The following is a 118,343-nucleotide window of genomic DNA, read 5'->3' as shown; positions in this document are numbered from 1 at the left end:
CTCCGCTAAGATTACCTTAATACCTAAACCAAATAGAGACAATAGAGGTGCCCTCTAATCACAGACCGATATCCCTCCTCAATTTAGGCTCGCCGACTTAACCAGTTGTTGCCAGAACTTGTACATAAAGATCAGGTTGGTTTTATACCGGGTAGGGAAGCGGCAGATAACATCCGAAAAATCTTGAACTTAATTAAAGAGGCCAATAGGACTCATACCCCACGAGCAGTCCCAGTCCTTCGACACCGCGGCTTGGGATTATCTTTCACAAGTTCTATGGGCATCAGGGGATCTTTTTTAAGGGCAATCCAATCTTTATACTCCACTCCTGAAGCTTATACTTGAAACTCCCTGCGACTCATTTTTCACCTATTCAGATCCAGAGGGGCACACGTCAGGGGGTACACGTCAGGGCTGCCCCTTGTCCCCGGCTTTATTTGCTCTTGCAATGGAACCCCTTGCTATTCACGTCAGATCTCACCCTGATATTACTGGTCTTTCTGTGGGTAACATTGAGTACAAAATGAAAGTCAAGATACAAATATTTTTAATAGACCACAAGTCTTACTCAAAATATACTGAAAAAAGTGATCTGTAGTTACTTAATAAAAATAAAACTACAGGGAATTGCAGTCATCCGCGGGCTCGATGACCTGTTTGGAGGAAGAGGGCATTCATCTATTGTCCCCTCCTCCCCCTCCTCTAAGATTTGCCAACACGAGCCATATCAGGACCCGGGGCTCATCATTCTGATTTCCAAGGTGCACAGCTAGTATCTTATTGTTTGCACCTCGGCTAACCAATTTTCTTTGTACTCATCTTAAAGCGAAACATGCATGTAGGGATCCAGTAGGAGAGGGCTAACCAGGGTCTATCAATTCCAGGGTTAGGTTCCGGAGGAGGTCGCTGTTGTCAGGGCGGGTGCTCCGTGGTTAGGCCATCAGGGCCAGTATAGCCCCCCCCCGTAGGGCATTATTAGGGAGATCTAGTCCGGATCCCTATCCTTTTGCAGCAATTCCACTTTCCAGAGGATTATATACATCAAGCCTCCGAGAAGAAACTGCTGCACACAGGAATCAATCTACGGAGCGGTAGGACACATGGTTTTCCAGCCAAAGTGCCGCCGTGCACTTCTATTCCTACTTCCCAAAGTGATTTTGTCTTCCAGGATTTGGTTTTATAGTGGGGACTTACTTCGACAGTAGCTCCATATATTGTACTAACATTGAGCATAAGTTAAATCTTTTCGGCGCTCCTCCCCAGACTTCTTTATCTATTTAGAACCCTCCCTGTCCCGATACCCAGCACTGATCTGAAGGTTTTGCAAGCAGAGGTCCTGAAGTTCGTGATAAGTGTCCTCGTATATCTCGGCAAACAATGTGTCGCCACAAGTCCCAGGGAGGCCTTTCCGTTCCTGACTTCCTTAAATATTAAAAAGCGGCCAGATTTTCGCAACTGTTCCTGACACACCTTGAACCAAAGGCCCATCCTCTGTGGATATCTTTGGAGCAATCATTGTTTGTCCCGTATACTTGGAGGGCACTGACTTGGTCCCGACTCCCCTTACCGCCTATTGTCCGCACAAGGTCCCTCTTATCCCGTTATTCGCTGCTCCTCTGGCGATCAGTCAGGTTTAAATCCTCTTTACAGTCTGACAACTCCCCGCTAGAATATGTTCGGGACTCCAAACACACACGTTTGCCTGGTGGAGCTCCCATAAGCTTTGTTCTTTACACAATTTCCTATCCAGAGGTAAACTTTCATCTATAGATGACTTTAAGGAAAAACACGACCCCCCAATGAGGGAACTGTTCAACGCTAATCAGAATGTTCTTTTTTACGCTCTCTACAACCATCGAACACCCCTTTTGATTTTACACCCTTTGAACGTTCTATTATATACTCTTTATATAAACGGGGTTTGCTGTCTAGGATTTATGGGACACTTAATGCTGTTCCAGAGGGAGCTAAGCTACCATATATGAAGGCTTGGGAAGAGGATCTGGATCTAGCCTGCCCAGCCTCCAGGTGGCACCAGCGCTCTCAGACTTTGGCAAACCACCTGAGCAGAAACATTGATCAAAATACTTCATAGGACCTATATGGTCCCAGCCAAATTACATCGAAGTCTCTCCCTGGTGTTTCTGTGGATGTGACGAGGAAGGCACAATGCTTCATACATGGTGGACCTGCACAGTTGTGCGTAGGTTCTGGAGCCGAATTGGTGCCCTACTGTCCTCTGTGCTAGGATGTTCCTATCCCACATCTTCACCTTTATGTCTCCTGGGAGATAAACCCTCTTGGTTAACATTTGCTAAATTCAAGCTATCACAGTACATCCTCCCAGCTGCTCGGATTCATATAGCTTTCAAATTGCGTTCTACTACGCTCGGTTTCCAAGTGGTACTAGATAGAACCAATGGGATACTCCTATCTGAAGGGCTTAATGCCATCCGCACATTTGCCGCCTTTGAGAAGTTCTGGGAGCCCTGGTTGTCCTCTTCCTACTCTACCGATTTTCGCTATAAGTGCTATGTTATTATTTATATCTAGTGCATCTGACCAGTGATTTACGTGACTATGTAACCCCCATATTTTCCTATGTACCCATATCTGCACACTTATCGGAATGTTATCCACTCCTTTTTCTTTTCATTTATCTTTTTATTTTTCTGTATTTTATGATATACTGTTTCAAAACTTCAATAAATAACCTTTGAAACATAAAATTATTCCTATGTTATAAAAATAAAGTACCCCACGCACTTCAGCTCCCTTTTATCGAAATGGGCAGGAAATGCGCTGGTGCCTTGCATGCAGTGACCCAGGTGAGAATTCAAGGTTTTCTATAAATAAAAATCTCGGAGAAAAATTTGATATATAACAATAGTATAAGTGTCCGTGAATGTGAATATTAGCCTAGAGATTGGACCCTTTTAAAATGTAGCTTTTATTGATTCAATTTAAAAAGCAAAAAGTATCACCCTATGATAACTGGGTGGCCGAAAAACAAATATATCGGGACAGGATATCGCCCAGCTACCACCGTGAATTGGTGCAAAAAAATAAATACCATGTAAGTGGTGCAAATTCCAAGGGCACTTATGACATTAATGAGAGGTGTGGGATATAGGAAAAAGGTGAGGGCATTTATTATGGGTGCTGGGGATGGTTCTCTCCCTGTACCCGCCCTAGGTTAACCCTTTGCCCAGGGATGATCCCTGATGGTGGGATCACCCTGTCCCCGTACCTGCCCTGTCTGGCCCTGTACAACCCTGTACCTTGGGAATTTAGCACAAATACTGATGTTAATTTTAACCCCGACGCGTTTCCCCACTCCGGTTCATCAGGGGGTCGGTTAAAGAATGATGATTATTATGAATAACATCATGGATCAAAGCAGGATAAATAGGTAGATAAAAAGTGTAAATACTATGTCCTGGATGATACCGTGAGGCAGGCCATACTTGGGTCAGGGGAACTCACACAGACTCGATGAAGTCGATGAAGAGGGATGTCACTGGTGATGTTCCCCAATGGTGTACGGACTGCCACCTGCCGTGGTTTTCTATAAATAAAGTCTAATCTCTGTATAAATCAGAAGTTTTGCAACTTCCTAATAAGACTACAATATCTTTCAAATCCCCATCATGATCTCTTCTTGCTGTCAGTGAATGAGAGCACACCAGATTCCATTCAGAGGCAGTAATCCTGTGCACAGCTCTTTCTCTCAGCTGTGAGCTGAACACACCTCGCTAGATTGTTACAATGTGTCAGTCTGGAGTCCAGGATGTTTTGCTCACAGAGCATTGTCTATAGAGTCTAGACTGTAGACTGATACAATTGTATCCACTTCCCTGTGTATTGGTTTATTGCATCTGAATGGAAACAAGAGTGTTCTCTTTCACTGTCAGAAAGCAATGACCTTGAAAATGGTGAGGATTTGAAACACAAAGGGGGTTATTTACTATCCACAAATATGCTATATTAAGTGTATTTGTGTCGGAGATTCTGGCGCAAAGGTTATTTGCGCAGCAATCTGCGACTTTTCATCGCTCACACCAGGTCTACAAAAGAGGGCGTGGCCTGGGCGAGAAAGGGGGCGGGTCGGCAGGCCCATTACTATTCGTTCCGCCTGTTTTAGGCAAAGAAAATGGTTTAAAGGTAAGAAAGCTTGGAAGCCGGCTTACATTTAGGCTCCATTCACACGTCCGTAATAATGGGTCCGCATCAGTTCCGCAAATTTCTCCGCATCCGCAAATTTCTCTGCATCCGCATTTCTGGAGCGCGCCGCCGATCTTCTGGTCCGCGGCTCCGGAAAAAAATAGAATAGGCATTTCTATGGGGGTGCCGGCTGGGTGTATTGCGGATCCACAATGCACTACGGACGTGTGAATGGACCCTTAGACTGGCGCTGGATGCCTCTTCATAACTTCGGCAGATCCATCACCAGTGCAGGGGCTTATTAGGACAAGCCGGTCTTTATAAATGACCCCCTAAGTCTATGAGAAAACTGCAGAACCTTTTAAGCCTTGATGAGATTTTAAACTGCAATCTCCAAGGTTGTGAGATGTTAAAGACTCAGCCAAGGTAATTTTGCGATGTGAAAGTGGAGGACTCTTTTAGTCCTAAATAACCAGAAGTGTGGAAGATGGGAAAACATAAAAAAAATGCAAAACAAAGTGAAAATCTTCCGTGATTGCGCTTCCTGCTGTGTCACCACATAACAGCTTCCAAAAATAAGTGATAATTGTCGGAGCTGCTAGGGCTGGACGAGCAGTCAGTGAGCGCAACGCCATCATCACAGCGATCGGATTATTATCACCAGTCAAGAGTTCGCTCACCGAGGAGTAAAACTCACATCATTATTTAGTACATCACAATGACTCTGAACTGTCATCATTACTAATCATTGCTTATCTCTTCTTGTGATCTGGGGTGTACGGAGTATCCAGAGTAATGTCACTATAATTCATAATCAGTACAGGATAAGTAATGTATGTACACACGGACTCCACCAGCAGAATAGTGAGTGCAGCTCTGGAGTATAATACAGGATGTAACTCAGGATCAGTACAGGATAAGTAATGTATGTACACAGTGACTGCACCAGCAGAATAGTGAGTGCAGCTCTGGAGTATAATACAGGATGTAACTCAGGATCAGTACAGGATAAGTAATGTATGTACACAGGGACTCCACCAGCAGAATAGTGAGTGCAGCTCTGGAGTATAATACAGGATGTTACTCAGGATCAGTACAGGATAAGTAATGTATGTACACAGTGACTGCACCAGCAGAATAGTGAGTGCAGCTCTGGAGTATAATACAGGATGTAACTCAGGATCAGTACAGGATAAGTAATGTAATGTATGTACACAGGGACTCCACCAGCAGAATAGTGAGTGCAGCTCTGGAGTATAATACAGGATGTAACTCAGGATCAGTACAGGATAAGTAATGTATGTACACAGTGACTGCACCAGCAGAATAGTGAGTGCAGCTCTGGAGTATAATACAGGATGTAACTCAGGATCAGTGCAGGATAAGTAATGTAATGTATGTACACAGGGACTCCACCAGCAGAATAGTGAGTGCAGCTCTGGAGGATAATACAGGATTTAACTCAGGATCAGTACAGGATAAGTAATGTATGTACACAGTGACTGCACCAGCAGAATAGTGAGTGCAGCTCTGGAGTATAATACAGGATGTAACTCAGGATCAGTGCAGGATAAGTAATGTAATGTATGTACACAGGGACTCCACCAGCAGAATAGTGAGTGCAGCTCTGGAGGATAATACAGGATTTAACTCAGGATTAGTACAGGATAAGTAATGTATGTACACAGTGACTCCACCAGCAGAATAGGGAGTGCAGCTCTGAAGTATAATACAGGATGTAACTCAGGATCATTACAGGATAAGTAATGTAATGTATGTACACCGTGACTGCACCAGCAGAATAGTGAGTGCAGCTCTGCAGTAATAATACAGGATGTAACTCAGGATCAGTACAGGGTAAGTAATGTAATGTATGTACACAGTGACTGCACCAGCAGAATAGTGAGTGCTGCTCTTGAGTATAATACAGGATGTAACTCAGGATCAGCACAGGATAAGTAATGTAATGTATGTACACAGTGACTGCACCAGCAGAATAGTGAGTGCTGCTCTTGAGTATAATACAGGATGTAACTCAGGATCAGTACAGGATAAGTAATGTATGTACACAGTGACTGCACCAGCAGAATAGTGAGTGCAGCTCTGGAGTATAATACAGGATGTAACTCAGGATCAGTACAGGATAAGTAATGTAATGTATGTATACAGTGACTGCACCAGCAGAATTGTGAGTGCTGCTCTTGAGTATAATACAGGATGTAACTCAGGATCAGTACAGGATAAGTAATGTAATGTATGTACACAGTGACTGCACCAGCAGAATAGTGAGTGCTGCTCTTGAGTATAATACAGGATGTAACTCAGGATCAGCACAGGATAAGTAATGTAATGTATGTACACAGTGACTGCACCAGCAGAATAGTGAGTGCTGCTCTTGAGTATAATACAGGATGTAACTCAGGATCAGTACAGGATAAGTAATGTATGTACACAGTGACTGCACCAGCAGAATAGTGAGTGCAGCTCTGGAGTATAATACAGGATGTAACTCAGGATCAGTACAGGATAAGTAATGTAATGTATGTATACAGTGACTGCACCAGCAGAATTGTGAGTGCTGCTCTTGAGTATAATACAGGATGTAACTCAGGATCAGTACAGGATAAGTAATGTAATGTATGTACACAGTGACTGCACCAGCAGAATAGTGAGTGCTGCTCTTGAGTATAATACAGGATGTAACTCAGGATCAGTACAGGATAAGTAATGTATGTACACAGTGACTGCACCAGCAGAATAGTGAGTGCAGCTCTGGAGTATAATACAGGATGTAACTCAGGATCAGTACAGGATAAGTAATGTAATGTATGTATACAGTGACTGCACCAGCAGAATTGTGAGTGCTGCTCTTGAGTATAATACAGGATGTAACTCAGGATCAGTACAGGATAAGTAATGTAATGTATGTACACAGTGACTGCACCAGCAGAATAGTGAGTGCAGCTCTGGAGTATAATACAGGATGTAACTCAGGATCAGTACAGGATCAGTAATGTATGTACACAGTGACTGCACCAGCAGAATAGTGAGTGCAGCTCTGGAGTATAATACAGGATGTAACTCAGGATCAGTACAGGATAAGTAATGTAATGTATGTGTGCAGTGATTCCACCAGCAGAATTTTGGGAGTAGAGAATTGCTGGTGACTCTGTGTTTTTACGGAACCCTATGGCAGATTTGCAATTGGAAAGCTCAGTGACAATGACAGATGTTCTGCTGATGTCCACCCGGCTTTCCCAGAGACAGATCTTTTAACTATCTGACAGAAGATGACTCGGAGTCTTACATTTGTGGGATTTCCTGACTGTAGGGGAAATGCGCTTTTATATTCTCCTGTGTCTTTTATGTAAATTTGGGAGTTTTCTCTTTCATGTTCAGCGTCTTCTATAAATAAGTCATTGACTAGAAACATTCGGCTCCGATTCTTCGTCTCAGCCGGGGTCATGCAGAGTTCTTGTATCCGGCTGGTGCTTAGAAGACGCTTCCAATCAGGTTGCTCAGATGTCTCTTTATTACTATCGTTATGTTTTTCTTTATTATCATCCATACATCACGTTTCAGTCATTTACATGGTAAATACCGTCACATCTGTCACCTCAAAGGAGGCGGCTAATGTGTCACCGCCTAAGAAGGCAAGTGGATTCCAGATGAGGCCCTAACATCAGTCTTGGTGACTTAGTGAACAGAACATAGATTTGGGGCTTTTGGGTTAGGTAGAAGCTCAGTATGATGACAGGAGTGCAACGTGTTTTAGGTTCGGTAACTTCTGACAACTTTGCACTACCACCATAAAGATTGACGCATCAGCCCTGTAGGGTGGGGTAGAAAGGACCATGATACCCCCTAGGATAGGTATATCCGGGCAAACAACGCAATGAAGAGCAGATTTGGAGGCTCGTCAAACCTCTCAATTGACTTTGCCAGTTGACATCAACATGGCTCCAAGCAAGTTCTCCCTGGGACTTCCAGGGCAGGCCTGATTCTAGAAGCATTCAGAAGGAGAAACGCTGATATGAAGCTTACCGGTTATTTTCTGAAGAACATCTAAAGCCATTGACCTAATCCCTGAGATTAAAAGGCAATCACACAAGCCCTTCAGTCATGGCCGTATAGAAACCATTCATTGGTGGCTGTAGAAGATATTCACTTCTCAGTGCATTCACTCATGGCCCTCGAATATATTCACTAATCAGTCTAGAAGATATTCACTCATTGCTCTAGAAGATATTTTGACATTTTCTCATGTCACCGGTAGCTCTAAAATACCTTCACTCATCACCCAAAGACATTCAGTCCTCAGTGTATTCACTCAAATCTTTAAAATAAGTTCACTCACTCTCCAGACGACATTCACTCAGGTCACCGATTGCTCTGGGATACATTCAGACCTCTGGGTATATGCTTATCTCTCTAGAATATATTCACAGATCACTCAAAACATCCACCGATTACTCCAAGACACATACACTCAAGACAGCCCTCAGGCATCACATGAATGTCTCACCAGTGCAACCATTCCCTGAGAGATTGAATCTCTTTATCTTGGAGTCAATCATATTTTTGTAATAGATTTTCTCCAGAAAACTGACCAGTCTAGGAAATGCTCCCTGAACCAGACACTGGAGTCATAATCTCTCCAAATTGTATTGAGGACATTGTAGAAGACACTGATCTATCTAGAAGCAAGAATCTGATTTCTGAATCATCCCAGACTTTTCCTGACACAAATATTTATGTCCCTAACAGATTCTCCCGAAGACATATGAGTGTCCCTCTAGAAGGAAGTCCCTCTAAAACATACTAAAATCCATCTAAAAGGCAACTCAAGATCCCTCTTTAAAATACTCCTGAAAGCACAGACTCATCATGTTGCAACACTGTATCAGGACCTATGCACTAAGATACCCAGTATAGAAATCTACAGGACATTAGCTATTCGCTCACGTACATGCGCTTACTCCAGAAAACATTCACAAAGATGTTCACTAAAAGAGATAATTGTTTCAGGTTAAAGTCTCTTGAATGTACTTACTGAGAAGACAATCATTGGTGAACACTCAGCATTTTATATGTAGTCACCTCAGATCTTCATCCACCCCCAAAATAGTTCCGCAGAAACCAAATATATACTCTAATAATTACTCCCAATAGAAATGTCCTCCTCAGAAGATGTGAAGAGGAAGAATAGAAAACATAAAGGATGAAGACTCCTCACTCATCAACCATCAACACTATGAGCACCATCCAGAAGAACTCACTTTAGTAAATAGGAAAAGCAAGGTAGTTGCTCATAAAATGACCTCTTAAATTGTCACTCCAGAAAACATCCAGAAGGTAAATCAAGTTACCTACTCTACAACCAAGACATTGACTAACCTATCTCCAGAAAGTACATACTTCAGAAGACATTCATTCCTTTAGAAGGTCGTCACTCAAGAAAGCATTCAGTATATAAAAGTTATTAACATATCCAGAATGTAATTACATCAAAAGGAGTCCTCTAGAGCAGGGATCAGCAACCTTCGGCACTCCAGCTGCTGTGAAACTATTACTCCCAACATGCAAACTTACAGAAGTAAAAGGAGGATTCTGGGAGTTGTAGTTTCAGAACAGCTGGAGTGCCGGAGGTTGCTGATCCCTGCTCTAGAACGTCTTTAGTAAAAAAAAACGAAAAACAAAAACACCACACACTTCACTACCCGTTCCTCTAGAAAGTGCTCCCTATTTCTGAAGATGCATGTGTGGAGACATTCAGACCCTGTGTCTTAGAAGGTTCTCTAGACAATACATACTTAAACCTTTAGAAGAAACCCATAAAATAGTCCAGAAGATGCGTCATTTTAGAAGATACTGAATTTGGAAGGCCTTTCCTCATCCTTCTAGAATAGTTGTCTCTAACCAGTAGCTCTCCAACTTTTGTGAAACTACGACTCCCAGCATGCCTTGATAGAATGAGGAGTTGTAGTTTTACAACAGCTGGAGAGCCACAGGGTTGGAGACCACTACTCTAGAACGTTAACTATTCAATCTAGGAGACACTCTGGAGCTGCAGTCTCCAAACAAAAAGAATCACAGGCTGCAAAATCATGCTGAGATTTGTAGTTTTCTAAGAGATGGAGAACCCCAGGTTGCAGACCCCGGCTCTAGAACATACTCTCTTCAGAGGATACTGACTCATCAGTCCAATAGACTCTATCTAGAAGAATCTCCACTCATCACCCAAGAAGACACAAACACTTCACTCTTAAAAGGAGACTGGTCGCTGTTTTACTCTCCAGTTTATATTTCTTTATGGCAAAATTAATTTTTTCCAGAATTATAGCTTCCATGAGCGCGAACGTCCCAGACATGTGACAGATTCCTTGCATCGTCGTCACAGATTTTAATGTGACGGTAAAAGCACAAAATGTTCAACCTGCTGCCAACAGAAAACAATACATAAAGGACGCAGATCAGTATTTCCATCCGATGAAACATTTTTACATTTTGCACTTTTGGCCCAAGCTACACCAAGTGATTTGTAGCCAGGCTGAACTACATGGAACTGAAAAGCGCAGACGCACTTGCACCAAACTCATGACGCTCCTGGTATCTGTTTTTGGAGGATGTGGTCTAATTTGTATGCCAAATATATAAAGCGTCTGCAAGTTTTTCTATGGCAGCTATACCGGTCAGACTAGATGCATATAACGGGGATTTCATCATCCCGCAGTGCAACATTTCTGTGAATTTGGCGCAATAACCTTTAAATTAAGCCAATTAAAAAAGTAAGGGAACTATGAGCAGTGTCACATTTGGTAACATTGGATCCATTTTTCATTTTTTATTGCCATAGCAACTGATCAATATTTTTTTTTTTATGCAGATTGACGAAATTCCATTTTTTTGTATCACTGTACCAAAAATCTCCTGTGTAGCTTAGGCCTTCCACGTATAACGAGGCACATAATGGAGGCATATACGGCAGATGCAGCAGAGCCGAGTTTGCCACTCAATAGAATGGGCTGTAATATTAAAAAAAAGTGATATCTGTAGGACAAACTCAGCTCTGCTTCTTCCGTATATTTTTCAGCACTGAAACAGTATGAAATTTGTGGTGCAACCCTCCAATTTCCAGCGTTCCTGTATCAGTGAACTAATCCGCTCGGTGACTACTCCCATCTGCTAATTCACCCACTCACATGGTCCAACAGACGGTTGGGTCCAGTAATGGTTGGTTTTGATTTCATGGATGTTGCAATAATTTAACCCCCACCCCCACTTGTGCTATAGGATATTGAAATGGGTTGAGCTCTGCGATTTGCAGAGGACTTGGTCCTTTTAAGGTTTGTCCTCAGACTTAGGTTTTAATATCGTATTTATCATTGATTGGAGTGAACGTCTCCATTAACACTTAGCATTAATAATTTTGTTGCTTTTGTGCTCTAGCAATTGTGGTGGTCACCCCCGATTATGGACTCCTCACACCACACCAGGAGAAGAATAACAGCCCCTGTTCTGAGATACCATCTGAGTAATCACCAGATTATGGGAAAATCATTGGTGTCGTGTAGAGGAAGTTATTTGTTACAATAACAATGGAGTAAAAGGAAAATATGTTTCACTTGTAACCATCGAGATAAAGAATTCAAGGCCAGGAGGAACTCGATCACAACTGTCCGATGAATTCTGGTTCTTATACAAGATTGTTCAGGCTTTACCTGCTGCATCTTGACACTGAGTAACGGCTAGTATAAATTCTGGGAAAAGTGGATAAAATCACCAATTCTGGTCAATGTAAGGACAAAGCTGTATCTTCTGCACTTACATGGCAATGTGAAGGATCACACTGCACTCAGCCATATTAATGGACCATAGGGGGATGATGGTCGCTTCTGATAAGGATCCTACGGTAGAAACAAAAGTAATTCATGAGGTTTTGGTGATTAGGAGCAGAGGATAAAACCCCAAATTCTTGCCATTGTAAAAAGGAATTGGATTATTCCACCTTTACATGTGACTAGAAAAATCAATTGTGCTAGATAGAGAGTAACTTGTAACAGTAATAGAAATGGATTAAAGAATTATTTCCTCTATTGATCAAGAATCCTACAGATAGGAAGAACGAGGAAACCTTTAAGTGTTTTCGTGAAGAATACTTTGTGTGAATGACTGAACTGTAGGGGCTTTACTTGCTGCCGCCTGATTCTGAGACACAATGGAGGGAATCAGGATAAGTGACTAAATCACCAGTTCTTGTAGTTGTAAATTCCACTCAACTGTGGATAAATCAGTTGTGCTAGATAGGGCAGGAGCTTGGGTATAAATCATTTGCCTTTACATCAGTTTGTGGGCAAATCAGTTCTACTAGAAATAATAATCATATTCTTGATTCTTTAACTCTAGGAACAATTGTGGTAAAAAGGGTTTTCGGCTCTGTCCGCCAAGTTGAAGAAAGAAAGTGAGAGCAAGAATCCAGACAGATTCCTTATATGCATTCCTGAAAAAAGATACTAACACAGAAATGTACAGGCTTTACCTGCTGCACATTGATTCTGAGCTGCAATCATTAGAAACCTCAAGGAGGGTACTCACATGAAAATAGACAGAATCTCCTTAATAAAAGCTGGAGCTTAGAGTCTATTTTATAAAAACACATAACAGAATACACCTTTGTGCTTACGCGGCATTTCTGCTGAGACTTGTAAAAGTGGAAACTCTCAGCCCGCATACAGAAACTGATAAATGGTGGACATTGCATGAGGGCATTTCTTACTCTCCCCATGTGCATTTGGTGACTGCAAGATCATCCAGGTGGGTGCAATAGTCATGCTACTAGGTCTTTAATCAGGTTACAGGCCATATTGCACGTTAGGCTAAACCCTGGACCAGGCTGGACCAGCACATTAGCTTCCATGACCTCTTCGACACCTCCTGCCCTTGAGAAGGTTTAGCTGAGGCATTGATTTTAAAGACAAGGCACACATCTCCCAGATAAGGCCTTCAGGTAACCTCAGACAGTGGTCACTCTCATGACAAACTCTCTGTTAGTACTAGTTTGGCTCCTATGTTCGTGTGGTCTGAGATGGCTGAGGATGTGAAAAAAAGTGTAAGCACAGTGATGGTCAGACATGGTAGCTCCGCGTCCACCACTGTCCCCGGGTGTGGAATTATTTGCTGTGCCAGCAGTGGTAGTGGTGGAGTTATTAGTCTGGGTTAAAGTGCGCTGGATAGTACGTTGGTTTGTTCCTAATTTCTGATCCTCCAAATCTTTAGACTTGTCATAGTTGAGAACTTTCCATTGTTGGTTCACTGCTTGCCACCGTTTAAATATCCGATAAACTGAAGGTCCTTCATGGATAATCAGTCCTGAAAGAAATCAGAAAAATAGTCATGAATAAAGAGATAAGAATGTATGTCTGTATTTATCTACCACCTCCTATGTACAAGTATATAACTACTATAATACTGCTCCTATGTACAAGAATATAACTACTATAATACTGCTCCTATGTACAAGAATATAACTACTATAATACTGCCTCCTATGTACAAGAATATAACTACTATAATACTGCTCCTATGTACAATAATATAACTACTATAATACTGCTCCTATGTACAAGAATATAACTACTATAATACTGCTCCTATGTACAAGAATATAACTACTATAATACTGCTCCTATGTACAAGAATATAACTACTATAATACTGCTCCTATGTACAAGAATATAACTACTATAATACTGCCTCCTATATACAAGAATATTACTACTATAATACTGCTCCTATGTACAAGAATATAACTACTATAATACTGCTCCTATGTACAAGAATATAACTACTATAATACTGCTCCTATATACAAGAATATAACTACTATAATACTGCCTCCTATGTACAAGAATATAACTACTATAATACTGCTCCTATGTACAAGAATATAACTACTATAATACTGCTCCTATGTACAATAATATAACTGCTATAATACTGCCTCCTATGTACAAGAATATAACTACTATAATACTGCCTCCTATCTACAAGAATATAACTACTATAATACTGCTCCTATCTACAAGAATATAACTAGTATAATACTGCCTCCTATGTACAAGAATATAACTACTATAATACTGCCTCCTATGTACAAGAATATAACTACTATAATACTGCTCCTATGTACAAGAATATAACTACTATAATACTGCCTCCTATATACAAGAATATAACTACTATAATACTGCCTCCTATGTACAAGAATATAACTACTATAATACTGCTCCTATGTACAAGAATATAACTACTATAATACTGCTCCTATGTACAAGAATATAACTACTATAATACTGCCTCCTATGTACAAGAATATAACTACTATAATACTGCTCCTATGTACAAGAATATAACTGCTATAATACTGCTCCTATGTACAAGACTATAACTACTATAATACTGCCTCCTATATACAAGAATATTACTACTATAATACTGCTCCTATGTACAAGAATATAACTACTATAATACTGCTCCTATGTACAAGAATATAACTACTATAATACTGCTCCTATGTACAAGAATATAACTACTATAATACTGCTCCTATATACAAGAATATAACTACTATAATACTGCCTCCTATGTACAAGAATATAACTACTATAATACTGCTCCTATGTACAAGAATATAACTACTATAATACTGCTCCTATGTACAATAATATAACTGCTATAATACTGCCTCCTATGTACAAGAATATAACTACTATAATACTGCCTCCTATCTACAAGAATATAACTACTATAATACTGCTCCTATCTACAAGAATATAACTAGTATAATACTGCCTCCTATGTACAAGAATATAACTACTATAATACTGCCTCCTATGTACAAGAATATAACTACTATAATACTGCTCCCATGTACAAGAATATAACTACTATAATAATGCTCCTATGTACAAGAATATAACTACTATAATACTGCTCCTATGTACAAGAATATAACTACTATAATAATGCTCCTATGTACAAGAATATAACTACTATAATACTGTTTCCTATGTACAAGAATATAACTACTATAATACTGCTCCTATGTACAAGAATATAACTAATATAATACTGCTCCTATGTACAAGAATATAACTACTATAATACTGCTCCTATGTACAAGAATATAACTACTATAATACTGCTCCTATGTACAAGAATATAACTACTATAATACTGCTCCTATGTACAAGAATATAACTACTATAATACTGCCTCCTATGTACAAGAATATAACTACTATAATACTGCTCCTATGTACAAGAATATAACTACTATAATACTGACTCCTATGTACAAGAATATAACTACTATAATACTGCTCCTATGTACAAGAATATAACTACTATAATACTGCTCCTATGTACAAGAATATAACTACTATAATACTGCTCCTATGTACAAGAATATAACTACTATAATACTGCTTCTATGTACAAGAATATAACTACTATAATACTGCTCCTATGTACAAGAATATAACTACTATAATACTGCTCCTATGTACAAGAATATAACTACTATAATACTACCTCCTATGTACAAGAATATAACTACTATAATACTACTCCTATGTACAAGAATATAACTACTATAATACTGCTTCTATGTACAAGAATATATCTACTATAGGGGGGCGGAGCCTAGCCACGCAGCTGAATGGCCGCACGAGCTTGAGCTCCTCCAGCATTCCGGCTCACTAACCCTATATAAGCCTATAATTTACTTTATTATGGGGAAACCTGGCAAGGAGAAGACCAGAGGAAGTTCAGAGTCGACCCCACGGCACTCCAAGCAGCCAGAGATGGAGAAGTTTCTCCGGAAAACGCCGAGAGCTGTCACACAGAAAGGCGCCAATATGGCGGCGTCTAATGCTCATGACTCCGACGCAGGAGAACTCTCCGATGCGGGCAGCGGCTCTGATATTTCAGATAGAAGGCCCAGGGATCCGCCTCTATCGGAGCGGACCCTTCGCCGAGTTCTTGAATCGGCCCTTACGCCTCTCAAACAAGATCTGGCGGACATCAAAGACGACATAAAACATCTAGGCCAGAGAGTGGTCACATTAGAAGGCACGCAAGAAGCCATTTTGACCTATGAAGGCAAAGCATCAGAGGTGCTAGCATCTCACAAGGCCCTATTGAACGATGCCTTCTTGAAACTGGAAGACCAGGAGAACCGGAGTCGCCGGCGCAACATACGCATCCGCGGCCTACCTGAATCTATTGCGACGGAGGCCTTACCGACAGTGGCGCGTGAGTTATTTTCCATGATGCTTGAACCGGAAAGAGCAGAGGGAATAGTGGTGGAGCGCATACACAGGGCGCTGCGCCCTAGGCCCAAACCTCAAGAACCGCCACGTGACGTGATTTGCGGCCTACTAAGTTTTGTAGATACCGCGGCACTGTTGAAAAGGCAAAGAGAAATGGAGGTGCTAGAATATGAGAATACGCCGATTCAGATGTTCCAGGATCTAGCGCCATCTACCCTGGCTAAGCGGCGCTTATTTAAGCCCTTACTGGAAATCCTCAGGAAGACGTCGACCCCGTTCAGATGGCTATATCCCTTTGGGCTGGCGATCTCCAGGAATGGAAAGCTGCTTACAGTTCGCTCTCCCGCAGACCTAGAGTCAGTTTGGAGGTCCCTGGATGTCCCTCCGGTGGAGATCCCCTCGTGGCTACCAGCCGATCAAGATGGCCCCCTGCCTATCCCGCCACGTGTGTCCTCCTGGCAGACGGCATCTGCAAACAAGTCAGATCGTTTGGGTCGCAGCAGGATGGACGGAGCCCTTACCTGAGCTCAAACCAAGGTGACATTGGTACTATTTGTCTGCTAACATGGACTGCCAATATTAGGTCCTACCTCATTTTTCTACTATAAGAGATGACTGTCTCCCGGCCCCTTGGCATAGTGTTTTATGCGGAAGGTAGTGGCCTGTTCACGGTTGTTCTGTTTTTGAGCCAATTTTTTACTTTTTTACTTTTGGCTTAGAGTTATGTATGAGACGTCAGACCTTAACCGGGACACTCTTCTGCTGTTTTGGAACTCTGCCTCCATGAAGGCAACTTTTTCTTTCCCTATTTGCAGGGTAATGTCCGGATAGATTCCGGTGCTGGAAGTATTTTTTGTTGTTGGTCTCCCCTTTTTGCTGTAGACCAGAAGGTGCTTTACCTGCCCCCTCGCCAATCCAACCCTGTCTTGGATGGTGATAGGTAGGCACCTACTTTTCTTTTCTTTAGATGAATATTTCATCTGAGCTGGTTTTATACCAGCCTGACATGTTGCTGGTTATCTCTCTCATTTTATATTATTTTATTTTATTCTATTTTACTTGTTCCCCTTTCCCCTCCTTTCCTCATCCTGCTCATATATGCTATGCTCTCTCAGATATTTCCATGGATAATATGTGCTTTTTCTCCTTAGTACATATATTGTCATGTCCTCGATTGTAGTCGCCTCTCTAAACGCACACGGGCTGAACGAGCCATGCAAAAGGTCTCAAACCATCTCTCTCCTGCTGAGGGATAAAGTCTCGGTAGCCTTCCTCCAAGAGACACATTTCAGGACAAATAAAATCCCTAATCTTCCTCCCAGGAAGTTTGCTCAGTGGTTTCATAGTACTCATGATTCCGCCAGTAGAGGTGTCAGTGTAGCTATACACAAAAACCTTCCCTTTAAGCATACCGCTACTTCAGCGGATCCTGAGGGCAGGTATATTTTTGTAAAGGGGGTAGTTGGTGACTCTCCAGTTACATTCGCTAATTTATATGCGCCTAATAGAGGCCAAGTACCATGGCTCGTTCAGACCCTTGCTTTATTGTCATCTTTTTCTGATGGACTGCTAGTTTTGGGAGGCGACTTCAATGTTGCTCTGGAACCGGCAGTAGACACGTCAGTAGGTAGACCGTCTGTGTCCTATAAGCTTTTGAAAAGGCTTAAAACTTCCCTGAGAAAACTAAAGGTCCTTGATGTTTGGCGTACTATAAACCCCAATGGCCGAGACTACACATTTTATTCACATGCCAAGATGTCATTTCACAGATTAGATTATTTGTTCTTGTCTGACTCACATATTCGCAATGTCTCTGGAGCCCGGATTGGTAGTATTACGTTATCCGATCATGCCCCTGTTATCATTAATTTCTCCCTGTCCGGACCACAGAGAAAAGAACGCCTATGGCGTTTAAACGACACCTTGATTTTGGACCCCACCCACGCGTGCAAAATCAAGGCCTCGCTTTCCGAATTTTTTGCGCTAAATGATACACCAGATTCCCCGCCTTCTCCTTCCATACTATGGGAATCCCATAAGGTAGTTATAAGGGGGGAACTAATTGCACTAGGGGCCTATGTAAAAAAGCAAAGAACGCAGGCATTAGACGCTTTGCTAGCGAAGATTGCTTGCCTTGAATCCTCTCACAAGGAATCACAGGCTAAGCGCACCCTGACCGAACTAACTGAAGCCAGAGTACACTTAAAAAACCTATTAAATATAACCTCTGCAAAGCTGATCCTACGCTCACGATTTAAAGCCTATGCACATGGGGATAGAGGAAACAGACTGATGTCGGCGATTGCCAAGAAGCAGTTCTCTGACTCCTTTGTTTCCTCTATTAAGGACCCCAAAGGTAAAATACATAAATCTACCCCAGATATAGCTAAGGCATTCTGTGCTTTTTATGAGACCCTATACAATCTACCCCCCCCAGATGGTGCATCTGTTAGTGATCTCTCAGAAGCTACTGATAAATTCCTACAGAATCTAGATCTCCCTTCTATAGCCCCGGCCAAGGCATCTCAATTGACTAGACCTGTCACTGATCTAGAGATTCACAAAGTACTCATGTCCATCCCCTCGGGCAAAAGCCCAGGACCAGATGGGTTCCCCATCACTTATTATAAATCCTTCAAAGATATTCTAATTCCCCGTTTCAGGAACCTGTGCAATTATCTTCTCACTGGTGGCTCCCTTGCCCCTCATTCCTTATTGGCACACATTACTGTCCTACATAAGGAGAATAAGGATCAGACATGCTGCAGCAACTATAGGCCGATCTCTCTGCTAAACTGTGATGTGAAGTGGTGGGCGAAGATCTTGGCCTCTAGGCTTCAGGATGTGCTGCCTGACATCGTCCATGAGGAACAGGTGGGTTTTGTCCATGGCAGACAGGGGTCAGAAAATACAATAAGGCTTCTTCATCTTGTAAATTGGGCTAAAAGATCATCTAAGCCCTTGGTGCTAGTAAGTACGGACGCGGAAAAGGCCTTCGACAGGGTCAGCTGGCATTATATGTCGCGGGCCCTGTCGAGGTTTGGCCTACCTGACCAATTCATTACTGCCATTTATACGTTATACTCGACCCCCTCTGCCATGGTCAAAGTTAATGGAACACTGTCACCACCATTTCACATCACTAACGGGACAAGGCAGGGATGCCCTTTGTCTCCTGCACTATTCATCTTAGTGATGGAGACCCTTTTATGTAGAATAAGATTGGACCCAGAGATAAAGGGCCTACAAATAGGTTCCTGTACACACGTTGCTGCGGCATTCGCGGACGACCTTTTAATCATGACCTCAAACCCCAGGGAAGCCTTGCCCAGATTGCTGTTCATATTTGAAGATTTTGGGTTTATATCGAATTTTAAAATTAACTATGGGAAATCCATGGCTCTCAATATCTCTTGTCCACAAGCAGTGATTAATGATCTTAAGCGTGCGACTCCATTCACTTGGGCCTCCAGAGACATTGTGTATTTAGGTACTCATGTTTCGGCTAATGTCCAAGACCTGGCCTCCCTTAACTACCTGCCGCTCCTTCAAACGGTCCGGACACATCTTCAAAACCTGAAACTCCCATTTGTCTCCTGGGTAGGACGAAAAAATTACATCAAGACCTTTATCCTTCCCAAATTTCTGTATTTGCTACAATCCCTCCCTATTTGGCTTCCAAATTCATATTTTACTGAAATACGTAGGGTATTCACACGCTTTCTTTGGAATGGCAAGTCACCACGTATTGCTTACTCTGTCCTCACAAGGGATAGGAGGTTCGGAGGCTTTGGGATGCCAGATGTGAAGCTTTATTATACTGCTGTACAACTAGGCAGATGTGTAACTATTATGTCTCGCCAATCTAACTCTCTTTGCTCCCGTCTTGAAAATGCACTATTGTCTAACCAAGAATTACTTACTTTATGGGGTATTAGGCCTATCTCTGCTAATCACTGTTATACGTCCCCGGTTTGGAAGGGCATGTTGGTGGAATGGTCCAAAATGGTTCAGTCCCGTATCTTTAATTTCCCTAACACTGGTATGCCGCTTAGACTACTACAAAGCCACATCCATCCAGCTGTGTTAAACCCCTCCGGGATTTGGTCTAAGCTCGCTGATATTCCTCTGCGGGATGTCCTTCTCCCGGATGGCTGTTTAAAATGGGATTCAGTAATGGACCTCCCTGAGGTCAAAACAGCACCCTTTTTCCACCTTGCAAATTTCCAAAGAGATACCAAATTGTGTACCGGGCCATTTTCTGATAGTAGTTCGCCCTCCTGGCTTGAAAAGAAGGTCTTGGCAACAAAACCCCCCCTTAGGCCATTATCTCAGATGTATAAAGAAATGCTTTCCTCCCTGCCCCCGGAGCTTCGTTTTGTGGCCTCATGGGAACGGGAGCTCTCCATATCCCTTTCAGAGCCAGAGAAAGCGTTCATACTAGCTCACTCACACGGCTTCAATCGCTGTGTGAGGATTCAGGAGAATTCCTTTAAACTCCTGTGTAGATGGTACAAAACACCTGAATTCTTGCATAAATTGAATCCAGAAATTTCTGAAAAATGTTGGAGATGTGGCCTGGACACTGGCTCCTTGTCACATATTTGGTGGCTCTGCCAAAAGATTCAACCGTTCTGGACCTTAATTGAGGATTTAGTTAATCAAATATGCAACACTAAGATATCACTGGATGCTAAGCTTATCTTGCTATGGTGTCCGAACAATTCCCTCACACCCACCAAACATGACCTTCCAACGATGCTGCTCACAGCAGCTAAATTACTTATCCCCTTCTTGTGGAAGAATGACTCCCCACCAACTCTCCCGATGTGGACTGATAAAGTAGACCAGATCTACCGTTTTGAGGAGCTAGCGCACTGGGAAAATAACTCACGCTCTCGCTTCCTAAAATTGTGGTCTCCATGGAAAGTCTATAGAAACTTTACATAATAGAGCAGAAGTTTATCACTTCCTTGTTTCCCTCCCCTCCTTCCCTTCCTGATCTCCCCCTCCCCCTTCCTTTTCTTGGATATCACTCTAGGGTCAATGATAATAACTGTTTTGTATTGCTTACACTTGACATGTATGCTGGATACTATTTGGTACCATATTGTCATCAATGTAATGTCTTGTGTGGGTCACGGCCCTGATTTTTCTTTCAATAAAAAGAAATATGGTTAAGAATATATCTACTATAATACTGCTCCTATGTACAAGAATATAACTACTATAATACTGCTCCTATGTACAAGAATATAACTACTATAATACTGCCTCCTATGTACAAGAATATAACTACTATAATACTGCTCCTATGTACAAGAATAAAACTACTATAATACTGCTCCTATGTACAAGAATATAACTACTATAATACTGCTCCTATATAGAGAATATAACTACTATAATACTGCTCTATGTACAAGAATATAACTACTATAATACTGCTCCTATGTACAAGAATATAACTGCTATAATACTGCTCCTATGTACAAGAATATAACTACTATAATACTGCCCCTATGTACAAGAATATAACTACTATAATACTGCTCCTATGTACAAGAATAAAACTACTATAATACTGCTCCTATGTACAAGAATATAACTACTATAATACTGCTCCTATATAGAGAATATAACTACTATAATACTGCTTCTATGTACAAGAATATAACTGCTATAATACTGCTCCTATGTACAAGAATATAACTGCTATAATACTGCTCCTATGTACAAGAATATAACTACTATAATACTGCCTCCTATGTACAAGAATATAACTACTATAATACTGCTCCTATGTACAAGAATATAACTACTATAATACTGCCTCCTATGTGCAAGAATATAACTACTATAATACTGCTCCTATGTACAAGAATATAACTACTATAATACTGCTCCTATGTACAAGAATATAACTACTATAATACTGCTCCTATGTACCAGAATATAACTACTATAATACTGCTTCTATGTACAAGAATATAACTGCTATAATACCGCTCCTATGTACAAGAATAAAACTACTATAATACTGCTCCTATGTACAAGAATATAACTGCTATAATACTGCTCCTATGTACAAGAATATAACTACTATAATACTGCCTCCTATGTACAAGAATATAACTACTATAATACTGCTCCTATGTACAAGAATATAACTACTATAATACTGCTCCTATGTACAAGAATATAACTACTATAATACTGCTCCTATGTACAAGAATATAACTGCTATAATACTGCTCCTATGTACAAGAATATAACTACTATAATACTGCCTCCTATGTACAAGAATATAACTACTATAATACTGCCTCCTATGTACAAGAATATAACTACTATAATACTGCTCCTATGTACAAGAATATAACTACTATAATACTGCCTCCTGTGCACAAGAATATAACTACTATAATACTGCTCCTATGTACAAGAATATAACTACTATAATACTGCTCCTATGTACAAGAATATAACTATTATAATACTGCTCCTATGTACAAGAATATAACTACTATAATACTGCCTCCTATGTACAAGAATATAACTACTATAATACTGCCTCCTATGTACAAGAATATACCTGCTTTAATAGTATCCCCATATGTGAAAATACAACTGACTAAGGCGACTTTCACACTAGCATTTTTACTGGATCCGGCAGGGTTCAGCAAAAACGCTTCCGTTACTGATAATACAACCATCTGCATCCGTTATGATTGGATCCGATTGTATTATCTTTAACATTGCCAAGACAGATCCAGCATGATCCCCAATGCAAGTCAATGGGGGACGGATCAGTTTTCTATTGTGGCGGATTGTGGCAGAGAAAACGGATCCGTCTCCATTGACTTGCATTGGGGGTCATGCCGGATCAGTCTTGCTCCGAATCCCAGGACAAAAAGCAAACTACAAGTTGCGGTTTGCTCTCCGGTCTGGGAACGCAACTTAACGCAACGGAATGCATTTTCGTGACTCCGTTCTGTTCAGTTACGTTTTGTCCCCATTGACAATGAATAAGGACAAAACTGAAGTGTTTTTTTCCGGTATTTTGCCCCTATGACGGATCTCAATACCGGAAAACTAAAACGCTAGTGTGAAAGTAGCCTAAAAGATGTCTTGAAATATTGCACTTTTTTTTACCCTGGATCCTGGAGCACACCTTAGGCTGCTGCTTTCTGTTACTTGCAAGCCACTTGTAAGCTTTGCAGTGTAGACTGGGACAGCAGAGTTATCTCATTATAAGTGAGTCAGTGACAGCTACTGTATGTTATTACAGAGTTGTGTATGCAGCTCCCCTGTCGCTCACTGTCCATCACCAATTATTTATTAAATGTTTCTGTCAATTGCTGCTGCACTGTGTATACTGGAAATACAATATGGCCGCCCCTCTATATACATAGCACATAGATTCCAACAGCCTTTCTCAGTCTCCTGCAGCCTCTGTCTGTATAACCCTCATCCTCCTCGATCAGCAGTGGATCAGGTCCAGATCCCGTACAGGATATAATCACAGACGCTGTAGTGAGGGAATGAAGAGGAGTCACAGTCAGGTCCCTGAATTCATCCATCTGGAGACACGAGCGGCGTCTTGTTTTTATTTCCTCTCCTTTCACTACTTAAGATTGGTTATTGATTTTCTGTGTTGAGATCAGGAAGCTGCGGAATGAGAGATGGAGGAGGAGAGCCGCTGCTGATGGAAGAAGTGAGAGTCACCGCCTGAGGTCTGAGGCTTACAATGCAAGGGGAGCACCCCCAGAAGTGTGGAGCACAGAAGGGACCGTCTGGAGGCATCTCACCATAGATCACCGATTGTAGGACGCACCAAGAAACTAGAGGAATACTTCCCCATCAGATTGCAGGGGCCCTCGCCCATGTGCCGGAGGACTTCCATCAGAGAATAGGAGGCTCCCTTAAAGATACTGAGGTAGACAACCGGGGAATGGAGGTAGAGCCCCATGATACTAGAAGTAGATCCCCATGGTACTGGAGGTAGATCTCCATGGTACTGGAGGTAGAGCCCCATGATACTAGAAGTAGATCCCCATGGTACTGGAGGTAGATCTCCATGATACTGGAGGTAGAGCCCCATGATACTAGAAGTAGATCCCCATGGTACTGGAGGTAGATCTCCATGGTACTGGAGGTAGAGCCCCATGGTACTGGAGGTAGAGCCCCATGGAACTGGAGGTAGAGCCCCATGGTACTGGAGGTAGAGCCCCATGGTACTGGAGGTAGAGCCCCATGGTACTGGAGGTAGAGCCCCATGGTACTGGAGGTAGAGCCCCATGGTACTGGAGGTAGAGCCCCATGGTACTGGAGGTAGAGCCCCATGGTACTGGAGGTAGATCTCCATGGTACTGGAGGTAGATCTCCATGATACTGGAGGTAGATCACCATGATACTCGAGGTAGATCCCCATTATACTCGAGGTAGATCCCCATGATACTCAATGTATATCCCCATGATACTCAATGTATATCCCCATGATACTCAAGGTATATCCCCATGATACTACATGTAGATCCCCATGGTACTAGAGGTAGATCCCCATGATACTAGAGGTAGATCCCCATGCTACTGGAGGTAGATCTCCATGATACTCAAGGTAGATCCCCATGCTACTGGAGGTAGATATCCATGATACTCAAGGTAGATCCCCATGATACTGGAGGTAGATCCCCATGATACTGAGCCAAGTCGTCTTCTGCTTGGAGAGGACGTGATTCGTTTTTTTTACATCACATGCAATTTTCAGTAAATTCTACGGCAAACACCGAGCGTCTGGAGCGGCGTCCCCGGGTTATACACCGCAAATATTACACGCAAATCTAATATCCGGAGATCACATGGAAGGTCAGCGCAATATCATATACACGGGATAATGCCGTAACAGCCTAGAGAAACCCACACTGTGCTTCTATCTATCTATCGGATGGTTTCTCCTCGTCCTCCATTCATTATTGCTGACAGTTTCCATTCTTCCTGGTCATTTATCCGTACATGTGAGTTCTAAGGCTATGAGGCTTAGAGCCATCAGGAGGTACGAGCCACAATTCTAAATCTCAGCGTCTCTCGGTCTCTGGGAAATACAATGTGCCGGATATGAGAAAGACGAGTGAAGCAGGAGCGAGGGAAGGGAACAGTGTGCGAAGGAGTAGGCTCATATCCAGCTGTCCTTGAAATACTATATAGCATCTATACACACTAGCAATACCCTCCCCCTTATGACATCACAACTACTGATGACATACTATATAGCATCTATATGAGTGGTACCCTCCGCCTAGTGACATCAAGGTACTGATGACATACTATATAGCATCAATACGAGTGGTACCCTCCCCCTAGTGACATCACAGTACTGATGACATACTATATAGCATCTATAAGCATCTATATGAGTGGTACCCTCCCCCTAGTGACATCACAGTACTGATGACATACTATATAGCATCTATATGAGTGGTACCTTCCCCCTAGTGACATCACAGTACTGATGACATACTATATAGTATCTATAAGCATCTATATGAGTGGTACCCTCCGCCTAGTGACATCACAGTCCTGATGACATACTATATAGTATCTATAAGCATCTATATGAGTGGTACCCTCCCCCTATTGACATCACAGTACTGATGACATACTATATAGCATCTATAAGCATCTATATGAGTGGTACCCTCCGCCTATTGACATCACAGTACTGATGACATACTATATAGTATCTATAAGCATCTATATGAGTGGTACCCTCCGCCTATTGACATCACAGTACTGATGACATACTATATAGTATCTATAAGCATCTATATGAGTGGTACCCTCCGCCTAGTGACATCACAGTCCTGATGACATACTATATAGTATCTATAAGCATCTATATGAGTGGTACCCTCCCCCTAGTGACATCACAGTACTGATGACATACTATATAGTATCTATAAGCATCTATATGAGTGGTACCCTCCGCCTAGTGACATCACAGTCCTGATGACATACTATATAGTATCTATAAGCATCTATATGAGTGGTACCCTCCCCCTATTGACATCACAGTACTGATGACATACTATATAGCATCTATATGAGTGGTACCCTCCGCCTAGTGACATCACAGTCCTGATGACATACTATATAGTATCTATAAGCATCTATATGAGAGGTACCCTCCCCCTAGTGACATCACAGTACTGATGACATACTATATAGCATCTATAAGCATCTATATGAGTGGTACCCTCCCCCTAGTGACATCACAGTACTGATGACATACTATATAGCATCTATAAGCATCTATATGAGTGGTACCCTCCGCCTAGTGACATCACAGTACTGATGACATACTATATAGCATCTATATGAGTGGTACCTTCCCCCTAGTGACATCACAGTACTGATGACATACTATATAGCATATAGCATCTATAAGCATCTATATGAGTGGTACCCTCCGCCTAGTGACATCACAGTACTGATGACATACTATATAGTATCTATAAGCATCTATATGAGTGGTACCTTCCCCTAGTGACATCACAGTACTGATGACATACTATATAGCATCTATAAGCATCTATATGAGTGGTACCCTCCCCCTAGTGACATCACAGTACTGATGACATACTATATAGCATCTATAAGCATCTATATGAGTGGTACCCTCCGCCTAGTGACATCACAGTACTGATGACAAACTATATAGCATCTATAAGCATCTATATGAGTGGTACCCTCCCCCTAGTGACATCACAGTACTGATGACAAACTATATAGCATCTATATGAGTGGTACCCTACCCCTAGTGACATCATAGTACTGATGACATACTATATAGCATCTATAAGCATCTATATGAGTGGTACCCTCCCCCTAGTGACATCACAGTACTGATGACAAACTATATAGCATCTATATGAGTGGTACCCTCCCCCTTATGACATCACAACTACTGATGACATACTATATAGCATCTATATGAGTGGTACCCTCCCCCTAGTGACATCACAGTACTGATGACATACTATATAGCATCTATATGAGTGGTACCCTCCCCCTAGTGACATCACAGTACTGATGACATACTATATAGTATCTATAAGCATCTATATGAGTGGTACCCTCCCCCTAGTGACATCACAGTACGGATGACATACTATATAGCATCTATATGAGTGGTACCCTCCCCCCTAGTGACCTCACAGTACTGATTACATACTATATAGCATCTATATGAGTGGTACCCTCCCCCTAGTGACATCACAGTACTGATGACATACTATATAGCATGCAACTATATAACTATACCTCATTGGCTCAGACTCCATCAAACAATAAGGTAAAGCTGCAGTCACTTATCATAGCTAAGCCCTAATCAAGCAGGGCTGCTGTGTAAAGCATGGTGGAGAAGACTGAGCTTCTAATGAGACAGGATGTGGATTTCCAATAGTCCCAGAGCTGGAGCCACTGGATGAGAGATCCAGAATGAAGAATAGGTCAGAGGTCACCACTGGTCAGGTCTGAAGCAAGGTCAAAGGTGACAAAGCTAAGTCAGGAACAAGAGAAGGTCGAGGGGGTCACAAGCATCAAAGTCATTGTCAAGAATACACCAGCCCAAACCATGGGGTCACATGCATTGTGCACTGGGATTTTAAAACACAAGTGCGTGTGTATCACTAATGTGGCATTGCTCCACATTAACCATAAGTCGGCCATTCACGCGAGACTCGACATCAACACTGGCCAATGTAATTAAAGGGGTCGTCTAGAATTAGAAAAATATGGCTGCCCTCTTCCAGAAACAGAACAACACCCTTCTACAGGTTGTGTCCGGTACTGCACCTCAGCTCTATTGAAGGGAATGGGGCTCAGCTGCTATACCGCACGCAGCCTACATGTATGGCCGGAAGAAGGCAGCCATGTTTTTCTGCTCCTGCACAACCCCTTTAACTTAAATTGACTTCATAAATGTGGATCTCACTAATGAGAAGCCATGACTGAGCACATGAAGTGACAGTAATTGTGAATTTTCTGCAGCGCCCTGTCACCGGAGAACCTCGTGGTGCTGACACCTGACAACTAAATACCAGCCTTTTTGTGTCTGAAGCATTTCAGAATGACAACTGCAGTGAGATAAGTCAACTTCTTGTATCAATTAACAATAGTACTGAGCTGTCTTATATTTCAGTCACCTTCAGAGCTGCATTCAGAATTCTGTTGTTTGCAGAATGGAATGGTTGTGCAGCTGATCTGAACTACAAGGACAGTCACAGGACCCAGCAGCTTTGCTCCGGCTTACTAAGTGTCCGCAATACTCTGCACCTGGGTAACAGAATACTAGAAGCATTATGAATACAGCTCTTGATGGGACAAGAGAAGAAGACATGAAATAATTCAAGACCAGCATAAGATTGTCAAATACCTGCTCTGCATTGTATTAAGATTTAAACTGTATGTAAATGGATGCAGAGATGTAATAAAGAGGATGCAGAGATCTGAGAACATAACTGCCCACCGCATTATAGGAGCTCAGGTAAGCTGTTAGCGGTATGACTTTCAACCAACTTGCTGACTTTTTCCAAAAGCAAACACAAGCATAGAGAGTACAGCTCTGGATTATACTTCATGATGTACATCAGAATTAGTACATGATAGGTAATGTAAATATGAAGCAGAAAAGTGAGTGCAGCTCTAGAGTATGTACAGATGATATTCAGGATCAGTACAGGATTAGTAATGTAATGTATGTACACAGTGACTGCACCAGCAGAATAGTGAGTGCAGCTCTTGAGAATAATACAGGATGTAACTCAGGATCAGTACAGGATAAGTAATGTAATGTATGTACACAGTGACTGCACCAGCAGAATAGTGAGTGCAGCTCTGGAGTATAATACAGGATGTAACTCAGGATCAGTACAGGATAAGTAATGTATGTACACAGTGACTCCACTAGCAGAATAGTGAGTACAGCTCTGGAGTATAATACAGGATGTAACTCAGGATCAATACAGGATAAGTAATGTATGTACACAGTGACTGCACCAGCAGAATAGTGAGTGCAGCTCTGGGGTATAATACAGGATGTAACTCAGGATCAGTACAGGATAAGTAATGTATGTACACAGTGACTGCACCAGCAGAATAGTGAGTGCAGCTCTGGGGTATAATACAGGATGTAACATAGGATCAGTACAGGATAAGTAATGTATGTACACAGTGACTGCACCAGCAGAATAGTGAGTGCAGCTCTGGGGTATAATACAGGATGTAACATAGGATCAGTACAGGATAAGTAATGTATGTACACAGTGACTGCACCAGCAGAATAGTGAGTGCAGCTCTGGAGTATAATACAGGATGTAACTCAGGATCAGTACAGGATAAGTAATGTATGTACACAGTGACTGCATCAGCAGAATAGTGAGTGCAGCTCTGGTAAACCTCCCAGTGGCATTCTAATATTATGCCATTTTTAGGTTAAACAAATAAATATCTTTATAGCTCAATTTTTCTGATAAAGATATCTGGTTTCTAACATAAATAAATAACAGCAGCAAATGCTCTGAAATAATAAATAAATCTCACCTCTTCTGTCCTTCAGATGCCGCTCTCTGATGATCTTGGTCTTTTTTTATAAGTGTTTACCATGTGACTGAAGCAGCAAATCAGTGGCCTCCGTGGTCATGTCTTATACAACTGCTGAGCAGTAACGCCAGTAGGGTGGTATGTGGCTGCGGTATGTGGCTGTGGAAGCTATTGATTGACTGCGGTGGTCACATGCTGCCTGCTTGGAAACCAAGACTGCGGAGACCACTAGAGTACCGATGCTGGATCAGTGGGGGATTAATGGTGAAAAGCCAGATACTCCCTTTAAATGATAACATTATGACTGCACTGAAGGGATCATACTGCTTTTGTAAAGAACTTCATGTATCCACAGTAAACTCCTGAGCTCCCCCTAGTGGTGACCGCAGGCAGATAGAGTTTCTCTATGTACAGGCTTTGGAGCCCGGACCACTATGAAAATGTGTTAAGAAATGAATCAATGCAGAATTCTGGAGATCTTTAGATTAATATTATGGGATAATATGGTGTCTATGTTGCTGAGAGTCAGCGTCCTCACAGCCACTTGTATAAACCAATCCAGATGCCCCGACTCCCCTCCCCGCTATATATGATCCACCGCTATTGAGCTATCAACATCTGTCGCTTCGCCAGCTCGAGCCGCATCATTTGAGCCCAGCGCAGGACAACGCCGCCGAGCAGCTGGAGAATGAGCTTCAGCTTTGAAGCCCAGGCAGGAGGGGGCCCCATTATAAGACCTCCGCGGCTTGTGTGCTGCTCTTTGGCATCCTGCCCGCACTCTGTGCCATGGACCAGCAGGTCGGGATCTGATCCTGCAGAATGTCGTGGAGCTCGCTGGGTTATTCTGTGCACGGAGCGCGCCTGCCCTGCATGTGAATGGCAGTGATTTGGATACAAGTGAGCGAAGCGTACAGATGTTTTGGACAGAGATGTGACGGCTTCACAGCCGGCAGGAGGCAAATATAATTAGAGAAAAGGATGGGAAGATCATATCACATACTGACTCTCCTCATTATAGCCCCAGACAAGGGGACGGGGGACTCATAAAGATTCATTACACAGTAAATTATATAAGTACAGCTGCTATAACCTGGGTATCTCCTGTATATAATAATATAGCTGGTATAAGTTATACATCTTCTTGTATATAGTGATATGGACCATGCTGGTATAACCTGGGTATCTCCTGTATATAATTATATATGTACAGCTGGTATAAGTTATACATCTTCTTGTATATAGTGATATGGACCATGCTGGTATAACCTGGGCATCTCCTGTATATAATTATATATGTACAGCTGGTATAAGTTATACATCTTCTTGTATATAGTGATATGGACCATGCTGGTATAACCTGGGCATCTCCTGTATATAATTATATATGTACAGCTGGTATAAGTTATACATCTTCCTGTATATAGTGATATGGAGCATGCTGGTATAACCTGGGTATCTCCTGTATATAATTATACATGTACAGCTGGTATAAGTTATACATCTTCTTGTATATAGTGATATGGAGCATGCCGGTATAACCTGGGCATCTCCTGTATATAATTATATATGTACAGCTGGTATAAGTTATACATCTTCTTGTATATAGTGATATGGACCATGCTGGTATAACCTGGGTATCTCCTGTATATAATTATATATGTACAGCTGGTATAAGTTATACATCTTCTTGTATATAGTGATATGGAGCATGCCGGTATAACCTGGGCATCTCCTGTATATAATTATATATGTACAGCTGGTATAAGTTATACATCTTCTTGTATATAGTGATATGGACCATGCTGGTATAACCTGGGTATCTTCTGTATATAATTATATATGTACAGCTGGTATAAGTTCTACATCTTCTTGTATATAGTGATATGGAGCATGCTGGTATAACCTGGGCATCTCCTGTATATAATTATATATGTACAGCTGGTATAAGTTATACATCTTCTTGTATATAGTGATATGGAGCATGCCGGTATAACCTGGGCATCTCCTGTATATAATTATATATGTACAGCTGGTATAAGTTATACATCTTCTTGTATATAGTGATATGGAGCATGCTGGTATAACCTGGGCATCTCCTGTATATAATTATATATGTACAGCTGGTATAAGTTATACATCTTCTTGTATATAGTGATATGGAGCATGCCGGTATAACCTGGGCATCTCCTGTATATAATTATATATGTACAGCTGGTATAAGTTATACATCTTCTTGTATATAGTGATATGGAGCATGCTGGTATAACCTGGGCATCTCCTGTATATAATTATATATGTACAGCTGGTATAACCTGGGTATCTCCTGTATATAATTATATATGTACAGCTGGTATAAGTTACACATCTTCTTGTATACTGTGATATGGAGCATGCTGGTATAACCTGGGTATCTCCTGTCTATAATTATATATGTACAGCTGGTATAAGTTATATATCTTCTTGTATATAGTGATATGGAGCATGCTGGTATAACCTGGGCATCTCCTGTATATAATTATATATGTACAGCTGGTATAACCTGGGCATCTCCTGTATATAATTATAGATGTACAGCTGGTATAACCTGGGCATCTCCTGTATATAATTATATATGTACAGCTGGTAAAAGTTATACATCTTCTAGTATATAGTGATATGGACCATGCTGGTATAACCTGGGCATCTCCTGTATATAATTATATATGTACAGCTGGTATAAGTTATACATCTTCTAGTATATAGTGATATGGAGCATGCTGGTATAACCTGGGTATCTCCTGTATATAGTTATATATGTACCGCTGGTATAAGTTATACATCTTCTTGTATATAGTGATATGGACCATGCTGGTATAACCTGGGCATCTCCTGTATATAATTATATATGTACAGCTGGTACAAGTTATACATCTTCTAGTATATAGTGATATGGACCGTGCTGGTATAACCTGGGCATCTCCTGTATATAATGATATATGTACAGCTGGTATAACCTGGGTATCTCCTGTATATAATTATATATGTACAGCTGGTATAACCTGGGTATCGCCTGTATATAATTATATATGTACAGCTGGTATAAGTTATACATCTTCTTGTATATAGTGATATGGAGCATGCTGGTATAACCTGGGCATCTCCTGTATATAATTATATATGTACAGCTGGTACAAGTTATACATCTTCTAGTATATAGTGATATGGACCATGCTGGTATAACCTGGGCATCTCCTGTATATAATTATATATGTACAGCTGGTATAAGTTATACATCTTCTTGTATATAGTGATATGGAGCACGCTGGTATAACCTGGGCATCTCCTGTATATAATTATATATGTACAGCCGGTATAAGTTATACATCTTCTTGTATATAGTCATATGGACCATGCTGGTATAACCTGGGTATATCCTGTATATAATTATATATGTACAGCCGGTATAAGTTATACATCTTCTTGTATATAGTCATATGGACCATGCTCGTATAACCTGGGCATCTCCTGTATATAATTATATATGTACAGCTGGTATAAGTTATACATCTTCTTGTATATAGTGATATGGAGCATGCCGGTATAACCTGGGCATCTCCTGTATATAATTATATAAGTACAGCTGGTATAAGTTATACATCTTCTTGTATATAGTGATATGGAGCATGCTGGTATAACCTGGGTATCTCCTGTATATAATTATATATGTACAGCTGGTATAACCTGGGTATCTCCTGTATATAATTATATATGTACAGCTGGTATAAGTTACACATCTTCTTGTATACTGTGATATGGAGCATGCTGGTATAACCTGGGTATCTCCTGTCTATAATTATATATGTACAGCTGGTATAAGTTATATATCTTCTTGTATATAGTGATATGGACCATGCTGGTATAACCTGGGCATCTCCTGTATATAATTATATATGTACAGCTGGTATAACCTGGGCATCTCCTGTATATAATTATAGATGTACAGCTGGTATAACCTGGGCATCTCCTGTATATAATTATAGATGTACAGCTGGTATAACCTGGGCATCTCCTGTATATAATTATATATGTACAGCTGGTATAAGTTATACATCTTCTTGTATATAGTGATATGGACCATGCTGGTATAACCTGGGCATCTCCTGTATATAATTATATATGTACAGCTGGTATAAGTTATACATCTTCTTGTATATAGTGATACGGAGCATGCTGGTATAACCTGGGTATCCCCTGTATATAATTATATATGTACAGCTGGTATAAGTTATACATCTTCTTGTATATAGTGATATGGACCATGCTGGTATAACCTGGGTATCCCCTGTATATAATTATATATGTACAGCTGGTATAAGTTATACATCTTCTTGTATATAGTGATACGGAGCATGCTGGTATAACCTGGGTATCTCCTGTATATAATTATATATGTACAGCTGGTATAAGTTATACATCTTCTTGTATATAGTGATATGGAGCATGCTGGTATAACCTGGGCATCTCCTGTATATAATTATATATGTACAGCTGGTATAAGTTATACATCTTCTTGTATATAGTGATATGGACCATGCTGGTATAACCTGGGTATCCCCTGTATATAATTATATATGTACAGCTGGTATAAGTTATACATCTTCTTGTATATAGTGATACGGAGCATGCTGGTATAACCTGGGTATCTCCTGTATATAATTATATATGTACAGCTGGTATAAGTTATACATCTTCTTGTATATAGTGATATGGAGCATGCTGGTATAACCTGGGCATCTCCTGTATATAATTATATATGTACAGCTGGTATAAGTTATACATCTTCTTGTATATAGTGATATGGAGCATGCCGGTATAACCTGGGCATCTCCTGTATATAATTATATATGTACAGCTGGTATAAGTTATACATCTTCTTGTATATAGTGATATGGAGCATGCTAGTATAACCTGGGTATCTCCTGTATATAATTATATATGTACAGCTGGTATAACCTGGGTATCTCCTGTATATAATTATATATGTACAGCTGGTATAAGTTACACATCTTCTTGTATACTGTGATATGGAGCATGCTGGTATAACCTGGGTATCTCCTGTCTATAATTATATATGTACAGCTGGTATAAGTTATATATCTTCTTGTATATAGTGATATGGAGCATGCTGGTATAACCTGGGCATCTCCTGTATATAATTATATATGTACAGCTGGTATAACCTGGGCATCTCCTGTATATAATTATAGATGTACAGCTGGTATAACCTGGGCATCTCCTGTATATAATTATATATGTACAGCTGGTAAAAGTTATACATCTTCTAGTATATAGTGATATGGAGCATGCTGGTATAACCTGGGCATCTCCTGTATATAATTATATATGTACAGCTGGTATAAGTTATACATCTTCTAGTATATAGTGATATGGAGCATGCTGGTATAACCTGGGTATCTCCTGTATATAGTTATATATGTACCGCTGGTATAAGTTATACATCTTCTTGTATATAGTGATATGGACCATGCTGGTATAACCTGGGCATCTCCTGTATATAATTATATATGTACAGCTGGTACAAGTTATACATCTTCTAGTATATAGTGATATGGACCATGCTGGTATAACCTGGGTATCGCCTGTATATAATTATATATGTACAGCTGGTATAAGTTATACATCTTCTTGTATATAGTGATATGGAGCATGCTGGTATAACCTGGGTATCTCCTGTATATAATTATATATGTACAGCTGGCATAAGTTATACATCTTCTTGTATATAGTGATATGGACCATGCTGGTATAACCTGGGTATCTCCTGTATATAATTATATATGTACAGCTGGTATAAGTTATACATCTTCTTGTATATAGTGATATGGAGCACGCTGGTATAACCTGGGCATCTCCTGTATATAATTATATATGTACAGCCGGTATAAGTTATACATCTTCTTGTATATAGTCATATGGACCATGCTGGTATAACCTGGGTATATCCTGTATATAATTATATATGTACAGCCGGTATAAGTTATACATCTTCTTGTATATAGTCATATGGACCATGCTGGTATAACCTGGGCATCTCCTGTATATAATTATACATGTACAGCTGGTATAAGTTATACATCTTCTTGTATATAGTGATATGGAGCATGCTGGTATAACCTGGGTATATCCTGTATATAATTATATATGTACAGCCGGTATAAGTTATACATCTTCTTGTATATAGTGATATGGAGCATGCTGGTATAACCTGGGCATCTCCTGTATATAATTATATATGTACAGCTGGTATAAGTTATACATCTTCTGTATACAGTGATATGGAGCATGCTGGTATAACCTGGGCATCTCCTGTATATAATTATATATGTACAGCTGGTATAACCTGGGTATCTCCTGTATATAATTATATATGTACAGCTGGTATAAGTTATACATCTTCTTGTATATAGTGATATGGACCATGCTGGTATAACCTGGGTATCTCCTGTATATAATTACATATGTACAGCTGGTATAACCTGGGCATCTCCTGTATATAATTATATATGTACAGCTGGTATAAGTTATACATCTTCTTGTATATAGTGATATGGAGCACGCTGGTATAACCTGGGCATCTTCTGGTGAATTATTATATCAGTTTTATAGGAAGGGGCAGGAGAAGGAGTGCTATGTAATCTTCCCGCACACTGAGTAGACATTATACATTATACATCAGCATTGGTTGTATGGGTGGTGGAGATGAGGGGTGGGGGGGGGGGGGCGGCATGGAGTGGGTGCAGTGCTGTATTGAGGCAATAAATGAGGAGCAGGGACAGAGGTGACAATTCATCAAAAATATTGGTCTCTGTGGATCGGCCGTTTCTCACCCTTTGAATGAAGATTATAGGAGAGCAGCCCTGGAAATATCTGCACGGATATAAACCTTTGCTGTGCTCAGAGTGAGACCTGTAAACTCAGTGAATAGAAATCTTGGGCTCTTTGTCTTCTGCCAGGTTCTTACATTTTATAATCGGCTCTTTCTTTGTTATGGCCGCCATTACATCTCACTCACATTGCCACCCAGCTTTCCTAGACTCCTGAGTGGCTGATATGCTGAGTAATTCAGGGATACATCCCCCGCTTCCACATCACAGCATAACTAGGCAAATGCCAGAGCCAGCTGTCACCCAGCTTTCCCAGTAAAATAAGAGACGGTTACAGAGAATTCTTTGGCCGTGACATCATAAGGGGACGACTTTAGGATCAGCAAAAAGCTGGGACAAGTGACCTCACTGGTCCTGCACTGGTAACGCCGTGTGGCCATTTATTACTACACATGTGATTGTGATTGAGGGTCTGATCTCTGGGACATGCTGCAGTTCCCCTTGTTTGGGGTGGAGGGTCCTGGCAATCAGATCCCAGTTGATGCCATAACATAATGTTATACCATCCTATAATGGGAAAAGACCACTGCCGATCAGTGGTAAGTAATCTGCTGCCACCAGCAATGGGGGGCACAGAGGGTAATGGGGACTGTGGACCTCTCAGCTTTCACTGGGTGAATATGTCTGAAAGTAGCAGCAGAAGCAAAGATGGAATATCAAACAGCAAAACAATCATTCGCTTTGTTACTTTGTATCAGATCCGATCTTGTATCCAGGCTAGAGGCCGTATCTCATCTTGTATCCAGGCTAGAGGCCGTATCTCATCTTGTATCCAGGCTAGAGGCCGTATCTCATCTTGTATCCAGGCTAGAGGCCGTATCTCATCTTGTATCCCGGCTATAGGCAGTATCTCATCTTGTATCCAGGCTAGAGGCCGTATCTCATCTTGTATCCAGGCTAGAGGCCGTATCTCATCTTGTGTCCAGGCTAAAGGCTGTATCTCATCTTGTATTATCCAGGCTATAGGCCGTATCTCATCTTGTATCCCGGCTATAGGCCGTATCTCATCTTGTATCCAGGCTAGAGGCAGTATCTCATCTTGTATCCCGGCTAGAGGCCGTATCTCATCTTGTATCCAGGCTGAAGGTCGTATCTCATCTTGTATCCAGGCAAAAGGTCGTATCTCATCTTGTATCCAGGCTAGAGGCCGTATCTCATCTTGTATCCAGGCTAGAGGCCATATCTCATCTTGTATCCAGGCCAGAGGCCGTATCTCATCTTGTATCCAGGCTAGAGGCCGTATCTCATCTTGTATCCAGGCTAGAGGCTGTATCTCATCTTGTATCCAGGCTAGAGGCCGTATCTCATTGTGTATCCAGGCTAGAGGCCGTATTTCATCTTGTATCCCGGCTATAGGCCGTATCTCATCTTGTATCCAGGCTAGAGGCCGTATCTCATCTTGTGTCCAGGCTAGAGGCCGTATCTCATCTTGTGTCCAGGCTAAAGGCTGTATCTCATCTTGTATTATCCAGGCTAGAGGCCGTATCTCATCTTGTATTATCCAGGCTAGAGGCCGTATCTCATCTTGTGTCCAGGCTAAAGGCCGTATCTCATCTTGTGTCCCGGCTATAGGCCGTATCTCATCTTGTATCCAGGCTAGAGGCCGTATCTCATCTTGTATCCAAGCCTCCTTTCCGTTGTACAGTTTTTCCCAATAATTTTCTCCTTTCCTCTAATGTTATAATCACATTTCCCATCATTACCGTCACACAGGGAAGGCTTCATCCCATCACTTCATTCTTGGTGCGAGATTAGTTTTTGTCAGTGAGTGTATAGGGGGTTAATGTGCCCAGTACAGTGCCAGCCACGGTGCTGCATATAGACATAGTGCATGCCACGTTATAAGATTTTTAAGGTGTTTTCAGATCCTTGCTTGCTGTCAGTGAATGTGAACATTCTTGTGTAAATCCAGTGGCAGCAACCCCTATATTCTCACAAGGCAGATTTGCCTGTGGATTTCACCCTTTAAAAACCGTTAGAGAACTAAAATTCGGGCTCCATTTACTTGCATTCCCTAGAAATTTTCAGTGCAAATCTGCTTCTTGTAAATGCAGCCTAACTGACCTGATCCCCCTCACAGCTGAGGGTTTGATACAGTTGTATCCAGTCCAGACAATCCTCTGTGAGCTCAACAGTCGGATCTCCAGGCTGATACAATGTAACAAACTACCAAGACAAGGGAGAGATTTATTGCTACAGGTGCATTTCTCTCTCCCAGGATTGTCTAGACTGGACAAACAGTAACAAACCCTCAGCTGTGAGTTGCCTTAGTTCTGCCACAATATGTAACCCGAATGTTCCGACAACAAGCAGATATCTTGAAAATGATGAGGAATTGAGACGCAAAGTACATCAGGAGGCTGCAGAAGTTTTCCTTATGCAATGCTTGCTCTTTGTTCTGCTCCTTCCTCCGCCGTCTCTCTCATCGGTCCTGGCGCTCTCGGATGTAATTGGGTGCTAATGTGTCTGTACAGAGCTGTCAGCAGGCGCGCAGACTGTCACCGAACTGTCATTGTATGAATGTCTGTTACCGCAGAGATGTTCTCTGCCTGCGCCCTCAGAGCTGGAAGCAGGCGCTGCAGAGTAATCAGGTGGACGGGGAGATGGCGGTGACTCAGGGGACACATCAGGACAAACGCTCCAGAATACGGAGAAACCATGAGGGTCCGAAGAGATGAGGGGTCTGAGAATCACAATTAGTCGTGACGTCTAATAATCATTTATTATTAGGCACTACAACCCCCATCATGTAGTGTAACTGAATTTCATCATAAAACAATCTCTAGGACCATTGTACTGCTGAGCCAGTGTATCTAAGCCTGTTAGGTGTGATGCTGTATCTAAGCCTGTTAGGTGTGATGCTGTCTGCTCAGCTGCTGTATCTAAGCCTGTTAGGTGTGATGCTGTATCTAAGCCTGTTAGGTGTGATGCTGTCTGCTCAGCTGCTGAATCTAAGCCTGTATCATGTGTCATACTATGTGATAGCCCGCTGTATCTAAGCCTATCATATGTGATACAGTTTACTGAGTCACTGTGTACCTAAGCCCATAATTTGAGATACAGCTTGCTTAGTCGCTGTATCTAAATTTATCACTAGTGATACGGTTTGCTAACTTGCAATATCTCAGCTTATATCGTGTGATATGTAGTTTGCTTCGTCACTATTTCTAAGCCTATAATTTGTGATAGTTTGTTAAGTTGCTGTATCTAAGCCTATCATGTAAGATGCAGTTTGTTCAGTCGCTGTATCCGAGTCAGGCATATGTGACAGTGTGATTAGTTGATGTATCTAAGCCTATATCATGTGTGATATGCTTTGGTTACTCTCTGTATCTAAGCCTGGCATATGTGATACTGTTTGCTTAGTCACTGTATCTAAGTCTGTCGTGTGTGATACAGTTTTCTCAGTCACTGTATCTAAGTCTGTCGTGTGTGATACAGTTTGCTTAGTCGCTGTATCTAAGTGTGGCATTTGTTAAACAATTTGTTTACTTGCTGTATCTACATCTGGAGTGTGTGATACAGTTTGCTTACTTTCTGTATCTAAGTCTGACATGTGTGATACTGTTTTCTTAGTCGCTGTATCTAAGTCTGACATGTGTGATACTGTTTTCTTAGTCGCTGTATCTAAGTCTGACATGTGTGATACGGTCTGCTCTAGATTTCGGGCCATACAGAGGAGTCTTCTAGGCCGGCGACGCTGATGCCTCCAGATGTAAAGCAGCGATCCTAGAAGTCAGCAACCTCCAGCTGTTCCAAAACTACAACTCCCAGAATCCTCCTTCTACTTCAATGGGAGTTACAAGACCAACCGAGCAAATGTGCATGCTGGGAGTTGTAGTGTCGAAGCAGCCGGAGTGCGCAGGTTGCTGATCCCTGCTATAAGTCCGTGCTCTATGTACCGCACCATGAAACAAGTTCTCTGCTGATACGGAAAAGATTAAGAGAAGTTTCTTCTTCTCCGGAATTTGACCGAAACGTGGAAGGACGAGGCGCCGACCCCACAGGATGAGACCCGTCATCACCGTCTGTCAGGATCAGCGGGATGCGAGGACGGCAGGGACTGCAATCTACATAACGAGAGGCGCGGCAGCGTCTTTACGACCACAGGCGGCGGTGAACATTACGATCTGTCGCTCATTAGCACGTCAGCGCTGGAGCGCAGCTACTCCGGTTAATTCTGCTCAGGCTCCTACAAAACCCTGGAAAATAAATCATAAAACGCATCGGCGTCTGATTGGCTTTAGGAGCTCGGTGATTTGCGGCTTCCGTTAACGTCCTTTGCTGTCACTGGCGTCGGAGCAGAGAAAATGGCTGCATCTCCCCCTCGGCAAAAAATGTCCTCGCCAAGCAGAAACGCTCAATTAGTAAATTCCGATGGGGGGGGGGGGGATCATTCCGATGAGTAATCGCTACGCTTCCTTCTGTTCCTTTCTCATGCAGATGGGGCGACGGTAAAAAAATAGCAAATGCATAAGATTTGTGAGGATTTTTATGGCGCTTTCTGTCTCATTTACTAGTGAAGACACTAACCGGCCGCGGGGGCTTCCGAGCGATGCCTGTAATAACGCAGCTCCGTGGCCGCTGCCCGTTTTGGGTAGAGGAAATATTATGGCTGCGGGCGTTTGGTGACAAATCAGAAACATTCTGCCCTATAACTTCTAAACTGCCGGAGTTGTAGGATGAAAAAATAGTGCACAATGGAAATAGTGGCTGACGCATTTCAGGCCACGGGAGGGGCTAAGAGTAGAAGTGGGGCACAACAGGCCCACGGTTTTTTAAAATGGTAACAGCAATACACAGGGCGAGGAGGGAGGGCCCCGAAACGAAATAAACTCAACACGACCAACGCGTTTTAGGAATCACCCAAATCCACGCAACCTATATGATCAGCTAACGTCCGTCACATTTGCATTAGTCGCGCCCTCACTGATTTAAGAGGAACAATGAGAGCGCAATTGTTGCAAAGGCCTCCATGTTTAGACTTTATGCATAGAAAAAAGACGACGATTCGCTTACACATTTCGAGCCATTTGTCGCAGCTTGAGACATTATGATACAATGAGGCATTATGGTATTAGGATGGATCACGCCCGCTGCAGAACCTTCTATAGGCGCCGCCTCCCCCACAATGTACCATACAGCGCCCAAATAATACAGTGATACAGGGTAAGCCGTGTTTTCGGCAGGTGCGTTAGGTTAGTGACCATCACGCAGTTTACAGCAGAGGTTGTCAGGGGTATAGCTATAAGGAGGGCAGAGGGGCTTCGGGCCTATGAGGTGCACGGCATTTGGGGGCCTGTAACCATTATGCATTGTCAGTTGCAGAGAGAGAAGATCCTCTAGGTGTAATGGTAACGCCCCCGTTGCTCCTAGAGGCTGAATTGCATATATTAAAACTTCATATTTCTCAGCAGTGCGGGCACATATGAACATGGGACCAACACAGATGCCTTCAGCTGCCAAGTGCACATGTAACAGGTCAGCCGGTGTCATAGGGACAAAACTGCTGACAGATGCCCTTTAATGTTGCAGAGCTGCAATACCACACACAACCCCTGGACAAGTGTGGCGCTGTTTCTGAAACCACTATGTGCACACAGTACAATTTCCTTAATCTGGCGTATGAAATTCTGATGATTCAGCACTAGTTTTGGGCACGGCATTGCAAAATTATTCTACTGCATAAAGCTCGGGTCTCAGCCCAGAATCGCCGGCGCTGCTCACCTATACACACAATGTCCATGAAGCCGTACATGCCGTAGCAGATCTGGAAGAGCAGGTCCTGACGCTGCCATTTTGCTGAGGGACTGAAGGTGGACCAGATGAGCCAGGAGATGCTGGCAATGAGGAAGAGGGAGCCCAAGATGGCAGCTGCAATCTGCACTTTCTCAATGACGGTTAGGGAGATGGCTTGCCACTGGAAACAGAAGGAGACATGGCTGAAGAGCAGAGGAAACACTGGCTGCTCTATACATCTGTGGGGCTCATTGCTTCCCTGATACAGAGCGCCAAATCCCCTGCCTAGACATGGAGTTGCCAGAAAAAAAGCCTAGCTACCATCAGCCACCACTAGGGGGAGCTCACTGCATACTGTGTATACAATGACCTCTATGACAGCACAGTATGTGGTGAGCTCCCCCTAGTGGTGACTGCAGGCAGCTGCATTTTATCACGCTCCTCTCTGCCTATGCAGCAGGTTCAGAGCTCTGTATCAGAAAAACATAATTTCAACTGCTAAAAGGATATGGTAGGAAATTAATCAGTATTAAAAACAACACATTTTGCTGAAGATTTACTTTAAATTAACAACCCACAAAAAAGAAGGAAATGTAGCATTAAAGGGGTTGTCCAGGATTAAAATAGCATAATTGCTTTCATCCAAAAACAGCACCACCCCTGTCCTCAGGTTGTATGCGGTATTGCAGCTCTGCCCCATTGACTCCAATGGAACTGAGCTGCAATACTAGACACAACCCATGGACAGGGGTGGTGCTGTTTTTGGAAGAAAGCAGCTATGTTTCCCTAATCCGGCACAACCCCTTTAATGTCCTACCTGAACCCAGCCATAGGCCCAGAAGACATCAAATGCTATAATAAAGGTATAACACACTATCATTATATAGCGGTGCAATATAAACTAGAATACAATATGAGGCATCATATATAAAGGGTATGGAAAACCGAACGTACAATGTCATGAAACCGTTACATGAAGCAACATTGTGTGCGATAAAATGTAGCAAAACTGACTGACAAAGTTAGGAGCACGTCCTCATATCGGTTGCACAAATAAGCTTTTTGCTACATTTTTGTGCAAATTCACAGCAAAAGAGTAAATTCAAACTTTGCATTGAAATTAAGAACATTTAAAGGGGTTGGTCCATCTGGGACATTGATGGCAGACGGATACGGGTCCCTACAATATCTGCAGAAGGGGTCCAACTCCCATCGAAGTGAACAGACATAAGCCGCACATGGGACCACCATGGGACCGCCAGTGCTCTGCTATTATCAGAACCATAGCGGTAAACGAAGAGTGGCCGTGCATGCGCGGCGGCTGTCTGTTCAGTTCGAGGGGCCCATTCTGGAGATCTTCTCGGAGCAGGTCCCGGAGGTGGGATCCGCACCTGCCTGACATTGATGGTATATCCTAGCAATATGTCATCAAGGTCCCTGATGGACCAACCCCTTTAAAAGAAAAGTCAACAAAACAATGTAAAAAAAAAACTCCTACCAGCAGTCATGACACAATAATCCTGGGCCGGGATCACCTACCTTTACCTGAAGAGGGTTCTTAGTACTTATGGCGATGACGTGGTACTTGTAATAACACAACTCACAGCTCCAGGACCCCCGCTCACTGATCCACTTGATCAGGCAGGGCTGGTGCGTACAACGGACAGACCCGTCACAGCGGCACGGACTCAGCAGCTCCCCCTGCAGGATACAAAGAGAATCACGTGACAATGCACCGATTCTGCAGCTGACAAATGTACAGGCGGCTGCACTACACCGAATATACACCTACAGGATGGATGGATGGATGGGAGGGTTTTTTGCAACAATGTATAAACTTTAACAAGAAACAATGAAAATGTATCATCTGCTGAAGAGACGATACAGTAAAGTATAAAAGCTTCATAGCTGCACAACACAAAAGGCACGTACTGTGCATCCTCAACCTGCGGCCCTCCAGCTGTTGTAAAACTACAACTCCCACAATGCCCTGCTGTAGGCTGATACCTGTAGGCTGTTCGGGCATGCTGGGAGTTGTAGTTTTGCAACAGCTGGAGGGCCGCAGTTTGAGGATGCCTGCCCTACAGCCTGAAAAGACTGATAACAGGGAACAACAGTTTACTTTGAGCTGTACTGTGGAGATGATGGACTGTGGGTGTACCGTCCCTTTAAGAAGGAACCCATCAGCAGTCCTCAACTGGACTCTTAAAGGACACACACAGCCGGAGTGGAGGACTGCGGCCCCCGAGCTTGGAGGAATGTTTGAGCGCTATTCCTGTGTCAGCAGCGTGGCTCAGTAATCGGCGGCGGCAGATGGTGTTGTCTCTGCTCTCCAGTAATTAGCGATTAAATCTCCGGTTTTAGGGCTCGCGACGCAATTTCTCCTTAAAGAGGTTTAGTCAAAGGCTAGTTCTGCAACTTTAAAATTTCAATTTGTCATCATCTCTCTCCTTGCTGTCAGTGAATGAAACATTCTTGTTTATATCCAGAGGTTAGAAACATATATAGGATTAATACCGCTGAGGTTTTGTTACAATTGTATCCAGCTGAGTGTAAATCTGCCATAGGGTAGGTCACCAATAGTAAAAGCCTGGAAAACCTATTTAAAGATAATAATTTGCTTTAGGGCTCATGCCCACGACCGTATGCATTTTGCGGTCCATAAAACACGGATCCACAAGAAAAAGGGATGACATCCGTGTGACGTCGATTTTTTTGCGGATCTATTGTAACAATGGCTGTTCTTTTCTGCAAAACAGACAAGACTAGGACATGTTCTATATTTTTGCGGAACAGACGTGCGGACATACGGATACGATGGAATTGAGTCATTTCCGTTTTTTTTTGCGGCCCCATTAAAGTGAATGGTTTCGCATACAGGCTGCAAAAAAAACCGGACAGACACGGGAAGAAAATATGTTTGTGTGCATGAGCTATTAGTCAAGGAGCACTTAACAGGAGGTAGGGGCTCCCGGCTTCCTGTGAGGGCCCCATGATTGGCCCCCCGCTGGATGTAACACTCCTCGTCCTCTGCGCTGTCGCCAGGTAAAGAACCAGAAGACGAAAGCAAATCAGTCTGACAAGCAAATGGGGGCCCGGGGCCCGTACTGATTCCACCGACACCAGGTCAAGCGTCTCCTGATGAAGAGCGGGAGGACGGAGCGATCATCGGCCGTCCGCAGGTACAACAAACGGCCTGTGTGAACTGAACACGGTCACCGCATCCAGATACTGACAGCTCCACGACCACTGTGTCCACCTAATGCCGCATGTATACGTTATATCGGACATGAAACTGACCCCCGGGCAACCACCAGCCTCTACTCTCCTGAAATACTATGTGCTGCTGTCCCTCTCCTCCCACTATGTAACTGATTCTTTACCTCCCCCAAGATTAGCACGCCCCTCTCCTGAAATACTCTGTGGTGCTTCCTCCTCCGTGTGAGCCTGTGATCTCCCTTTCCACATCACATACTGACTCTGCCCCCGTCAGACGCAGACCTGTCTTCACTGACATCGTCACTGCCCCACACTATGCGTTTTCTCCTCTCCTGTAACACTCTGTGCTGCTGTGGTCATCCAAAGATCTGCTTTCTTCCAACCAGAGGTGGACTGGGACCTTAAAGTGGCCCTGGAAAAAACTAAAACAGGGCCCATGTTGGAGGCAGGTCCGATTGACAGTAGGCAGGGGCAACAGAAGTAGGCGGGGCCAGCAATGCCATAGTGCAAAACCCCGCCCCAGCAGAACCAGATACCACAGTGCAGCACAATATACTGCCCCAGCAGAACCAGATACCACAGTGCAACACAATATACTGCCCCAGCAGAACCAGATACCACAGTGCAGCACAATATACCGCCCCAGCAGAACCAGATACCACAGTGCAGCACAATATACCGCCCCAGCAGAACCAGATACCACAGTACAGCACAATATACTGCCCCAGCAGAACCAGATACCACAGTGCAGCACAATATACCGCCCCAGCAGAACCAGATACCACAGTGCAGCACAATATACCGCCCCAGCAGAACCAGATACCACAGGGCAGCCCAATATACTGCCCCAGCAGAACCAGATACCACAGTGCAGCACAATATACCGCCCCAGCAGAACCAGATACCACAGTGCAGCACAATATACAGTCGTGGCCAAAAGTTTTGAGAATTACATAAATATTGGAAATTGGAAAAGTTGCTGCTGTTTTTATAATAGCAATTTGCATATACTCCAGAATGTTATGAAGAGTGATCAGATGAATTGCATAGTCCTTCTTTGCCATGAAAATTAACTTAATCCCAAAAAAACCTTCCCACTGTATTTCATTGCTGTCATTAAAGGACCTGCTGAGATCATTTCAGTAATCGTCTTGTTAACTCAGGTGAGAATGTTGACGAGCACAAGGCTGGAGATCATTATGTCAGGCTGATTGGGTTAAAATGGCAGACTTGACATGTTAAAAGGAGGGTGATGCTTGAAATCATTGTTCTTCCATTGTTAACCATGGTGACCTGCAAAGAAACGCGTGCAGCCATCATTGCGTTGCATAAAAATGGCTTCACAGGCAAGGATATTGTGGCTACTAAGATTGCACCTCAATCAACAATTTATAGGATCATCAAGAACTTCAAGGAAAGAGGTTCAATTCTTGTTAAGAAGGCTTCAGGGCATCCAAGAAAGTCCAGCAAGCGCCAGGATTGTCTCCTAAAGAGGATTCAGCTGCGGGATCGGAGTGCCACCAGTGCAGAGCTTGCTCAGGAATGGCAGCAGGCAGGTGTGAGCGCATCTGCATGCACAGTGAGGCCAAGACTTTTAGAAGATGGCCTGGTGTCAAGAAGGGCAGCAAAGAAGCCACTTCTCTCCAAAAAAACATCAGGGACAGATTGATCTTCTGCAGAAAGTATGGTGATTGGACTGCTGAGGACTGGGGCAAAGTCATATTCTCCGATGAAGCCTCTTTCCGATTGTTTGGGGCATCTGGAAAAAGGCTTGTCCGGAGAAGAAAAGGTGAGCGCTACCATCAGTCCTGTGTCATGCCAACAGTAAAGCATCCTGAGACCATTCATGTGTGGGGTGGCTTCTCATCCAAGGGAGTGGGCTCACTCACAATTTTGCCCAAAAACACAGCCATGAATAAAGAATGGTACCAAAACACCCTCCAACAGCAACTTCTTCCAACAATCCAACAACAGTTTGGTGAAGAACAATGCATTTTCCAGCACGATGGAGCACCGTGCCATAAGGCAAAAGTGATAACTAAGTGGCTCGGGGACCAAAACGTTGACATTTTGGGTCCATGGCCTGGAAACTCCCCAGATCTTAATCCCATTGAGAACTTGTGGTCAATCCTCAAGAGGCGGGTGGACAAACAAAAACCCACTAATTCTGACAAACTCCAAGAAGTGATGATGAAAGAATGGGTTGTATCAGTCAGGAATTGGCCCAGAAGTTGATTGAGAGCATGCGCAGTCGGATTGCAGAGGTCCTGAAAAAGAAGGGCCAACACTGCAAATACTGACTCTTTGCATAAATGTCATGTAATTGTCGATAAAAGCCTTTGAAACGTATGAAGTGCGTGTAATTATATTTCACTACATCACAGAAGCAACTGAAACAAAGATCTAAAAGCAGTTTAGCAGCAAACTTTGTGAAAACTAATATTTGTGTCATTCTCAAAACTTTTGGCCACGACTGTACTGCCCCAGCAGAACACGATACCACAGTGCAGCACAATATACTGCCCCAGCAGAACACGATACCACAGTGCAGCACAATATACTGCCCCATCAGAACCAAATACCACAGTGCAGCACAATATACCGCCCCAGCAGAACCAGATACCACAGTGCAGCACAATATACTGCCCCAGCAGAACCAAATACCACAGTGCAGCACAATATACTGCCCCAGCAGAACCAGATACCACAGTGCAGCACAATATACTGCCCCAGCAGAACCAGATACCACAGTGCAGCACAATATACCGCCCCAGCAGAACCAGATACCACAGTGCAGCACAATATACTGCCCCAGCAGAACCAGATACTACAGTGCAGCACAATATACTGCCCCAGCAGAACCAGATACCACAGTGCAGCACAATATACCGCCCCAGCAGAACCAGATACTACAGTGCAGCACAATATACTGCCCCAGCAGAACCAGATACCACAGTGCAGCACAATATACTGCCCCAGCAGAACCAGATACCACAGTGCAGCACAATATACCGCCCCAGCAGAACCAAATACCACAGTGCAGCACAATATACCGCCCCAGCAGAACCAGATACCACAGTGCAGCACAATATACCGCCCCAGCAGAACCAGATACCACAGTGCAGCACACAATACCGCCGCCCTCGCTGCAGTATTCCACTGTATCACCCTTCTGAGGACGGTGATACAGTTGAGGTCAGGAGGCACCTGCGGGCGCTGGTCAGGTGCATAAGTGCCTGATGTTCCCCCATTAATTAATGCTGAGAGCATCAGATCTTTATGTACCTGGCTGTGAGGAGGGCCCGAGCGCCCCCCCCGGGCATCAGCCCGCCAGGACGTTTCCCTGTAGGGTCTATAGCCGGTCCGCCCCGTACTTCAGAGCAGCTCTGGATGTGTCACGTAGGACTGAGGCCTCCAGAGCTCCTGCAGGGTTGTCGCCTGCTCAGTCCTACCCGTATCCCTGCACAGCCAGACTGGTGAACAGCACGGCAGCCATACTGGTTGTCACCCAGCTCTCCCAGGAAAAAATTAATAGATTTTTGGAGATTTGACGAGTCAAGGACATAAAAATCGTCCTGAGGGGCGGATGGCGCTGCGCTTCCCTGTGTCTGCCCGCTGGTTACAGGGGAGCGTGTTCTTCCTGCAGGCGGTGGTGGAGTTCTGCTCCGGGGGGACGGTGATGTGTTATTACAGGATTAATTCTGCCCCATCCCGGGACCGTTCTCCTGCCTGACATGAGCTGATTACGAGCCTGGCGTCCGGTGAATGAGACCAGAGGCCAATCACTGATTTGTTGTGTGAAGTGATTGCCCTGCCGGCGGGTGAGGCGCCATCTGTCACGGAGAGGACGCTGACATGGAGTAGATGAGAGGAGGGTCGTTAGCGGGCGATTAACCGATCCGGAGAGCGGGAGGAGGGACCCGGGCGCGCGTCACCGAGCTCTCCTTCTGTATTAAATCCCCATTAATGATATAGCGCCAATCTACCCCTGAGCGGGGTACCCGGGTGTAGGCGTCCGCAGCCTGGCAGCCGTGACAACTATGATGCATAGGGCCCCATAGCTAAATAGAATGGGGCCCCACCACCTAGTGCCAGAAAATGAAAAGAGCAGCGTAAGTAGAAAGATAATAAAGGTACGTATAATAGCGCCATATATCCGAAAACCCACATTAGAGCAAAAGAAAACGCCATATTGTTATTTCCCACAAAGAGGTACAATGGGAGTTATTTACTATCAGCGTTACACCAGTTTTTGGAGTCTTTACGCCGTGCTCCCCACGTGGGAGGCCAGGACTTCGGCTCAGGCAATTTTACTAACATTTACGCCTGGAAACAGGTGTAAATGTTGGCGAAAAACGACTCCAGTCAGAGGTCGGAGTAGTTGTTACTGCTGACGCACGGACTGCCAGAGGTGCGCCTAATGTATGACGTCATAAATTTGGCGCTTTCGCCAGAAGCAGGGGGAGACCAGAGTAAAATGCCAGTCTTTGGAAATGACCCCCAATCTTCTTGCCCCTGATAAGGGCCCCCCACCCCAACCTCTGGGACCCATAGCAATTGCTATGGCTGCTATAGTTTTAGTGACGCCCATGGTAGTTTTCCTCTAGGACATTGGTCACCGGACGTCTCCCTGTGACGGGCAGAAACGTCATCAGGCGGCATTATTATATATGGCGGTCTCCTGCTATGGACGATGGATCGGCGCACAAAGTGCAACAAGTGGCCGGACACAGCTGACATATGTGAAGCCAGAGCTATCCACCCACCGAACAACTTGGGGTCCCCAATACACGGGCCCCATCCTGCTGCAGCCGCAATGGATCCAGACTCATTCAACTTGAATGGGTCCGTGATCTGTCCGCACCGTAAAAAAATAGAACAACTTCTATTTATTTGCGGAGCGGAGGCATGGACAGAAACATGCCTCCGTGAATGGGGTCCGTGAAAAGGTCCGCATCCGTGATGCGGAGAGCACACAGCCGGCGCCCGCACGGGGGGGGGGGGGCACTGGGGGCAACGACCGTGTGCATGAGGCCTCAGGAGAAGGGTGAGCGTCCGCTGACTGCCGCCCTCACCCCATCAAGGCCTCCTGTAACTCAAACTGCCCGAGACGCCGGCTACAAGTGCCACGTTTATACTAATTCCACCCCTTTAGTGGCTGCAGGTAAGTGTGCGCTCGGTCAATACAGTGGAGCAGACTGGGGCGGAGATATTTCACTGCGCTCAGGTTTCCTATTTCTCAGGATCATGCACATGACCATATTTTGCATCCATGTCCAACACACGGACACGTTCATTTCTATAGGTCCACAAAAAAATGGACAGCACCTGAATGTCAACCGAATGCATTCGTGTATCCATTCTGCAAATTACAGAACACGTATAAGAACGCTCTTCTCCGTACTGTGGACGATAATAGTCATTCCTAATGATGGGAAAGATACAGGAGGTGTCCGTATTTTGTGGACTGAAATACGGATATCCCAAATTCAGACTCCGCCCCCATATCATCCCCACTTCTCTAGATAAAGTTGGGGGTCACTTCTGCTCAGAGGAATGTATGACAAGAGGTGACCCCAATGCTATGTAGGGGGGCTGTATACCCCAAGTTTAGGGGAGCTGGCGGATACTATAAGGACCCATGCCAGACCATACAGAGCGCAAACCAAACCGCTCCCATTAAGGCTAGGGCTACACGGCGACACTGGTCACGCAATACCTGTCGCAGCCAGGAAAGCCGAGTAGCGGTGATGCCATAAAATGTAATGGGATTGTAGCGGCAGTCACAAGAAATCCATATTTGTTGGATTTCAAGTGAATGTTGCGGCCATCATCCAATTCATTTCTATGGGATCACCGCTATTCAGCGATCCTGGCCGCAACGGGTATAGCGAGACCAGTGTCGCCGTGTAGCCCTAGCTATAATGCTCATGCCTGGGAATTGTGGAAATGCCTGTGGGGTGAAGGCAGGGAGATGAGTTGCCACCCGGCGCCATGTTCACACTGCCACCCCTGATCGCTCTCCTGTCATCATCATTGGATTCATTCCCACATTCCTGTTGGCGAACGTTGGGGATCCTGGAAAGAGGAGATGAGCCCAAACTGCAGGTTCTCTGCATCGCCCCAATGTCTGCCCTTGGGGGAAGGACGAGGCTATTACTTCTTGATCCTAACTTCAAGGTGCCATCAAACCTGATGCTGTACAGATGCATTCATTTAAAGGGAAAGGGGTCATCACTTCTCTCTGCCCAGTTTTACTTCATAGTCTGGCTTTCTGCACATTTCACTTTCTAACAGCAAAAGCCGCTTCTATGAATGTTTTATCTGACATATTTCTCGGCTATTTCACCCCAGCTGTGCGAGCCGCAGCCCTAGCAGAAGCCTTCAGCTCCGGTTTTTATAACTCTCCCGAAAATCTCTGAAATTCGGAATGAGACAAAACACTGAGGCAGAAGAAATAACACCGGCGTTTTAATTATCACAATGTGCTCAGCGTCCCAGGGAAACCTGTTCATTGCAATTTAACTGATCTAAGACAAATGGACGGCTTCTCCTCGCCGTGCCGCTGCTCTCTGCTGCAAGAGTACAGGAGCAATTCACATGGAAAATGAACTTACATCATATTGAATTTTATAAAGCAAGTAAAATGGTTGTAATACACTGGATACAACACCGAGATGATGCGTCACAGTATAGTACAATTCAGTCACTATTAATACTAAACCAAAGATACAGTAACTATTACCATAAAAGTTACATAGTAAAGACAATAAACTGCCATATATACAATATAACTACTACTGCCACTATGTACAGAAATATAACTACTATAATACTGCTCCTATGTACAAGAATATAACTACTATAATACTGCTCCTATGTACAGAAATATAACTACTATAATACTGCTCCTATGTACAAGAATATAACTACTATAATACTGCCTCCTTATGTATAAGAATATAACTACTATAATACTGCTCCTATGTACAAGAATATAACTACTATAATACTGCCTCCTATGTACAAGAATATAACTACTATAATACTGCCTCCTATGTACAAGAATATAACTACTATAATACTGCCTCCTATGTACAAGAATATAACTACTATAATACTGCTCCTATATACAAGAATATAACTACTATAATACTGCTCCTATGTACAAGAATATAACTACTATAATACTGCCTTCTATGTACAAGAATATAACTACTATAATACTGCTCCTATATACAAGAATATAACTACTATAATACTGCTCCTATGTACAAGAATATAACTACTATAATACTGCTCCTATGTACAAGAATATAACTACTATAATACTGCTCCTATGTACAATAATATAACTACTATAATACTGCCTCCTATGTATAAGAATATAACTACTGTAATACTGCTCCTATGTACAAGAATATAACTACTATAATACTGCTCCTATGTACAAGAATATAACTACTATAATACTGCTCCTATGTACAAGAATATAACTACTATAATACTGCTTCTATGTACAAGAATATAACTACCATAATACTGCCTCCTATGTATAAGAATATAACTACTGTAATACTGCTCCTATGTACAAGAATATAATTACTATAATACTGCCTCCTAGCTGTGAGGACGTGTGTCAGTAGCTCTCCTGAGGCTTGGGATGTCTGGAGAAAGCCCAGGGCGGGGCCACTCTGGGTGGGGATGCTCCCCAAGCAAGGCCCAGGCTCCAAGGCCTATTCTGGGAAATAATTCCCAGTCTTCTCACACTATGGATAATTATCCAGAAGTTTCTTTGGAAGGAAGGAATGTTCCGAGTGTTGCCAGTCCCAGTGCAGCAGGAAGCAAAGATGAAAAGAAAATGTTGGAAGTAAAGAAGGAGACATCACTGAGTAAGACCATGGCTGCAGGTGGACAATCCACCCCACCCGCAGGCAGACAGAGGAGAACTTCCCTGGAGAAGCAGACCATGCAGGAGAATCTGCAGCAGCCTGTCCTCATGCGGTCTGACCGCACACGTTACGGGAGTGGGAACAGCGCAAAAGTCGCCAACACGACAGATGAGACCAGAGGGAAAACTGAAGGAAGGCTTCATGGGGCCACAAGTGCAGTCACTGGGAAGAACCAGGGGCCCAGTCCCCAATCTGGAGATAGTGACCTCGCAGCAGTGACCACGGCTGCACCAAGTCCAGTGCAAGGACCAAGCAGAGGGACGCCTGTAAGGAGCCATTCTGTGAGTACACAACCCCCCAATACTCAGCGTGCACCAGAACTATGTCTGGCCGAGCGGATCCCAGCTCTGGTCAAGAGACTAGAGACATTAAAAAGGACAAAACTACAGCTGCAGAAACAGATAGATTGTGTCTATAAGCTAAAGGCAGCAAACCCCAACAATCAGGCCGTCCATGACAAGAAGCTGAGCGCCCTCGCTGTGCAGCTCGCTGACACTGTGCAGGACATGGAGGCTGTACTGGAGCAAATGGGACCAGTCGCTGAATCCTTCAGGAACCAGCAAAGACTTGAGGGACATGGGGGAAGACCTGCGCCAGAACCATCTCCATCTAAACCCAAGTCTCCAACCTGTCCAGATGACACCCAGCAGGCCTGTGCAAGACCAGTCCTCAGACCAGCCAGCTTCCCTTTTGAGAAAGGGAATTTGTACAGAGAAGTGGGAGAAAGTGTCCAGCAACAGCAAAGACCTGAAGAGACTCCTCAAAAGGTACCACAAGTCCCAGCGGTTTGTGATGTGAAGCAGGACTATGGACTCTCGCCTGAAGGTAACTCTGCAGTAGCAGTGCAGTCACCACAAGCCCTGGGGGGCAGTAGAGAGCAGCAGGACTGTGGACTCTCGCCTGAAGGTAACTCTGCAGTAGCAGTGCAGTCACCACAAGCCCTGGGGGGCAGTAGAGAGCAGCAGGACTGTGGACTCTCGCCTGAAGGTAACTCTGCAGTAGCAGTGCAGTCACCACAAGCCCTGGGGGGCAGTAGAGAGCAGCAGGACTGTGGGCTCTCGCCTGAAGGTAACTCTGCAGTAGCAGTGCAGTCACCACAAGCCCTGGGGGGCAGTAGAGAGCAGCAGGACTGTGGACTCTCGCCTGAAGGTAACTCTGCAGTAGCAGTGCAGTCACCACAAGCCCTGGGGGGCAGTAGAGAGCAGCAGGACTGTGGACTCTCGCCTGAAGGCAGCAGTGCGGCAGAGAGCTCACAGGTCATGGCTCAGCAGGACTGTCGGGGCTCTGTAGAGCAGGATCATACTGCTAGTGACTGCACTGATATGACTGTATGTGATGTTACTGATGATGTTTCTGCAGAGGGGAGCGCTTCACAGTGTGTGTGGGATTTGGGGTCATCTCTAGAGTCGGGTCCACCATTAGATCAGCCTTCAGAGGCTTGTGACCCGCAGAGTATTATGGATGATGGTGGGGAGGGGGCTGTACAGTCTGATGCACAGCACTTCCCCCCTTTAGTTACACCAGAAGTGTCAAACCCCCATAGTGCAGGCGGTCAGCAGCCACCACAGCGCCCCCAAGTACAGCAGGAGGGTGGAACTGGTGGTGTCTCCTCTGGTAATGCCTGGAGCCGTGGGTCACCATCCTTCAGGTCTAATGTGAACTATACAGGTCAGGCTTTTAAGAGGAGGAACGTGGTCAGGTTCAGGCATAGAGGGGCCAAGGAGGAGTTGCCTGACAGGAGGTTTGTGGTCCGTGAACTTCTGTGCCACCAAATGGGTTTCCTGCCATCTAACATCCTGGCAGTGATAAACCTTCCTGACAGGCAGGGGTATGACGTCAGCTTTAAACTCATGTCTGACCTGGACCGCTTCTGGGCTCATTTCGCCGGGTGAGAGATGCTGATGACTGGAATAAGTTCAGCCTCATCCCCATCTCTAGACCAGACACAGCAAACGTCACCATAATATTCTGGAACGAGTCGGTACCACACCAGGATATTGTTGTATGGCTAAAAAGACACTGTGACCTAATGTCAGATCTGACCAAGACTAGGGACGAGGATGGCATATGGACTGGGGGGTGGAAGGTCCTGGTAAAGTTACGGCAGGTTAACAACATCACCCAACATCTGCCCAACTCATTCTTTATTGGCCGGGAGAAAGGGGTATGCTTCTATGCGGGTCAGCCTAGAAAATGTTTTAAATGCGGAAAGGCCGGTCATATTGCGAGTGTGTGCACCCTGGTAAAATGTAATTTATGCGGGGAGATCGGCCATGTCAGCGCCACCTGCCAGAACATCCGGTGCAACCTCTGTGGTAGGATCGGTCACTCCCACAGGGACTGTCCAGACGCCTGGCATAATGTTTGTAAGGACTTCCCTGATGAGGACTTGCTGGAAGTGGCAGATGACCTAGAGGAGGAGCCGCTGTTGTCAGGGTCAGCAGTGACACCGCCCGAGCCTCAGCACAACATGGGTGACAACATAGGTGACATAGTGTCTGACCAGTCCCAGCCAGGAGCCACTGAGGGGAACGGGGAGGTCACTGAGCAGGTTGTGGGCACGTCGTCTTCTGCCCCTGCATCAATAAATCCGCAGAAGAAACGGAAGAAGGACAAAACCAGCCGTAAGCCTGAGGGGGAATGGACCACTGTCCAAAAACCTTCCAAAAAGAAAGTAGACCCCGGGTCAGGTGTCATGACTATCACAAATAGGTACGGTGTCCTATCAGAGTCAGACGCTGAGGAAGAGATGGAGAGAGAGTTAAAGAGGGTGGTAGATGAATTTAATGAGGACCAAGAGGGCGATCCCCCCACAAAAAGGAAACCCCCGCGAGCTAAACGTCTGTCCGAATCGGACATGGAGACAGGTGGTCGGCAGGTGGGCTCAGACTCAGATCCATGATGATGGGGGGAATATCTCTGCTTCTTGTGCTTTGCTTTGCTTTGATGGCTGACTTTACCCTTAAAGTGTTCTCCAGTAATGTGAACAGTGTCAGAGTGAGGAGGACCAGGCATGCGGTTTATGAACATCTAAGGTCTCTTGATGCTGATGTCTTTTTCTTACAAGAGACACGTTTGAATACTTTAGGACTCTTACGGGAAGCCGAGCGTGAATGGCGGTCTGGTCCATCCTTTTGGTCACTGGCTGTAGAACCAAGTGCCGGGGTCTCTATCCTCTTTAACACCAATGATGTAACTATACATAGGTTGACAGAGGTATTGATGGGAAGGTGCCTAATTCTAGAAGTTACTATTCGGGGTAGGAGGCTCCGTCTTATAAATATCTATGGTTCGCAGACAGTGACTGAAAGGGTTAACCTTTATAATGAAGTGAAGCCATATCTCTTCACATCTATCCCTGTCATCATGGCTGGAGATTTTAATGCCACCAGGACATCTTGTGACAGGTCCTCTAATAGGCCTCTTACCAGAGACTCCAAGGTCTTAAACAGAATTATTCAACAGGCCGGGTTGTCAGATGTGTTTGTGCAGGGTGGTCGGAAACCAAAATTTACTTATTTTTGTGGTGAAAGAAGAAGTCGGATAGATTTAGCTCTGGTGAGTCCTACAGAGACCATTGGTGAGAAAGATGAGAAGATCGTCCCTTATTCAGACCATCTGGCCTTATATTTCTGTTTGGGTGTCACAAAGTGTTCTGGGACAGGTAGAGGGTTATGGAGACTTAATTCCAGTCTATTAGAAGACCCTTCGGTTCAGAGTCATGTTCACTCTCTTATACAGAGTCAGCTAGAGAGAGTGGACTTTTATGACAATATGGCCGACTGGTGGGAGGATGTCAAGGATGAGATCAGATCCCTCTTAAAGAGACTGTCAGTTATAAAGGGGAAGAGTAAGTATGGCCAGTATCTCAAGCTGCGGAAAGAATTGGAGTCACTATATTCGGCGGGAGGGGATGACCAACAAAGGATAGACCGGCTGAAATCTGAGATAAGGCAGTATCAGTACAGCAGGTATACCTCCCTGGTTCTTGAACGGGATTATGGGACCTTAGGGTCTCCTGATCCCTTTGAGAATTGCCGGGAGCGAGTGGCAAATAAATCTGTCACCGGTCTCACTGACCCCCAGGGTGTTTTGCAAGAATCTCGGGAGGGTATCCTGGGGGTGGTGAGATCTTACTATGCTGACTTGTTTCAGAGGAAGGTTTTGGATAGAGACAAGATGACCCAATTCTTGGAGGCAACTCCGCTCCCTGATACTAATGATTTGGACTTTTCTCCTTTGACAGCAGATTTGACGGTGGCGGAGGTTAAAGAGGCAATTGATAAGTTACATCTGAAGAAGGCACCAGGTCCAGATGGGATAACAGCAGAATTCTATAGGACATTCAGAGACCTCTTGGCCCCAATCCTCGTGGATGTATATACAAATTGTCTAGAAAGTCACCTGATGCCTCCATCCATGAGAGTGTCCTCGCTGATTCTGCTGTCCAAAGGTAAAGAGCCGAGTGACATCAAGAACTGGAGGCCGATTGCCCTCTTGAATGTCGACAGAAAGATTCTGGCAAAAATTCTGTTTTCTAGATTAGTTTGTCTGTCCTCAGCACTGTTGTCAGGCTGTCAGTTTGGCACAGTAGAAGGGCGGAACATCTCTGGAGCAGTCCTCTCGATAAGGGAGATGTTTGAGAGATGTAAAGCCCTGAGGGGTGGGAGATATGTTGTGAGTCTTGACCAGGCTAAAGCCTTTGACAGAGTAGATCATGAGTATCTATGGGCCACTTTGTCAAAGTACGGTATTCCGGGGCAATTCATCGATTGGCTGAAGACTCTGTATTGCGAGGCTGAGAGCTTTCCTCTGGTCAATGGTTGGCAGGGTGATACCTTCAGGGTTGAGGCAGGGGTGAGACAGGGTTGCCCACTGAGTCCGCTGCTGTATGTATTTGCCTTAGACCCATTCTTGAGGTCACTGCAGGAGTGTGGTTTTCAGGGGGTGCCAGTCCCCCATTGCCTGCCCCTGAGTGTTGTTGCCTATGCGGATGATGTGACTGTAGTGATATCTGAGCCTCGTGAGGTGGAGATGTTGTCTGCGGCCATCAGAAGTTACTCAGAGGCCTCAGGGTCTCTGGTCAACCTTGAGAAGAGTCAAGCTCTCTGGATATCAGACAGTGATCCAGACTTTGATCTGCCACAATTTGTGAGAGCCTCCCCCTATATTAAAATCCTAGGGGTCAAATTTGGGAGGAATGATAACGCCAAACTAAATTGGGAAGAGAAGTTGGAAGCCGGAAATGCAAAGGTTCAGCGATGGAAGAACTGGAGGCTGACCTATAGAGAAAGGGTTAAAATGTTGAAGACTTACCTGGTCCCTGTCTTCTTGTATGTCTCTGTCGTTTTTCCTTTGCCGGAATCTTTCTCCGCTAGGCTCTTTAGCCTGTTCTTCCAACTGTTGTGGGGGAACAGGTTGAACCTGATAAAAAGAGGGATCACCTACCTACAGAGGAGAGAGGGTGGGTTGGATATGCTGAATCCAAGGGTGTTCTTTGACTCCATGTTTCTAAAAGTTAATTTTGGTTGCCTGGACTCAGAGAACAGCTTCCTGTGGGTGAATAGTATCAGGGACTGGATAATGCCTTTTGCAGAGTCTTGGGTGCGAGGCGGCAGTCTCAAGAGGGGTCGATGGACGAGTGACTACCTCCCCCAGTACCTGGACTATGGGCTGAAGTGTGTGAGAAGGTGGAAGATAGAGAAGTCCTACATTGAGGGTAAGCCAAGGAAGGATCTATACGTGAGGGTCTGTAGGGCTTTCTTTTGTTCTCCACTTGTCTTGAGGGATTGTGTGACTAGCACTTTACAAGAAAGTCTGAAGCTCCTCAATGGGAATCGACTCCCCGCCAAATTATTTGACATAGCTTGGTTGTCATTACATGGAAAGCTATTTGTTAGGGGTAACCTGAAATTTTTAAGTGTTTCAGATAGGAACTGTCCTCTCGGTTGTCAGCAGGAGGAGACGATGGAGCACTTAATATCTGACTGCAGGGGTGGGAGGAGAATATGGGAAGAGGTGTCGCAAAAGCTAAACATCCCATTACTGCAGTCCCTGACTTATCCTGAAATAATCTATGCTGTTCCATCCAGAAATAGGAATGTAGACAGGGGGACAATGTACCTGATCATTTCTGTCATAAAATATTACCATTGGCACATGAGAACCCGCGTGTCTATACACAATGAGCCATTCCACCACACCACAGCCGTAAGCCAAATAATGTCTGAGCTCCAGTGGGTTAAATCATTAGAGATAAAGAGTAACCCGAATAATAGGAAATTATGGAGAAATGTGTCTTTGGTTTAAAACAGAAAATATGATGTTATTTTGTGTGGGTTTTTTTTCTCTCTTCTTTTTCCTCCCCAGCAAATGTGGACTTTCTAAGTTTAATATGATTCTATAGTCATTCTAGATGAGTAGTCATTGTGTGTACAATGCCTGTTATTTTTTTGTTTTTGTAAGAATGTATTTTAATTGTATTTTTTTTGTTTGTTTTCACAATAAAAATTGCCTCCTATATACAATAATATAACTACTATAATACTGCTCCTATGTACAAGAATATAACTACTATAATACTGCTCCTATGTACAAGAATATAACTACTATAATACTGCCTCCTATGTACTAGAATATAACTATTATAATACTGCCCCCTATGTACAAGAATATAACTACTATAATACTGCCTCCTATGTACAAGAATATAAGTACTATAATACTGCTCCTATGTACAGGAATATAACTACTATAATACTGCCCACTATGTACAAGAATATAACTACTATAATACTGCCCCTATGTACAAGAATATAACTACTATAATACTGCTCCTATGTACAAGAATATAACTACTATAATACTGCCTCCTATGTACAAGAATATAACTACTATAATACTGTCTCCTATGTACAAGAATATAACTACTATAATACTGCTCCTATGTACAGGAATATAACTACTATAATACTGCCCACTATGTACAAGAATATAACTACTATAATACTGCCCCTATGTACAAGAATATAACTACTATAATACTGCTCCTATGTACAAGAATATAACTACTATAATACTGCTCCTATGTGCAAGAATATAACTACTATAATACTGCCTCCTATGTACAAGAATATAACTACTATAATACTGCTCCTATGTACAAGAATATAACTACTATAATACTGCTCCTATGTACAAGAATATATCTACTATGATACTGGTCCAATGTACAAGAATATAACTACTATGATACTGCCTGCTATGTACAAGAATATAACACTATAATACTGCTCCTATGTACAAGAATATAACTACTATAATACTGCTCCTACGTACAAGAATATAACTACTATAATACTGCTCCTATGTACAAGAATATAACTACTATAATACTGCTCCTATGTACAAGTATATAACCACTATAATACTGCTCCTATGTACAAGAATATAACTACTATAATACTGCCTCCTATGTACAAGAATATAACTACTATAATACTACTCCTATGTACAGGAATATAACTACTATAATACTGCTCCTATGTACAAGAATATAACTACTATAATACTGCTCCTATGTACAAGAATATAACTACTATGATACTGCTCCTATGTACAAGAATATAACTACTATAATACTGCCTCCTATGTACAAGAATATAACTACTATAATACTACTCCTATGTACAAGAATATAACTACTATAATACTGCTCCTATATACAAGAATATAACTACTATAATACTGCTCCTATGTACAAGAATATAACTACTATAATACTGCTCCTATGTACAAGAATATAACTACTATAATATTGCTCCCTATGTACAAGAATATAACTACTATAATACTGCTCCTATGTACAAGAATATAACTACTATAATACTGCCTCCTATGTACAAGAATATAACTACTATAATACTGTTTCCTATGTACAAGAATATAACTACTATAATACTGCCTCCTATGTACAAGAATATAACTACTATAATACTGTTTCCTATGTACAAGAATATAACTACTATAATACTGCCTCCTATGTACAAGAATATAACTACTATAATACTACTTCTATGTACAAGAATATAACTACTATAATACTGCTTCTATGTATAAGAATATAACTGCTATAATGATCTTTTTATTTAAAAACAGGCAACAAAATATTACAATACATTTACAATAAAATCATAGAAAATAATAAATAATATAAAGTTACATCACTTTCATAATAAACATCACAACACATTATACAATTGCTGACACATGGATGTTCCTCCAGTACACGTTATTGCGGTTATTTTTCATGTCTTTCTTATATATCGTCTTCAGACTTTCCAGGATATTATATAAGATTTTATCACAGGTCAGGAGCTCTCTGTTGATGACCAGGCAGCACCGCGCACACCACAGATGGTACATGGTCACCACATTCACTACATACAGGGAACTTCTGCTGTATTGTCTGAGCTGCAAACACCTGAGCATTGCTCTTCAAATAAGTCTCCTGTAAGAAGAAGATGTCAGATCTCTCCTGAGACAGACGCTGGTAGATCGCCTGCCGCCTGTTTTTAGTCTTCACACTATTCACATTTATAGAGCTGATTCTCAGCCTCATCCAGGACACTTAGTTTTTCCTATTCTTTTTTCTCCTTCCACTACTGTGACCTTTAGAACCCCATCTTTTGGTGGACACTGAAGGGTCAGGTTCATCTTCCAGAGGGTCACCATCAGGGTTATGTGAAGAAACATAGTCCATTTCAACCTTTTCTTCGGACTCTTCTTCCCCTAGCGCCCCGTACTGCCCGGAGGTTATGGCCTGCACTGGCGGATCCGGGGTTCTCTTTGCTGTAGTGCTGTTCTTTCTTTTTACAGTCTGGAACCCGTCTTCATCCACAGAGGACCTCCTGAGCTTCCTGAGCCCTGCAGCTGGACCATCAGGCTTTGTAGACGTAGAGGGCAGTTCTTTAGGTGGTTTGACAGCTAGTTTACTGGTCACTTTACTCTGCAGATGAGAATTCTCTTCAGTGGCTGGTACTTGTAGTGCTACAGATGGTACTTTAGTTTCCACAGCAGGATTTCTGGATTTCAAAGTCTTTTCAATAGCTGGTACTTGTGGTTCAGCAGATGTTGGTACTTGTAATGGAGTAGTTTGGCTATCAGTCTCCAACTCTGCCGGTACTTGTAGTGCATCAGCAGGGTCAACACTCTCTACAGCAGGGTCACTAGTACTTTGCATTACTTCAGTATGAGGATTATCAGTTTCTAGGGCTGTATCTGCTCTTGCAGTGACATCCTCCTGACCTTCCTCCATGGCCTCTGAGAAGATCTCAACACTGCCTTTATTATGATCTGCATGCGGACAATCCCGGAACGTATGACCAGATCCTAAACACAGGTTACAGATTATCGGACCTGTACAGTCGTCCTTTGAATGACCAAACTGTCCACAAAATGAGCACTTAATATGGGAGCAGTTGATGGCGAGGTGCCTGCCCCCACATCTGTGACACAGTCGCGGCTGACCGGGGTAGTAGCATATCCCTCTCTCTGAGCCCAGGTAGAAGGAGTGTGGCAGATGTCTGGTCACACCATTGTTCTGCGCTAGTTGTACCATCACGGTGTATCCGCCATTCCAGATGTCTTCCTCATCATAGATTTTTACGGGATGACTCTTCGTACACCTCAGAGGCCTTAAATTTCATGAAGTCCTTCAGAAGAACTTTCCCTATGTACAGTCTGGAGGGGAGGCTATCTTCTGGACCCGTATACTTAATCCGGACAGCGTTCCTCCTCAGAGGTGGAGGGTTAGCCGGCCTTGTAACATTGGAGAACAGTCTCCTGAATTGTGGACGGTCAGCAGGAGGATCAGGGCTGGGTCTCTCCTCTACAGGCTTACTGACTCCAGATTGTCCTGCAGATCCACCTGTGTCTGCTCCAGACTGCTGTGCAGCTGACACTGTGGACGGCTGGGGGTCCTGTGTACTGACCTCCATGTCTGCTCCAGTCTGTGTAGTCGTCTCCTCTGAGAGCTGATCGAGGGGGGTCTCATCCACAGCACTGAGCAGGGTCTCAATCACAGCACTGAGTGGGGTCTCAATCACAGCACTGAGCGGGGTCTCCTCCACAGCACCTAGCGGGGTCTCCTCCACAGCACTGAGCGGGGTCTCCCCCACAGCACTGAGCGGGGTCTCCCCCACAGCACTGAGCGGGGTCTCAATCACAGCACTGAGCGGGGTCTCAATCACAGCACTGAGCGGGGTCTCCCCCACAGCACTGAGCGGGGTCTCAATCACAGCACTGAGCGGGGTCTCCCCCACAGCACTGAGCGGGGTCTCCCCCACAGCACTGAGCGGGGTCTCCCCCACAGCACCTAGCGGGGTCTCCTCCACAGCACCTAGCGGGGTCTCCTCCACAGCACTGAGCAGGGCCCCATCCACAGCACTGAGCGGGGTCTCCCCCACAGCACTGAGCGGGGTCTCCTCCACAGCACTGAGCGGGGTCCCGTCCACAATGTCCATACATGAAGCACTCTCCTGCTCACACACAGGATTGCTGTTCTCATTCACTTCACCAGAGTTACAAGCTGAGTCCACTGCAATTAACTCCTTGTTGGATGGCTCACTTTGCTCCATAGTATTCCCAGCATTTTCAGAGACTGACTGCTCAGACCCCATACATAGTGACCCTGAAAGCAGTGACCCTCCAGGCGCTGCACCCACACATCTCTGAGGGGCTCCTTGCTTCACCATATTATGCACATTGCTGTAATCTTTCCTTTTTATTTCTATGATTTCTTTTATCTTCACATTCTGGGCTCTGGCCCCCCTCTTTTTCTCCATTGCCCAGATTTCCACTTTATGTATTGTGTTTTTACCTTTATCTAGTTTATCTTTTAATATATCCAGTTCACGTGTGCAGTCATCCAGGCATTCATACTTCATCAGCTTTTTCTTGGGATCCGTCTCTGTCTTTATCTCATCTCTTAACTTAGAAATGCGCCTTTCCAGTTTAAATAAACTTTTCTTTGTCACAGTTGTACTTAATCCAGAAGCACTACAAGTTTCAGTTGACTAACCAACCACCATTTCCAGATTATCGCTTCCAGGATCTCCATGCTGCAGGCCACACTCCAAGCTCTGGGCTTTCCCAGGATCATCAGCCCAGCTCCCCTCCCCTCCACCTGGGTCAGAAGCCATGCCCCCTCCCTGCAGGGAGCTCAACAGCACACGTCTATCCTCTCCTATGGACAAGAATAGAACTACTATAATACTGCTCCTATGTACAAGAATATAACTACTATAATACTGCTCCTATGTACAAGAATATAACTACTATAATACTGCTCCTATGTACAAGAATATAACTACTATAACACTGATTCTATGTACAAGAATATAACTACTATAATACTGCTCCTATGTACAAAAATATAACTACTATAACACTGATTCTATGTACAAGAATATTACTACTATAATACTGCTCCTATGTACAAGAATATAACTACTATAATACTGCCTCCTATGTACAAGAATATAACTACTATAATACTGCTCCTATGTACAAGAATATAACTACTATAATACTGCTCCTATGTACAAGGATATAACTACTATAATACTGCCTCCTATGTACAAGAATATAACTACTATAATACTGCTCCTATGTACAAGAATATAACTACTATAATACTGCCTCCTATGTACAAGAATATAACTACTATAATACTGCCTCCTATGTACAAGAATATAACTACTATAATACTGCTCCTATGTACAAGAATATAACTGCTATAATACTGCTCCTATGTACAAGAATATAACTACTATAATACTGCTCCTATGTACAAGAATAGAACTACTATAATACTGCTCCTATGTACAAGAATATAACTACTATAATACTGCCTCCTATGTACAAGAATATACCGTATTTATCGGCGTATAACACGCACTGGCGTATAACACGCACCTTCATTTTAAGGGAAATTTCAGGAAAAAAAATTTAATTTCAAATTGTACTGCTATGGGGTGGGGGGATCTGTGGATGGAACTGTTATGGGGGGGATCTGTGGATGACACTGCTATATGTCATCCACAGATCCCCCTCATAACAGTGTCCCCCAATACACCGGGCCCCGCCGCTCACCGAAGTATTTATAAACGTGAATCCTTATCCTGTTATTAGGCTGCCCTCTCCCATGTTCCCATGTCCCCCCTGTATCCCCACAGCACTTACGATTCACACGCTACCATAGCAGGCAGGGCGGACGGCACCAGTAACGTCACTCACTGACGTTGCGCGTCTGCTCCGCCTGCTTCATTCATAAAGGGGGCGGAGCAGGCGCTCAACGTCAGTGAGTGACGTTACTGCTGCCACCCACTCTGCCTGCTATGGAAGCTTAAGTAAGTGCTATGGGGATACAGGGGGGACATGGGAACATGGGAGAGGGCAGCTTAATAACAGGATAAGGATTCACGTTTATAAATACTTTGGTGAGCGGCGGGGCCCGGTGTAAGAGTACAGTGACTGCACCGGGCCCCGCCCCTAGTTACGGACTCCAGCCCCTCCTCTCTCCCGGCTCATACAGCACAGTCTGTGATGCTGCATCTTTGCCGGGCCGCAATGAATATCGGCGTATAACACGCATACATCATTTGCCCCCTATTTTCAGGGGGAAAAAGTGCGTGTTATACGCCGATAAATACGGTAACTACTAAAATACTGCTCCTATGTACAAGAATATAACTACTATAATACTGCCTCCTATGTACAAGAATATAACTATTATAATACTGCTCCTATGTACAAGAATATAACTACTATAATACTGCTCTTATGTACAAGAATATAACTACTATAATACTGCCTCCTATGTACAAGAATATAACTACTATAATACTGCCCCCTATGTACAAGAATATAACTACTATAATACTGCCTCCTATGTACAAGAATATAACTGCTATAATACTGCCTCCTATGTACAAGAATATAACTACTATAATACTGCTCCTATATACAAGAATATAACTACTATAATACTGCCCCCTATGTACAAGAATATAACTACTATAATACTGCTCCTATGTACAAGAATATAACTGCTATAATACTGCCTCCTATGTACAAGAATATAACTACTATAATACTGCCCCCTATGTACAAGAATATAACTACTATAATACTGCCTCCTATGTACAAGAATATAACTGCTATAATACTGCCTCCTATGTACAAGAATATAACTACTATAATACTGCCCCCTATGTACAAGAATATAACTACTATAATACTGTTCCTATGTACAAGAATATAACTGCTATAATACTGCCTCCTATGTACAAGAATATAACTACTATAATACTGCCTCCTATGTACAAGAATATAACTACTATAATACTGCTCCTATGTACAAGAATATAACTACTATAATACTGTTCCTATGTACAAGAATATAACTGCTATAATACTGCCTCCTATGTACAAGAATATAACTACTATAATACCGCTCCTATATACAAGAATATATCTACTATAATACCGCTCCTATGTACAAGAATATAACTACTATAATACTGCTCCTATGTACAATAATATAACTACTATAATACTGCTCCAATGTACAAGAATATAACTACTATAATACTGCCTCCTATGTACAAGAATATAACTACTATAATACTGCTCCTATGTACAAGAATATAACTACTATAATACTGCTCCTATGTACAAGAATATAACTACTATAATACTGCTCCTATGTACAAGAATATAACTACTATAATACTGCTCCTATGTACAAGAAAATAACTACTATAATACTGCCTCCTATGTACAAGAATATAACTACTATAATACTGCTCCTATGTACAAGAATATAACTACTATAATACTGCTCCTATGTACAAGAATATAACTACTATAATACTGCTCCTATGTACAAGAATATAACTACTATAATACTGCTCCTATATACAAGAATATAACTACTATAATACTGCTCCTATGTACAAGAATATAACTACTATAATACTGCTCCTATGTACAAGAATATAACTACTATAATACTGCTCCTATGTACAAGAATATAACTACTATAATACTGCCTCCTATGTACAAGAATATAACTACTATAATACTGCCTCCTATGTACAGGAATATAACTACTATAATACTGCTCCTATATACAAGAATATAACTACTATAATACTGCTCCTATATACAAGAATATAACTACTATAATACTGCTCCTATGTACAAGAATATAACTACTATAATACTGCTCCTATGTACAAGAATATAACTGCTATAATACTGCCTCCTATGTACAGGAATATAACTACTATAATACTGCCTCCTATGTACAAGAATATAACTACTATAATACTGCTCCTATGTACAAGAATATAACTACTATAATACTGCCTCCTATGTACAAGAATATAACTACTATAATACTGCTCCTATATACAAGAATATAACTACTATAATACTGCTCCTATATACAAGAATATAACTACTATAATACTGCTCCTATATACAAGAATATAACTACTATAATACTGCCTCCTATGTACAAGAATAGAACTACTACAATACTGCTCCTATATACAAGAATATAACTACTATAATACTGCTCCTGTGTACAAGAATATAACTACTATATTACTGCTCCTATGTACAAGAATATAACTACTATAATACTGCCTCCTATTTATAAGAATATACTGTAACATGTCTTTGTACGGTGGGAGAGTCTCTATAGTGAAATTAAACTATATAGTAAATATCAGGGAGGAATCTGCTGCTCCTTCTCGTTGTACTCATGGTGGCGGTGTCTCATTAGGCCGGTGTTTGTCATCATGATGTCTCATGGTTGTCACCTTTGTTGGGTTTTCACTACACAATTTACTATTGGAAGGTCTGGTGGGGGAGGGGAACAATGTGGCGCCTGTATTTACTATTTATTCACACCGTCGACGCTCCTTCTTCACACTTTCTTCCGCTCAGATACGGTTTCTGTGAAAGCTTCTATGTCTTCATCCCTTGGAACCTGACGTGAAGTGTCAGATCGCTGCTCGGGTGAAGAACGTTTTATTAGCTCTGTGGTGACAAATATTTCACGTCTTCAGTAGACACGTAATGAGTCGTGAGATTCGTATGGTGGTAATTTACCCGAAATGGAATCAGTTTGTTCCTTTTATCCTAATGGCGCTTCACTAGAAAAAATATGATCCTGCAGATACATTGATGATGCACTCGGCAGCCGTGTCAGGTATTCCACCACACGGCTGTGGTCCAAAAGTGTCCACATGGCCAGAAGGAGTCCAGTCCAAGTCCACTACAAGTGGTGGCAACGTTGGCTGGGCTTCAGTGACAGACCCTGGCAAGAGCGGCTCGGCCATGGATGTTATGTTTTACTGGTAGCTTCTATGGGAAGGGCTGAGAATGTCTACAGGGAGAAAACCAAGTATCCCCCAATGTCATCGCAGGAAAAAACGGGGGACAGTTTTTGGCAACACACTGTAAAACAGACACGGGATCAGGAGAAGGTTGAAAGGTGCTGCGATCCATCATAGCAGCCGGGGCTCTTGGTGTTGGAGAGGACAAGACAGCCCGGCACACGATGATGCTGTCTAATGGACTGATAAGGTCCAAGACTAATAAGTATTCTGGGTTCTGGTCTGGGGTCTGATTTTTTTATTTATTTTTTTGTCTGGTGAGTGGCCTAATAATGAAGGATCTGGTATGAAGTCTCATAAATAAGAAATCTGAACTTGGGCAACATAAAGAGAGGAGTCTGGTGTCTGATAATTTAAAAGGGTTTTCCAAGATTTTTTTTTACTGATGACCTATCTTCAGAATAGGTCATCAGTATGTGATGGGTGGAGGTCCGACCGGAGCTTCTGCACGCGGTGGTCTTCTCCCTGCTCACTAAGCACATCGCTGTAGAACGTCTGTGCTTGGCATTCACTTCTATGGGGCTGAGATGCTCCTAGGCCACATGACTGATGAGCATGAGGTCACATGGCCAAGGAAAAGCATAGGGGGCCCCGGTGCCTTCTCGAGCAGATGATCTGCGGGGGTGTTGATGAACCCCCACCGATCAGACACTTGGAAAAAAAAATCTTGGAAAACCCCTTTAACAGTCCGTTCTGAAGTCTGATAATTCATGGGTCTAGTCTTGAATCTGATAGATAAAGGGTTTGATCTGAAGTCTGATAATTTAGGGGTCTGTTCTCGGGTCTTATGATTTATTGGTCTGGTACGTGGTCTAACACTTGAGGGTCTGGAGTCTGATCTGAGGTTTGATCATTTAAGTCTCTGGTCAGGGATCTGGTGATTTAGAGCTCTGTGCAATGATATTTGAGGGGTCTCGGGTCGGATAATTCACAAATCTGGTCTAGGGTCTGATCATTGTGGGGCCAGGACTGGGGTGTGAAAATGTAGGCATCTGGTCGGGGGTCTGATAATTTTGGGGTCAGAACTAGGATCTGATAATTTAAAAATCTGGTCTGGGGCCTGAAAATTTTGGGGGCCAGGACTGTGGTTTGAAATTTTAGAAATCTGGTCTAGGCTCTTTTAATTTTAGGGCCAGATCTGGGGTTTAACTAAATTTAGGAATCTTGTGTGGGGTCTGATAATTTTGTCATCTGGTCTGGAGTCATAATGAATCTCTGGGTCTGCTCTGGGGTAACACATGAGTGCATAGCTGTTGATTACCTTGTGCTTACACTTGTAAGTCTAAAGGCACAAAGTCTGCTATGAGGCCAAGCCTGTCTGGTTACACCCCTGACTAGAATAATAAATGCAGTGAGAGGTCTCTCTTGTTCAGCTTGGGGGCAGGACTCCATAGACGGGGCTCCTATTCATATGTATGAATGTACACAAGGTCCATACAGATAACTGGTGCAAGAACGATTCATTGAAAGGTCTGTAAGATGAACCAGGAAACGTTCACGGCGTGAGGAGCTGTGGCAGCTCAGATATTATAGGGAAGGATTATTTACAGTAAAAGCAGCCAAACTACAGAATGCCTGACCACAAGTGGTAGAAATAACAAAGATGATGGCAGACCTTCATTACGGCAAGAACTGGACGATTAGAAACCATAAGTAACTAAATCACCACTGAGAGGAAGGAGATGATCAGGACCCTGCCGCATGCAGACCACGGAGAAGCCCTCTCCATGTGGAGACTGAAGATACAGTGTCACTCAGAAAGTCTCTGGTCCTGTAATATTATCAGCCATGACCCGCCCTGTGCCCGATGTATGGCTGCCCGCCTAGGCTCCACTGGGTATGTTCCCACAGGTTCTCCACCACGTCCACAGCAGCCACGCTCCCAGTGTAGATCTAATCAGCGCTTTGTCAGGTTTCCACGTTACACTAGAGATGAGATCGGAGGAAAATAACGGGACTCATCACGTAGAAGGATTAGAAATTATATTCTAGCTGAACTTTACTGACTGTATATACGCCATGTACACTATATACACTCACTGTATATACGCCATGCACACTATATACACTCACTGTATATACGCCATGTACACTATATACACTCACTGTATATACGCCATGTACACTATATACACTCCCTGTATATACGCCATGTACACTATATACGCTCCCTGTATATACGCCATGTACACTATATACACTCACTGTATATACGCCATGTACACTATATACGCTCACTGTATATACGCCATGTACACTATATACACTCACTGTATATACGCCATGTACACTATATACACTCACTGTATATACGCCATGTACACTATATACACTCACTGTATATACGCCATGTACACTATATACACTCACTGTATATACGCCATGTACACTATATACACTCACTGTATATACGCCATGTACACTATATACACACCATGTACACTCACTGTATATACGCCATGTACACTATATACACTCACTGTATATACGCCATGTACACTATATACACACCATGTACACTCACTGTATATACGCCATGTACACTATATACACTCACTGTATATACGCCATGTACACTATATACACTCACTGTATATACGCCATGTACACTATATACACTCACTGTATATACGCCATGTACACTATATACACTCACTGTATATACGCCATGTACACTATATACACTCACTGTATATACGCCATGTACACTATATACACTCACTGTATATACGCCATGTACACTATATACACTCACTGTATATACGCCATGTACACTATATACACTCACTGTATATACGCCATGTACACTATATACACACCATGTACACTCACTGTATATACGCCATGTACACTATATACACTCACTGTATATACGCCATGTACACTATATACACTCACTGTATATACGCCATGCACACTATATACACTCACTGTATATACGCCATGTACACTATATACACTCACTGTATATACGCCATGTACACTATATACACTCCCTGTATATACGCCATGTACACTATATACACTCCCTGTATATACGCCATGTACACTATATACGCTCCCTGTATATACGCCATGTACACTATATACACTCACTGTATATACGCCATGTACACTATATACGCTCACTGTATATACGCCATGTACACTATATACACTCACTGTATATACGCCATGTACACTATATACACTCACTGTATATACGCCATGTACACTATATACACTCACTGTATATACGCCATGTACACTATATACACTCACTGTATATACGCCATGTACACTATATACACTCACTGTATATACGCCATGTACACTATATACACACCATGTACACTCACTGTATATACGCCATGTACACTATATACACTCACTGTATATACGCCATGTACACTATATACACACCATGTACACTCACTGTATATACGCCATGTACACTATATACACTCACTGTATATACGCCATGTACACTATATACACTCACTGTATATACGCCATGTACACTATATACACTCACTGTATATACGCCATGTACACTATATACACTCACTGTATATACGCCATGTACACTATATACACTCACTGTATATACGCCATGTACACTATATACACTCACTGTATATACGCCATGTACACTATATACACTCACTGTATATACGCCATGTACACTATATACACACCATGTACACTCACTGTATATACGCCATGTACACTATATACACTCACTGTATATACGCCATGTACACTATATACACTCACTGTATATACGCCATGTACACTATATACACTCACTGTATATACGCCATGTACACTATATACACTCACTGTATATACGCCATGTACACTATATACACTCACTGTATATACGCCATGTACACTATATACACTCACTGTATATACGCCATGTACACTATATACACTCACTGTATATACGCCATGTACACTATATACACTCACTGTATATACGCCATGTACACTATATACACTCACTGTATATACGCCATGTACACTATATACACTCACTGTATATACGCCATGTACACTATATACACTCACTGTATATACGCCATGTACACTATATACACTCACTGTATATACGCCATGTACACTATATACACTCACTGTATATACGCCATGTACACTATATACACTCACTGTATATACGCCATGTACACTATATACACTCACTGTATATACGCCATGTACACTATATACACTCACTGTATATACGCCATATACACTTACTTTATATACACCATGTACACTCACTGAAAATATGCCATGTACACTATATACACTCACTGTATATACACCATGAACACTCACTGTATATACACTATATACACTCACTGTATATACACTGTATATACACCATGAAAATATGCCATGTACACTATATACACACCATGTACACTCCCTGTATATACGCCATGTACACTATATACACACCATGCACACTATATACACTCACTGTATATACACAATGTACGCCATATACACTCACTGTATATACACCATGAACACTATATACACACCATGTATATACACCATGTACACTTATTGTACAGTACAGACCAAAAGTTTGGACACACCTTCTCATTCAAAGAGTTTTCTTTATTTTCATGACTATGGAGGCATCAAAACTATGAATTAACACATGTGGAATTATATACATAACAAACAAGTGTGAAACAACTGAAAATATGTCATATTCTAGGTTCTTCAAAGTAGCCACCTTTTGCTTTGATTACTGCTTTGCACACTCTTGGCATTCTCTTGATGAGCTTCAAGAGGTAGTCCCCTGAAATGGTCTTCCAACAGTCTTGAAGGAGTTCCCAGAGATGCTTAGCACTTGTTGGCCCTTTTGCCTTCACTCTGCGGTCCAGCTCACCCCAAACCATCTCGATTGGGTTCAGGTCCGGTGACTGTGGAGGCCAGGTCATCTGGCGCAGCACCCCATCACTCTCCTTCATGGTCAAATAGCCCTTACTTTCAAAGTTTTCCCAATTTTTCGGCTGACTGACTGACCTTCATTTCTTAAAGTAATGATGGCCACTCGTTTTTCTTTACTTAGCTGCTTTTTTCTTGCCATAATACAAATTCTAACAGTCTATTCAGTAGGACTATCAGCTGTGTATCCACCTGACTTCTCCTCAACGCCACTGATGGTCCCAACCCCATTTATAAGGCAAGAAATCCCACTTATTAAAGGGTTTCTGTCACCCCACTAAAGTGATTTTTTTTTTTTGGGCTAGTTAAATTAGTTATATAGCGATATATTAAAATATAATAGTGTTCCTTACTTTGATCCAGCAGTTTAGTCAAAAAACGAAGTTTTATCATATGCAAATTCGGTCTCTACCAGCAAGTAGGGCGTCTACTTGCTGGTAGCTGCTGCAGAAATCCGCCCCCTCCTCTTGTTGATTGACAGGGCCAGCCGGGATCTCCTCCTCCGGCCGGCCCTGTCGGCATTTCAAAAATCGCGCGCCCGTGTTGAATCTGCGCAGGCGCTCTGAGATGAGGAGGCTCGTCTCCTCAGAACTCCCTCAGTGCGCCTGCGCCGATGACGTCTTCTATTTCGATGATGTCATCGGCGCAGGCGCACTGAGGGAGCTCTGAGGAGACGAGCCTCCTCATCTCAGAGCGCCTGCGCAGATTCAACACGGGCGCGCGATTTTTGAAATTATTAAGGTGAACCGGTTCATAAATTTGGAGAAAGGCACAGAAAGCAAAGCCAGACCTAAAACTGACATAAAAACAACCACAAATGATAAAAGACCCCGAGTGTCTATCCTCCAGCCGGGGCCCCTGTGATATATATGGCGCAGGTCTGAACAGGCGTCACTATCTGGGCCGGGGTTAGTAAACCTGGGCCAGGGTATGTAACGTGTTAAGGGCTCATCCACACAAACGTGTTTTCTTTCCGTGTCTGTTCCATATTTATTACAGACCATGTGTGGAACTATTCACTTCAGTGGGTCCGCAAAAAACAAACGGAAGTTACTCCGCGTGCATTCCGTTTCCACATGTCCGTTCCGCAAATTATTAGAACATGTCCTATTATTGTCCGCATTACAGACAAGCATAGGACTGTTCTATTAGGGGCCAGCTGTTCTGTTCTGCAAAATACGGAATGAACACGGACGTCATCTGCATTTTTTGCGTATCTGTTTTTTGCGGACCACAAAATATACACGGTCGTGTGCATGAGGCCTAAGTGTCAAGTTAATGATTGCTACCTCTGTAGTTGAGACTTTGGGGCTCAGGAGTTTTAAGCTATGCCTCTGGCCTCCAGAACCTCAGAAAATCGCAGCATGTTCTATATTCTGCGTTTTTCACGCAACGCTGGCCCCATAGAAGTGAATGGGTCTGCATGAAAATCGCATTGCATCCGCAAGCAAGTGCGGATGCGATGCGTTTTTCACGGATGGTTGCTAAGAGATGTTGTTTGTATACCTTCAGTTTTCTATCACGCGCATGAAAAACACATTAAATAGCGTTGCACCTAAACAGCTGAACGCGATCGCATACTAAACTGAATGGACTTGTTTGCGAAATCGCGCATTTTTCACTGAACGCATCTGCAACGCATCCGGACCTAATACGCTCACGCTCGTCTGCAAGGGGTCTAATCCAAGAAACATAGATGCCGGCTGTGTGTATTCCGCATAACGGAAGGTCCTGCCCTCTATAGAACAGTCCTATCTATGTCTGTAATGAGAACAAGAATAGGGCCACAGGGCCACAAGTGTGCTGTCCGCATCTTTTGCAGCCCCATTGAAGTGAATGGGTCCACATCGACCCGCAAAAAAATCAGTCATGTGCAAGAGCCCTTACAATGACATTTCCTTAGAGCAAAGCTGAACGGTGGCCCCCTGTATGGAGACTCCCCAGTCTTAGGTCTTCACTAATGACTAGTGAAGACCCCAATAAAACACCCCATTGTACAGAAGAATGTATAAAGTGTTACCGCCCCTATATACAGTATACAGGACCCCAATAAAACACCCCAGTGTATAGAAGAATGTATAAAGTGTTACCGCCCCTATAGACAGTATACAGGACCCCAATAAAACACCCCAGTGTATAGAAGAATGTATAAAGTCTTACCGCCCCTATATACAGTATACAGGACCCCAATAAAACACCCCAGTGTATAGAAGAATGTATAAAGTGTTACCGCCCCTATAGACAGTATACAGGACCCCAATAAAACACCCCATTGTACAGAAGAATGTATAAAGTCTTACCGCCCCTATATACAGTATACAGGACCCCAAAAAAACACCCCAGTGTATATAGGAATGTATAAAGTCTTACCGCCCCTATATACAGTATACAGGACCCCAATAAAACACCCCAGTGTATATAGGAATGTATAAAGTGTTACCGCCCCTATATACGGTATACAGGACCCCAATAAAACACCCCAGTGTATATAGGAATGTATAAAGTCTTACCGCCCCTATATACAGTATACAGGACCCCAATAAAAACCCAGTGTATAGAAGAATGTATAAAGTCTTACCGCCCCTATATACGGTATACAGGACCCCAATAAAACACCCCAGTGTATATAGGAATGTATAAAGTGTTACCGCCCCTATATACAGTATACAGGAGCCCAATAAAACACCCCAGTGTATATAGGAATGTATAAAGTCTTACCGCCCCTATATACAGTATACAGGACCCCAATAAAACACCCCAGTGTATATAGGAATGTATAAAGTGTTACCGCCCCTATATACGGTATACAGGACCCCAATAAAACACCCCAGTGTATATAGGAATGTATAAAGTGTTACCGCCCCTATAGACAGTATACAGGACCCCAATAAAACACCCCAGTGTATATAAGAATGTATAAAGTGTTACCGCCCCTATATACAGTATACAGGACCCCAATAAAACACCCCATTGTACAGAAGAATGTATAAAGTGTTACCGCCCCAATATACAGTATACAGGACCCCAATAAAACACCCCATTGTACAGAAGAATGTATAAAGTGTTACCGCCCCTATATACGGTATACAGGACCCCAATAAAACACCCCAGTGTATAGAAGAATGTATAAAGTCTTACCGCCCCTATATACAGTATACAGGACCCCAATAAAACACCCCAGTGTATATAGGAATGTATAAAGTGTTACCGCCCCTATATACAGTATACAGGACCCCAATAAAACACCCCATTGTACAGAAGAATGTATAAAGTGTTACCGCCCCAATATACAGTATACAGGAGCCCAATAAAACACCCCAGTGTATATAGGAATGTATAAAGTCTTACCGCCCCTATATACAGTATACAGGACCCCAATAAAACACCCCAGTGTATATAAGAATGTATAAAGTGTTACCGCCCCTATATACAGTATACAGGACCCCAATAAAACACCCCATTGTACAGAAGAATGTATAAAGTGTTACCGCCCCAATATACAGTATACAGGACCCCAATAAAACACCCCAGTGTATAGAAGAATGTATAAAGTCTTACCGCCCCTATATACGGTATACAGGACCCCAATAAAACACCCCATTGTATAGAAGAATGTATAAAGTGTTACCGCCCCTATATACAGTATACAGGACCCCAATAAAACACCCAGTGTATAGAAGAATGTATAAAGTGTTACCGCCCCTATATACAGTATACAGGACCCCAATAAAACACCCCAGTGTATAGAAGAATGTATAAAGTGTTACCGACCCTATATACAGTATACAGGACCCCAATAAAACACCCAGTGTATAGAAGAATGTATAAAGTCTTACCGCCCCTATATACAGTATACAGGACCCCAATAAAACACCCAGTGTATAGAAGAATGTATAAAGTCTTACCGCCCCTATATACAGTATACAGGACCCCAATAAAACACCCCAGTGTATATAGGAATGTATAAAGTCTTACCGCCCCTATATACAGTATACAGGACCCCAATAAAACACCCAGTGTATAGAAGAATGTATAAAGTGTTACCGACCCTATATACAGTATACAGGACCCCAATAAAACACCCCAGTGTATATAGGAATGTATAAAGTGTTACCGCCCCTATATACAGTATACAGGACCCCAATAAAACACCCCAGTGTATATAAGAATGAATAAAGTGTTACCGCCCCTATATACAGTATACAGGACCCCAATAAAACACCCCATTGTACAGAAGAATGTATAAAGTGTTACCGCCCCAATATACAGTATACAGGACCCCAATAAAACACCCCAGTGTATATAAGAATGAATAAAGTGTTACCGCCCCTATATACAGTATACAGGACCCCAATAAAACACCCCAGTGTATAGAAGAATGTATAAAGTGTTACTGCCCCTATATACAGTATACAGGACCCCAATAAAACACCCCAGTGTATAAAAGAATGTATAAAGTCTTACCGCCCCTATATACAGTATACAGGACCCCAATAAAACACCCAGTGTATAGAAGAATGTATAAAGTGTTACCGACCCTATAGACAGTATACAGGACCCCAATAAAACACCCCATTGTACAGAAGAATGTATAAAGTCTTACCGCCCCTATATACGGTATACAGGACCCCAATAAAACACCCCAGTGTATAAAAGAATGTATAAAGTCTTACCGCCCCTATATACGGTATACAGGAGCCCAATAAAACACCCCAGTGTATATAGGAATGTATAAAGTCTTACCGCCCCTATATACAGTATACAGGACCCCAATAAAACACCTAGTGTATAGAAGAATGTATAAAGTCTTACCGCCCCTATATACAGGACCCCAATAAAACACCCCAGTGTATATAGGAATGTATAAAGTCTTACCGCCCCTATATACAGTATACAGGACCCCAATAAAAACCCAGTGTATAGAAGAATGTATAAAGTGTTACCGACCCTATAGACAGTATACAGGACCCCAATAAAATACCCCAGTGTATATAGGAATGTATAAAGTCTTACCGCCCCTATATACAGTATACAGGACCCCAATAAAACACCCCAGTGTATATAGGAATGTATAAAGTCTTACCGCCCCTATATACAGTATACAGGACCCCAATAAAACACCCCAGTGTATAGAAGAATGTATAAAGTCTTACCGCCCCTATATACAGTATACAGGACCCCAATAAAACACCCAGTGTATAGAACAATATATAAAGTGTTACCGACCCTATATACAGTATACAGGACCCCAATAAAACACCCAGTGTATAGAAGAATGTATAAAGTGTTACCGCCCCTATATACAGTATACAGGACCCCAATAAAACACCCAGTGTATAGAAGAATGCCTATATATATATATAGTCTATATGTATCCCATTGTCTATTCCCAAGTATAAGAGCTCACATCTCGATCACAGACTTTAGGCCTCCTGCACACGATTGTATCCGATTTGCTGTCCGCAAATCAAGGATCTGTAAAATATGGATGCGGTCCATGTGCATCTCACAATTTTCAGGGAGCCTACTGTAAAAAAGTCTATTCTTGTCTGAAAAACAGATAAGAATAGGACATGTTCTATCAATTGCAGCCCGGCCGCACGGATGCGAATTTCACACGGACGACATCTGTGTGCTATTTTTTATTTTTTTTGCAGACTCATAAAACTTTATGGGTCCCTGTACAATTCGCAAAAAAAACAGAACGGACAAGAAATATGGTCCTTAGGGTAGATTCACGCAACGGTATTTTGCAGTCTGGAAAAACGTCTGTGTTACATCCGTTTTTTTGCAGATCCATTGTAACAATGCCTATTCTTGTCCGCAAAACAGACAAGAATATCACATTGTTTTATTTTTTTGGTGGAACTGACATATGGATGCGGACAGCCGACCAACATATTTTGCGGGCTCATTGAAATGAATGGGTCCAGATCCAAGCCGCAAAAAATGTAGATGGGATGCAAAGCAAAAATACAGTCGTGTGAATGGGGCCTTGGAAGAACCTCGTCTGACATAGCAGGGAATTACCTTATAAGCAATTGTCCAAAAACGCCCCTATTAGTGTGAACGTGCACATGGTAGGGGGGATCCTGCTGGAAATGTCGGTACCTCTGCTCTTGAAGGCTGATCCTAGGCTCCAGAGATACTTTTCAGAACTCGGACAAGAAATCCATGCTCTGTGCCTGACCCCAGATTACTGATGGTTCATTAGTGCAGCTTATCCGGCTGGAAAACAGACGCTCGCACCTTCTACGATGGAGAAAGGCGAGGATAATGATGAGAAGGTGTCAGGATAGCAGCACCGTCCACAACGCGGCAGACACTGACCTGCAGTATGTCCCCCAACCTCCAGGTGGTGCTGCAGAGGCCAAAGACGTGACAACCAGTCTGGGCAAGAAATTGGTTGTCAGTTCCCTTACCCCACACTTTACTAATAGCAAGAAGCTGCTGCCAATCGGCGATACCCTACAGTCTGACACAGAATTTTTGCCACCCCTTTAGATGAAAATGTTAGTACATCGCCTGTAAGTATCAATCTGGTTTTGTGTTAATATAACTTAGGCTACTTTCACACCAGCGTTAAAGTTTTCTGGTATTGAGTTCCGTCCTAGGGGCTTTGTCAGTTTTGTCCCAATGCATTCTGAATGGAGAGCAATCCGTTCAGGATGCATCAGGACGTCTTCAGTTCCGTCCCTTTTACAGTATTTGGCCGGAGAAAATACCGCAGCATGCAGCTTTTTTTTCCGGAACACTTATTTCCATTGAAATGTATTGTTTAGGGCTGGTGGAGGGGGCATCATGGTTTGAGGCTGGTGGAGGGGGCATCATGGTTTGAGGCTGGTGGAGGAGGCATCATGGTTTGAGGCTGGTGGAGGGGGCATCATGGTTTGAGGCTGATGGAGGAGGCATCATGGTTTGAGGCTGGTGGAGGGGGCATCATGGTTTGAGGCTGATGGAGGAGGCATCATGGTTTGAGGCTGGTGGAGGGGGCATCATGGTTTGAGGCTGGTGGAGGGGGCATCATGGTTTGAGGCTGATGGAGGAGGCATCATGGTTTGAGGCTGGTGGAGGGGGCATCATGGTTTGAGGCTGGTGGAGGGGGCATCATGGTTTGAGGCTGGTAGAGGGGGCATCATGGTTTGAGGCTGGTGGAGGGGGCATCATGGTTTGAGGCTGGTGGAGGGGGCATCATGGTTTGAGGCTGGTGGAGGGGGCATCATGGTTTGAGGCTGGTGGAGGGGGCATCATGGTTTGAGGCTGGTGGAGGGGGCATCGTGGTTTGGGGCTGGTGGAGGGGGCATCATGGTTTGAGGCTGATAGAGGGGGCATCATGGTTTAGGGCTGGTGGAGGGGGCATCATGGTTTGAGGCTGGTGGAGGGGGCATCATGGTTTGAGGCTGATGGAGGAGGCATCATGGTTTGAGGCTGGTGGAGGGGGCATCATGGTTTGAGGCTGGTGGAGGGGGCATCATGGTTTAGGGCTGGTGGAGGGGGCATCATGGTTTGAGGCTGGTGGAGGGGGCATCATGGTTTGAGGCTGACGGAGGGGGCATCATGGATTGAGGCTGGTGGAGGGGGCATCATGGTTTGAGGCTGACGGAGGGGACATCATGGTTTGAGGCTGACGGAGGGGACATCATGGTTTGAGGCTGACGGAGGGGGCATCATGGTTTGAGGCTGGTGGAGGGGGCATCATGGTTTGAGGCTGAGGAGGGGGCATCATGGTTTGAGGCTGACGGAGGGGACATCATGGTTTGAGGCTGGTGGAGGGGGCATCATGGTTTGAGGCTGACGGAGGGGACATCATGGTTTGGGGCTGATGGAGGAGGCATCATGGTTTGAGGCTGGTGGAGGGGGCATCATGGTTTGAGGCTGACGGAGGGGACATCATGGTTTGGGGCTGATGGAGGAGGCATCATGGTTTGGGGCTGCTTTGCTCTACAGGGCCTAGACACCTTGCGATTGTTGAGGAAACAATGAGTGCAAATCTTATTTGGTGGAAGCGATTGCTGCTAAAGACGGATTTACAGGTCATTAAATTCTAAGATTCACGTACTTTTTCTGCCCTGCGGTTGTTTACTCAACGCCCTCGACACAGGACATGTGCAACTATTTGTGTAAGGCCTCATGCACACGACCGTTCAGTTTTTTTGCGGTCTGCAAACCGCAGATCCGCAAAAAACAGAAGCCGCCCGTGTGCCTTCCGCAATTTGCGGAACGGAACGTGCGGCCGTCAATATAAATGCCTATTCTTGCCCGCAAAGCGTGGACAAGAATAGGACATGTTATATTTTTTTAGCGGGGCCGCGGAACGGATCAACGGATGCGGACAGCACACGGAGTGCTGTCTGCAGCTTTTGCGGCCCCATTGAAGTGAATGGGTCCTCATCTGAGACGCCAAAACGGCGTCTCGGATGCGGACCCAAACAACGGCCGTGTGCATGAGGCCTTATTATTTCAGTTACATTGTGTCTTTCTATAATTGCGACTTAGATACAATCAGACTCTGTTTTATTAGTAACCAATGCAGGAAATTCCAAAGGGTTCACTTACTTATTTATCTGTATATTAATGGGGGCTCCCTGCTGAGGTCAGTCCTCCCAATGTGAACACTACCCTGTAATCATTCAGCAGAGTCTTCTCGGCCCTGATTTGGAGACGCGGACACAACGTCATTATTCCCAGTGGCTTCCATTGATCTGCTGAACCCTGTGCCATCGAGTCCCGGGGGAAGGGAGGGGGGGGGGGGGGGAACTGGCTGCTTTTAAAAGGAGAATTACCACTTGGAGAGCTGCGGCCGCTATGAGGAAGGATTAGACGCCACGGCCATGTTCAGCCCAGAAGAAAAGGAGATTAAGGAAAGCTATCATAGCAGTGTTTAGGATCCTAAAGAGGATAGAGCGCGGCACAAAGCGGAGCGGCCGCGTCTATTGAACGGGCTGATATCTCGTGAATGCAGAGGGCAGAATAGAGATAAATAAGGAGAATTAAATGGATTATTGGATCCTCCCGAAGCCAGCGCAGAGCAATGCATGATGGGGATTAGTTTGGTTATGAATGCAGTAAACAGCAGGATGCTGACTGGTACAGCGCAGCGTGCACCCAGCGCACCCGCAGGGATTAGGGCACCGCAATGACGCCCCATTCAAGCTCAACCCATGTACACATTGGCCACCAATTTCTTTCATTGCTCCACTCCATCTAAAAGAAAGAATGAAGCAAGATTGTAAGTGGCCCTTGATTAAAAATCTCCTACCGTTTTGAGTGCACAGCACCCATGCAGACCTATGCGACCGGCCGCATGGGTATAGATTACAGACAATCCCTGTATGGAGCGATCCATCTGCAGATTATGGAGAGTAGTGCATGACTGCAGGATTAGTCTGTAACCATGGAAACGTATCGGCTGGCAGGAGGGCTGCATGCAAAATACTATTTTTCAAGTTGTTTCTTCCTTTTACATGCATTAAAAAAAAATGTAAAATATCTTTGCAAAAGTGTGCACCCCCTGTAAATGCTGCCCAATGGAGCCACTCATGGGGCACAAAGTGATCCCCTCTCTAACGTCTTTGCAGACGAGCGAGTAATCCGAGTGAGATGAACTCAGAATCCGGACCCATTCATTTCAATGGGGCTGTGCACACGCGCGTTGGTTTTCACGCATCACTTGTGCGTTGCATGAAAGTCGCAGCAAGCTCTATATTCTGCAATTTTCATGCCCCATAGAAGTGAATGGAGCTGCGTGAAAATCACATCACATCCGCAAGCAAGTGCGGGTGCGATGCGTTTTTCACTGATGGTTGCTAAGAGATGTTGTTTGTGTACATTCAGTTTTTTATCACGTGCGTAAAAAAAAACGCATCAAAGCGCATTGCACCCGCGCGGGAAAAAACTGAACAACCAAACGCGATCGCAGGCAAAACTGAATGACTTTGCCTGCGAAATCTCGCATTCTTCACTGAACGCATTCGCAACGCATCTGGACCTAATCCGGACACGCTCGTCTGCAAGGGGCCGAGGGGTCTATTGGCTCATAGAGAGGAGGGGGGGGGGGGGGGGGATAGATGAACATCTGCTTTCCAGCCCCTTTATTTCAGTATTTTTTGTTATCTGTAGTCCATGTAAAAGGGACGGTCCTGGTGCCGGGGTCCCTTTAAGGGAATAGCCCACCGTTGTCTTATGAGCCACTTCTTCTACAAAGATGCAGTGATTTCTACCATCGCACCGCCGCAGCTCCGGGGGATGGGTTTAAGCGGTATTGCAAACATGGCAACAGTCCTGATTTTCCTGGGACAATCCCCGGAACTGGACCTCAAGAGGGACGGGGTTTGTACAATGTGGTGGGGAATAAATCTCCCATGAAAATGATGCCTGAAAGTATGAAACATGGAGGAGGATGACATCTACGTATCCAGAGGGCAGAGGGTAACTAGACGCTCCTTGAAGAAAATGCTAAATCTGTAACAAGTCACCCAAATATTATGTATCATTTCCTGTACTGGTCTCCTCATATCAGGACCTTTTGGCCCCTCTTAAGTACAAAAAGTCCCCCCCCCCACCTACAAGAGGCCATCTAATGGTGGCCGGTCACTATAATTAACCCCTGGCCGGAACGTGACTCTTGAAATTCAAAAATCCTACTGTAACCAATGATAATAATTAGAGATGAGCGAATTTTCGCTTATGAAATTTGTTCACGCTTAGTTTGGCGGTAAAAGCAGAATTGCGTTACCACGGACCATAACGCAATTCTATGACGGAATGCATAACGGAAACGGGGCGGATCCGTTTTGCAGCCCATAGACTTCTATTATGACGAAATGAATAACGGAATGTCTCTAAAGGCATTCTGTCATGGAATTACGTTAAGGTCCGCGGTAACGGAATCCATAACGCAATTCTGCTTTTACCACCGAACGAATTTTAAAATATGAAATGCGCTCAACTCTAATAATAATAGTATAGTAATAATACAACCGTGATATAGTGATAATAAAACAGTAATAGAGTAATATAACCATAATATGTTGATAATACCCGTAATATAGTAATAATAAAACGATAATGGAGTACTAATGTAACTGTAATATAGTAATAATATAACCGTAATACAGCGGTCCCACAAGTTACAATATTAATTGGTTCCAGGACGAGCGTTGTATGTTGAGTAATCCGTTCCAAAACCCCAAAATGTCATCCAAGATAAGAGAAAATTAAGATTTAAGAAAAATAAGCAGATAACTAAGATAAAACTAGTGCTTACATATAACAGTCAGGAATAGCTGCTAACTAGTAACTAATCCAGCTATTTCACAAGAGAAGTGGCCTCGATTGGTTGGGTCTGAGTCTGAGGCCTTGTCTGTGGAGTCTGGTTTCAACTTACGATGGGTCAGGTATGTTGAAAAAATGGTATCCTGAGGGATCACTGTATAGTGATAATAAAACAGTAATATAGTAATAATATAGTAATAATATAACCGTAATATAGTGATAATAAAACAGTAATTTAGTAATAATATAGTAATAATATAACCGTAATATAGTGGTAATAAAGCAGTAATGTAGCAATACTATAGTCTGTGTTCACAGTGGATTTCTTGTGGATTCCACATAGCGCAGCACAATGTAGGTGAGCGCCGTCTGCTCCATTTTCTTGTCGGCAGTATGATTTTTATGATGCAAATTTCAGATTTTGCTGTAGATTTGCAGCCTTATTAGCGGCTGACGTTTGCAGCAAAAATCTACTGTGAAATCTGCTGCTGGCCCATCGGGTGCAGTGCGGTATTAATAATGCCGATATAACAATCTTCCAGAGCTTGTCTGATCTGCAGTATAATGTGCCGGGATCATCATTTATTTAATATTATCTATTATTTATATAGCGCCAACATAGTCTGCATGTCTGTACCGAGCACGCCCTCACATCAGCCCTGTGACCCATGGAGCTGACAATCTAAATTCCTCATGTCCTATACACTATAGTTTAGGTATTCTGCGTAGAATTGCCTTTCCTATAGTGTCACATACAACCTTCATGCAGATTTTGGATGCTTCCCTCATTCGAACACGACACCATCCTGCACCCTTATCACTAATGAGTCGCAGAGTGTAATACCGCTCTGTACCGGCAGAAGTCCATGAAACCCTCCTGTACCCCCATAAACATTTTGATTCCCTGAGCCATTGGATGCCATAACCATGCTTCTAGTGGAGAGTATCCTGGTAATACAGTGCCATATGGAGGCACTATATGGCGGTACACAGAGTGTTTATGGTTTACAGAGACTGTGCGAGCCTCCATATAGACACTGCTCACTGCTGTATGGGATTAGGATTAGAGCGGTATGGGCAGTGGTCTGGTTGGTCTTTTACTGGTGGCGATATTATATATGCACACTATAAGTCACTATTACAATATTATATGGGCATTATGGCGGGCACTATTGTATTGGCACTGACATGTTTAGTTCTAATATGAGGGGCGGCACTGATATGGTTGCTTGCGTTAGGTAAGCATTCTATGGGCACAGTATGACGGTATTAATTGGGCTCAGCATGGGTAATCCTTAAGTTGTTTCAGGTGAGGATATACTGACAGAGGGACCTGTCCCCAAGGATTTTGCACCTGCAGGTGCCCAAAATACATATCTACCGAGAAGTCTGCCGAAATCTATAGGTGCCGATACCCCTCTCATTCTTAGGCCTCATGCACACGACCGTTGTTTTATTCCGTGTCCGTTGTGCCGTTTTTCGTGATTTTCTGCGGACCCAATGACTTTTAATGGGTCAGTTGAAAACTCGGCTAATGCACCGTCTGTCATCCGCCTCCGTGATCCGTGGTTCCAGTCCGTCAAAAAAATATAATTTTTGCGGAAAACGGTTCGCAGACCCATTCAAGTCAATGGGACCTCTAAAAAACGTGGAGGCACACAACATTGTCATCCGCGTGTCCGCGTCCGTTTTTTTCCTCTCATTTGCATGGCAAACCTGTCTTAGATTTTTTTTTTTACATTCCTTCATGTCTGGTGATCCTCCGAAAATAAAGGAAGACACACGGAAACAAAAACGGATCACGGAACACCATTTTGTGGAACGGAACACAACAACGGCCGTGTGCATGAGGCCTTAGTCCCCGCAATCACCTGATCCAATAAGGGTGGGTTCACGTCATGTTTTATGCCTCCGCTTGATGTATACAAAAACGTAGCACACCGCGTTCTGGTATCCTGCAGAGTCCGGTAAAAAAAAAACATATACTTTTTTTTTTTTTTTACAATGGAACTCTATGGTGAAGCGATGCCACTGTACGCCATCCGTTTACGGTATACGTTTTTTGTGTACGTTAAACGGATGGTAAAAATGTGATATGAACCCAAGCTGCTCCTGTACACTGCGCTATAGGAAGAGCAGCTGCTCATCAGAATCCGAGGGCAGCCGCCCGGCCGGGCCGCGTTCTCCACCCCGTGGTCAGTACAATCTGCGCCATCTTTAGGCTTTAATGTCCGGGTCGCCGGAGCCAATAGATTCGGGGCAGTGGAGGATTTCCAGGACCGCTGCCCTATCCGCCGCGTGTGAAGCGATGGCTCCGATAACACCTGGACCTTAGGGAATTGCTGTTTATGCCGTTCTCCGGTGCCCCGGGCGAGGTGCTGCCGGCAGGTGCGGACGCCGCTCGCTGGGTCGCTCCGTATTCCGATTACAATCTAAATAATTTAATTACGTTTCAACATTTCCTTCAATAATTAACAGCCTTTTGTTCGCTAAAGCTGAGAGCGATTGTGATATTTTCCACGCTGATTCCTCCGAACGTTCCTCGGCTGCGGCTATTTAATTGCTGCTGCTCGGGGTGACTCATCCCTAATACATCAAAAACATGGCTGTGCGTGGCCAGGACGCGTGGCTGCTCCGCCACAGCCTGAGCGCTGGAGGATCAGCACCACTGACGTGGGCGTCATACGGGGGTCCTCTGCTCAGATCCTAATCCGGGGGTCCATGAATTACATCTACAGCTCAGAAGCTGAATGGGCTGATCGCCAGGCTTGATGACAAGGCAACCCCTTTAAGAGTCGTGATCCTGAGCATCATGGGGGTTGTAGTTCACTAACAATTACCGTTCAGGACAATTTCAGTATACAGTTACTTTCTGGTTCCTGAATGTATCCACCACTAAAGAGACTGTAACCCAGCTTTCCCGTACATCCGCTATTGTTTCCTATAGAGATAAGCGGCGCCGGATCTAGTAGCCGCATATCTCCTCCTGCCGATCAGCAGTCACCAAACTTATTATTAGTCCAGATACCTCAATAACACAGAAAACTGGGGAGAAGACAGAATCCATCACAGCTGATCCACGCTTCCCCTAGACCAGTGATGGCTCACCTCCGGCACTGCAGCTGCGGTGAAACTACAACTCCCAGCATGCTCCATTCACTTCTATGGAGTTCTGAGAACAGCCAAGCAAGTGCAGCCTTTGCCACTTCCCCATCCCCCATCCCGTGAGATATCCAGCAATCCAGGGGATGGGGGGGGGCGGCTAAGGCTGCAGGGGGGCTCACAAACCGGTGCTCAAGGGCTCTGGCCGGCCCCTCGGTGCTCCAAGTAGCTAATTAGCATATTCATTAAAATGGAGTTTTCTCTGGAACGGTGCATCGTACAGACACAAACACGGTATCCCTTCAATCAGCATGATCAACCCAACCATGCATTGTGCCTGATGTGTTAGGGTTGATCATGCTGACAGATGCTCTTTAAAATTATTAGCTATCCACTGAGTAAGGAGATAAGTGTCGGACTGCATGTCCTGGTGGATACATGGAGTGACGGCCGAGCATGCACGTTGCTGCTCCATCTCTATGGGACTGGCAGACATAGCGGAGCGCTGTGTTTGACTTCTCTTCAGAAGTCCCATAGAAATGAATGGGGAGGCGGCACACGCTCCTTTCATATGGAGGGACACCGGACCCCCATAATCAGCAGAACAGACACTTTATATCTTGGTCTAGCAGATGCATCACATTTTATACTCCAGTCACCTCCAAAGCTGAACTCGTTCGTGCGCTGAGCTCACAGGTATCAGGTCAAATGGAAAATCTGTACAAATCACAGACAATGTGCAATCCGCTTCCGAGGGCAGCTCTGGATGTGACTAGAGTATAAAACATAAAGAAACCCAGAGTCACCGACATCTTATATAAAAACGTGGGACTTTCTGCAGAGCTTGTGCCTTAGCACAGCAGCTAATGCGAACAATCAATGCTGCAGTGTAAATCATGGAGGAAGGAGAAAGCAGCTGCCTGGGCATCTTCTGAGACATGAGGTGGACTGCAGACTGTGGGTTTGTGCTGAGTACATTTCATCCATGGCCGTCTGACCAGGGTCTTGGGCGGCAGGATCACTGACCGGGCATCACTTGCTTAGGCCTCTTGCACACGACCGTATGGCTTTTTCAGTATTTTGCGGTCTGCAAAAAACGGATCCGCACAAAATACGGATGACATCCGCGTGCATTCTGTTTTTTTGCGGAACAGAACAGCCGGCCCCTGATAGAACAGTGCTGTCCTTGTCCGTTATGCGGACAATAATAGGACATGTTCTATCTCTGAACGGAACAGAAAAAAGGAAATACAGAAGGCATACGGAGTACCTTCCGTTTTTTTTTTTGCGGATCCATTGAAATGAATGGTTCTGTATACAGAACGCAAAATACGGAGCGTAAACGGAAAAAAAAACATTCGGGAGTTGTAGTTTCTGAACGGCTGGAGTGCGGGGGCTGCTGATCTGGGAAACGAGCGAAGCTGCCCCCGTTTTCTTCAGGGCAGAGGAAGAGGAGAGGTTCTCGAGCCGGTAATGTGTGCAGAGTGTGGGGGAGGGGAGGCGCTGACAAGTGCGTTCACGCTCGTCCCACACCCTTCAGGGCGTCTTCTGTGAACGCCTTCTTTCCATAACATTTCCTGGAGAAAATGTATAACCTCACCTGTCACAGAGAATGTCCAAGATCTCTGCATGCTGTCAGTGAATAGAAACTGCCCCTCCTTGAGCGGGCTCTGCTGCTGTATCTGTGGGATATGATCAGGACGGCTTTAACCCCCTAAGTAATGAGAGGCTTTTTAACTATTTTGCGCTCCCATTGGTTTACCAGCCTTCATTTTTATTTATCGATTTTTTAATGGTTACAAATGGCGCTCAGCCAATCACGGCCTGCAGCAATGACCCGCCTCCCCCAGTGATTGGCTGAGCGGCACAGGAACAGGAAGTGGAGCACAGCGGAGACCCTGGCATCCTCAGAATGGGATCTCTTTTTGATTGAGCTGGATTACCCCTTTAATCTTTTTGTAAGTCCCCCGTTATATTTTTAGATACTGTTTTTAGTCATCTTTTGCGGCCCCATTGAAGTGAATGGGTCCGCACCCGAGCGGCAAAAACTGCGGTTTAGATGCGGACCCGAAAAACGGTCGTGTGCATGAGGCCTAAAGGTGATGTCCAGTCCAAGTGAATAATCATTGTACAAGGCTAGGTCTCTAAAATGCTTTGGGGGACATTTATTAGGACCGCGATTTACATGCTGGTCTTAATCCCCATGCGCTGGAGGAGGATGCGCTAAAGTTTATGTAGAGGCACAGGCCTCTACATAAGGGCTTGTTCACACGACCGTGCCGTGTTTTGCGGTCTGCAAAAGTTCCGCAAAACACGGATGCCGCCCAAGTGCCTTTCGAAATTTGCGGAACGGACGGCTCTTTATAGAAATGTCTATTCTTGTCCGCAAAACGGACAAGAATAGGACATGACTTATCATTTTTGCGGGGCCACGGAACGGAGCAACGGATGCGGACAGCACACGGAGAGCTGTCCACATCTTTTGTGGCTCCATTGAAGTGAATAGGTCCGCTCCCAAGCCGTGTGAACGAGCCCTAACTGTGGCACTTGGTTCCGCCGGCCGCGTGACACTGTTTAAACCACGCCAGCTCCCTTGCTCAAGTAGTTTAAGACCATTTTCCACATTATAAACCGCCCTCTTCCGTGCCCAGGCCCACGATTTCTGCCACCTCGGAGGAGTGGCGTGCCCAGGGAAGTCGCAGATTTCGCCACAAAACCCCTTGCGGCAAAATCTGCGCCTTAAAAAGTTGTGTATATTCCTTAATAAATGACTCCTTTTGTTTCCATTGTTCCCCATGGTTATACTTGCTGTCAGTGAATGGAATCATCTGAGTTTAAATTCCTGTCCTGACATAGTCCTGCTTACACGGCTGCAGGTTGTTACCATGTATCGGTGTAGACAATCCTCTCTGACCTCCATGTTCATACGGTAACACGTAGCATTTCACTGTTGATTTTGTATCTTTAGGGATAAATAACGGATACATTCTAATAAGCCCAGTGTGAGCAGGACTAGGTCACGTCATGTTTGCAGACTACTGTCAGGAAGCAGAGATCTTGAAAATTGTACTGAATATGAATTTATGTAAAACTGTGTTCCAGACGGATGTAACTGACGCGTAGTTCACAGTTGTGCAATGTCCTCATATACTTTCCATTTCAATATTTCACACTGTAATATCAATGTCAGTGAATGGAACCACAGCTGTAGTACAAGTTCAGGTTCTCACCTCACGTATAAGGCCTCCTGCACACGAACGTGTGCTGCCCGTTTCCGTATTGCGGACCACATTTGCGTATCCGCAATACACGGGCGCCGCTCCGTGGGCATTCCACATCACGGATGCAGACCCATTCACTTCAATGGGTCCGCAAATCCGTTGATGCGGAATGGAACGGAACCCTACGGGAGCACTACGGAGTGCTTCCGTGGGGTTTCGGCCCGTACTTCCATTCCGCAAAAAGATAGAACATGTCCTATCTTTTTGCGGAACGGGCGGATCGCGGACCCATCAAAGTGAATGTGTCCACGATCCGCTGCGGCTGTACCATGGTCGGTGTTCGTGCAGCACGGCCACGGGGCGCACACGTTCGTATGCAGGAGGCCTAAGGGCTCGTTCAGGCTACTTTCACACTAGCGTTTTTGTTTTCCGCTATTGAGTTCCGTCACAGGGGCTCAATACCGGAAAAAAAACTGATCAGTTTTATCCTAATGCATTCTGAATGGAGAGCAATCCGTTCAGGATGCATCAGTTCAGTCCCTCTTACGTTTTTTGGACTGAGAAAATACCGCAGCGTGCTAAAGTTTTCTCTCCGGCCAAAATTACTGATCACTTGTCGGCATTAATTTACATTGAAGTGTATTAGTGCCGGATCCGGGAAATTAAGTGTTAAATGGATCCGGATTTCCGGTCTGCGCATGCGTAGACCTTTAAAAATGCAAAAAATAATAATGCCGGATCCGTTTTTCCGGATGACACCGGAGAGACTGATCTGGTATTTCAATGCATTTGTCAGACGAATCCGCATCCGGAGCCGTCTGACAAATGCCATCAGTTTGCATCCGGCGACGGAACTGCCTGCCGGAATCCTCTGCCGCAAGTGTGAAAGTACTCTCACACGACCGTATGGCTTTTTCAGTGTTTTGCGGGCCGTTTTTAACGGATCAATTTTTCTGTTTCAGTAGTGTTTCCGGTTCCATTCCGTTTCTCCGTTCTGTTTTTCTGTATGGCATATACAGTATACAGTAATTACATAGAAAAAAATTGGGCTGGGCATAAAATTTTCAATCGATGGTTCCGCAAAAACGGAACGGATATGGAAGACATACTGAGTACATTGAGTTTTTTTCGCGGACCCATTGACTTGAATGAAGCCATGGAATGTGATTTGCGGGCAATAATAGGACATGTTCTATCTTTGAACGGAAAAAACGGAAACGGAATGCATACAGAGTACATTCCGTTTTTTTTGCGGAACCATTGAAATGAATGGTTCCTTATACGGAACGCAAAAAATGTTTGCGTGAACGAGCCCTAAGGGAAGCCCGTGCTGTGGACAGCAAATTGCGGTCCGCAATGCGCGGGTACCGACCGTGGCCCAGCTGCATGGGGATCCATCAGTTCCACAAAAAGATAGAGCAAGTTCTATCTTTTTGCAATGTGGAGGCATGGAACGGAACCCCAGGAAGCACTCCGTACTGCTTCCATAGTGTTCCGTCCCGTGCTTCCGTTCCGCATCTCCGGATTTACGGACCCATTGAAGTGAATGCAATATGGTTCAAGAGAATCCAGCTCCACTTCGGTAAAGGAAAATTAATTTTGCTTACGGTAAAATCACATCTAGACAGTTACAAAGTCGTTGTTTACACGTTTCGGGCTACTGAAGACAATTTGCGCCCTTACTCATGAGGCGTGAATTGTCTTCAGTAGCCCAAAACGTGTAAACAACGACTTTGTAACTGTCTGGATGTGATTTTACCGCAAGCAAAATAAATTTTCCTTTACCGAAGTGGAGCTGGATTTTCTTGAACCATATTGCAATATGTTACCCGGGCCTGACACGGGTCCTCCGTGCTCACAGGTGAAGGTGGGGCAGGTGAGAGCTGCTGAACTTTCTTTTCTTCCATTGAAGTGAATGGGTCCGCATCCGTGATGCGGAATGCACACAAAACGGTGCCCGTGTATTGCGGATCCGCAAATGCGGGCCGCAATACGGCAACGGGCAGCACACATTCGTGTGAATGAGCCCTAAGGTTGAGGAACTCACCGCATAGCCAAGAATCAGAAGCTCGCCACAACTACATGGTTCAGGAGCTTAAAACTAAAAGGTTCAAGAGCCTACCACAACTACAAGGTTTAGAAGCTCACCACAAATACAAGGTTCAGGAGCTAATTGCATATAAAGGTTCAGGAGCACACCACACATATAAGTTCAGGATCTCACCTCACGTACAAGGTTCAGGATTTCACCAAATCTACAAGGTTCAGGAGCTCACTGTATATCTAAGGTTCAGGAGCTCACCGAATATACAGGGTTTAGGATCTCACCCTATGTACAAGGTTCAGAAGCTTACCAAACGTACAAGGTTCAGGTGTTCACCAAACGTACAGGGTTCAGGAGCTCACTGTATATCCAAGGTTCAGGAGCTCACTGTATATTCAAGGTTCAGGAGCTCACCGAATATACAGGGTTCAAGAGCTCACCAAATGTACAAGGTTCAGGAGCTCACCAAACGCTCAAGGTTCAGGAGCTCACCGACTATACAAGGTTCAGGAGCCCACCACACATATAAGTTCAGGATCTCACCTCACGTACAAGGTTCAGGATCTCACCAAATCTACAAGGTTCAGGAGCTCACTGTATATCTAAGGTTCAGGAGCTCACCGAATATACAGGGTTCAGGATTTCACCCTATGTACAAGGTTCAGAAACTTACCAAACGTACAAGGTTCAGGAGCTCACTGTATATCTAAGGTTCAGGAGCTCACTGTATATTCAAGGTTCAGGAGCTCACCGAATATACAGGGTTCAAGAGCTCACCAAATGTACAAGGTTCAGGAGCTCGCCGAATATACAGGGTTCAAGAGCTCACCAAATGTACAAGGTTCAGGAGCTTACCAAACGTTCAAGGTTCAGGAGCTCACCAAACGTTCAAGGTTCAGGAGCTCACCGACTATACAAGGTTCAGGAGCTCACAGACTATACAAGGCTCAGGAGCTCACCACTTATACAAGGCTCAGGAGATCACAGAATATACAATGTTCAGGAGCTCACCACATGTACAAGGTTCAGGAGCTCACCATCTGTACAAGGTTCAGGAGCTCACAGCACATACAAGGTTTAGGAGCTCACAGCACATACAAGGTTCAGGAGCTCACAGCACATAAAATGTTCAGGAGCTCACAGCACATACAAGGTTCAGGAGCACACCACATGTACAAGGTTCAGGAGCACACCACATGTACAAGGTTCAGGAGCTCACAGCACATAAAATGTTCAGGAGCTCACAGCACATACAAGGTTCAGGAGCTCACCACATGTACAAGGTTCAGGAGCACACCACATGTACAAGGTTCAGGAGCTCACAGCACATACAAGGTTCAGGAGCTCACAGCACATACAAGGTTCAGGAGCTCACCAAATATACAAGGTTCAGGAGCTCACCACATGTACAAGGTTCAGGAGCTCACAGCATATACAAGGTTCAGGAGCTCACAGCACATACAAGGTTCAGGTGCTCACAGCACATACAAGGTTCAGGAGCTCACCAAATATACACGGTTCAGGAGCTCACCACATGTACAAGGTTCAGGAGCTCACAGCATATACAAGGTTCAGGAGCTCACAGCACATACAAGGTTCAGGAGCTCACCAAATATACAAGGTTCAGGAGCTCACCACATGTACAAGGTTCAGGAGCTCACCACATGTACAAGGTTCAGGAGCTCACCATCTGTACAAGGTTCAGGAGCTCACAGCACATACAAGGTTCAGGAGCTCACCACATGTACAAGGTTCAGGAGCTCACAGCACATACAAGGTTCAGGAGCTCACCAAATATACAAGGTTCAGGAGCTCACCACATGTACAAGGTTCAGGAGCTCACAGCACATAAAAGGTTCAGGAGCTCACAGCACATAAAAGGTTCAGGAGCTCACAGCACATACAAGGTTCAGGAGCTCACCAAATATACAAGGTTCAGGAGCTCACCAAATATACAAGGTTCAGGAGCTCACAGCACATACAAGGCTCAGGAGCTCACAGCACATACAAGGTTCAGGAGCTCACCACATGGAAAGGTTCAGGAGCTCACCACATGTACAAGGTTCAGGAGCTCACAGCACATACAAGGCTCAGGAGCTCACAGCACATACAAGGTTCAGGAGCTCACAGCACATACAAGGTTCAGGAGCTCACAGCACATACAAGGTTCAGGAGCTCACAGCACATACAAGGTTCAGGAGCTCACCACATGTACAAGGTTCAGGAGCTCACAGCACATACAAGGTTCAGGAGCTCACAGCACATACAAGGTTCAGGAGCTCACCAAATATACAAGGTTCAGGAGCTCACAGCACATACAAGGCTCAGGAGCTCACAGCACATACAAGGTTCAGGAGCTCACCACATGGAAAGGTTCAGGAGCTCACCACATGTACAAGGTTCAGGAGCTCACAGCACATACAAGGTTCAGGAGCTCACCACATGTACAAGGTTCAGGAGCTCACAGCACATACAAGGTTCAGGAGCTCACAGCACATACAAAGTTCAGGAGCTCACAGCACATACAAGGTTCAGGAGCTCACCAAATATACAAGGATTAGGAGCTCACAGCACATACAAGGCTCAGGAGCTCACAGCACATACAAGGTTCAGGAGCTCACCACATGGAAAGGTTCAGGAGCTCACCACATGTACAAGGTTCAGGAGCTCACAGCACATACAAGGTTCAGGAGCTCACCACATGTACAAGGTTCAGGAGCTCACAGCACATACAAGGTTCAGGAGCTCACAGCACATACAAGGTTCAGGAGCTCACCACATGGAAAGGTTCAGGAGCTCACCACATGTACAAGGTTCAGGAGCTCACAGCACATACAAGGCTCAGGAGCTCACAGCACATACAAGGTTCTGGTTTTTACAGCACATACAAGGTTCAGGAGCTCACAGCACATACAAGGTTCAGGAGCACACCACATGTACAAGGTTCAGGAGCTCACAGCACATACAAGGTTCAGGAGCTCACCACATGGAAAGGTTCAGGAGCTCACCACATGGAAAGGTTCAGGAGCTCACCACATGTACAAGGTTCAGGAGCTCACAGCACATACAAGGTTCAGGAGCTCACAGAACATACAAGGTTCAGGAGCTCACCACATGTACAAGGTTCAGGAGCTCACAGCACATACAAGGTTCAGGAGCTCACAGCACATACAAGGTTCAGGAGCTCACCACATACACAAGGTTCAGGAGCACACCACATGTACAAGGTTCAGGAGCTCACAGCACATACAAGGTTCAGGAGCTCACCACATGTACAAGGTTCAGGAGCTCACCACATGTACGAGGTTTATGGTCTCACTGCATATAAGGTTCAGGAGCTCACCACAAATACAAGGTTCAGGGTCTCACTGCATGTAAGGTTCAGGAGCTCACCACATGCACAAGGTGCAGGAGCACACCACATGTACAAGGTTCAGGAGCTCACCACATGTATAAGGTTCAGGAGCTCACAGCACATACAAGGCTCAGGAGCTCACTGCATATAAGGTTCAGGAGCTCACCACAAATACAAGGTTCAGGGTCTCACTGCATATAAGGTTCAGGAGCACACCACATGTACAAGGTTCAGGAGCTCACAGCACATACAAGGTTTAGGAGCTCACAGCACATACAAGGTTCAGGAGCTCACCACATGTACGAGGTTTATGGTCTCACTGCATACAAGGTTTAGGAGCTCACAGCACATACAAGGTTCAGGAGCTCACAGCACAAATACAAGGTTCAGGAGCTCACCACATACACAAGGTTCAGGGTCTCACTGCATATAAGGTGCAGGAGCTCACCACAAATACAAGGTTAATGACTTACCTGTTCAGGTCCTTGGAAGCAGATCCTGCAAAGAGGGGTCCTCATGCCACTATCCAGGCTGCCAAGAGAGTACCTATCCTCAGCTTTCCCTTTGCAGAACTCATCTGAAGAGGTGCTACTGACCATGGACGTCGGCTGGTGCTGGAGTCCAGGGGCTGTAGCTGGATAGCACCAGTTCTCTTCTGGGGTGGTCGTCCCACCTGCTGGAACCCTCCAAGCTCGCCCCAAAGCTGTCAATGTATTATTGTTGGCTGCCAAGCCGCCTCCGGCGCCCACCTCACATTCTGAGCTGTTCATGGGCAAACTAGGCGTCTGCGGGGGGCGCCGGAGTAATAAGACCTTCAAGTCATTGAAAAGCATGCGGCAGCGGCACTTGAGGAGACCCTGGCGGCGCAACATCTGTCTTGGACCCAATAATCCACAGCACCATAGAAGCAGAACGGTTCTCAAGAACATGTGCAGGCTTTTCACTCCAAAATACTAGAGGGAAAAGGGCCAGACCAAGGTCTGAGGCCAGAAGGGGGCTCTGATGTCACCTCGCTGGATTGTGCTCACTGTATACTAAGAAGCCTTCCTAGAAACCCTATGGAAAGCCCCCAACGTGTAGGAAAAGTGAATCAGCCTGACAAAGAGGGGGGCACTGGTAGAAAATGATGGGCTGGATGCAAAAGGCGATCGCTTCTTAACCAGAAGCCTAAATCCCATGGAGACTGGTAAAAAGTACAAATAAAAAATATCAATTATCAAAAGCAAGTTCATTCACATTACAGTGATGGGAGGAATGAAAGAGTTTTCCTTATCGTCCTCATTTCTGCTTTGAAACCATTTGAGGGTAAATTGCTTAATATTTGCAGGACTAGAGGACAACATCAGATTGCACCACCTTAAGATCTTATCAAGAAGAGCTTGTAACTTCCCAGAATTCCAAGAAGGAAATCTAACGTCTTAATTCTATCTCATCCATTCACAATAGCAGCAGCCTCACCAGGAGCCCAGAAACCAAGCCAGGAGCAACCACCCTGCTGCCTAGACCAAGTCCCTACCCCACCTCAATGCCAGGGAACAGGATACCCCCATGTAGCTCAGGATCATCCCTGCTGAGGGTGCTGTCTTGTCTTGGCATGGCATAGAACCATGTCCAGAGCAGCCCCTCAGTACAATGCCAGTCCTGCCCAGGATGCTGGCCTCTTTCCTAGCAGCTCATGGTGCTGACGATGATGTGGAATTTGCTGTTGCTACCTTCCTGGGATGGAGGAGGAAGAATCCTTGTAGAAGGGCTGAGTCCTGTGTCTGCTCCTGGGTGCCTGGCACTGCTGGGATTCCTGGAGGGTTCTTGGGGTGCGGTGCACCAGTGTCTGGGGGGCAGGGTGGAGGAGCTGGGCACAGGCTGGCAGTTCCTGCTGCTGCAGTTTCAGCACTATGTCCTGTGGACAGCTCCCTCCCCGTCTGCAACGTCACCTGCTGGGGGCAATGACGCAGGCAGCTGGAGAGGGAGGGGGTTGTAGTGCTGGAGAGGGAGGAGGGAGGGGGTTGTAGTGCTGGAGAGGGAGGAGGGAGGGGGTTGTAGTGCTGGATTACTTTCCAGACACAGAGAAGTCTTATTGGAATCATGATCCTCTTTACTACTGGATGCAGCAATGTATTATCTACACTGAACATGGCTTCATCATAACCGTGGATCCACCACATTCACTTCCCTCAGTATGGAAGGGACACTGATCAGCAAGAAGTCCTAGGTCCCTGAACTGCAAATATGGACAATGGTCACCAAACTATATCATGGCTATACCGTACAGAGATATCACAGAGAGAACTACTTATTATCAACAATATACTACTATAATACTGCCCCTTATGTACAAAAATACCACTACTATAATACTGCTCCTATGTACAAGAATATAACTACAATAATACTGCTCCTATGTACAGGAATATAACTACTATAATACTGCTCCTATGTACAAGAATATAACTACTATAATACTGACTCCTATGTACAAGAATATAACTACTATAATACTGCTCCTATGTACAAGAATATAACTACTATAATACTGCCTCCTATGTACAGGAATATAACTACTATAATACTGCTCCTATGTACAATAATATAACTACTATAATACTGCTCCTATGTACAAGAATATAACTACTATAATACTGCTCCTATGTACAAGAATATAACTACTATAATACTGCCTCCTATGTACAAGAATATAACTACTATAATACTGCTCCTATGTACAAGAATATAACTACTATAATACTGCTCCTATGTACAAGAATATAACTACTATAATACTGCTCCAATATACAAGAATATAACTACTATAATACAGCCTCCTATGTACAAGAATATAACTACTATAATACTGCCTCCTATGTACAAGAATATAACTACTATAATACTGCTCCTATGTACAAGAATATAACTACTATAATACTGCTCCTATGTACAAGAATATAACTACTATAATACTGCCTCCTATGTACAAGAATATAACTACTATAATACTGCTCCTATGTACAAGAATATAACTACTATAATACTGCCTCCTATGTACAATAATATAACTACTATAATACTGCTCCTATGTACAAGAATATAACTACTATAATACTGCTCCTATGTACAAGAATATAACTACTATAATACTGCCTCCTATGTACAAGAATATAACTACTATAATACTGCTCCTATGTACAAGAATATAACTACTATAATACTGCTCCTATGTACAAGAATATAACTACTATAATACTGCTCCAATATACAAGAATATAACTACTATAATACAGCCTCCTATGTACAAGAATATAACTACTATAATACTGCTCCTATGTACAATAATATAACTACTATAATACTGCCTGCTATGTACAAGAATATAACTACTATAATACTACCTCCTATGTACAAGAATATACTATAATACTGCTCCTATGTACAAGAATATAACTGCTATAATACTGCTATGTACACAGGGCAGCATGCTGAAATCCTATATGCTGATTCCTAGTCCCCCAGACGTTGTGACTTGCACATCTGAACATTGGTTGATTCTGCTGAAACGATTGGATTGAGTCTTCCTGAGTCCATAGCGTATAGGCAGCTCTCGCCTCTTGTGAGTGATGTCACCACGTGTTACTGGGTAGGTGACGGCTCACTGGTTGCTGCTGCCGGACAGATTGGTTTATTTTGCTGTTTTCTACGGCCTGTATTGATCCTGATCAGATGTATTGATCCTGACCGTTACGCTGTTGGATTTAATGTAGTACACGGAATCATTTCATGCGTGACAAGTGTTATCGCCACATTGTGTACTGTGCCACGGACGAGGGAGGGACGGGGCTGATCATTAGCACATGTCACAAAATGTAGCGATTTGTGACATCATCTGCTTTATTTGCCGCTATAAATATTTCCCCTGTGTTTCAGCATGGACAGATGGGATGCGATGATGTGAGGGGGGATCGTCAGGGGTCCGATACACAGAAGCGAAACCTGGAGAAAAATAAGAGTGAAATCAGGAAAATGTTACAATTATTAACAATTATGGAATAAACAGAGCGGAAGAGATATTGTGCTGTCATATATGATCCTGACAACCCCCAGTCACATAATTCAGACAATTTGAAGTAGTCAGGGACAGATCGAGATTGGTTGATGCCCCTTGGTTAAAAACACATAATACGTAGCTAATGTAAAGGATTTTCCCTACCCTCAATGTGTTCAGTGGGGCCCCACAACAATGATAGGACATGTTCTACTCTTTTGTGGAACGGACATTCGGAGACGGAATACACGGTAACTTCCGTCTTTTTTGTGGACCCATTGAAATTAATAGCTCCGCAGACGGAACGTACACGGAAAGATGAGCCAATAAACGGAGACAGAAGAATCTGGCAGTTGTTTATCTCCCAAAGGCTCACGCACACGACCCTATTTTCTTTCCGTGTCTGCCTTATTTTGCGAACCATACGCGGAACAATTAATTTTAACGGGTCCGCAAAAAATAAAAAACGGATGTTACTATGTGTGCATTCCGTTTTCGTATGTTTGTTCCGCAAAAAGATAAACATATCCTGTTATTGCCTGCATTATAGACTATTCTATTAGGAGCCAGTTGTTCCGTTCCGCAAAATACGGAATGCACACGGACGTCATCCAGATTTTTTGCGGACCGCAAAATATATATGGTCGTGTGCATGAGCCCTTAGGCAGTAAAACATAAATGCTTATGGATGCCTACAGCACAACCTATTGCAAAACTACAACTCCCAACATGATGATAGGAATTGTAGTTTTCCAACAGCTTGGAGACCACACCCTTTAGGTGCCTGAGAAAGACAAAGAACCAAACCCGGACATCCGTGTTTTGGATGGGATGGCGGTAGCGGCCCATCGCTCGCTTCCCGCTCAGTGCTGACGTTTTTTCCAGTCCATTTATTCCAAGGCGGCTGCGATGCTTATTAGTGGCGGGCGGTTGTCACTGCTCTCTGGCAGGTCAGTGTGGGGGCTCGGCGGGGGACATACTGCCATATGCGGAGCGCCTTATATTATTCATTCAGCCTCTTACACTAATGAACTCTCGCTGAGCTTTTATGTCATCGCCACCAATCTGCAGCCGTCAGAAGGCTGGAAATAGTTATGGAGGGGGACGAGCGTTACCCCGACTACTGGAGGTAAGTCACCTGCCCAAAAATATTTACATAGATAAATAAAATAAGAAGCAACATCAAGTTTTATCATAAATACAGGTGAAACTCGAAAAATTAGAATATCGGGCAAAAGTCCATTTATTTCAGTAATGCAGCTTAAAATTAGAATTTTGTGAAAAGGTTGAATATTCTTGGCTCAAAGTGTCAGACTCTAGTCAGCTAATTAGTCCATACCCCCTGAGCAAAGGGGACCTGAGATTGTGACTTTGGGGTTTCATAAGCTGTAAGCCATAATCATCCAAATTATAACAAATAAAGGCTTGAAATCTCTCGCTCTGCCTGTAATGAGTCTCATGTGTTAGTTCCACCTTTTAAGTTGCATTACTGAAATAAATGAACTTTGCACGATATTCAAATTTTTCGAGTTTCACCTGTATGTGTTTTTAGTTTTTTCTGTAACTATCCACATTAAAAAGATTCCTGAGATATCACAGATCTCACACCGGCCGCTAGAGCAGGAGCTTCTGGTCAGACTGGGACCAATACACACAGTCACACACAGCTCTATGCACGTCTCATACATACAGCTACACAGTAATACACACCTATATATACATGCACATACAGTAATATACACCTATATACATGCACATACAGTAATATACACCTATATATACATGCACATACAGTAATATACACCTATATACATGCACATACAGTAATATACACCTATATATATATATATACATGCACATACAGTAATATACACCTATATATACATGCACATACAGTAATATACACCTATATACATGCACATACAGTAATATACACCTATATATATATATACATGCACATACAGTAATATACACCTATATATATACATGCACATACAGTAATATACACCTATATATACATGCACATACAGTAATATACACCTATATATACATGCACATACAGTAATATACACCTATATATATACATGCACATACAGTAATACACACCTATATATACATGCACATACAGTAATATACACCTATATATATACATGAACATACAGTAATATACACCTATATATATACATGCACATACAGTAATATACACCTATATATATACATGCACATACAGTAATACACACCTATATATACATGCACATACAGTAATATACACCTATATACATGCACATACAGTAATATACACCTATATACATGCACATACAGTAATATACACCTATATACATGCACATACAGTAATATACACCTATATATATATACATGCACATACAGTAATATACACCTATATATATACATGCACATACAGTAATATACACCTATATACATGCACATACAGTAATATACACCTATATATATATACATGCACATACAGTAATATACACCTATATATATACATGCACATACAGTAATATACACCCATACACACACAGGTACAGACACTAATACACACCTATGTACATTCATACATAAAAAGATACATATACTGATAAACACTCATACACACAGTAATACACATCCATACTTTCAAACACTGACACACACACACACACATAGGCCTCATGCACACAACCGTTCCATTTTTTGCGGTTTGCAAACCGCGGATCCGCAAAAAACAGAAGCCGCCAGTGTTGCTTTCCGCAATTTGCAGAACGGAACGGGCGTCGGCAATATAAATGCCTATTCTTGTCCGCAAAGCGTGGACAAGAATAGGACATGTTATGTTTTTTTAGCGGGGCTGCGGAATGGAGCCACGGGTGCGGACAGCACACGGAAATTAGGGGCCAGGGAAGGACTTGGAGGTCTTGGTCCTGCTCTTCCAACCAATGTCGGACATTTCTAGACGTGGGACATGTCGCATTGTCTTGCTGGAAGATCCCAACCGTCCCAGAGGACAATCAGCATGTATGGGTGTACGTGATCTGCAAGGAGGGATTCATACCCAAATCGGTGGAGAGCGCCTTCCACATGGATGAGAGGCCCATAGAATGCCAGGACAACCTCCCCCCGACCATAACGCTGCCTCCACCAGTTTGTGTTCTTCCAGCAATGGCTGCAGGGCGTTCCCTCTCTGATGTTTCTCTCCTGACACGCCAACGTCCATCCGTTCCATGAAGCAGAAAACGTGACTCATCGGAGAAGACCATACTTCACCAATCAGCGGGGGTCCGATTCCGATGCCAGAATTGAAGCCTTTTCTGCCGATGCGGCTTTGTTATCAGAGGAGCAGTGACCGTCCGTCTGCTCCGGAGCCCCAGACGTTGTCGAGTTCTCTGACCTGTTGTGTTAGACGCACGTCTGGTGCCCCTGGATCATTCTGTAGCGTCTTCTACCCTCGAGCACCTTCATAGCCGACGTTCACCTCTCACATCAGTGGCACGTGGTTCTCCGCAGTTTCCACGTCTCTTATTCACAATGGCGCCATTTGTCCACTCACCAGACACCCTCACCACAGCAGCACGAGAACAGTTCACACTGCGCAGTGTCAGAAATACCGCCACCCGGGGCCTGAAAGCCAATAATCATCCCTTCCTGGAACTCTGATAAATCGCCCCTATTACCCCTGACAGCACCGAGGGACATGTGTGCAGACAGCCTATCACACACCTTATATACCCACCGAGCCAGCTCAGCACACCTTATATACCCACTGAGCCAGCTGACTACACCTTATATATCCACCGAGCCAGCTCAGCACACCTTATATACCCACCGAGCCAGCTCAGCACACCTTATATACCCACCGAGCCAGCTCAGCACACCTTATCTACCCACCGAGCCAGCTCAGCACACCTTATATACCCACCGGGCCAGCTCAGCACACCTTATATACCCACCGAGCCAGCTCAGCACACCTTATATACCCACCGAGCCAGCTCAGCACACCTTATATACCCACTGGGCCAGCCCAGCACACCTTATATACCCACCGAGCCAGCCCAGCACACCTTATATACCCACTGAGCCAGCTCAGCACACCTTATACCCACCGAGCCAGCTCAGCACACCTTATATATTCACCGAGCCAGCCCAGCACACCTTATATACTCACCGAGCCAGCTCAGCACACCTTATATACCCACCGAGCCAGCCCAGCAAACCTTATACAGTCTTGTGAAAAAATTAGGACACCCTTTGAAAGCATGTGGTTTTTTGTAACATTTTTAATAAATGGTTATTTCATCTCCGTTTCAACAATACAGAGAGATTAAAGTAATCCGACTAAACAAAGAAAACTGAAGAAAAGTCTTTTCAAGATCTTCTGTAAATGTCATTCTACAAAAATGCCTATTCTAACTGAGGAAAAAGATAGGACACCCTTGCCCCTAATAGCGAGTGTTACCTCCTTTGGCTGAAATAACTGCAGTGAGACGGTTCTTGTAGCCATCTACCAGTCTTCGACATCGGTCTGAGGAAATTTTACCCCACTCCTCAATGCAGAACTTTTTCAGCTGTGAGATGTTTGAGGGGTTTCTTGCACGTACAGCCCTTTTCAAGTCACCCCACAGCATCTCAATGGGATTCAAATCTGGACTTTGACTTGGCCATTCCAGGACTCTCCATTTCTTCTTTTTCAGCCAATCTTTGGTTAATTTACTAGTATGTTTTGGGTCATTGTCATGTTGCATGGTCCAGTTCCGCTTCAGCTTTAATTTTCTAACTGATGGTCTCACATGTTCTTCAAGCACCTTCTGATACACAGTAGAATTCATCGTGGATTCTATGATGGTGAGCTGACCAGGTCCTGCTGCAGCAAAGCAGCCCCAAACCATGACACTTCCACCTCCATGCTTCACAGTTGGTATGAGGTTCTTTTCTTGGAATGCTGTGTTTGGTTTACGCCAAACATGTCCTCTGCTGTTGTGTCCAAATAATTCAATTTTGGACTCATCTGTCCAAAGAACATTATTCCAGAAGTCCTGGTCTTTGTCAACTTTATCGCTGGCAAATGTCAGTCTGGCCTCGATGTTTCTCTTGGAAAGCAAAGGTTTCCTCATTGCACACCTCCCATGCAAGTTAAACTTGTACAGTCTCTTTCTGATTGTAGAGGCATGTACTTCTACATCAACAGTAGCCAGAGCCTGCTGTAGTTCTCGAGATGACACTTTAGGGTTTTTGGATACCTCTTTTAGCATCTTGCGGTCTGCTCTTGGGGTGAACTTGCTGGGGCGACCAGTCCTGGGCATGTTGGCAGTTGTTTTGAAAGCCCTCCACTTGTAGACTATCTTCCGGACAGTGGAATGGCTGATTTCAAAATCTTTTGAGATCTTTTTAAATCCCTTCCCAGACTCATAGGCTGCTACAATCTTTTTTCTGAAGTCCTCTGACAGCTCTTTTGCTCTCACCATGGTGCTCACTCTCACTTCAACAGTCAGGAGCACACCAAACTAAATGTCTGAGGTTTAAATAGGGCAAGCCTCATTCAACATGCAGAGTAACGATCTACTAATTATGTGCACCTGGTGTGATATACCTGTGTGAGATCTGAGCCAATTTAAGAGGGAATACATGTGAGGGTGTCCTATCTTTTTCCTCAGTTAGAATAGGCATTTTTGTAGAATGACATTTACAGAAGATCTTGAAAAGACTTTTCTTCAGTTTTCTTTGTTTAGTTGGATTACTTTAATCTATCTGTATTGTTGAAACGGAGATGAAATAACCATTTATTAAAAATGTTACAAAAAACCACATGCTTTCAAAGGGTGTCCTAATTTTTTCACATGACTGTATACTCACCGAGCCAGCTCAGCACACATTATATACCCACTGAGCCAGCTCAGCACACCTTATATACCCACCGAGCCAGCTCACTACACCTTATATACCCACCGAGCCAGCTGACTACACCTTATATATCCACCGAGCCAGCTGACTACACCTTATATATCCACCGAGCCAGCTCAGCACACCTTATATACCCACTGAGCCAGCTCAGCACACCTTATATACCCACCGAGCCAGCTCAGCATACCTTATATACTCACCGAGCCAGCCCAGCACACCTTATATACCCACTGAGCCAGCTGACTACACCTTATATATCCACCGAGCCAGCTCAGCACACCTTATATACCCACCGGGCCAGCTCAGCACACCTTATATACCCACCGAGCCAGCTCAGCACACCTTATATACCCACCGAGCCAGCTCAGCACACCTTATATACCCACCGAGCCAGCTCAGCACACCTTATATACTCACCGAGCCAGCCCAGCACACCTTATATACCCACCGAGCCAGCTCACTACACCTTATATACCCACCGAGCCAGCTCACTACACCTTATATACCCACCAAGCCAGCTCAGCACACCTTATATACCCACCGAGCCAGCTCAGCACACCTTATATACTCACCGAGCCAGCCCAGCACACCTTATATACCCACCGAGCCAGCTCACTACACCTTATATACCCACCGAGCCAGCTCACTACACCTTATATACCCACCGAGCCAGCTCACTACACCTTATATACCCACCAAGCCAGCTCAGCACACCTTACATACCCACCGAGCCAGCTCAGCACACCTTATATACCCACCGAGCCAGCTCACCAGACCTTATATACCCACCGAGCCAGCTCGGCACACCTTATATACCCACCGAGCCAGCCCAGCACACCTTATATACTCACCGAGCCAGCTCAGCACACCTTATATACCCACCGAGCCAGCCCAGCACACCTTATATACTCACCGAGCCAGCTCAGCACACCTTATATACCCACCGAGCCAGCTCAGCACACCTTATATACCCACCGAGCCAGCCCAGCACACCTTATATACCCACCGAGCCAGCTCACTACACCTTATATACCCACCGAGCCAGCTCACTACACCTTATATACCCACCGAGCCACCTGACTACACCTTATATATCCACCGAGCCAGCTGACTACACCTTATATATCCACCGAGCCAGCTCAGCACACCTTATATACCCACCGAGCCAGCTCAGCACACCTTATATACCCACCGAGCCAGCTCAGCACACCTTATATACTCACCGAGCCAGCCCAGCACACCTTATATACCCACCGAGCCAGCTCACTACACCTTATATACCCACCGAGCCAGCTCACTACACCTTATATACCCACCAATCCAGCTCAGCACACCTTACATACCCACCGAGCCAGCTCAGCACACCTTATATACCCACCGAGCCAGCTCACCAGACCTTATATACCCACCGAGCCAGCTCACCAGACCTTATATATCCACCGGGCCACACACACGTACATCCACTGACACACACGCGTACATCCACTGACACACACACGTACATACACTGACACACACACTTACATACACTGACACACACACGTACATACACTCTGACACACACACGTACATACACTGACACACACACGTACATACACTGACACACACACGTACATACACACACACATCCACTGACACACACTTACATACACTGACACACACATACATACACTGACACACACACGTACATACACTGACACACACACGTACATACACTGACACACACACATACATACACTGACACACACACGTACATGCACTGACACACACACGTACATACACTGACACACACACGTACATACACTGACACACACACACGTACATACACTGACACACACACGTACATACACTGACACACACACATACATACACTGACACACACACGTACATGCACTGACACACACACGTACATACACTGACACACACACGTACATCCACTGACACACACACGTACATACACTGACACACACACGTACATACACTGACACACACACACGTACATGCACTGACACACACACGTACATGCACTGACACACACACGTACATGCACTGACACACACACGTACATGCACTGACACACACACGTACATGTACTGACACACACACGTACATACACTGACACACACACGTACATCCACTGACACACACGTACATCCACTGACACACACGTACATCCACTGACACACACACGTACATACACTGACACACACACGTACATCCACTGACACACACACGTACATACACTGACACACACACGTACATACACTGACACACACACGTACATACACTGACACACACGTACATACACTGACACACACACGTACATCCACTGACACACACACGTACATACACTGACACACACACGTACGTCCACTGACACACACACATACATCCACTGACACACACACGTACATACACAGACACACACACGTACATACACAGACACACACACGTACATACACTGACACACACACGTACATACACTGACACACACACGTACATACACTGACACACACACGTACATACACTGACACACACACGTACATACACTCTGACACGACAGTGCTCCAGACTAAAAAACATACCTAGTATCCATTGGCTCCTGAACTGAAAAATTTAGGAGCCAAATTAAATCTTTAGTTGACAAATCGAAACCGAATCAAAATTTTGGTATCATGACAACGTGACAACGCTACACCGATCAGATCGTCGTAGGGTTGTTTCGATACCAAAATTTTGATTCGGTTTCGACACCATAAAAAAGTATTGCGATACTCAATACCACATGAAAATAAAAAAACACACCAAAAAAAGCTGCGTGCATTCCGCATTTTATGAAACGTTCGGCCCATAATAGAACAGTTCGATCCTATTTTTTGGGGTGACTAAAAAATGGCGAATCGCATGGTTTTCATTTATTTATTTCTGTTACGGCGCTCACCGCATAGGAGATATTTTTTTTTATAATTTAATAGTTTGGACTTTTCGGATGCAGCGCTACAGTTGCAAGAAAAAGTATGTGAACCCTTTGGAATGATCTGGATTTCTGCACAAATTGGTCATAAAATGTGATCTGATCTTCATCTAAGTCACAACAATAGACAATCACAGTCGGCTTAAGCTTCGTTCACATCCCCGTTCAGCCTTTCCGTTCTCCTGCTCTGTTTACTAGCAGGAGAACGGAAAGGACGGATTCGGCACATAACGGAGCCTAAGGACCCCCATAGACTATAATGGGGTCCGTTATGTTTCCGCTCAGAAGATGATTTTGGTGCGGAGACAAAAGTTGTGCATGCAGGACTTTTGTCTCCGCTTCAAAATCATCTTCTGAGCGGAAACATAACGGACCCCATTATAGCCTATGGGGTCCTAAGGGCTCCGTTTGGCTCAGTTATGTGCCGAATCCGTCCTTTCCGTTCTCCTGCTAGTAAACAGAGCAGGAGAACGGAAAGGCTGAACGGTGATGTGAACGAAGCCTTAAACTAATAACACACAAAGAATTAAATGTTACCATGTTTTTATTGAACACACCATGTAAACATTCACAGTGCAGGTGGAAAAAGTATGTGAACTCTTAGACTAATGACATCTCCAAGAGCTAATTGGAGTGAGGTGTCAGCCAACTGGAGTCCAATCAATGAGATGAGATTGGAGGTGTTGGTTACAGCTGCCCTGCCCTATAAAAAACACACACCAGTTCTGGGTTTGCTTTTCACAAGAAGCATTGCCTGATGTGAATGATGCCTCGCACAAAAGAGCTCTCAGAAGACCTACGATTAAGAATTGTTGACTTGCATAAATCTGGAAAGGGTTATAAAAGTATCTTCACAAGCCTTGCTGTTCATCAGTCCACGGTAAGACAAATAGTCTATAAATGGAGTGGCCGTCCTGTAAAGATGGCTGCAAGAGCACAGCGCAGACTGCTCAATGAGGTGAAGAAGAATCTTAGAGTGTCAGCTAAAGACTTACAGAAGTCTCTGGCATATGCTAACATCCCTGTTAGCGAATCTACAATACGTAAAACACTAAACAAGAATGGATTTCATGGGAGGATACCACAGAGGAAGCCACTGCTGTCCAAAAAAAACATTGCTGCACGTTTACAGTTTGCACAAGAGCACCTGGATGTCCCACAGCAGTACTGGCAAAATATTCTGCGGACAGATGGAACCAAAGTGGAGTTGTTTGGAAGAAACACACAACACTATGTGTGCAGAAAAAGAGGCACAGCACACCAACATCAAAACCTCATCCCAACTGTGAAGTATGGTGGTGGGGGCATCATGGTTTGGGGCTGCTTTGCTGCGTCAGGGCCTGGACGGATTGCTATCATCGAAGTCAAAATGAATTTCCAAGTTTATCAAGACATTTTGCAGGAGAACTTAAGGCCATCTGTCCACCAGCTGAAGCACAACAGAAGATCGGTGTTGCAACAGGACAACGACCCAAAGCATAGAAGTAAATCAACAACAGATTGGCTTAAACAGAAGAAAATACGCCTTCTGGAGTGGCCCAGTCAGAGTCCTGACCTCAACCCGATTGAGATGCTGTGGCATGAGCTCAAGAAAGCGATTCACACCAGACATCCCAAGAATATTGCTGAACTGAAACAGTTCTGTAAAGAGGAATGGTGAAGAATTACTCCTGACCGTTGTGCACGTCTGATCTGCAACTACAGGAAACGTTTGGTGGAAGTTATTGCTGCCAAAGGAGGTTCAACCAGTTATTAAATCCAAGGGTTCACATACTTTTTCTTGCAACTGTATATAATATGTTTATTTATTGTTTATATATTTTATATTGTAAAATTGGGAAAGGGGGGATTTAAACTTAATATTTTAGTGTTTGTGTTTTTAACTTACTATTAGCCCCCTTAAGGGCTGGAACCCTTGTCCTATTCACCCTTATAGGGGACCTCACACTGTCCCTGCTGCTCTGGGCTTTGTGCACAAGGCAGCGGGGGGCTTACTATAGCAGCCAGGGCTTCAGGAGCGTCCCGGCTGCCATGGTAACCGGTCGGAGCCCCGCGATTACACTGCTGGAACTCTGATCGGAACTGCCACCAATGACTTTAATACTGAGGGGCTGTGGCCACTGCGCCACCAATGAAGATAACTGACCTGTTAATACAGGAGGCGGGTGCTGGAATCAAATAGCGGCACCCGACCTCTGTGACAGGGAGCTGCGATCAGCTGCAGTTAACCCCTCAGGTGCCGCACGGCAGCAGCACAGGGGGAGGGAGAGACTCCTCCTCCTCTGCGCTGCTGAGAAGAACATCGGCGGCGTGGCAGATCTATCATCCCCTGTGCCTCGCTGCTGTATTCAACTGCAGAGCTGCGGCGGCGGGTCTAGTCGCCATTTGTAAATTCTAAGTCGCATTAATTGGCGACCATTTTGGTCGCCATCTGGAGCCCTGGTACATACACTGACACGCACATACACTCTGACATGCACACACACACGTACATACACTCTGACACGCACATACACACATGTACATACACACATACATACACACTGACACGCACACGTACATACACTCTGACACGCACACGTACATACACTCTGACACGCACATACACAGACACACATGTACATACACACTGACACACACTCGTACATACACTCTTGACACGCACACGTACATACACTCTGACACGCACACGTACATACACTGACACGCACATACACTTTGACACACACACGTACATACACTGACACGCACGTACATACACACTGACACGCACACGTACATACACTGACACGCACGTACATACACACTGACACGCACACGTACATACACTCTGACACGCACACGTACATACACTCTGACACGCACACGTACATACACTGACACGCACGTACATACACTTTGACACACACACGTACATACACTGACACGCACGTACATACACTCTGACACGCACATACACTGACACGTACATACTGACACACACACGCACATACACTCGGACACACACGTACATACACTCTGACACAATCACGTACATACACTCTGACACGTACATACACACTGACACACACTCTGACACACACACGTACATACACTGACACGCACACACATACTGACACACACATACACACATGTACATACACACTGACACGCACATACACACATGTACATACACACTGACACACACACGTACATACACTCTGACACACACGCATACATACACTCTGACACGCACACGTACATACACTGACACGCACACGTACATACACTCTGACACGCACATACACAGACACACATGTACATACACACTGACACACACACATACACTGACACGCACATACACTCTGACACGCACATACACACATGTACATACACACTGACACACACACGTACATACACTCTGACACGCACATACACTGACACGCACGTACATACACTTTGACACACACATGTACGTACATACACTCTGACACGCACATACACTCTAACACGCACGCGTACATACACTCTGACACGCACACGTACATACACTCTGACACGCACATACACTCTGACACGCACATACACTCTGACACACACATACACTCTGACACACACACACGTACATACACTCTGACACGCACATACACTCTGACACACACACGTACATACACTCTGACACGCACATACACTCTGACACGCACACGTACATACACTCTGACACACACACGTACATACACTCTGACACACACACGTACATACACTCTGACACACACGTACATACACTCTGACACACACATACACTCTGACACACACACACGTACATACACTCTGACACGCACATACACACGTACATACACTCTGACACACACACGTACATACACTCTGACACGCACATACACTCTGACACGCACACGTACATACACTCTGACACGCACATACACTCTGACACGCACACGTACATACACTGACACGCACGTACATACACTTTGACACACACACGTACATACACTGACACGCACGTACATACACTCTGACACGCACATACACTGACACGTACATACTGACACACACACGCACATACACTCGGACACACACGTACATACACTCTGACACAATCACGTACATACACTCTGACACGTACATACACACTGACACACACTCTGACACACACACGTACATACACTGACACGCACACACATACTGACACACACATACACACATGTACATACACACTGACACGCACATACACACATGTACATACACACTGACACACACACGTACATACACACTGACACACACACATATATACACTCTGACACACACGTACATACACTCTGACACGTACATACACACTGACACACACTCTGACACACACGCATACATACACTCTGACACGCACACGTACATACACTGACACGCACACGTACATACACTCTGACACGCACATACACACATGTACATACACACTGACACACACACATACACGCACATACACTCTGACACGCACATACACACATGTACATACACACTGACACACACACGTACATACACTCTGACACGCACATACACTGACACGCACGTACATACACTTTGACACACACATGTACGTACATACACTCTGACACGCACATACACTCTAACACGCACGCGTACATACACTCTGACACGCACATACACTCTGACACGCACATACACTCTGACACGCACATACACTCTGACACACACACACGTACATACACTCTGACACGCACATACACTCTGACACACACACGTACATACACTCTGACACGCACATACACTCTGACACGCACATACACTCTGACACGCACACGTACATACACTCTGACACACACACGTACATACACTCTGACACACACGTACATACACTCTGACACACACACACGTACATACACTCTGACACGCACATACACACGTACATACACTCTGACACACACACGTACATACACTCTGACACGCACACGTACATACACTCTGACACGCACATACACTCTGACACACACACGTACATACACTCTGACACACACACGTACATACACTCTGACACACACGTACATACACTCTGACACACACATACACTCTGACACACACACACGTACATACACTCTGACACGCACATACACACGTACATACACTCTGACACACACACGTACATACACTCTGACACGCACATACACTCTGACACGCACACGTACATACACTCTGACACGCACATACACTCTGACACGCACACGTACATACACTGACACGCACGTACATACACTTTGACACACACACGTACATACACTGACACGCACGTACATACACTCTGACACGCACATACACTGACACGTACATACTGACACACACACGCACATACACTCGGACACACACGTACATACACTCTGACACAATCACGTACATACACTCTGACACGTACATACACACTGACACACACTCTGACACACACACGTACATACACTGACACGCACACACATACTGACACACACATACACACATGTACATACACACTGACACGCACATACACACATGTACATACACACTGACACACACACGTACATACACACTGACACACACACATATATACACTCTGACACACACGTACATACACTCTGACACGTACATACACACTGACACACACTCTGACACACACGCATACATACACTCTGACACGCACACGTACATACACTGACACGCACACGTACATACACTCTGACACGCACATACACACATGTACATACACACTGACACACACACATACACGCACATACACTCTGACACGCACATACACACATGTACATACACACTGACACACACACGTACATACACTCTGACACGCACATACACTGACACGCACGTACATACACTTTGACACACACATGTACGTACATACACTCTGACACGCACATACACTCTAACACGCACGCGTACATACACTCTGACACGCACATACACTCTGACACGCACATACACTCTGACACGCACATACACTCTGACACACACACACGTACATACACTCTGACACGCACATACACTCTGACACACACACGTACATACACTCTGACACGCACATACACTCTGACACGCACACGTACATACACTCTGACACACACACGTACATACACTCTGACACACACGTACATACACTCTGACACACACACACGTACATACACTCTGACACGCACATACACACGTACATACACTCTGACACACACACGTACATACACTCTGACACGCACACGTACATACACTCTGACACGCACATAAACTCTGACACGCACACGTACATACACTCTGACACACACACGTACATACACTCTGACACACACGTACATACACTCTGACACAATCACGTACATACACACTGACACACACGCATGCATACACTCTGACACGCACATGTACATACACTCTGACACACACGTACATACACTCTGACACAATCACGTACATACACACTGACACACACTCTGACACACACGCATGCATACACTCTGACACGCACACGTACATACACTGACACGCACACGTACACACATACTGACACACACACGTACATACATACTGACACACACGCCATTTGTCAGAGCAGTTTATCACAGTAATGGACATCAGTTGCTTTATCCGGCGCTCCTGATCGGTTGCTGATCGGCGCTGCTCCTCATCTTTGTCCTAATCTCATTTCCTTTGGTTTTAAAGCTTATAATGAGATCCTATGAGAAGGGGCAGCGATGGGCGACGTCAGTGCAGCAGCATTATGGCGATGCTCTGTCATCTCCTCCTATGGGTCTCTGGGGGCTATTTATACCCGGCTGTGATGATCCATTGCCTCCGGATTCATTCTGTGATGATGATGGAAGGAATGCTGAGCCCCCAGTACACGTGTAGTCAGCTGACCTAGGGCAACTCCTGTACTATTATTAGAACCTAGGGGGCGCTCCCCCGGCTGCTGGCTGAATAGATGATTTATACTGAATTGGTGGGGGGTTACAATCGCGCCCACACATGCACACTCAGCGGTTCCTGTACATTGTGTGAAGTGGCAGAGCACGTACTGAACCACCGCTCCAGGCCCCCACAGTGCGGAGGGACAGGGGCCCCATTATCTATCACCCAGAACAGAGGGGCTCTCTTATTCTGGAGGACATGACCTGTCGGGGCAGCACACGGGCTCCTCACTCAGCTCAGTGGGAACGGTGTAATACTCTCTCTCCCCTGTGGGGGCGCTGCAGGGGATTTAAACAGCTGCTGCTGGGTCCCTTCTCAGATTACAACCGATCGTTGGGGTCCCAGAACGAGGACACCGCCTGAAAGGACTTACACGCTAGATGACATGTACACGCGTGTCACACTTCATCACTACAAGGCTGAAGATACAATCAGTGACCGATCACCTTCCATAGTGAAACCCACACAATCCGGGCAGGTGCCGAGCGTCGCCTAGGGCGTCACAATGTACCCGATCCCTGGCGTAGTGTCTGCAGAGCTGATGTATCCAAACCTGGTACCGTCTGCCGGACTGGTGTATCTAATCCTATTGTGTGCGATACCGTCTGCCGGACTGGTGTATCTAATCCTATCATGTGCGATATCGTCTGCCGGACTAGTGTATCTAATCCTATCGTGTGCGATACCGTCTGCCGGACTGGTGTATCTAATCCTATTGTGTGCGATACCGTCTGCCGGACTGGTGTATCTAATCCTATTGTGTGCGATACCGTCTGCCGGACTGGTGTATCTAATCCTATCATGTATGATACCGTCTGCCGGACTGGTGTATCTAATCCTATCATGTATGATACCGTCTGCCGGACTGGTGTATCTAATCATATCATGTATGATACCGTCTGCCGGACTGGTGTATCTAATCCTATCATGTGCGATACCGTCTGCCGGACTGGTGTATCTAATCCTATCATGTGCGATACCGTCTGCCGGACTGGTGTATCTAATCCTATCATGTGCGATACCGTCTGCCGGACTGGTGTATCTAATCCTATCATGTGCGATACCGTCTGCCGGACTGGTGTATCTAATCCTATCGTGTGCGATACCGTCTGCCGGACTGGTGTAT

At 44.1% G+C, this 118,343-nt stretch overlaps 1 protein-coding gene and 1 long non-coding RNA gene across 2 annotated transcripts; one reads left to right on the top strand and one right to left on the bottom strand.

The window, feature by feature from the left end:
• Positions 1-11,265: 11,265 nt before the first annotated feature.
• On the bottom strand, positions 11,266-98,260 carry MARCHF4 (membrane associated ring-CH-type finger 4). Its single transcript, XM_040439430.1, has 4 exons — positions 97,838-98,260; positions 44,326-44,481; positions 42,769-42,961; positions 11,266-13,533 (listed from the first exon to the last, which is right to left on the bottom strand). The coding sequence occupies exons 1-4, from the start codon at positions 98,234-98,236 to the stop codon at positions 13,178-13,180; spliced, it is 1,104 nt and encodes a 367-aa protein (XP_040295364.1). The 5' UTR covers positions 98,237-98,260; the 3' UTR covers positions 11,266-13,177.
• On the top strand, positions 85,532-104,659 carry LOC121007487. Its single transcript, XR_005780426.1, has 3 exons — positions 85,532-85,764; positions 91,347-91,348; positions 104,650-104,659. It is a non-coding gene; the product is annotated as an uncharacterized LOC121007487 (long non-coding RNA).
• Positions 104,660-118,343: the final 13,684 nt, after the last annotated feature.

Source organism: Bufo bufo, chromosome 7 (genome assembly GCF_905171765.1).
Source record: "Bufo bufo chromosome 7, aBufBuf1.1, whole genome shotgun sequence".
NCBI classification, from domain to species: Eukaryota; Metazoa; Chordata; class Amphibia; order Anura; family Bufonidae; genus Bufo; species Bufo bufo.
The sequence above is the reverse complement of the archived record's forward strand: the minus strand, read 5'-3'. Positions and strand labels throughout refer to the sequence as shown.

What these genes read in the sequence shown, in the direction of transcription:
- MARCHF4 (XM_040439430.1), bottom strand. Translation starts at nt 98,236, where the DNA reads ATGTTGCGCCGCCAGGGTCTCCTCAAGTGCCGCTGCCGCATGCTTTTC. An exon ending in GCTTCCAAGGACCTGAACAG is followed by an intron (nt 44,482 to 97,837) that starts GTAAGTCATTAA and finishes TGTATCCTGCAG; the next exon opens with GGGGAGCTGCTGAGTCCGTG. An exon ending in GTACTAAGAACCCTCTTCAG is followed by an intron (nt 42,962 to 44,325) that starts GTAAAGGTAGGT and finishes TTCTGTTTCCAG; the next exon opens with TGGCAAGCCATCTCCCTAAC.